The sequence below is a fragment of the Bos indicus genome, chromosome 18 (assembly GCF_029378745.1).
Source record: "Bos indicus isolate NIAB-ARS_2022 breed Sahiwal x Tharparkar chromosome 18, NIAB-ARS_B.indTharparkar_mat_pri_1.0, whole genome shotgun sequence".
NCBI classification, from domain to species: Eukaryota; Metazoa; Chordata; class Mammalia; order Artiodactyla; family Bovidae; genus Bos; species Bos indicus.
Genome location: NC_091777.1, coordinates 18,313,359 through 18,439,850, shown reverse-complemented (window position 1 = coordinate 18,439,850; position 126,492 = coordinate 18,313,359). Strand labels below are relative to the sequence as shown.

The window sequence follows — 126,492 nt, the reverse complement described above, 5'->3', positions numbered from 1 at the left end:
CACAGCTGGGTGTGTGTCAGCGCAGAGGACAGAGGATGAAATTGAGGCGGGTGGGAGGGCAACTTGCTCACATCTGCTGAGCTGGGAATATGTCCATCCAGGACCGGAACCCAGTTCTTCTGACCCCCAGCACCGTGAGAGCACTGTGGAGTTCCAGGAGAAAGGAGTCTGAGAAGCGGGGCTCACGTAGCCGCCCCCCCACCCCCTTCCCTACCGCAAGAGTCAAGGAGGCCTCAAGGGCTGAGATAGGTTGGAACACAACTCCAACCTTCCCGGCTCAGACTAGGGGATGCCTGGGGGTGAAATCCACAGGGAGTTTTTAGCCTGGTGCTGAACGATTCCTGCAGAAATGAGCTGATGGTCTTTTTTTTACTGTGTCTTCCTTTCTGGCATTTTAGGACTCAGTCTCCTTGCAATACACAAGGGCCATTTAAAAAATATATAATCTTATTAGTGAGAACCGGCTTCCCTCTTGCTGGTTCAAGTTCCAGAGAACAGCCATCAGTTCCCCGTCTCGGCGGGGTGTCCGCGGCGGGTGGCTCTGACTCTCAGAGTGCCACATCTGCCCTAGTTTTTGAGGACACTCCAAGCAAATGTCTCAATTAGGCCTCAGGATGGATGTGCTATGATGTACATACTCAGAACCCTGCAGTGTCCTTTGTCCTGGGAGTGTCCTTCCTTTGCTCTGCAGGGCTCCCAGGAGTTCACTGCTTCCCAGGGGCACAGACCTCAGGCTGGATGGCTCAGAGGGTGCTGAAAACCACCACGCAGCATGGAACTGGGGAGAGCGGACTGGTTGGGGAGCCACAGGGTGGGCTGAGGCTCGCCTGGCTCTGCCTGGTTGGCTGTGCGACCTTGGGCTTGCTGTTTGGCCTCTTTGCTCTTCTAGCAACTAGGACTCCATTAGGAGTTACAAACCGGTGCAAGTGACATTTGGTCCACAGAGGTTTGTTATTCAGTCTGCAAAGTGTTTTAGAAATCAGGGCATTTCATTAAAAAAATCAGATTTCTGATTTGTTTAATAAATGGTGATCTGGTACGACTGGGCTGGCATCTTTTCCCCTTGAGATGGAGGTATGTGCCATCTATTGCCACAGCTCTTACCTGGCCAACTTCACCCACTTACCTGATCTGTTTGTCTCCTGATGACACGTGAGTTTGTGACCCCTGACGCCCTAGGCAGTAATTCTAAATAAACATTTTACAAAGTCACAAAAAAACAAATGTATTTCCTCCTATCGGCTCAGTGGTGAAGAATCTGCCTGTAATGCAGGAGACCCTGGAGATGTGGGTTTGATCCCTGAGTCAGGAAGATCCCCTGGAGGAGGGCATGGCAACCCACTCCAGTATTCTTGCCTGGAGAATCCCGCATGGACAGAGGAGGCTGATGGGCTATGGTCTGTAGGGGTCACAAAGAGTTGGACATGACTGAAGCAACTGAGCATACACGCACACACACATCCTTGATCTGGATAAGTAAGGATTCTTATCTGATTCCATAGGTGTAGAGCCCAAGATTTGAAGACCTGAAGTGGTCTGGGCCCTAGGCTGTCCGATTTCTGTGTAGTAGGGTTGGGGTCACACCTGTCTGATCACACTCTCAAGCCCACCCTCCTTCCAGGTCTGTATTAAGTAACAGATCGATCCCCAAGGGCTTCCTGGGATGACTGAGGCTAAGGGTTCTTCCAGATCTTATTGGTAATGACACCTCCAAACTCCACTGCTCTATCTGGGAGGAGAGAGGGGAAGGGTTGAGGGGCTGGGAACAAGTAGCATGTTCTCTGAGACTCAGGTCTTGTGTTCCCCCAGGGGACTAGGAGGGCGCAGGAGACCCCTGTGATGAGGGATTCCCAGAGAGGCTGGGCTGGGTGTCAGGGGGTTGACTACGTCCCTTCTCTTTTCTGAGGCTTCCTGAGTGCATGACCACAGGGAGGCTGGTTCTCCATAGACCCTGGTTTCCTCATCTGTAAAATAGCATTAACCTCAACCTCACCTTGATCATGGGGATTTGGGAGGAGCTCATAGCACAATCAAGGGTTTTGAAAATTTGCAGAAAGTTGGGGCATAAGAGAGTGTCATATTATAGCATCATAATTAAGAGTATAGACTCTGTAGGGGAATCCACCATGTGCAAGCTGTGTGTTCTTGGGCAAATCATTTAAACTCTCTGGTCTAAGTTTTCTCTTCTATAAAATAAAGCCAATTATAATTCCTGCTCCAGTAACTGTAAGCATTTGATCAACTATCTGAGTAAAGTGCTTACTTCCAGGCATACAGTAGGTGCTTAATACATGATAGCCACGTGTATGCAGTGGACAAATACATGGGTCTATGATAGCCAAAGGTGGGAGTGGTGTAGTAACACTGATCCCAAGAATAATGGGCAAGACCCTTAAGGGCAAGACCAAGGAGCCCAATGCAAGGGAAGTAGCCAGGCCATGGTCTCCCCATCTTCCTCCTCTACAGGGGCACTGAGGCAAGAATCAGCAAGGAGGACGGGTTTGGCCTGGGCTCTGGGGGCTTGTCCTGCTGCCCAGAAGGACAGCTCAGGGCTCATTCCTCTCTACTCCCCCCCACCGCCCGCTGCCTGCAAGGAAAGCCAGCCTGGAGGCCTGGCCCAGCGGGTGGACAGGAGGTGGCTGATTGCATATGATGGGCAGCTGATTCCAGATGGGGGCGGTTTCAGCCTGGTTAGGATAAAGTTGTCCTGCTCCCTACCCCGGGCCTGTTTGTGGTGAGTTCCAGCCTCCCTCTGCTGTCCCAGCTCAGTTATTATCATTATAATACAGAAAAGAATGAATCCCCTGCTCCCAGGGGAGTGTCAGGAGCCTGTGGGGCTGCAGGAAGGGGGAGCATGCTATGAGAACTAGCTGCGTTCCCCTCCGCTGTTCAGGAAGCAATCCTGCAGCAGCTAGATTTTCAAAGAGCCCTGGATGTGGAGTGTGCATGCCCAGGGGTGGGAAGGGAGGCTAGGCTGACACCTGCTCCGAGGAACAGCTATTTGGCCACTTAACTCTCTGATACATGTGCTGGGGGTAGGAGGAGGGGGTGTTCAGGCCCACCATCCCCAGGGGAGCATCTCAGATGTGATCCTAGGGCTGACACGGGTTCCTGAACACTATTATCTCATGTGCCAGGCACTATCTCGAGGTTAACAGGTATTTTTTCATTTCATTCTCCCACTAAACCAGCCACAAAGGTATTATTAATCCCTTGTGATACTGGAGACAGGAGTAGGAACTACGATGGGCTTTATTTTACAGAAGAGAAAACTTAGACCAGAGAGGTTAAGCAAGTTCCCCAAGGATACACAGCTGGCACATGGTGGACTCCCCTGTAGGGTCTGTACTCTTAATTATGAGGCTATAACCATGACACTATCTTACACCCCAAGTTACTGCAACTTTTCAAAACCCTTGATTGTTCCATGAGGTCCTCCCACCATCCCCATGATCGAAGAGCTGAAGTCTCTTGTGAAGGTCCCACCACTGGCAGGCAGGGAAGCCTGGGTCCCTTCTGTTTTCCAGGGAAGTGGGTGTGACTCTCATTGGGTAGAAAGAGGAACCTAGGGTTAATGGAGGGACCCAGCGGTCCCACTGCTGGGCACTGGAGGGTCAAGAATTTAAACAAGCCCTCAGCCTTGGAATCCAACACCTTCTCCAGGTAGCCAAGCTGGGGGAGGTTCTCAGGGTGCAAACCCGGGTCCCTCTGTGAAGAACTTTCTGCAGGTGCTTTCTCCATGTCGCTCCCAGAGCTGTCTCCTCCACTGCAGCCCCGCAAATGCTGAGGACAGCCTGGACAGCTGTTCTGCCCTCTGGTAAGGTCAGTGGAACATTCCAGGCAGGAGAGTGGACTCAGAGGCCAGACTAGTGGGATTCGAATCCCGGCTCTGCCACTTGGCATCTTCTGCAAGTAAACAAATCACCGCCACCACCACCAAACCCTCAGTGCCTCTTTCCTCACCTGTGAAGTGGGATAAACGGCGTGATGGATCTCATAGGTTTCCCTGAGGAATTATTGGGTCAGGCCTCACAGCAGTGCCTGGCACAGGAAAGGGCTGTCTGCTGGTACTTTGCTGCACGTAGGCAGCTCCGTGGGGGCACAGGGTGAACACTGGGCTGGGCCCCACCTGGGCCCTCCTTCTAGGGGTCTGGGTTTTCTAGCCTTCTGCTCAGTTTCTTAGTGCCCACTTACTTCCAATTCCGAGTGTGGGGTTTTGGTGTGCCCCAGGGGTCCCTCAGCACCCTGCACGGACACTCGGCCCTTGCACGCCGTGGTGCCCACACCAGCACATGACTGCCCTCTCACGTGTGGAGCCCACGCCAGCTCTTCTGTGCACCATCACCTTCTTCTTCCCTCCACTCTTGCTTCTGCCCTCCAAGTATCGCAGGAATCCCACGAGGTCTCAGACCCTGCACTGGAGGCCATGACACTTCCTTTGTCTCATCTTCTGTCCCAGGGACTCTCAGAGGGGCGGCTCCTGCCCCTGCAACAGACGTTCAGCCATTTCTGGAGACGTTGTTTTGGTTGTGGCAACTGGGGGAAGGGGTGCTACTGGCATCTAGTGGCTGGAGGCCAGAAATGCTGCTGCTAAACATCCTATAAGGCACAGAAAGTGAAAGTGGAGCCGCTCAGTCGTGTCCGACTCTTTGCGGCCCCATGGACTGTAGCCCACCAGGCTCCTCCGTCCGTGGGATTTTCCAGGCAAGAATACTGGAGTGGGTTGCCATTTCCTTCTCCAGGGGATCTTCTTGACCCAGGGATCGAACCCAGGTCTCGTGCATTGCAGGCAGACGCTTTACCGTCTGAGCCACCAGGGAAGGTGCAGAATACCCCCACAACAAAAACTTTCTGTCCCAAAATCAATAGCACTGAAATTGAGAAATCTTGGTCTCTTGGACAACACAGATATGAGACCAAATAGTTAAAATCAAATGTGATAAGGCTATAATAGAAGTCTGCCCAGAGTTATCTTGAGGTCCAGAGATGGGAGAAAATAAATGAATCAGCAAGAAGCAAGGGAAGTCCTTATCTGGACAAGTTGTCTCATATGTGCTCCCTGTGCTCCCATCTAGGGTCCAAGTATTGTTCCTCTGATGGTTCAGGCCCTGTCTGCTCTGGTAATTTCATTTGTATTCCTGGATCCCCTGGGTAAGATTGAGGGCAGGAGGAGAAGGGGACGACAGAGGATGAGATGGTTGGATGGCATCACTGACTCAACGGACATGAGTTTGAGCAAACTCTGGGAGTTGGGGAAGCCTGGCATGCTGCCATCCATGGGGTCACAAACAGTAGGACACAATTTAGCGACTGAACAACAACTCCTGGATCCAGCCATGCCTGAAGTACACCCTGGTTATGTGGCACCTACAGATTTCTTTCTTTCTTACATTTGTATGAGTTGAATTACTTCTACTCTATAGATAAATGTCACAGCCATGTCTGTACACTCACAGATCTTGTGCAGACTTCCCCTCAGCCTTACACACCCAATGGCCCCCCAGCTAATAGCTGCTTTCTTTTCTCTTCTTGTGGCTGATGCTTCCATCAGGGCTGCAGTACTGGCAGCTGCCGTGCCTGCAGCATCAAAATATCCAAGCAGCAATTGCGTGATTGAACTGTTCCATCAGCCCAGACGGGGGAGGGTGGGGGGGAGCCACGATCAGATGTGGTTTGTGGAACAGCTGCCCGTGCAGGGCTGGCAGTTAATTAAAAGCCCCATGCACTTAGTGATTAACTAATCACAGCATGGTGGCAGCTGGCGATGATGTGGCGACTTCTCTGCGGGAGTCAACTGAAGCTCCAAATGTCTGGCCTAGGGCGGCAAGGCAGCAGGGGGCTTGGGTGGCCCCAGTGTAGACATCCCAAGGAGTCTGAAGAGCAGATTCCCAGTTGTCTCTCCAGCTTAAAGCTCCCAGGAGAAAGAGGCAAAGGGAACCTGGGTGGGCGGGTGAAGATGGAGACGTCACTGCGATGGATGGGGTGGGGGTGGGGCTGGAGAGGCGGGGAGGGGGCGCTGTCAGGCTCTTGGAACCAGTGAGGTGGGATGTCGGGGAGGGGGTCGGTCACAGGGGTCGGGCAGAGTCCTGGGCTAGCTCAGGGAAGGGGGGAATGGACACCCCTGTCCATTTCAGGGCAGTGTGGCACAGTGGTTCAGGAATGACTGTGTCATTTACTGCCTGTGTGACTGGACGTGGTTTTCAACCTTTCTGCCTCAGTTTCCTTACCTGTAAAATCTGGGGTTAATAACCATACCTGCTTCCCAGAGTTGCGGCAAGGATTAATTCGTGTGAAAGATTTCTAACACAATAAGCACATGGAAAATATTAACAGGCGCTATTAGTAGCAGAGGGCCACTTCCTCACGGTGAGGAAACGAAGGCCATGAAAGTGAAGTGGCTTTGGCTCCAATGTACCAGGCAACCCCTCCCCCTCCTCCCCTAGGAGAAGCCTGGGGACTTTGAAAGCCAGGAGGCTTGGGGCTGGGAGGGCTGGGGTGGGACTTCCCTGGTAGTCCAGTGGTTAAGGTTCTGTGCTGCCAATGCAGGGGCCCCCAGTTAGATCCCTGGTCAGGGAACTAGACCCCACATGGCAGCAACTAAAGAGATCCAGCGTGCTGCAACTAAGACCTGGCACAGTCAAAAAACAGAGAAAGGCAGGCTGCGGTCTCAGGAAGTGGAACTCGGGGAGCGCCTCCAGAAGCTGCATTTCCCCGAGTGCCCTGGGCTGCTGCTCCCTAGGCTGCACCTTACCACCTCTGTCATGCTTCTGGGCCCAGTTCCCCAGCTCCCAATTCTGACCCTGCCCATCAGGGTGACCCCACAGGACTGCAAGTAGCTGTGACTTGGACATCCTGAATGTTGGCCCCCAGACTCCCTCTGACTCAACAGGAAAGAAGCTCATACTTTCCCCACCTGGCTTACAGGGCCCGGAATCTGCTCCAGCCTCTATTTCTGCTTCTGTCTCTCATTACCTCCCTGCTGCCTGCAGACCCCGAAGCTGCCACTTTCTTGGCTGACTCTCTTCCTGCTAAGGAATGCTTTGTCTACCATCTTCCCACTTCGCTTCTGGAAATCTGAATCCTCGCCTTAAATGACAGCATTGTCTGCAGAGATACACTGCTGTCTCTCTCTCTCTCTCTCTCTCTTCTCTGTCTCTGTCTCTGTCTCTCTCTTGCGTGGTGTGCTGCTTTGGAAAGAGGTCCTATGATGGGAAGGGGCTGGGGGAGCCCATGGAGCTGACCAAGGTCTAGGAGGCTGGAGCCAGGAGGAGAGTGAGGTGAGAACCAGCATAGGAGGAAGAGCAGCAATGGGCCCATGATAGCGCCATTGTCCCTCACTGGAGTGAGGTGGGAGACTCACCTGCCTTGGGGCCAGCTGTGCTGTAGCTTGGCTGGACATTACATGGCCTGTGAAAGTCCAAGCGGGGAAGCTGGGTCCTCAGAAACTGACCATGCATCCAGGCTGTGTGTGAAAGTGATAGGGAGCAATCTGATTGGTTGAGCTGGCGTCAGTGATCACCTGTCTGCTACTAGAGATGCTTGACTAAGCACTCCAAGTGTGTCCTGGGGGAGAGATGGTCTCCAAAAGTAATAGTGGGGTGCTTGTATCACAAGTGGGAAAAACCAACAGATGTGTCCCCTCCACTGCACCGGGTCTAGTGTCTAGGGGGCGGCGCTCAGCTGGAACCCCTGAACAATGCCCTCCCTCCACCCCAGCATCTGTCCTGCCCTCCCCTATGGGGCCAGGCCACCACTGGGAACCAGCAGGTAAGTGTTCCTTCTTGTTGCCCCCAGATCTGTTGCCCAAAGCCCAAGCATCTGGGATGTTCTCCAAATTCTGAGGGCTATTTAAAGTGGGTCGATGCACTGTCTCTGGCTGCTATGTGACTGTGGGAGAGATCTCTGCCTTCTCTGAACCGTTTTGTTCTCGCTGGGAGTAAGAGACATAATGGATGAGAAAGCTCTTTGGAAACTATGAAGTGTTGGCCCACATAACTCATGAGTGCTTTTATCTCTGCTCATGGCTTAGGAAGGAGCTGCCTGTTTTCGCTCTTTGAAGTCGGTCCTGCTCCCCTCCCATTCTGCATCTGTCCTTCCAGTGCCCTCTGCCCTCTCCCCATCCCCAGCCTGGGGTTGGGACCTGTGTTCCTGCTGAGAGTGCTGCCGTGGGAGCCTGTTCCATGGCCCCGTCACTGCCTAGCCCACAGGAGACGCAGCTGTACAGTCAGCAGACTGGGGCAGGTGCAGGGTGTCTGGGAGGCTGAGGGCCAAGGCGGTGCCAGGGTGGGGTTGAGGGGTCTGGGGAATGACAGTGTGTGATGATGGTATGAAGGGCATGAACCCATCCCCACAGCCTTGGAATAAGGGACATTCAGGTCACATTCCCTACAGCAACGTCAGAGGGACTTAATTTCTCAGCCAGAATTCCTGGATAAAAACATCTGGGGCTTGGGGGTCATCATTGATTTGGGGGAACTCTTGGTTATTCATAGGACTGGTCATCCATCAGATAATTCAGTAAGTAAGTCTTAGCTCCAGCTGCTATAACAGAAATATCACAGACCGAGTGGCTTGAAGAACAGAGATTTATTTCTCAGGGATCTGGAAGCTGGGAATTCTGGGATCAGGGTGTCAGCATGGTGGGGCTCTGATGAGACCCTCTTCCTGGTTTGCAGATGGCTGTCTTCTTGCTATGTCTTCACGTGGCCGGGAGCAGAGGGAGGAGGAACACAAGCGTCTCTTGTGCTCTTCAGACAAGGACACGAATCCCATCATGATCTAATTCCCTCTCTAAGGGCCCTACCTCCTAATACGATCACACTGAGGGTTAGGATTTCAACCTACAAGTTGAAGGAAAGTCCATTTTCAAGTCCATTTCAGCATGGACTTGGTGGGGTGGGGGACACAGGCATTCAGTCCATATCTCTTACAAGTTTACAAAATTCATTCATGTCTATTTTCTCATTGAGCTTTATCTGCATTTCACAGAGGGGAAGCCTAAAGCCAGAGGGGCCAAGAGACTAGCCCAAGTTCCCACAGCAGTGGCTTAAGCTTGCTAGAAGTTCCTCTCACTTAAAGAAAGTATGTGGTGAATGGTCCAGAATGACTCTTGGACCCAGCTGGACTACAGCCCAACTGGACCCCACGCAGGCTGTGAAAGATCAAATGAAGAGGGAGGGAAGTCATAGGTTGGGTTTCCAGAAATAGACTCTGCACCCAAGACTCCCAAGAAAGTAATTAGGAAATGTTTCAGAAATGACCAGGAGGGGCTGAAAGTGATCTACACAGAGAGAGGCCTTGCCTCTGTGGAGGGGGAGGCTGGGTGAGCTCACATGGTCTGTGTCTTGCTGGGACCTGAACCTCACAGAAGTGCGCAGGTGGGTGGGCCAGGGCTGCTCTGGCCTTCCCTATGTCAGGGGCCTAGCTGCCTTCTATCCTGTGCGTCTCCATCCTCCAACATAGCAACACAGGCTCCAGCCATCAAGCCCATCTTTCCAGCCAACATAAAGGAGGAAAGGAGAAGAAAAGGGGTGCGTCAAGGCCTGTGGGTACCCCCAGCTAGAAAGGAAAGCTCAGAAATGAAGGTTTTATTCCAGGCAACATGTGCCAGCTACATTTGGGTTCTGTTACTGAAGAAGGAGAGGGGATGGATGTTGGAAGGAAAGTAGCACCCACTGTTGCAGCTAGAGAATGTGAAAAGGAGCCTGACCGCAGTCCTCGAGATTTCCCTACAAAGGAGCAGAGAGTTGCAGCTGTTGGGAGAAGGGTCTTCTCAAGAGGAGGGGTGGGTTGAGGCTGAGCAACAGCATCTCTGGGTCCCCTGAGGCCTTTATTTGTGGGATAAGACTCCACCCAAGGAACAACTGACTCCAGAAGGACAGTGGTGTTGACAGAGCTCCCTGGAAGCGTCTTGGGGGTGGGCAGGCACGGGAAACTGTATTGGCCTGTATCCTTAGCTGGGAGCTGGGCCCTTGGCTTTCAAGTTCCTGGCTCGCTTGGAATTTTCTCACTAACCTTCGGAAGACCTCTAACATCCCTCAGGCTCTTTCTACCATGTGTAAGATAGGGACAATGTGAGGAATTCAGGGTCGGACAAGGCAGGAAGTACTTAATTCAGGCATAACATTTAAAAGGGTGTCAAAAAAAAAAAAAAAAAAAACACACTCAACAATTATATTAATGCAGTATTTTTATTGTAGTAAAATATAAAAAATTTACCATTTTAACTATTTTATGTGTTCAGTTCAGTGGCATTAAGTATAGTCACACTGTTGAGCAAGCATCACCTTCATCCATCTGTAGAATGTTCTCCTCTTCCCCAGATGAAAGCCAGTATCCTCTAAACACTGACCTCCCAGTCCCCGCTCTCCCCAGCCCCAGGGATAACACTACCTTCTGTCTCTCTAAATTTGACTACTCTAAGTACTTCATGTAAGTGGAATCATGCAGCACTTCATTTTTTGTGACCGGCTCATTTCACTTAGCAAAATATCCTGACGATTCTTCCGTGCTGCAGCACATGTCAGAATCTCCTCCCCTTTTAAAGGCTGAATACAATTCCATTATGGATATGCCACACTCCATATATCCCCTCATCCATCAGTGGACGCCTGGGTTGTTTTCTATTCTTTGGCTATTGTGGATAATGCTGCTAAGAACACGGATATACAGATATCTAAGTCCCCACTTTCATTATTTAAAAAAAAAAAATCAAAATTCATGCAAAAAAAGTCTGCAATGAATAAACTATCAAAAATTGAAAGACGAGATCAGGAGCAGCACAGTGCTGAGCTGCAGGAGAGCCAGAGGCAAAGGGAAGGATGGCTGACACTCACCCTGTATGATCCTGCTCGTGGCGCCCCCTGAAATCTTGTGCCCCAGGTGAGTTCCTCACTCTCTTCACCTTCATCCTGGACTGATGGGGACGAAAGGAGCCTGGCTGAGCACACTGGGCCAGGAGACTCCCTTACCTCCCACCCCTGCCTCCCACGGCTGATTTAGGAACCAGAGTGATGGAGCAGCCTTTAAGCTAGAAAGCTGAAGCTGGGGTTTCCTCTCCCCTTGGATAGATTCATCTTAATTAGCCACCTCAGATACAGTTCCTTCCCAGGCTGAGGGGGCTGAATTATGGAGACAGTTGCTTCGTCTTCCTTTCCTCTGAGTTGTTTTGCCGAGTGACAAACCAAGAGATGCATGTCCCCTGCTCCAGGTTGGCTGGTGGAGCTGGGTGGGAGGCCACTTAACGAGGCAGGAGTCGGGGCTCCCCATCCGTCACCTGCAGCCCGGGCGGGCACTGCTTGGCGCTGTGTGCAGGGAGTGAGCATGGGCACCACCCAGACATCATGTGCAGTGTGCACACGGGGGGCCCCACCAGGAGGAAGAGACGCTCCCTTCCTCAGTCAGAGCCTCCCCCGCCACCCCAAATACAAGAACTCATGAAATCCCCGTAAGTGAGTGTCTTCCCTTAGTCATTCAAGGAACATTTAGTGAGCACCTACTGTGTGCCGGGCAGTGAGTGAGTAGGTGGGCATGAGGGTTGGTAAAGAGATGGGTCAGCTGTGGCCCTGACTCAGGAGCTTAGAACAAAAAGTGTTTGCTCGTGTATCAGGGATTACGGTGTGTTGGGTTACTGGGTGTGAGGGCGGGCAAACGAAGGGGTGGTGAGATGCCAGCCGACTCTCATCCTGGGGAGTGTGTGCCCTGTGTGTGTTGGGGGGAGGGTGGGAAGACGCTGCCCTGGATGAGACAGACCCTCTCTGAGGCCCGGACCTTGCCTGCTAAGCCGAGACTGACCAGCAGAGGGCGAAAGTGCTGTGGGAAAGTCAGGGACTGCGGGGAGGGAGCGAGCAGAGAGACAGAGACAGACACAGAAAAACAGAGAGACGTCTGTAGAGGCAGAGAGAGTATGTTAGTCTCTTTCGGCTGCCATAACGAAACACTGGGTGGCTTGACAAAGAAATTTTCCACAGTGCTGGAGGCTGGCAAGTCCAAGGTCAAGGTGCCAGCAAGGTAGGTTTCCTTCTGACGCCTCTTATCTTGGTTTGCAGGCTGCTGCCATCTGACTGTGTGCTCACAAGGCCTGCCTTAGTGTATGCACGCGGTGGTGTGAGGCGGGGCAGAGAGAGAGGTGGCTTTTCTTGTAAGGCAACCAGTCCTATGAGATTAGGGCCCCACCCTTATGACCTCATTTAACCTAATTACCTCCTAGAGACCCTCTCTGCAAATAGTCACACTGGGGCTTAGGGTTTTAGCCTAGGAATTCTAGGGGGCACAATTCCATCCATTGAAGAGAGAGACAAGGAGAGAAGGAAAGAAGGGGAGGGGGAGAGAGAAAGACAGAGATGGGGGTGGGGTGGGGGTGGGGAGGAGGGAAGAGCCCACGGCACTGGGTGGGATCAGAACTCCTGGTTCTGGCCCAGCTTTACCCCTAACTTTGCTGTGACCCCAAGCAGACACTTCTGTCCTTCGGAGCAGCCACATTTTCGCTTGCAAAGGAGGTAGATGTGTGTCCCACCCCATACCTACCGAAGTAGCTACAAGCTCAGAGAAAGCAACTCTTAAGGGTTCTCCCCGCTTGCCCACTATTTTCCCAATCAGTGACAAAGCAGCCCTATGAGATGGGCATTAACATTACCTCCACCTTTCAGATGAGGTCAGGCAAGTTGGGTGACTGCCCAAGGTCACACCCAGGTCTTCTGACCCTGGGGTCTAGTCAGTTGGGTGAGCGCTCTGAGAGGGCAGGAGATACAACACAGATGTGAAGGAAACTTGGAACTCCTTGGCACGGCTAAGGTGGACTTGTCGGTCTCCCACTGGGGGTCTCTGCCGGGGCTTCCAGAAAACTCTGGAGAAAGGGCAAGTTTGGTGGAGGACGCTTGCAGGGAACACAGGCTTCCTAGTTAATGTTTGGGGAGCTGGTCCAGAGACTTATGAACCCAGAAGAACACTCCCTGGACATAAGGATACCAAATAAAGCTGTCCAGACAGAGGCCCCCGTCCTGCCTCGTTCGCTGGATGGTGAAGCCCACCCAGCTCTTGGCTTCCACTGCGTGGCATGTGGAGGGCTGTGTGCAAAGGAGAATCTTCTCCTTTTCGCTCAGAGACACACGAGGGACGCCTAAATCTAATAAGTTAATCTAGACTCCTAGAAACAAGATTAAATTTTCAAATAAAGGCCGGCTCTGACAGCTAAGGCATAAATCTTTTATTTAAAATAGAGACTAAACCCATTCAAATGCAATCAGCGATGACAGATGCAGATAGAAACAAGCTCCGATAGAACAGACACGGTGCGGATTTGTTCGCTCTCCGTGACACATCACAAAGGGTGACCTTAAGTGCAGCCTGAGTGTCAGCCAACGGCGGGGGACTCTGCATCCATTTCCATGCGGTGTGTTGGCCCAGGACTGTGCCAGTGGAGTTGCCGGGGGAGGTGGGAGGGAGCCAGTCTCAGAGGTCATGGTCCCATTGCTACCCCCTCAACTGCCACAAGAGGGCAGGGAAAAGGGACAGCAGGGTTTAGAGGTAGAACCCGCCTGCCATGGGTCGGGAAGATCCCCTGGAGGAGGGCATGGCAACCCACTCCAGTATTCGTGCTTGGAGAATCCCCTGGACAGAGGACCCTGGTGGGCTACAGTCCATAGAGTCACAAAGAGCTGGACATGACTGAAGCAACTTAGCATGCACGCATGGGCAGCAGCCAAGGAGCCTGAACGGGAGAAAATGGGGAGCTGTCAAGAGCAAGGGGGAGAAGGTTAAGGCAAGAGAAGGTAGGTAAAGATCATTGGGACATTTCCTGCAGCTGTGGGAGGACAGTCAAAGGAAGCCCTGCAGGTTTCAAACAGACTTCCACCTCGGTTACCTATGGGTGAGCATTCCTGAGTGCCAAACACTATGCATTCCCTACACGAGCTCATCCGATCCTCGCATCAAACACCTTTACAGATCGCAGACTGAGCTCAGCGGGGTTAAATCCATGCCTGAATTGCACAGCCAGTTAGTGATAGCCAGGAGCCCTCCCCGGGCGTGCTGACTCCCGTCCCTTGCTCTTCTTGACACTACATGGCTCACAGGCATCCAGAGATGCCAGGGATCTCTCAAACATGCTGGCATCTTTTTTGTTCTGACTCAGGAAAAGAACAGAGAATGACTTCTTCTAAATACCACCCTCTCTTTGAAGCTTTTGGATGCTTGCTGCCAGTTCTCTTCATAGCAGCAGAAACTCAAAGTCACACCACAAACACACATCCCTGGGGACCAGGGAGGTCCCCAAATGGATAACCCCTGAGTTCATGTTTAGGGGCATGTTTTTACAGGATGCTGCAAAAAAAAAAAAAAAAAAAAGCAAAATCCTCATTCAAGATCGTGCTTGTGTTATATAAGTTTGGGAAACACTGCCTACCATAACGGCTTCTGAGGAGTCACAAAACATTGGAATTTTAGTCTCTTGAGAAGTCCTGCAGAAAAGAAGCCTGTTTAGTGTCATTTAACCTAGCATTTCCCCAACTGATTTGAATATGAAATGTTTGTGTTTCTCTCACTAGACACAAGATCACAATAATCTATCTTCCAAGGAACCTGTTTTGGGAAACACTGATCAAAGAGTGTTTCAAGTTGGCCCATGCCAACAGCTTGGAGAAGCTCCCTGCATCTCCAACAAGTGTATTATGGGACATGAGACTTCACCATTAAATACCTGAAGCAGACGCCCAGAGAAGCCACAGTTGAGAATGGTGGTTCTCAGTCTTTTTAGGATTAGTCTCTCTGGGTAACCTGATGGAAATTCTCAATTTTTTCTTCCCCAGGTGGAGAGATGCATACATGTATATCATGTACATACACTTGAGTGTTAATTTCAGTTTTAGGGGTTCATGGGTTCTCTGTTGCCCAGAGGCCTCAGGTCATGAACCTGTTTTAAGTTACCACCAACTAAAGTCCTTGGTGCCATTGGCATCCAAACACTTGGTCCTGGGAAGAGGGCCAGGCCTTTTGAGGCAGGGCTGCTGAGAGTGTCTGGGTGAAAGGGCCAAGCATACCCCTGTCCTTCTGAAAAAGGAAGGCTAGAGGGTGGTCCCAGGTCCGTGTGTTCAATGTATAGAGACCTCAACAGGATCTGGGGTGGGTGCAGAATGCACCAGGAAGCTTGGTGAGCAGAGACCCCTCTCTAGTTCTGAGGACCTTCCCAAAGACCTGTGGGGAGCCTGAAGCTCAGGGCTCTGACATCTCTTAGAGCCCCCCTAGCCTAGTCATGAGAGTCTCTGTTGCTGCTGCTTGCCCAGCACCCATCCCCCGTGTCCCTTCTGGGTATAGAACCCTGGTTGTCCTTGGGAAACCACCCTGTGTGTGGTATGGATTGGTCAGGTCGGGCTCATGACCCAGGCTCATGACCCATGCTCATGCTGGACAGTCAGAGGATTACCATCTTTCAGGTCACATGACTTGTTTAGGGACAGACATGGGACCCAAGCCAGAACAATTAGTGCCAAAGGGATAAATGATAGAACTTTTCCTGAGAAAGAGCAGTTCTCTTGGAGATGTAGATAAAAAAAAAAACAGTATGCTCAGAGCTGCTGGTGGCCATCTTGACCCATGAGGGGAGATTGCCTGAAAATGAATCTTCTACTGAGAAGATCAGTTGAGAGACGGAGGGCTGGGGTGTCCCAGTGAGGCTGTTTGAGACTACATCCAGTTATGACTCAGAGTAGTCCTACCCCTGCAAGGTTACATGGACCAACGCATTTCCTTTCTTGCTTAAGAGCATGTGTGTTGGATTCCTGACACTGGTAACAGAAAGAGTCCTGACACACCCTCTGTGGTTAAAAACACATTCCCAGGTCCACATCAGGTAGTTGAATTAGAATCTCCAGAAGTATAGATTGATTATCTATCTATCTATATGTAGATATACATATCTTCCTAGGTAATCTAATGATCTAACAGCTCTCAGTTCAGTTCAGTTGCTTAGTCACGTCTGACTCTTGGCGACCCCATGGACTGCAGCACGCCAGACTTCCCTGCCAATCACCAAGTCCTGCAGCTTGCTCAAACTCATGTCCATCAAGTCAATGATACCATCCAACCACATCCTCTGTCGTCCCCTTCTCCTCCTGCCTTCAATCTTTCCCAGTATCAAGGTCTTTTCCAAAGAGTCACTTCTTCGCATCAGGTGGCCAAAGTACTGGAGCTTCAGCTTCAGCATCAGTTCTTCCAGTGAATATTCAGGACTGATTTCCTTTAGGGCTGACTGGTCTGATCTAAAAGCTCTAGTTGTGATCATTTCTCCTGCCATTATACCATTGAGGGTACAAGATGCCCAGCAGGGGATTCCAAGATTATCCACATGTGGAATTTATCCAGCACAAGCCCTGGAGTCAAGATGTTTTACATGGTTGGTTCTTGGTTTATTCCCATTCTCAAGCTCTCAAATAGCATTAAGAATCATGTGATTTGGACAGCTTCTCAACTTAGCACAGAAATGAGAAACTGCTCTGTGTTAATCAAGACTCATCTCCTCATCTTCCTGTACTCACAGCTGGACCACACCCCCTATAACCTCTTGTAGATTGGTGAGGCCATGAGCTTGGTTCTGATGAATAGAATGTGAGCAGAAGTGATGTGTACCACTTCCAGACTCAGCTTATGAAAATCTCCCTAGGTATTCTTCATGGTTTTTCCTTTTGGCTTGATGCAGATAAACGTGGGAACTTTAGAAGCTGTGTTGTAAGGTGGCAGAGCCATGAGGAGGAAGGACCCTGGGTACCAGAATCGCTCTGGGAAGTGAGCTTCATGGCTATCAGGAATTCCTGTTTGGGGCTGTACACAAGCTAGGTTGTGTTAAGTCACTGGGAATTTGGGGTTGATCTGTTACCGTTATTTAACAATTGGATTTTTTTCCATGCATGGATCCATCTGTGTTTTATAAAATCTCTGGGTGACAGTCTGGGAATGGCATCTTTTTAATTTTTTTAAATATAAATTTATTTATTTTAATTGGAGGCTAATTACTTTACAATATTGTATTGGTTTTGCCATCTTACAGGTGACAATGCTTTTCCTAGCTTAAGTGGTTGGCAGGAGAACAGAAAATGGTTCTAAGAAGAGCAGTTTGATGCAGATGTGAAGAGATTACGATGATGACTCTTTCCTTGGCCCTGGCCCCCTTCTTATAGTTCACACACGTCTGTAGTTAGAGCTCGTCCCTGGGACTCAGCACCCATCTTCTCACCCTCTCTGTCCCCAGTCCTTTCCCGGGGAAGACTCTAGGGGCTCTGCCTCTGTCCCTGGTGCTGAATCCAGTGGGGTTTAAAGAGCCTTGCCACCGAATCACCCTGGACTTAAACCTGAGAACTGGGCTTTACTTCTAAACATTTGTTCCCTTGGAAAGTCTTTTAACCTCTCCAAATGTTAATTTCCTTATCTGTAAAATGGAAAACTATACTTTCCTCATGAGAGTGTTGTGAAGATTAAATAACGTGGAGAAACCACTGGTGCAGTAGGGGTGTCGTTTTATATCCCTTCCCTCCCCACTTAAAAATTATTGAACCATCTCATCTCCTCCCTCCCCTCTCACCAAGAACAGCAGGTGAGCTGAGGACAGTTCACACTTAGGTGAATCCCGACTTCAAGGGTCAGCTCTATCATTCACTGAGTTTGAGTGGATTAAGAGGAGAAAAGTGACCAGATTCTAAAGAGACTGTCTCTCATGATTCTAGCTGCTATAGGCTACAAAGAGTTACAGAATTTTCTAACATTTAATGGAAATAGAAATTTGAGGGAAAGTTTTTTTGTTGTTGTTCCTGTAGTTTCTTCATTTGTAAAGTGGGGTGGCGGGGGGTGGTTGGTGGCAACTTGGTTTTTTCCAACCCCATTGCAAAAGGACACCTTTTAGTATTCTCACCACTCATGGATCCTCTTCTTTGTAAAGATTTTGTCAACTAAACACACTGTGCCTATTAAGGAATAACTAATTCATTTCCCCAATTTTATTAATAAAAGACATTTAGAAGTGATTGTGCAATAAAAACAGTATTAAGCTTCCCCGTTTAATGAGGTGGCTGATGCTTTAGTTAGTCTGTGTGGCCTCATTATCGGCTAATGTGTGGATTCCCTTAGGTTTTCTGAATTTTTGCCAGGAATTCATGGAACCCAATGCTACTTCTGTGAACCTCAGTGCAGGAGTCATTGCTTTCAGTGGGCTCTCAGGATCCTTCAAGCCCTGACCTGATTCTGTTGAGCTCTGATATACCTGGAGTGGGGAGCAGAATGGCCTGGGAGAAGAGGAAGGAGAGGAAGCTGTTGTGGAGAAGCAGCATGTACCTTGGGGATCGGAACTGTAGGGACATCCCCTGGCATTTAGTTTAATGCACATCTGGGATATGGAATGTACAATCCATACTACTCCCTTCACAAAGGATGTAGCAAGTGACACACACACACACACACACACACACAGAAAGATTGGAAAACTGGTTTATTAATGAAAACATGCTTGCCAAGGAAAACAGTTGCCTCCCTTTCTGTCAACACTCTCTTGCACACAACATAGGAAGCTGATTTTAAATAAGAAGGATGTTTGGTGGGTATAAAACTAGAGTTAGGGAATCTGTAATTTTAATGGCATTGTCTTCAAACTATGATGGCTGTTGGGATATAACTTCTGGGAGGTTTTGTTCAGGCCCTTTCAGGAATGGAGACCCCTTCTGTCCCAGGTCATGCTGGAAGCAACCCACCAATGCTTTACCTTTGGGTTCTGCCCTCCACTTGACCTGCTAACAGGGAACCCCCTGAGATACTCAAGTTGCTGCAGTTCTTACCTGCTTGGTGGGCTTCAGTGAAGCTTCTCTTAGTATGGGGAAACATTGGCTCCTTCTTCATGTGGCTGGCCTCCTTTTGTAGTATCAGTGGGTTTCAGCCTCAATGATGCCACCTCAAGTTAGAATGACAGCCATTCTGTATTTGAACTGATGTCATTCTGACATCAGAGCCCATTCTCTTGACCACAACCCTATCCTGCCTTTCTAAGGCACCTGGCCCTTGAACTCTAGAGCCACAGCTCCTCTTAGCCTGCCCTGTTCAGAAAGCTCAGCCAGGGGGCCAGGGACCCGGTGCAGGAGGAGTCATCCCCCAGGGTGGTCTGATCTTGCCTCTGGCTCTGCAGTCTCAGAACAGCAGAGCATCTGCTCTCCTCCCAAGGTCTCAGGGCTCGGTTGCTCCCCTGGTTTATGAGCTGAGTAGGTGGAGGCCCGGTCTGACCTTTCCAGTCACTTCTCTCTGCTCATCACTGTAGCTGCTACAGAAAAATGAACGTCTTTTATGTTTTTCCAACTGCCGAGAACACAGCAGCTGTTGGCGAGGACTAGATGTGTGATCTTCTGTGAGCCTGGGACCTCACCCTTCCTGCCGCCTGCCACTGCCACAGCCCACATGCTGAGCAGAAGCCTGGTGAGACTTCCCCTGGGTCCAGGACTAAAGCTCCACAAGAAGGAGAGAAGCCCAGAGGGCTACACAAGACCCACAGCAGCCATTTAACTTTTAAATCTGCTGCCAGCAGCCTGGTCTCCTCTCTTGCTCTCAATCCCAGCCATTGCCCCGATCTTCCTGGCCAGTTCACTCTGCCCCCAACCCGGGCTGCTGCCTCCCAGACCAGGCACGACTCTCCTACCTCCAGCGCTCAGCGTCCCCATGTCCTTCCAGGCCACCCTCTCCCTCCCATGGCCTCTGCCGGGGATGAACTGCTCCTACCTGGTTCATTTTATGATGGGCGTTGTGTGTTTCTCTCCTCTATTGTGGCCCCTTAATTTCAGTCTTGGGTTCTGTTTATTTGCAGGCTTTCTTCTCCTAAAAACAAAAACAAAACCAAACCCAACAACAACACCAAGGACTATTGTCTGTATCTTGAGAAATTATAGAACCCTCCTCTTCTTTCTGCACTGCTGGGTACATTTCTTGTTCCTACCCAAATGACCTGCCAAGGTGAGAATGTTAATTTATCTATCTGAGTGGGAATATGCCAATATCACCCTGCAATAAGGGTGCTGGCACTTAGAATAAAACTCGAACTCCTCATGATCAGCCCCCATTCACCCTGACCTCATCTCCCATCTCTCCTCATCGCCAGCTAAGCTCGGGTCACACAACCTGGCCTCTGGTCCTCAGGTGTGCCAAGCCTGCTTCTGCTCCGGCCTTTGCACCCACCATTCCTTCTGCCTACAGCACTTGCCCTGCACCCTGGCAGACTGGCTCCTTCCCAGCATGTGGGCTCAGCTCAGCTCAGCTCAGCCTTCTCCCTCTTGTCCACACTGCCCAGTGTCTCTCTATTGGAATATATTTTCCTGGTACATTCTTCTTGCTGCACTTACCAGTTTCAGAAAGCCTTTCTTTAAAAAGTTAGTTTCACTTTGTTGTCTTCATCCTCCACTTGGGCGGGGATCTTGCTCATCTTGTTTTGCTGTATTCTTAATGCCCAAGAGTGCTGGGTTCACAGGAAGCACTTCACTTCTGATGAATGAATAATGGTAGGGTGATCACACACCAGTATCATCTGCAGATGTCTGTCCTTCCCCTGTTTGGGGAGTTTCTACCCCAGCACCCCCTGTTTTGCCTTTAGCATGGAATATCCCTGGTAGCTCAGTTGGTAAAGAATCTGCCTGCAGTGCAAGAGACCTGTGTTTGATCCCTGGATTGGGAAGATCCCCTGGAGAAGGAAATGACAACCCACTTCAGTATTTTTGCCTGGAAAACCCTATGGACAGAGGAGCCTGGCAGGTTACAGCCCATGGGATTGCAAAGAGTCAGACACAACTTAGCGAATAAGCCACTACATGTGAATGAAGTAAATTAAAGGGCCCCTCACCCACTAGATTACCTTCTAAGGGGACAGACCAAGCTGTGTGTTTCTCTGACTCCCCAGCATCTTGAAGCTGTTCAAAGCGCCTGCTGAACTGAATAGAATCCTTTGAAAGTACTGCGTCCACTTTGGTAATTGAGGAAGAAGGGCCTGTCTGGTCCTTTGAATGTACCTTGCTGGACAAACCAACACCTGGCGTTCTCATTCTCAGTTGTGGGTTCCGGGTCATGGGGGTGCAAAGGCTGCATCTCGCACACTAGACGTGTTGATGGAAATGGGGAGAATCTGCCTAACGTGCAGAGTGTCAGAGGAGCGGCACCGCATCCTTCTGACACTTGAAAATTGCAAATTTGAAAGATTCCTTCTCACTTGTCAGGAGTCCAGGCCTCCCCTGCACAGACGGCTCCCAGGCCTCACTCCCCTAGGTGGGATTTCCCACTGCCCCTGAGCCAGCCCACCGGTATCTTTGAGACCCACTGTTGGCACAGCAACTCAAGCGTCCTAGGCACTTGGTTTCAGAATGTTTTATCAGGACTCTTTCAGTTACAAGTGACTTTTAAAAGGAATATATTGGTTCAGGCACAGAAAAGATGTTGAGTAGGGGTTGCTTCAGGCATGGCTGGATCCAGGGGACTCTGTATGATTCTTTTCATGGGGTCTCCCCATGTGGCAGCTGTTAGGGGCAAGGTGGCCCCTAGAAGCCTTAACATCCTCCATCTAGTCCAGCTGTCCAAATATTGCTCAATCCATTTCTGCCACCCCCTTTTCATGTTCCTTAAATCAGCCAGGCATAGTCTTGCCTTTGGATAGTTGCACTATTCCAAGTGCCCAGAAATCCCTTCCTTCTCTGCTTCACAGCTGTGTATAACATCCCTTTACCTCCCACAAAGTGGCAGTTGCTCAGTTGTGTCCGACTCTGTGTGACCCCATGGACTGTAGCCTGCCAGGCTCCTCTGTCCAGGATTGCCTAGGAATTCTCTAGGCAAGAGTACTGGAGTGGTTAGCCATTCCATTCTCCAGGAGATCTTTCTGACCCAGGGATCGAATCTGGGTCTCCTGCATTGCAGGCAGATTCTTTACCATCTCAGCTACCAGGGAAGCTTTACCTCCCACAAAGCTTTGCTCAGATTTACCTTCTGAGGCTGCACCTGACCACCCAATTTAAAACTGGACTGCCTCTCCCTAGCATTCGCAGTCCTTACCTTGCTCATCCTCTGCCTGCTCCATAGCAATGAGTGCCTTCTCACTTACTCCACATGGTAGTTACTATCTCATTGTCCTCTAGCCCACTGGAATGTCTGTTTCATTCACCAAAATTTTTTCATCAGGGACAATATTTTTTTCACCAAGGACCTAGTAGAGTCATGTCATATAGCAGTTGCTCAATTTGTTGGGTGAATGAATGAAGCAGAAAGAAATCAATTCAACATCTACACATTGGAAATAAAGCAAATTAAAAACTCAGCCCTTTGGGAACCTCACTTTATGGTTGGCGAAGGCAGAGAATAAGTGAGATTTTTAGAAAGTACTAAATACATGGAGTTTCAGGTGACAACAAGTGCTGGGCGGGCAGACACAGCAAGTGTCCACAGTTAAGATGAGACCTAGTTCCTTTTGTATGCTGAGAACCTGGCAAGGATGAGATGATTCTTGGCTCCTCTGCTGTTTTGATATTACTCTTTTTGAAAGGGAGACAGGATAAGCACATTGCTAATGACAGTAATAAAGCATCTCCCAGATTTGTTTACAGGTTGTGTTTGCTTTTATTTTCATTTCCTTCCCGATTCAATTCAGGAGCAGGCGTGGGCAGCCCCCTGCCATTCCACATTCCCCTGACATTTCCCACTCACATGGTGTAAATGAAGAAATATGCAAACAGGGCTGGGAGCTGCTGGTGTTTGGAGCCCCTCTTGGGGGCGGCTGCTGCGTGAAGAAGAAGCGACCCAAACCAATAAGTGGGTATTGATTTGCATTGGCATTAATGTCTCTTTGTATCGACACAAGTATTTTATCAAAACCAGCCTGGGGGGAACATCCATCTTCATATTGACTTAAATAGAAGATATTACAGTGTGGGTGTTCTATCTACACACTGTAGACCTCTGCATACAAATACAGATGCATAATCAATATTTCATCATCAAATTATGATCTGGCTTTTGATGTTTTGCAAAGAGAATCTTAATAAGAGTTGGGGGCTTCTGTTAGCCATCCTTGTGTGGGCAGCAGGAAAAGACCCCTCTGGCTAGAGGAGGGATATGGTGGGAGCATTTGTAGACCAGAAAGCTGCCTCAGTTTTGCTGTTTGAGGCTCAGTCGTGGACATGCTCTAGGCCTGTTCATTTATCTACCCTGTGGCCCCCATTGCTGGACCATATCCAGACCCTCTTCAATCCCTTTCATCACTTCTGCATACCCTTCGGCTAGCTTCGCTGTACGCTTGCCTCCAGTGGTCAGCAGGTGCCACTCTTGTGCTTCTGGAACCACTTTAACTGTGAGAGTTGAGAGCTGAAGGCACTGAGTTTTCTGTCCCCCTGGAGTGGTCCCCAGGCAGAGACTGAGGAGTGGGCGTAGGAAAGCCCAGCTCCCTGGGTCAAGTTCCTGAGGTATCAGCTGGAAACTGCCCCCGGCTTTGATCCTGCTCCTGTTCTTCCCCTCCCCACTTTCTTGCCTACTTCTGCTTCCCCTACAGGGGACCCCCAGGAGCACTTCATACTTGGCACTTGCATGGGAAGCCTTGTCTGCTCCAAGAAGTCTGACTCTGCACATGCCACCCATTCCCTGTGTCTGTTTATGGAGTCTTTCCTGTGCTCCAGGCACTGTGATAGCACTTAGGGACAGGACAATGAGGGAGTACTGATAGATACGGCCCATATCTCTGTGTCAGTTTTGGTACTTTAGATGGACTATTAAAAAAAAAAAAAAGGAAATCTCACGTGGACAGGAAATCAGAGGGCTCCAGGACCCTCACAATTCATTAGCACCATGCACCTGGTTCTTCCACCTCTCTGCTCAGCCAGGCACGGGGCTGGCTTCACCCTCAGGCTGGGAACAGGAGGCTGTGGCACTTGGAGCCAGCATCTCTTCTTGGGCCTTTCTCTTTAAAGCTGGGACACTTTCCTAGGTCCCTGTCTACCCCAGCAGGATGATCTTTGTCTCACTGGCCTGATGTAGGTCACATGCTGCTTCCCAAGCCTGTCCCTGGCAAGGGGGTAGAATTACCCTTGGGCCAGTCAGGTCCACCCTGGGGCCTGGGGGTTGAGGTGGTTTCTCCAGAGGCTTAGGGGATGTTCGAGGGGGTGGACTGCTGAACGCAATGGCCAGAGTTCTGTTAGGAGAGAAGGAGGGTTGATGCTGGGTGGGAACCGCTGTTCCTCTGTTGCTCTGCCTTCTAGATTCCTTCCTGCACCTCCCTCTGGCCACCACTTAACACCCACTGTCTGTTCATGCAGTTTGGTCTGTCTACATGGTGACTCCCCAAGGGCAGCAATCTGTTTTGCTTACCCCTGTATCCCTATGAATAGCCCAGTATCACACATATAATTACACTCAATAAATATCTGGTGAATAAGTGAATGGGAATAATAAAGGGACTGAACGAGTGCATGAATGAACATCTGTGATTTGAAGAGCAGATGCGAAGAGATGGTGAGGAGGTTTCCCATCCCCCTCCAGTGGGGCATGCCCTGTGATGATGGCAGGGCAAATGGACCGCTCCCAGAAGGAGCTGGGATACAGCAGGAGGGACTCCTTCCCAGGCAGCGAGGGCCCTGGCTTTGGGTGAGAAAGGCTGGGGCTCACCTGGGCTCTGATACCAACTTTAGGTATTACCTCTGCTCCCTGGGTCTCACCACTGTTTTTCCAAAGATTTATTAATTTTTTAATCTTTGGTTGTTCTGGGTCTTCATTGTTGTGCTGTCTCTAGTGGGGGCTGCTCTCTAGTTGCGGTGCACGGGCTTCTTGTTGCGGTGGCGTCTCTTGTTGCGGAGCACAGGCTCTAGGCACACGGGCTTGAGGAGTTGTGGCTCCCGGACTCTAGAGCTCAGGCTCAGCAGTTGTGGCGTGGGTGATCTTCCCAGACCAAGGACTGAACCGCTGTCTCTTGCATTGCAAGGCAGATTCTTACCCACTGGACTACCAGGGAAGCCCCTCTTTCTTATACTTTTAATTGGAAGATAACTGCTTTACAATGTTGTGTTGGCTTCTGCCATACAAAAACAGTAATCAGCTACAAATAAATTTATATATATATACACACACACACACACACACACACACACACACATATATATATACATACACGCTCCCTCTTGAGCCTTCTTCCTATCAGCCCCCAACCCACTCCTCTCTGTTGTCAAAGAGCATTGATCTGATCTCCCTGTATTATACAATGACTTCCCGCTAGCTATCTATTTTACACATGGTAGTGAATATATGTAAATGCTACTCTCTCAATTTGTCCCATGGACCTCACTACTTTCTCGAGAGAAATTGGGAGGATCCGATCATTGACCAATTTGTTGGACACTTATTACCTGAAGATGGCAGGATACATGCAGGAAAAGCAGAGGATGTGATGCAGGCATCTGGGTGTGGATCTAGCTGTGGGGCTTAGAGCTGGGTCTTTAAACTAAGGTTGAAGGGTGAGGTTTGAGGGATGCACAATTGGGCAGCTGGAGGTGGAAATGGGGACGCGTTGCAGGCAGAGAGAAAAAAGCAGGTAGACAGACCTTGGGCAGGCTTGTTTGAGGAAAACAAGGCTGGCCTGGCATGAACTAGGGGTGGGGAGTGGTGCGTGGTAGGAGACAAGGCAGCGAGGTCAGTGGGAGCCCAAGCCAGGAGGCGGGACAGCGCAGGCTTTATGCTTTATTCTCAGGGTAGCAGACATCACTGGTGAGCCTGGGAGCGGAGGGGTGGGGAGGGGAAAGGAGATGGAGGGTAGACGAGGTGAGGGGCTGCTGCTGTCTCCCAGCTGGAGGTGAGGTGTCTTAGAGCAGTGCAGTGACAATCACAAAGGAGAGAAAAGGCCTGACTGGAGAGGTCCTCAGGAAGTGGTCTGGTAGCAGGGAGTCTGAGATTCTGTCTTGGCTGGGTGTCAAGGACACGTGCCCTGCCCTGCTTTTTGAGCAGTGTAAACCAGGCTCTCCTCATCCAGGAGAGAAGCTTTCTTTCACCCCGTGCCCAGGGAAGGAAGGGGTGAATCAAGCATAATGCAGTTAAGAAATACTATGTAATCAATCACGCTAGCTTAAATTAAATGCAGTGTTCAAACGTGTTGCCTAACGTTTTTTCCATATCAAGCAGAGGCCAGGGTGGATAACCAGCATATTTAAAGTATCACTATTTGAAGCTGGAGAAAGGCATCCTCATTATTTTTAGTGAATGAGAAGGTTTTTTGAGGGGAGGGAATAAGGGAAATGTTTTGGGGCATAAATTCTAGAAAAACTGACTTTTTCTAAACTCTGTCCAAAATGAGGTATAATGTCATGGCAAGTGTGTGGAATTTGGAGTTGGAAGGCTACACTTGAATCCCACTCATGCTGTGTGACCTTTGGTCATTAGCCTCTCTGATTCTTGTTTATTTATTTTTGCCTCTAAGATGGGGATGATAACAGTTGCTTCAGACGGTGACTGTGGGTATGAAATGAAATAATGTTAGTGGAAGTGCTTTATCAGCTGCAAAGCACTATTAAATGAAAGGATTATCAAAAAAGTATTTTTTTAAGGAAAAGATAAATAACTGGAAGATATTATGGAATTAATGTTAGTTAATTCATTAACTAACGTGTTAGCTAACATCTAAGGGGTGTGTTAATGTCTTTATCCTTAGGAGACACATACCAAAGTGTTTAGGAGTGAAATGTTAAGATGTCTAGAACATTCAAATTGTTCAGCAGAATCCAAAATTGCACAGCTCAATGCATTATCTGTCTATATGTACATCTCCATCTATTTATATCTATATCCATATATTGAAAGACATAAGGAAAATGTGATATAACATTAACCACTGGGGAATCTAGCTGAAGGGCACGAGTGTTTATTAAGTTATTCTAAACTTTTCAGTAGATTTGAAAACTTTCAAAATAAAAAGCAGGAGGAAAAGCCACTTAAAACTGGACTGTAGATCTAAGTACAAAAGGTGGAAGCAGTACCTCAGGAGGCCACCAAAGGCAGTGTCTTCCTGCCCTTGGCCTTCAGTAGGAAATGGCAGTCAGGGTACATGGGGCCTGGCAGGGATAGAGTGGAAGGAAGAAAAGCCCCATGTCTCTCCCTGCTCCCTCCTGTCTCTTCCTGGTGCCTCCCACAGGCTGAACCCACTCAGATGCCAAGGGCAGAGCCTGATGATGAAATCTGTGGGCATCAGCCTCCAAGGGCATGAAGCTGGGAGCACGGCGGAGGATGGATTCAAAGAGACCGGAGAATGACCAGCTCCCTCCTTCTCCAGCAACGGGCAGGCAGATACTCATTTCTTTCAGTTCTCCTAAGGCTAAGTCACAGGAAAATGACATCGTCCTGACCAAACCTTCACCTGGATTAAATCATGTGCTGCTGCGGCTGCTGATTTTCAACCCCCACCCCACCCTGAAAGGAGTTCAGGGTGGACGACAGAAATGAGGCACTCCGTGCTCCTTGGGGTGGGTGGGTGGGGCAGGGGGGACTTCAGATAGGTATTTTCAGGAGCTGATTTTATGAGACCAATTCTTATATCTTTGGGAAATATATTCTAGAGAAGTACCAAAATCCTTCATGGTGAAGACTGCTCCTCATGCCTAGGAAAAGCTTCATAAGACAAGTAGAAACTTTCTGGAAAAATATGTGCTTGATTGCATGTACTCCCTCTTCTCTTGGTGGCTCACTGGTAAAGAATCCACCTGCAATGCAGGAGACCCCGGTTCAGTTCCTGGGTCAGGAAGAGCCCCTGGAGAGAGGACAGTCTACCCACTTCAGTATTCTTGGACTTCCCTGGTGGCTCAGATGGTAAAGAATCTGCCTGCAGCGCAGGAGACCTGGGTTCTGTTCCTGAGTTAGGAAGATCCGCTGGAGGAGGGCATGGCAACCCACACCAGTGTTCTTGCCTGGAGAATTCCATGGACAGAGGAGCCTGGCAGGTCACAGTCTGTGGGGTCGCAAAGAGTCAGACACGACTGAGCAACTAAGCACAGCACCTCTTCACCAAAATCATATATATACTGACAGGTTCCTGGACTCTTTGGAGCAGTCTCTCAGAGCTATCTGAGGTGCTGTCTCCTGGGCTGCAGGCCTCATTTTGCCCCAAATAAAACTTAACTCGCAACTCTCGTGTTGTGCATTTTTTTAAGTCAATAGACATGATGCCAGAGACTACTGCAGCCATGCTGCCACCACGATGGAGGGAAGGCCAAGTGGGTGGCAGAGCAGCCCGTTACAATTCTCGTTACAATTCTGTGCCCAAATCCAATGGGTGTGGGGGCTTCCCATATGTACATGCATGCTAAGTCACTTTAGTCGTGTCTGATTCTTTGCGACCCCAAGGACTGTAGCTTGCCAGTCTCCTCTGTCCATGGGATTTTCCAGGCATGAATACTGGAGTGGGTTTCCATGCCCTCCTCCAGGGGATCTTCCTGACCCAGGGATCGAACCTGCAAGTCCTGCGGCTCCTGTACTGCAAGCGGATTCTTTACCGTTGAGCCACTGGGGAAGCCCAGGTGTTTCCCACATAATCAAGCAATACTCTGACACCAGGCATGTGTCCCATAATTCCTGATGCTGCATCAGATCCCATAGGTTAAGGTCTCCATCCTCCAAGGCTGCCTCACATCACACTTGAGATGCCAATCACAGCCCAGCTTGCTCTTGACTGGCTGTAGGTCAGAGGTTCCAATGAATCCCTGCTTTGGATCCATTAATTTGCTGGAGTGGCTCAAAAAACTCAGAAAAAAGAGTTTACTTACTAGATTACAGATTTATTATAAAAGGATAAAATACAGGAACAGTCAGATAGAAGAGACGCACAGGGCAGCGTTGAGAAAGGGCAGGAGACTTCCAAACCCTCTCCAGGCACACCACTCTCCCCAAATTGCCATGTGCTTGCTCTCTGAACCCCAACCTTCTGGGTTTTTATGGAGGCTTCATCACATAGGCTAGGTTGATTCATTCATTGACCTTTGGAGACTGCACTCCATCTCCAGACTCTCTGCCCTCCTTGGAGGTTAGGGATGGGGATGGGGGTTGGGGCGGTGGTTCTCCTGGCAACCAGCCTCCGTCCTCACTAACATAACGAGGCATCTTTATTGCTCTTATTTCTTGGGAGATTCCAAGAGTTTTAGGAGCTCTGTGCAGGAAACAGGACCAAATAACATATTTCTTCATATAAATCACAGTATCACACCCTTACTAAGAGCCTTGACACTGTTGAACACCTGGGTCAAACCTGGGTCACCTGCTGCCAGGCTTCTTCATGTGAGGAGGTCTTCCATTATGAAGCCCCTTGGTTGGACATCTGGTCTCTGGCTCCCAGGAGCATCCTAACTAAGGAACAAGTTAAAGAGGTCTGTTTGTCTCATATGCCTTAGTCACATCCTTCCCCTCACCTTCTAGAATTTCCACCCTGATGGCAACAAGAGACACAAAACAAAGACAACAAGGGAATGGGCAATAAGCAAGAGAAAGGTATTGAGAGGAAATCTAGTGAATCAGAGGAGGAAAATGTAGAAATATGCTCTATATTGTAAAACAACTGTACTCCAGTAAAGATTAGTTAAAATAAAGAAATACGCTCTATTGTTTGGTGATAGACATACAGGGCACTAAGCTAATGGATTTAGGAGACATTGCTGTGGCCTGTGTAGCAAATGCTGTCAGTTCTAGCCCAGACCTCCCAGGTCCCTTAATCAACTGTGCACCCATCTTCCAGCTTCTATAGGCTCTTTTTCCACCTGTGACCTTCAGGGGATATTCCTTGTGCCTTAGAGCTGCACCCCTTCTGCAGAGAGCCTGAAGCACCCAAGGTGGCCTTTAGCCAATGTCCAGTCCCTGTGAAAACAAACAAGCCTCGCATCCTCTGTCCCAAGGCTGGACAAACCCGGAGATGCCATTTGTGCCTAAGCCCCTCTTGTGACCAGGATGCATCTGGGATTTCACCTCAACTGCTTTGGATTTCACCAAACTGGTTTGGCTTCCTCCCTTTCCCCATCCTGCTCCCACCCCACTCTGTTGCCTCTGGGGAGCACTGTAGGCGATGACGGTGTGAATCACCTGGAAAAGGTTTCTGGAGTCTTTGTACCTGGGAGCCCTGGCCAGCACCAGCCTGTGGTCTCTCAACTGCCCCTGACCTTAGCACAGACCTCCCTCACTGCCCCTCCTCTGAGGTGGGGCCACCCAGGCCCACTATTGCCCAACCCCTGACCCTCTCTCAAGTACTTACTTCATTTGCAAGTGTTTTTTCCTCACCATAATGTCATTAACTCCAGGAGGGACCTGAAAGCCAGGCATTTATCTGACAGTGATGTCTGTCCTGCTCGATGCGGTTTCTGCAGGGCAAGAAGCAGTCAGGAAGTCACAGAAGGAAGGGGACATCTGCTCCAATACAGATGTCTTTAACATTTCCTGCTAAAGCTTCTCCCTTCACAATCAATCCTTGCCCTTTGCTGACCCTGGGACATGCTAAGACCTTGAGATTGGCAGACTGTGCCACCAACGTTACTTCCCTGATTACACATTTTGGTCACTAATCTGGGACTACATCAGTGGTTCCCTATCCTGAATGCTACTTAGATTCCCCTGGGAGCTTTTCTAAATGCACCCACCCCCACTGTCCTCCCCTCCTGGATCACTGGGCAGGGGGCTTAGGCGTCAGCATTCTTCAACCTCCGCCGCCCCCCTGCCCCCTGCCCAGGTGACTGCAGTGTGCAGCCAGGACTGAGAACTGCTGCTGTGCAGGAAGGAGTGTGTCCTCGGGGAGTCACTGCTAAGGCACCAGGCTTCTCTCCACCTGGGGTCGTTGGTCACCTTCGTTCTGGATAAGAGGCTGCTGGATGCTCCTGGCTTCTTTCCTGCTGCTCTCCTAGGTCCTACCTCTACTTTGTAAAGTGTCTGTTTATTTAAATATTCAAGTATAGGGCTTCTCTGAAACTGTGAGCATTTCTGAAGATCATCAATTGTTGGTCATCATAATATCCAAGGAAGCAGAGTCTGAAGATGGATATGGGGAAAAAGGCATTCTTCCCAGTGTCAAGCGTCACCTGAACTTATGCTTTGATGGAAACTTGTGTCTTCCTGATGAGCAGAGCAACAGAGAGTGTGTTAGAGGAAAGAGGGCCTAACGGGGAGGCTTAGATACTCTGCTTACAGACTTTTTTAGAACATGCTGGTTTACTTTTTTGAAGGGCCTCATGCTCAGTTGCTAGTCATGTCCAGCTCTTGAGACCCCATGAACTATAGCTGCCATGTTCCTCTGTCCATGGAATTCCCCAGGCAAGCATACTGGAGTGGGTTGCCATTTTCTTCTCTAGGGGATATTCCCAACCCAGGGACCAAACCCGTGTCTCCTGCATTGCAGGTGGATGCTTTACCACTGAGCCACCTGGGAAGACCTGTGAAAAGCCTATTGGGTTGCAAAGATTGCTTTTTTTTTAATAAAACTCAGTTTATCACTTAGACATCAGACAGAAATATTTTACCAAGGCAGTCAGAAGTGCCACTCTGAACAACAATTTAGCCTTTTCAAAATCATTCTCACTTTCCTGTTCTTTTCATCTATATTCAGGGAGAAAAAAGCAAAGCTTGATCTTCAGCTGAATAACATAAACCTCCATTAATTACCTAGAAAGATTTGCATTCCCCCCTCAGTCTAAACACTTTAATGCCCTCTATCAAAGGCACAGGTAGTCTGAGGGAGTTTCAGATCACCTCCACCACCACACTTCAGGAAATTCTGACCCTTTAAAATAATTTTAGGGGATGTGTTAATTCCTTCTCTTTAATGGTTACCCTGTGGATTCTCATATTTTCCTTTCTCTCATGTCTACCAGTTAAGAAAGATGCTGCTTCTTTATTTGATTAAAGATACTTTATCCAATTCTTGGCTTACATAGAAAAATAAAATCACTTATTTGAGCCTATGTAGAAAAAATAATCATTTGACAAATGGTATCTGCCACTTTTTATCAATTTGGTGGGGGAGGGAGTGAATACATGCAACATTTATGTACTGTATGATACCAGGTCATCTAGCCTCTTGACCCTGAAAAACATTTCTGAGTTGGAGTTATGTACCACAGAGAAATAATTGCCATTTTCTGGTGCACAGATATCAGGTATTACTATGGCCCTTGTCCCATTGCCTGTGGTTCTTTCTTTATGCATTCATCCTTCTTCTACATCAGTGGGTTTCAACTCTGTCTGCCCAGAACTTGGGGCTTAAAAATATATGGGTGTGTAAGCCCCTGGCCACAGAATTGGAAGTTCTGATTCAATTGGCCTGGGAGGCAGCTCAGCCTAGGTGTACACAGTAGTTCCCTAGGGGATGGTAACATGCAGGTGGGTTTAGAACAGCTGTGGTTGACATCAGCTCATTCTGGTAGCAACACTACCTCCTTCACCTGGTACCCCAGCATCTGCCACAGAGTCTGGTACATGACAAGCATTCACAAGTCTGCTGTGAATTATATCCCAAATGGAAGCTGGAATCCCGATACCACCACAATACCACCTCTTCTGATGTATTTCCCAGATGCTATTATTAAGCAAGGAGTCTTAGGGTCATCAATTCTAAAGAGGCAGGATTGCTGTCATACTAATGTGTCATGGTTCACTCTGGGTCACATGCCATTACTTGCAAACACTCAAAGACAATAACATAGCATTTAGCCTAAAAAAATGAGTCAATATATTGAAAAGAATTATTAAGTCATTTAAAAAGGCACAGCAATAGATCCTAGACATATAAACCCAAGCAGCACAAATATCAATGGTACCTAATTACTTTCATTCACTCAAAACTGTAGAGAACACTACTCAGAATAAACACCCATTTCTTCCACGTGGCTTTCAGGCAAAATTTTGAAATAGCTTCCTGAATTCAAAAGCAAGCAGCCGAACTGTCAATTTTTGGCCTCATTTTGGCTGGTTAGCTGACTGGCTGGCTGACTGATGGATCGAGTCGTGTGTTTCTTCATTTGTCTCAGGCCTTTGAGCCTCTTGGTGCTGGGCAGTGCCCTAAGCACTGGGAAACAGTGGTGAAAACAGGCAGCTTGTGTCTGATCTCAGGGAGCTCATATTCAGTTGCGGGAACTAGACAGGACAGAAGTGAATAGCACGCAATTCAGGTAACAACCGGAGAAGGCAATGGCGCCCCACTCCAGTACTCTTGCCTGGAAAATCCCATGGACGGAGGAGCCTCATAGGCTGCAGTCCATGGGGTCGCTGAGGGTCAAACACGACTGAGCAACTTCACTTTCACTTTTCACTTTCATGCATTGGAGAAGGAAATGGCAACCCACTCCAGTATTCCTGCCTGGAGAATCCCAGGGACGGGGGAGCCTGCTGGGCTGCCGTCTATGGGGTTGCATGGAGTTGGACATGACTTAGCGACTGAGCAGCAGCAGCAGCAGCAGCAGCAGCAGCAGCAGGTAACAACTGCCATGATGAAAACAAAGCAGGCGGACCTAACACTGAGGGGCCAGGGGTCCACTTCTGCCTGGTGGTCAGGGAGGGCTTCTCTGGGAGGTGACTGGGCAGGTGAGGTCTGAGTGTCAGAGCGCAGAATATATTGGGCAAGGAGGTGCAAAGGCACAGGCTGGAAGTGGCTGGCAGCTTGAGAAGCAGAAAGGCCAGGGGCTAGAGCTTAGCAAGTTAGGAAGGGGTGGTATGAAATGTGAAGCGGGAGCCTGATCACATAGGGCTTTGTGCACCGTGGTAAGGAGTTTGTGTGCATACATGCTAAGTCGCTTCAGTTGTGTCTGATTCTTTGTGACTCTATGGACTGCAGCCTGGCAGGCTCCTCTATCTATGAGATTCTTCAGGCAAGACTACTGGCGTGGGTTGGCATGCCCTCCTCCAAGGGTTAGGGAGTTTGGGTGGATGCGATTAAGATGGTCAATGATCTCATCAATTTTATCTGTAACAGAGTCGCTACCACAGAAGGGGGCTACAGTGAGAAGGTTGATTGTGTGAGTTTTGTAGCTCTGGGAAGCCATTCCATTGGATCAAGCCAACAGAAGTTATTACAAGAATTTTCTTTTCTTCTGGAGTGTCAGAATGGGAGTTGGGGTGTTGTGCCAATTCACCTGAATGAAACACTCTTCCCCATAAATAGCCATATGGTTTGTCTTCTCTCTTCATGTAAACCTTTGTTCAAATGTCGCTTCCCCAAAGAGGCATGTCCTCCCTACCATGCATCTCTCTAAATTCCCTACTCTCATTCCGGTGGTCTTTACAAGTCTGACCACTACTAGATATTATACATCTGTTTATTTCAGACTTCCCCCTCCCCATTGGAATATAAGCCCTTGAGGTCAAAGACTTCATTTGTTTTGCTTTATATTTTTTGTTTTGTTTATATTTTGTTTTCTGCTATATTCCCAACATTCAGCATAATCTCTGGCACAACAAACACTTAGAAAATAAATTTCTGGGAATAAACACCATCGGATTTTTGCTGCATCCATTTGAGCATGAGGGACTTGGGAGAGTCCTAGGATTCTTAGGCTTCTATTTGCCCAGCACATTCGTGTCCCTTCTAATCTTTCTGCCTTAATCACTTTAAATGTACTGACAAGCACAATTGACCAATTAATAGTGCTTATGCTTTTGTTACATCATTTGTAATCCATGATGCTCTTTCTATTTGTAACGGTCTTTCAATTTTTCATGACTCAAAATGGAGGACATACATAATGAATACAAATAGCAAACTGATTAAATGTAATGCATATTCTACTGCTTGCTGGGTTTATGCCTGTTATTAATGACAGAAATCCAGCAAATTCTCATGAAAACACCGATGACATACAACCTTTAATGCAAGATGTTGGAGCACTAGGGGTCCTAAATTTTCCTAATTACTGAGCAACAGCAGACATTAATTTCCCAGACGGCAACCTTTGTAAATAAGAACATCAGCATGGCTGCTTTGTCCAAGTTCTTTTTTGCTGAATACAAAACCCATCACGCAATCCATTTTTATCCACCAGACTATTTGTGTTGTGTTTCAAAAAAAAAAAAAAAAAAAAAACAGATACACTTGAGAGATTGCTTTATGAACAAAGTATAAAGGACACCACTTGTGCAAAATCAAATTTACTGTCTACTGAGGGACTGCATGTTTTTTGGAATGCTAATATACTATGATACAGATTTCACATAGCTTCAGCTGGTGGGCTGAGCATCAAAGCATCACAAAGGTGATAAAGCAAAACAAGAAAGAAGAAAGGGATTAGAGTCTGAAATGGAGAATATGGTAGAGGAGATGCTTTTAAGAGACCCACCTGGCTAAACGTGCAGTCTTGGTCTCAGATTGCCAAAGGATGAGCTGGTTTGCAATGAGAGGCCGTGGGAACCAATCTTTTCTTCTCCCCACTAGATAGAAAACCTTCTGGGAAGCAGGTGTGTCCTGTGAAACACTGGTGGGGAGGCTGACTGGTTTAGCTTGATTGGTACTGGGAAAACAGTCAAGCACTTGTCTGATGGGTCGGTAAAGAGAGTGGATGAGATGGATAGGAGCATCTGTTGAGGCCCACTTGTACTTAGAAGCCAGCATTCACAGCAGGCTTGATGCTACAAGCCTGACCACTGCTACTAAAATCTTCCTCCTCCCATACAAATTGGCTGTGCTGCAGAAGGAAGGCTGAGTGAGTGGAATGGCTGGCTATGGTCCATGCCTACCTCCCCAGCAGTCAAAGCCCTGACAGGTCTGCATCCATGACTAGCTGAGCTCTGAGTGAGTAGAACTCCAAACCCAGGGGAAGCAGGGGTCTGCCAAAGTGTGCCCAGCCAACCTGAGACCCACAGTGGTTTTGGTGAAGACTAAGCATCTGCCTGCAATATGGGAGACCTGGGTTCGATCCCTGGGTCAGGAAGATCCCCTGGAGAAGGAAATGGCAACCCACTCCAGTATTCTTGCCTGGAGAATCCCATGGACAGAGGAGCCTGGTGGGATACAGTCCACGGGGTCGCAAAAAGTCAGACACGACTGAATGACTTCACTTCAGTTCAAACCAGACTTAACAGATTCCCTTCTGTATTTTAAGTGTGTGCACCATCTTAGGTTGGAAACTCCAGAAAAGACCCAGAGCCAAGGATGTGAGAACCACGTGGTTTACTGGGAAGTAGAGGGAGCCTGGAAAGTTGAAGGAAACAGGGAGACAGGGAAGAGAAGGTGGATGGACAACATAGGGGAGGGGACATTCCTAAGTCACCTACCATGGTGGGTGACTGCAATTTAACCTCAGAGGGAAACTGGAAAACTGTGCTAAACACATGCCTTGGAATGACCTTGGTCAAGGGGGGTGAGGGGGCAGGTTATTTATCCCCATATATTCCACAGTCATTGGTTAAGGATGTCCCAGAGACGTATTAATTCCCAGGTACTTTGTCTGACAAAGTGAAGTGTACGTGGGTGAAGCACTAGCAGAGCTGGCTTCAGAAGTCACCCCCAGGGCTAAGGATTCCCTCTGGTGGATACAAGATCCACAGTCCCCCACCAAACTTCGGAAGCTCCACCATTACTCATGATAAACATGTCTGATAGACATACACTGGGCATTGAGTACACTGCTGAATGTGATTTGAAAGGGGAATGAAACTTAGACTCTTTGCTGAATTTTCCACTCTATGGAGACAGCAAGACAGATTTCTTGCTAAAATTTAGGAAATACACATGCCCTCCTCCCCCACTGTCATATGTCTATGTGAGAGAATAAAGAATTCACAACTAGTTCTATAAAAAGAGCCAAACTCAGAAAAGAAATACATTCACAGACCATAGAGTAAGAGACAGTGCAGAGACAGGAGAGAAGGGCAGAGGGAAATGAAGACTTCATTTATTATAATTTGAAAAAAAAAAAAAAGCCTCAAATACTTTTGGTACCTTTAAACATTTTCCCCAGATGAAGCCCAAGGTAATATACGTGTGCTGGAACATTCTGATTGTCACCTTGGGTCTGGTTGTCAAGACCTCATTATGTACTAGAATTTATCTTTTAAAGCCAAAGAATTCCTCAGTGTCTCTACTTCTTTGGGTATCTTAGTTGTGAAAATCCATTCTTAACAGATAATAATAAAAATTGCACTATTTAGCATTTATTTAGTCATTATTAATGAACTGTTTTGTATGTATTATCAAATATAACAAACATATGGTTAGCTATCATTTCCCAAATTTAACACAGAAAGATGCTAAGGCTCAGAGGGGTTAAGTGACTAACCCAAGCTCACTCAGCAAGTGGAGTTAGGATTTCAAACCAGGTATTCTGATTCCAGACCCACATCTGTGCATTCTTTTTCTTCCACGCGTCCTATTTCTTTAATAACCAAGTGTTTTGATAAACATAAATCCTGTCCTATTTGCTTATAGCCCAAGACTGTGAAGATGTTTGACATTTTATTCCATGGTAAGTATAACACCTTCACATGAAATGTCCTAGGACAAAGCCATTCAAAGAGAAGAGAAGCTTCAGCTTCCCAAGGGCCACATTTGGTTTCTCCTGCAGCACGCCCAGGTCACTGTACTAGTAAAACCATTTCGGTTTTATCTCACACCCACAACACTGCTCTCTAAATCTACAGAGTCCACGTGAGATGCGGGAAATCAACTCTCTTCACCTCTCTCGGCTCCCAAGTGAGACTATTCAACTACTGGTCTCCATACTGAGTAAAACTATGAAACATGCAAATACCACTGCCTTCGTATTAACTTTTATTGGCATTTCCTAAAGAAAAGAAGGCTATGTGTGTGATGAGAGATGGAACCACTGCTTAGAAAGCACTTGAGCAATTGCTTCGATTCACATTTATTACAGTGTGATCCCGTGCCTAAAAAAGAATTGACATTTTTTTCTGGTGTGGCTTATAAACGCAGAGGCAGAGAGGCCTCTCATGCTTCTAAACATCTCTTCAGGAAGAGATGAGAGGGAAAAAGCTCATGCCTGACAGTGCTAAAAGCTTATGGTTTGCTTTTCCATGGTATTTCTATTACAGTGTAAGTGTGTAGATGGCATAAGCACATATGCACATAAATGCTATTTGCTAAATTTAAAAGAAAGATGGTTTTCCCACTTGTAACACTTAGGGATTTATAAAAGATAATGCTTTGAGAGCCAGCAAAATCAACTACTACACACACATAAAAGACCCTCTTATTTCTCTAAATATTTAGAGAATTAGTCTAGAGAAGGCCCACAGCAGGATCTACCAAAGTTAGACTGGATGAAATACTGAAAGCGCACCTGGGGACAGCTTATGTGCACAAGTGTGGATGTGTGTCCGGGGTGTGTGTGTGTGTGTGTGTGTGTGTGTGGATATGTATGTCTATACCCACACACAGAAGAGAATATACACTTTTAAGCTAAACCACTCAAGAATTCCATCATTCTATCTTCACTTATTCTTTCCACATGATTGTGTTCAGTACTAAGAGCAGCATTGGCTGTGTCAGACCCAATCTGTTAGACCCAATAAGTCAGGAGGATATATTTAGGGATTGGGACTGGTCATAATGTGACTATTTCATCTACATGTTATCTGACCCTTATAATAAGTGATTGCTGCAGTGTGATGAAGTGCAGCCTGCTCTCTAGCTAGACAGCCCCAGCGCCTTTGCCTTCAACACATGAGAGCAATGGCAGCCCCAGTGTGGGGAGGGAGGCAGAGATTTGTGCAGTGTGGTTTGAGATCCCCTTGTCAGGTCTTCTGATGCGGAACAGGACTGGGCAGCACTAACAGCACGCCTAACTAGGATATTTAGGTCTTAGAGACATCATTGTTTCTGAAAACTACTTGTGAGTCTCCCTCCCTTGCCCCAGATATCCAGCCAGAAACAAATACAAGAATATGGCATTGTGCACAGAAGTCCCCAAAGATGGCATTATAAGGACTGAGAGCATGGAATAAAAGACATAGGTTAATATAAATTTCAGAAAAGCCCTTATGTATACTTATAGCGGATTCATGCTGTTTTACAGCACAAAACCAACACAACATTGTAAAGCAATTATCCTCCAATTAAAAATAAATTTTAAAAAATTCTAGCCTTTCACAAAAACTGATTAGTTAAAGTCATTATTTACAAAATAAAGTCAAGCATTTACTGTTGCTTAAGCTTTGCTCGACAACTTCTTAGTAGTCAGGACAAAAGATGCTAGGGCAATGAGCCAGACAGATGATGCTAAATAATAATATCATACTGTTATTAAATTAAGTAAGTAATAAAGTAATAAATACTTTTTATTATCATTTTAATTATTTAATTACTTAATTATATTCTTTATTATTATCAGATAATCACGAAGGTGTGATCACTCATACTCACCTAGAGCCAGACATCCTGGAATGTGAAGTCAGGTGGGCCTTAGGAAGCATCACTACGAACAATGCTAGTGGAGGTGATGGAATTCCAGTTGAGCTATTTCAAATCCTAAAAGATGATGCTGTGAAAGTGCTGCACTCAATATGTCAGCAAATCTGGAAAACTCAGCAGTGGTCACACAACTGGAAAAGGTCAATTTTCATTCCAATCCCAAAGAAAGGCAATGCCAAAGAATGCTCAAACTACTGCACAATTGCACTCATCTCACATGCTAGTAAAGTAATGCTCAAAATTCTCCAAGCCAGGCTTCAGCAATACGTGAACCATGAACTTCCAGATGTTCAAGCTGGTTTTAGAAAAGGCAGAGGAACCAGAGATCAAATTGCCAATATCTGCTGGATCATCGAAAAAGCAAGAGAGTTCCAGAAGAACATCTATTTCTGCTTTATTGACTATGCCAGAGCCTTTGACTGTGTGGATCACAATAAACTGTGGAAAATTCTGAAAGAAATGGGAATACCAGACCACCTGATCTACCTCTTGAGAGACCTATATGCAGGTCAGGAAGCAACAGTTAGAACTGGACATGGAACAACAGACTGGTTCCAAATAGGAAAAGGAGTACGTCAAGGCTGTATATTGTTACCCTGATTATTTAACTTATATACAGAGTACATCATGAGAAACGCTGGGTTGGAGGAAGCACAAGCTGGAATCAAGATTGCCAGGAGAAATATCAATAACCTCAGATATGCAGATGACACCACCCTTATGGCAGAAAGTGAAAAAGAACTAAAGAGCCTCTTGATGAAAGTGAAAGAGGAGAGTGAAAAAGTTGGCTTAAAGCTCAACATTCAAAAAACTAAGATTATGGCATCTGGTCCCATCACTTCATGGCAGATAGATGGGGAAACAGTGGAAACAGTGGCTGACTTTATTTTTTTGGGCTCCAGAATCACTGCAGATGGTGACTGCAGCCATGAAATTAAAAGGCACTTACTCCTTGGAAGGAAAGTTATGACCAACTTAGACAGCATATTAAAAAGCAGAGACATTACTTTGCCAACAAAGGTCTGTCTAGTCAAGGCTATGGTTTTTCCAGTAGTCATGTATGGATGTGAGAGTGGACTGTGAAGAAAGCTGAGCACCAAAGAATCGATGCTTTTGAACTGTGGTGTTGGAGAAGACTCTTGAGAGTCCCTTGGACTGCAAGGAGATCCAACCAGTCCATCCTAAAGGAGATCAATCCTGGGTGTTCATTGGAAGGACTGATGTTGAAGCTCAGACTCTAATCCTTTGGCCACCTGATGTGAAGAGCTGACTCATTGGAAAAGACCCTGATGCTGGGAAAGATTGAGGGCAGGAGGAAAAGGGGACGATAGAGGATGAGATGGCTGGATGGCATCACCGACTCAATGGACATGGGTTTGGGTGGACTCAGGGAGTTAGTGATGGACAGGGAGGCCTGGCGTGCTGTGGTTCATGGGGTCACAAAGAGTTGGACACTTCTGAGCGAGTGAACTGAAAGTAATGTATCTTTTTATATAAAATGTATAATATAAATTATGAATTAATGCAATATCTAAATAAATCAGGGGTAAAGAAACTTCCTACAAGGCAGGCAGGTTCGATCACTGGGTCCAGAAAATCCCCTGGAAAAGGAAATGGCAACCCACTCCAGTATTCTTGTCTGGGAAATCCCACGGACCGAGGAGCCTGGCAGGCTACAGTCTGTGGGGTCACAAAGTCAGACACAACTTAGTGACTAAACCACCACCAAATAACTTAAAAATGGAAAAGGAATGATAAGTCAAAAGTAGTTCTCTAACAACTTGAAATAATTCTGCAAGCCTTAGATACCTGTGAAGTTGGAACACTATAGAAAATAAAATGTTAAGTTAGGAAGAACTCCACAGTTGGAAAATATATTTATGGTGTTAAGGTATCCTGAATATTCATTGGAAGGACTGATGCTAAAGCTGAAACTCCAATCCTTTGGCCACCTGATGCGAAGAACTGACTCACTGGAAAAGACCCTGATGCTGGGAAAGATTGAAGGCGGGAGGAGAAGGGGACAACAGAGGATGAGATGGTTGGATGGCATCACCAAATCAATGAACATGAGTTTGAGCAAGCTCCAGAAGTTGGCGATGGACAGGGAAGCCTGGCGTACTGCAGTCCGTGGGGTTTCAAGGGGTCAGACATGACTGAGCGACTGGACTGAACTGAAGGTATCCGAGGCATTAGCTATATAACAAAGGTGAGAGTAGACGCAGAATGGTATGATGGATGATTCCTAGTATTAACTTGGTGATGAGAAGGGGCTGCTTCAGAGCAGAGTTTTAAGTAGAACTGAGGAAAACTGAAGGTTGCTACTAGAGGCACCAAGGAAAAACCCTACTGAACATGACCCAGTGAGAAAGGCAGGGAGACAGGAAGCATGGCTGCATACAAGATCTATAAGAGGAAAGTAGGAAAGCTTCTTTTCCCTCAATATTCAACTGTTTCCAAAAATGAAGCCTGCTGAAGTAGGAAATATTTTCATAACACAGAGAGTAGAAGATTTACTTCTTGGGAAAGGCACATTAGATAAAATGTTGAAAGATGGAATAAAGCTTTATCTTTATTTTATTCCATTTCACTTCATTTTATCTTATTTTTAATTTACTAATACTTATATGGGTTTCCCCAGTGGCTCAGAAGCAAAGACTCTTCCTGCAATGCTGGAAGCGTGAGTTTGATCCCTGGGTCAAGAGGATTCTTTGGAGAAGGAAATGACAACCCATTCCAGTATTCTTGCCTGGGAAATCCCATGGGCAGAGGAGCCTGGTGGGCTATAGTCCATAGGCTCTAAAAGAGTCAGACACAACTTAGCAACTAAACACAACAACAAAAATGTTTATATAGTACTTACCATATATGAGGCACCATTTAAGGTATTTCATAAGCAATAACCAATTTATTATTATTTTTTAAAATTTATTTATTATTTTTTTCCTAATTTTATTTATTTTTAAACTTTACATAATTGTATTAGTTTTGCCAAATATCAAAATGAATCCGCCACAGGTATACATGTGTTCCCCATCCTGAACCCTCCTCCCTCCTCCCTCCCCATACCATCCCTCTGGGTCGTCCCAGTGCACTAGCCCCAAGCATCCAGTATTGTGCATCGAACCTGGACTGGCAACCCGTTTCTTACATGATATTTTACATGTTTCAATGCCATTCTCCCAAATCTTCCCACCCTCTCCCTCTCCCACAGAGTCCATAAGACTGTTCTATACATCAGTGTCTCTTTTGCTGTCTCGTATACCGGGTTATTGTTACCATCTTTCTAAATTCCATATATATGCGTTAGTATACTGTATTTATGTTTTTCCTTCTGGCTTACTTCACTCTGTATAATAGGCTCCAGTTTCATCCACCTCATTAGAACTGATTCAAATGTATTCTTTTTAATGGCTGAGTAATACTCCATTGTGTATATGTACCACAGCTTTCTTATCCATTCATCTGCTGATGGACATCTAGGTTGCTTCCATGTCCTGGCTATTATAAACAGTGCTGTGATGAACATTGGGGTACACGTGTCTCTTTCCCTTCTGGTTTCCTCAGTGTGTATGCCCAGCAGTGGGATTGCTGGATCATAAGGCAGTTCTATTTCCAGTTTTTTAAGGAATCTCCACACTGTTCTCCATAGTGGCTGTACTAGTTTGCATTCCCACCAACAGTGTAAGAGGGTTCCCTTTTCTCCACACCCTCTCCAGCATTTATTATTTGTAGACTTATGGATGGCAGCCATTCTGACTGGTGTGAAATGGTACCTCATACTGGTTTTGATTTGCATTTCTCTGATAATGAGTGATGTTGAGCATCTTTTCATGTGTTTGTTAGCCATCTGTATGTCTTCTTTGGAGAAATGTCTATTTAGTTCTTTGGCCCATTTTTTGATTGGGTCGTTTATTTTTCTGGAGTTGAGCTGTAGGAGTTGCTTGTATATTTTTGAGATTAGTTGTTTGTCGGTTGTTTCATTTGCTATTATTTTCTCCCATTCTGAAGGCTGTCTTTTCACCTTGCTGATAGTTTCCTTTGATGTGCAGAAGCTTTTAAGGTTAATTAGGTCCCATTTGTTTATTTTTGCTTTTATTTCCAATATTCTGGGAGGTGGGTCATAGAGGATCCTGCTGTGATGTATGTTGGAGAGTGTTTTTTTTTTTTAATTTATTTATTTTAACTGGAGGCTAATTACTTTACAATATTGTAGTGGTTTTGCCATACATTGTCATGAATCAGCCACGGATGTACATGTGTTCCCCATCCTGAATCCCCCTCCCACCTCCCTCCCCATCCCATCCCTCTGGGTCATCCCAGTGCACCAGCCCTGAGCATCTTGTTTCATGCATCGAACCTGGACTGGCGATCTGTTTCACATATGATAATATACATGTTTCAATGCTATTCTCTCAAATCATCCCACCCTCGCCTTCTTCCACAGAGTCCAAAAGACTGTTCTATACATCTGTGTCCAATTTAATTTTCAAAACAAAAATACTGAGAAAATACTGTTGTTACCCTATTTTGCAGATGAGAAAACTGAGGCTCGGAGGAATCGAGTTACTTGCCCAAGATCACACCACTAGTAAGAGATGAGGCTGTCCACAGCAATTAGGCTCCACAGTATATGGGACCACTATGCCATGCTGCTTTTATAAGGCAAGGAATTAGTAAGTAACATGCTGTGATTAACATGCTCAAATTTCTTAGCTTCTGAATCTTTGAAAGATTTCATGAATATATAATACAGTTCCACACTATCTAGAAAAAGTTGAGGAAATTTGGCCTTTGAGGTCCATTTGTCTTTTTAATTATACACTGAACCTGAAGGGTTCTTTAAAGGATTAAATCGTTATTACACAAAAATAAAACAAGAGAGTAGAGAATTGGAAAGATATATTTTTCTGTTATTCCACAATAATTTTCACACTGAGATCAGATTAGAAAATGATCAGGATAAATGGCCACAAATAAAATTCCCCCAAATGTGCAGACACATTCTACCAGAACAGTCTGTGACAGCATTTTTAAAGAAGTGTTTCCTGCCACAGAAGTGCTAATGTTAACAGCTCCAAAAAAGCTGTAGCCTCAAAGAATAATGTCTTGAAGGGTAAACTGTATTTCCCTACAAAGGCTTAACTATAAGGACGCTTATGTTCAGTCTTGACTCATATTCACGGCCTTACCAATAAGAACATCACCCTCTCACTCATTCATTTATCAAACCTTTACAGAGCTCCAGTGGAGGTAATTCCAGAACAAGTGAGAGACAGTCATCCACTCTTCAGGAAATCCATTTAGAGATTATGAATTGGAATAAATAATTACAAGGCCACAAGTTCCTGTTAACAGAGATTCCAAAACCACAAGAAACAGTATCTTTTAAACAATGTGTAATGTGCTTCTGGGTCAATATGGTGGAATGACGACATGCATTGTTTTCTCTGACTAAAACACCACTAAAATGAGAGTAAATGCCAAATTCCTACTTCTGGCCAATACCGAGTAACAGGGACTTGACTTGCCCTCCCATCTAAAACAACCAAAAAAAAAAAAAAAAAAGCAGGGGGGTGGGGAGCAAAATATATGAAATAACAGGTTGGAAGACACTGGACATCAGCCAACAAAAACAATGGTCTTTGAGAAAAAGGACACCAATGAGATGAGCCCTAAGCCAAACGATATACAAAGGAGGTTCCAGGCCACAGCAGGAAGAGGGCAACTCAGGTGAGGCCTGGTGGACTCCTGGAGTCGAGTGGCTGAAGCTAAGTGCTGGAGATGTAGGCAGCTAGAGTTAACAGAGGACAGTCCTAGAGAAGCATGTGCTGCATAGTGAGAGAGATCCAGAGACCAGAAGATGGTCCTCTATAAGCATTCAGCTGAGGACTGAAAAGTATGCTCAGAGGAAACTACCCAAGGTCAGGTTAAAAAAAAAAAAATTAAAGAATTAAAACAGTGTTGACTGCTTGCACAGACTTGGGAACAGTCCTTAATCCAAAACACTCAGATCAGAAACCTCAAGATTTAATGGGCTGTGTGTACTTCCACAGAACAGTTTGCTTCAACTGTGGGACATAATTACCCCCAAACCAAACACTTTTTTGGTTTAAAGCAAACTACAATATCTAAGATAAGAACTATACTGGATAGGATTCATGGTAGCTTAGACCTTGTAGAGGGCTTCCTTGGTGGCTCAATGGAAAAGAATTCGCCTGCCAATGCAGGAACCCCAGGTTCAATCCCTGGGTTGGGAAGATCCCCTAGAGAAGGAAATGACAACCCACTCCAGTATTCCTGCCTGGGAAATCCTATGAAGAGAGGAGCCTGGTGGGCTGCAGTCCATGGGGTCAAAATTAGCTGGACATGACTTAGCGACTAAACAACAAAAAACAACAAGACCTTGTAGAAGAAAAGCTTATTGAACTTGAAGACATGGCAATAGAGAGCATTTAGAAATAAAGACCAGGAGAAAGGGAATTTTATAAAATGAGCAGATGATCAGTCAGCTGTGGGCTAACTTCAAGAGGCTAAATACATAGGAAAGTGGAGTCCCTGAAATGTGGGGCAGAGAGGGCAGGACAGAAAAAAAAAAAAAAACTGAAGAAATAATGGCTAAAAATTTCCAAATTTGATAAAGACAATATGACCACAGATCCACGCAGCTCAATAAGCTTCAAGCCAAGAAACACAAAGAAAATGACAGCCAAGTACATCATAATTAACTTGCTCAAAGCCAGTGATGAGAAGAAAACCTTAAAAGCAGCTTCAGACAGACATATCACATAGAGAGGATCAAAGTAAGATAAAGGTAGCTCTCTAGACAGAAATAATGCATGTAAGAAGAGTGGAGTCACGTTTTTTAACTCCTGAAAGAAAAGAACAGTCAACTTAGAATTCTATATTTAGTAAAAAGTATCTTTGAAAAATGAAGACAGAGAGCAGAGAAGCTGAACGGGCTGGACTGGTGCAGTTGAGTGGCCTGGATCCAAGCATGCAGGTGTGGTCTCTCGGGGCAGAGAATGGAGAGTGGGGCCCAGCCATGTGCCTCATCCACTGTGGAGATCTCTCCAGCACCCGTGCTGTGAACCTAAATGGCTGACTGGCACAGGGAGACACAACCAGCTCCTGCAAGATATTCAGTAGCTTGGTGCCTGCCCAGAGCAAGAATCTGGTGTCAGGCCTCTGGCTGTTAACAATCAGGCAGTACCAAAGCCAGGGACTTATGCAAAGTGGCAATGACATTAGACTGGCATACTTTGTATCCTTGCACATGAAAATTCTCACATTTAATTCCCCACTCCTCACCGTGTAGAGTGCATACATGGAATGGTTTCCAAAATATGTCCATCTCCTCTTCTTCAAGTGAGTATTCACGAACAAATAATCACTTCCCAGGTGGCACTACTATTAAAACGAATAATCATTTTCCCAGTGGTAAAGAACCCACCTGTCAATGGAGACATAAGAGATGCAGGTTTGATTCCTGGGTTGGGGAAATCCCCTAGAAGAGGGCAGGGCAACCCACTCCAGTATTCCAGCCTAGAGGATCCTGTAGACAGAGGAGCCCGGTGGGCTACAGTCCATGTGATCACAAAGAGTTGGACACGACCGAAGCAGCTTAGCACGCACTGTCTGGTTAGTACATACCAGGCTCTATTTAAAGCCTTCACATGCCATTTCATCCTCATAACTCTATGAAGTGGATTTTATTATTGTCTCCATTTTCTATATGGAGAAACAGAGACGCAGATTAAGTTACTTGCCCAAAAGTTACCAAGTTTTTAAGTGGCAAGGTCAAGATTTGAAGACAGATTTATATAACAGTTATACTATAAAACTACTACATATATTGCCTCATTCAGCTTTAGAAAAAGTTAATGGACTTTTAAAATTAGTTTTGTGTTTACAGAAAAACTGAGTACAGAATTCCCATATACTCTGTCACTCCTCACCCCAGTTTACCCCGTGCATTATCCCGTGCATTAGTGTGATGTATTTGTTACAACTGATGAAGCACTACATTCAGTTCAGTTCAGTTCAGTCGCTCAGTCATGTCCAACTCTTTTCAACCCCATGAATCGCAGCATACCAGGCCTCCCTGTCCATCACCAACTCCCAGAGTTGACCCAAACTCATGTCTATCGAGTCGGTGATGCCATCCAGCCATCTCATCCTCTGTCATCCCCTTCTCCTCCTACCCCTAATCCCTCCCAGCATCAGGGTCTTTCCAACTCTTCTCATGAGGTGTCCAAAGTACTGGAGTTTCAGCTTTAGCATCATTTCTTCCAATGAACACCCAGGGCTGATCTCCTTTAGAATGGATTGGTTGGATCTCCTTGCAGTCCAAGGGACTCTCAAGAGTCTTCTCTAACACCACAGTTCAAAAGCACCAATTCTTCGGCACTCAGTTTTCTTCACAGTCCAACTCTCACACCCATACATGACCACTGGAAAAACCAGAGCCTTGACTAGATGGACCTTTGTTGGCAAAGTAACGTCTCTGCTTTTGAATATGCTGTCTAGGTTGGTCATAACTTTCCTTCCAAGGAGTAAGCGTCTTTTAATTTCATTGCTGCAATCACCATCTGCAGTGATTATGGAGCCCCCCAAAATAAAGTCTGACACTGTTTCCACTGTTTCCCTATCTATTTCCCATGAAGTGACTGATACATTACTATTACCTAAAGTCTACAGTTTGCATAAGAGTTCACTGTCTGTGTTGTACATTCTGTGGGTTTTGATGAATGTGTAATGGCATGTGTCCACTGTTACAGTACCACACAGAATAGTTTCACTGCCCTAAAAATACTCTTGTGTTCTGCCTATTCATTCTTTCCACCCTGCTAACCCTTGGCAACCACCGATCTTTTTATTGTCTCCATAGCTTTACCTTTTCCAGAATGTCATATAGTTGGAATCACACAATATGTAACCTTTTCAGTTTGGGTTCTTTCACTTAGTAGTATGCATTTATGTTTCCTCCATGTCTCTTTGTGATTTGATAGCTCGTTTCTTTTTATTTCTGAATAATATTCCATTGTATGAATGTACCACAGTTCATTTATTCACAACTGAAAGATATATTGGTTGCTCCCGTGTTTTAGCAATTATGAGTAAAGCTGCTAAAACATTCACGTCCAGGGTTTTGTGTGGACATGAGTTTTCATTTGGACACTTCATTCAGTTTTACAGCAATGAAATCTGTCATAATTTTTTTCAAAAAAGATAAATACTTTTTCAGGCAAACAAAAGCTAAAATAATTCATTACAGCAGACTGCACTGTAAGAAATGTTAAAGAAAATCCTTCAAGCAGAAGGAAATGATATGAAATGGAATGTACACAAAGGAATGCAGAACACTGAATGGGTACATAAATAAAATTTGCGCCTAATTGAAAACAATTATTTTTTAAAACATATTTTTTAACAAAAGTAATAAATAATGTGAGGTTAAAAATATCTATAGAGGTTAAATGTATGGCAATAACAGCACAAAAAGGTTAGAGGGGGAGAAACTGAAATATACTATTGCAAGATTGTTACACTACATGTGAAGGAGCGTAGAATCACTTGAAGTAGTCTGTGATAAACAATACACACACACATACACCTTTAAGTAAAACTAAATTAACAGTCTGGTGGGCTGAAGTCCATGGGGTCACTAAGAGTCGGACAGGACTGAAGAGACTTAGCAGCAGCAGCAAATTAACAGTCATAGCTGAATGGCCAATAACTGATACAAAATGGAACTGTAAAAAAATATTCAAGTAATCCAAAATAAGGCAAGAAAAAAGAGGAACATACACAAAAATAAACTCAAAATGGATTAAGGATCTAAACATAAGACCAGAAACTATAAAACTCTTAGAGGAGAACATAGGCAAAACACATTCTGACATAAATCACAGCAGGATCCTCTATGACCCACCTCCCAGAATATTGGAAATAAAAGCAAAAATAAACAAATAGGATCTAATTAAAATTAAAAGCTTCTGCACAACAAAAGAAACTATAAGCAAGGTGAAAAGACAGCCTTCAGAATGGGAGAAAATAATAGCAAATGAAGCAACTGACAAACAACTAATCTCAAAAATACACAAGCAACTCCTGCAGGTCAATTCCAGAAAAATAAACGAACCAATCAAAAAATGGGCCAACGAACTAAATAGACATTTCTCCAAAGAAGACATACAGATGGCTAACAAACACATGAAAAGATGCTCAACATCACTCATTATCAGAAAAATGCAAATCAAAACCACAATAAGGTGCCATTTCATGCCAGTCAGAATGGCTGCGATCCTAAAGTCTACAAGTAATAAATGCTGGAGAGGATGTGGAGAAAAGGGAACCCTCTCACACTATTGGTGGGAATACACACTAGTACAGCCACTATGGAGAACAGTGTGGAGATTCCTTAAAAAACTGGAAATAGAACTGCCTTATGATCCAGCAATCCCACTGCTGGGCATACACACTAAGGAAACCAGAATTGAAAGAGACACGTGTACCCCAATGTTCATCGCAGCACTGTTTACAATAGCCAGGACATGGAAGCAACCTAGATGTCCATCAGCAGATGAATGGATAAGAAAGCTGTGGTACATATACACAATGGAGATTACTCAGCCATTAAAAAGAATACATTTGAATCAGTTCTAATGAGGTAGATGAAACTGGAGCCTATTATACAGAGTGAAGTAAGCCAGAAAGAAAAACACCAATACAGTATACTAACGCATATATATGGAATTTAGAAAGATGGTAACAATAACCCTGTATACGAGACAGCAAAAGAGACACTGATGTATAGAACAGTCTTTTGGACTCTGTGGGAGAGGGAGGAGGGGATGATTTGGGAGAATAGCATTGAAACGCATATAATATCATATAAGAAATGAATCGCCAGTCCAGGTTCGATGCAGGATACAGGAAGCTTGGGGCTGGTGCACTGGGATGACCCAGAGGGATGGTATGGGGAGGGAGGTGGGAGGCGGGTTCAGGATTGGGAACACGTGTATACCCGTGGAAGATTCATGTTGATGTATGGCAAAACCAACACAATATTGTAAAGTAATTAGCCTCTAATTAAAATAAATAAATTTAAATTAAAAAAAATAAAATAAAATAAAAATAAAATTTAGGAAAAAAAAAAGAAAAAAGAGGAACAAGGAGAGACTAGGACAAATAGAAAACCAACAGCACTTAATAGAAACAAATTGTGTCACATTAAATACACATGGTCTAAATGCCACAATCAAAAGGCAGAGATTGAATTTTAAAAAGACCCAACTATATGTTGCCTATAAATAATACATCCCAAATAAAATGTCACAAATAGGTTAAAAGCTTGCGGGATGAAAAGAAATATAATGCTAACAACCAATCAAAAGAGAGATAAGGTCTTTTTAAAAAACTTATTTATTTTTTAATTGAAGGATAATTGCTTTACAGAATTTTGTGGTTTTCTGTCAAACCTCAACATGAATCAGCCATAAAAAAAATGGGCAGAAAAAAAAAAGAGAGAGAGAGAGCTGTGTTAACATCAGACAAAGGATATTTCAGAGCAGAATATTACCTAGGATGAGGAATGTGCTTTCATAATGATAAGGGGGTCACTTCATCAAAAGGATATAACAATTACAAGTCATAACTGTTTATGCACCTAGTAACAGATCTTAAAAATACAAGAAACAAAAACTGGAATAATTACAAGAAGATACAGACTAATTCACAAATATAGGAAGGTACTTTGATACTCCTGTATCAAAGGTACTTTGGCCAATGATATATAGACCAAATAGACAAAAAAATCAACAAGGAAATAGAATATCTAATCAACACTTTCAAAAAACTTATTTAATTCACACTACAGAACATTTGACCCAACAACAGCAGAATAAACATCCTTTTCATTTCACATGGACATTTACAAGGACAGACCATATTTTGGGCCATAAAACAAGCTCAGTACATTAAAAAGGATTCCAGGTACACAAAAGTATATTCTCTATGATAATGGAATTAAGTTAAAAAATCAACAACAGAAAGATCTCTAGAAAATATTCATATTTTGGAAAGGAAATAACACACTTATAATAACTCATGGGCCAAGGATGAATTCAAAAGGGAATTTAAAAAGTATTTTTAACTGAATATAAATTAAAATAGCAACATATCAGAATTTAGAGATGCCATTAAAACAGTACCTAGGGGTAAATTTATAGTACCAGCTGCCTGTGTTAGAAAGGAAGAAAACTCTCAGTTTCTTCCTTAAAAAAACTTAAAAAGAAAGAGCAAGTTAAAATTTAAGTATATAGAAGGAAGGAAATAATAAAGATAGGAACATAAAACCATAATAATACAGGAAAAAAGAAAAACAATAGAAAAAAAAACCCAATGAGACTCAAAGCTGGTTCTTTGCAAAGGTCAATAAAATTGATTAACCTGTAGACAGTCTTTTCAGGAAAAAAAAATGAGAAGACAGAACTGCCAATAACAGGACTAAGAGAACTGACATCACTATATACTCTACAGATGCTAAAAAGATAATCAGGGGGATATTGTCAAGAACTTTAAGCCAACAAATCTGACAATTCAGATGAAATGGATGGATTCCTTTAAAGACAAAAAATTATTAAAACCCACTCAAGAAGAAATGGATAAACTAATAGCCCTGTACCTATTAAAGACATTTTTAATAATAATAAAAAAATCTTCCTATGAAGAAAAGTCCAGGCCATATGGCTTCTTTACTAGCTAATTATATAAATCACTAAGAAAGAAATAATGTCAACGCTACACAACTCTTTCAGGAAATTGGAAAGGAGGTAATATTTTCCAATTTATTCTATGCGGTCAGCATTGCCCCAACACCAAAACTAGACAAAGACATTACAACCACAGAAAACAGAACAATATCCTTCACAAACATAGAAAAATTCTAAACAAAATTTTAGTAAGTCAAAGGCAATAATACATAAAAAGTATAATATACATGATAAAGTAGAGTTTATCCTAGGAAAGCAAAGTTGTTTACTATTAAAAAATCAACCACTAGAATCCACTGTTAACAAGCTGTAATGAAAAAACATATGGTTATCTTAAAAGTGGTGGCTCAGATGGTAAAGCATCTGCCTGCAAAGCGGGAGACCCGGCTACAATCCCTGGGTTGGGAAGATTCCCTGGAGAAGGAAATGGCGACCCACTCTTGCCTGGAAATTCCCATGGGCGGAGAAGCCTGGTAGGCTACATTCCATGGGGTTGCAAAGAGTGGGACACAGCTGAGCAACTTCACTTTCACTTTCATCTTAATAGATAAAGAAAAGGCTTTGATAAAATCTAACATAGATTCTGATAAGAGCTCTCAATAAAGGAATTAAGAAATAAAGGGAACTTCCCCAATATGATAAATGAAAAAACATAGACTAACATTGAAAAAAAAAAGAACTTCATGATCCAGATAATCATGATGGTGTGATCATTCACCTAGAGCCAGACATCCTGGAATGTGAAGTCAAGTGGGCCTTAGAAAGCATCACTATGAACAAAGCTAGTGGAGGTGATGGAATTCCAGTTGAGCTATTTCAAATCCTAGGCGATGATGCTGTGAAAGTGCTGCACTCAATATGCCAGCAAATTTGGAAAACTCAGCAGTGGCCACAGGACTGGAAAAGGTCAGTTTTCCTTCCAATCCCAAAGAAAGGCAATGCCAAAGAATGCTCAAACTACCGCACAATTGCACTCATCTCACACGCTAGTAAAGTAATGCTCAAAATTCTCCAAGCCAGGCTTCAGCAATATGTGAACCGTGAACTTCCAGATGTTCAAGCTGGTTTTAGAAAAGGCAGAGGAACCAGATATCAAATTGCCAACATCCACTGGATCATCAAAAAAGCAAGAGAGTTCCATAAAAATATCTATTTCTGCTTTATTGACTATGCCAAAGCCTTTGACTGTGTGGATCACAATAAACTGTGGAAAATTGTGAAAGAGATGGGAATGCCAGACCACCTGACCTGCCTCTTGAGAAACCTATATGCAGGTCAGGAAGCAACAGTTACAACTGGACATGGAATAATAGACTGGTTCCGAATAGGAAAAGTAGTATGTCAAGGCTATATATTGTCACCCTGCTTATTTAACTCATATGCAGAGCACATCATGAGAAACGCTGGGCTGGAAGAAACACAAGCTGGAATCAAGATTGCTGGGAAAAATATCAATAACCTCAGATATGCAGATGACACCACCCTTATGGCAGAAAGTGAAGAGGAACTAAAAAGACTCTTGATGAAAGTGAAAGAGGAGAGTGGAAAAAGTTGGCTTAAAGCTCAACATTCAGAAAACTAAGATCATGGCATCTGGTCCCATCACTTCATGGGAAATAGATGGGGAAACAGTGGAAACAGTGTCAGACTTTATTTTCCTGGGCTCCAAAATCACTGCAGATGGTGATTGCAGCCATGAAATTAAAAGACGCTTACTCCTTGGAAGGAAAGTTATGACCAACCTAGACAGCATATTCAAAAGCAGAGACACTACTTTGCCAACAAAGGTCCGTCTAATCAAGGCTATGGTTTTTCCAGTGGTCATGTATGGATGTGAGAGTTGGACTGTAAAGAAAGCTGAGTGCCGAAGAAGTGATGCTTTTGAACTGTGGTGTTGGAGAAGACTCTTGAGATTCCCTTGGATTGCAAGGAGGTTCAAGCAGTCCATCCTAAAGGAGATCAGTCCTGGGTGTTCATTGGAAGGACTGATGCTGAAGCTGAAACTCAATACTTTGGCCACCTCATGCGAAGAGTTGACTCATTGGAAAAAACCCTGATGCTGGGAGGAATTGGGGGCAGAAGGAGAAGGGGACGACAGAGGATGAGATGGCTGGATGGCATCACTGACTCGATGGACATGAGTTTGGGTAAACTCTGGGAGTTCATGATGGACAGGGAGGCCTGGCGTGCTGCGATTCATGGGGTCGCAAAGAGTCGGACACGACTGAGCGACTGAACTGAACATCATACTTAACAGTAACAGAGTGAATGTTTTCCTCTAAGATCAGAAATGAGACAAAGACATCCACTCTCACTACTGTTCAATAGTTCATGGGGGCTCCTGGCCAAAAGAATAAGGTAAGGAAAAGAAATAAAAAGCTGGATTGGAAAGAAAAAGTAAAAGTGTCTTTATTTATAGATAACATGATTGTTAATGTAGAAAATCCAATATAATGTACAAAAAAATGCTTGTATTGGGCTTCTCAGGTGGCACTAGTGGTAAAGAAGTCACCTGCCAATGCAGGAGACAAAAGAGACATGGGTTTGATCCCCAGGTCGGGAAGATCCCCAGGAGGCGGGCATGGCAACCCACTCCAATATTCTTCCCTGGAGGATCCCATGGACAGAGGAGCCTGGAGTGTTATAGTCCATAGGGTCACAAAGTTAGACATGCCTGAAGTGACTTTTACAAAAGAAATAAAAGGCTAGATTGGAAAGATGAAGTAAAATTGTCTTTATTTACAGATAACATGATTGTCAGTGTAGAAAATCCAGCATACTGTACAAAAATGCTTCTATAACTAACAAGTGAGTTTAACAATGTTGCAAGATATGAGATCACTATGCAAACATCAATTTTATTTGTATAAGCTAACAATGAATCATCAGAAATTGAAATTTCAGAACACCATGAAAAGATAGAAAGTATTAAGAAATTGCCGAAGATTGCTGAATTGACATCTTTAAGAAAATCTGAAACACTTATTCATTAAAATCTGTACATCACAGTGAAATTTCAGAACTGTAAAGGTGAAGAGGGAATCCTGAAAGCTTCTCCAGGGAATAAATAGATCACCCATACAGGACTTAAAATCAGATTGGCATTAGAATTCTCAACAGCCAAAATATAATGAAGCAAGAGCAAAAGGGAAGTTGTGATGGCACTAATTAAATGCTCATCTAACACAGCAAGAAGCTGACAGATGTTGTTTAAAGGTGGTAAATCACTAAATAAAAGTATGAGCATAATATACAGAAAACTCAGCAGAGGCCACAGGACTGGAAAAGGTCAGTTTTCACTCCAATTCCAAAGAAAGGCAATGCCAAAGAATGTTCAAACTACCACACAATTGCACTCATCTCACATGCTAGTAAAGCAATGCTGAAAATGCTCCAAGCCAGGCTTCAACAGTACGTGAACTGTGAACTTCCACATGTTCAAGCTGGATTTAGAAAAGGCAGAGGAACCAGAGATCAAATTGCCAACATCCGCTGGATAATGGAAAAAGCAACAGAGTTCCAGAAAAACATCTATTTCTGCTTTATTGACTATGCCAAAGCCTTTGACTGTGTGGATCACAGTAAACTGGAAAATTCTGAAAGAGATGGGAATACTAGACCACCTGACCTGCCTCCTGAGAAATCTGTATGCAGGTCAGGAAGCAACAGTTAGAACTGGACATGGAACAACAGACTGGTTCCAAATAGGAAAAGGAGTATGTCAAGGCTGTATATTGTCACCCTGCTTATTTAACTTATATGCAGAGGATAGCATGTGAAATGCAGGGCTGGAAGAAGCACAAGCTGGAATCAAGATTGCCGGGAGAAATATCAATAACCTCAGGTATGCAGATGACATCCTTATGGCAGAAAGCAAAAAAAACAACTAAAGAACCTCTTGATGAGAGTGAAAGAGGAGAGTGAAAAAGTTGGCTTGAAACTCAACATTCAAAAAACTAAGATCATGGCATCCGGTCCCATCACTTCATGGCAAATAGATGGGGAAACAATGGAAACAGTGAGAGACTTTATTTTGGGGGGCTCCAAAATTATTGCACATGGTGACTGCAGCCATGAAATGAAAAGATGCTTGCTCCTTGGAAGAAAAGCTATGACAAACCTAGACAGCATATTAAAAAGCAGAGACATTAGTCTGCCAAGAAAGATCTGTCTAGTCAAAACTATGGTTTTTGCAGTAGTCACGTATGGATGTGAGAGTTGAACTATAAAGAAAGCTGATTGCCAAAGAACTGATGCTTTTAAACTGTGGTATTGGAGAAGACTCTTGAGGGTCCCTTAGACTGCAAGGAGATCAAACTAATTAATCCTAAAGGAAATCAGTCCTGAATATTCATTGGAAGGACTGATGCTGAAGCTGAAGCTCCGATACTTTGGCCACCTGATGTGAAGAACCGACTCGTTGGCAAAGACCCTGATGCTGGGAAAGATTGAAGGCAGGAGGAGAAGGGGATGACAGAGGATGAGATTGTTGGATGGCATCACTGACTATGGACATGAGTTTAAGCCAACTTTGGAAGTTGGTAATGGACCAGGAAGCCTGGCGTTCCTGGTGTTGCAAAGAGTTGGACATGACTGACTGACTGAGCTGAACTGATTATACAGAAATATGGAGCTTATCACCAGAAGGCCTGTAAATAGGACGGGTTAAAACTGGCTGCCTTCGGGAGTATGATTGGAGGAAGAGGATGATGGGGTAGAAAACAAATACAATCATTTAAAAGTCTTATTTGTATCACTTAATTTTTAAAACCGTATGCATGATTTCAAAATATGAGCTTAAAAATACACTGGATACATGCTGACCTCAGAACCCAAAGCAAGGTAAGTGAATTCTAGACTAACATTGCTGCACTTTTCAAAATATGGCCATTATAGCCTATGTTACTGCCAGGAAGCAGTTGTTTTCTTCATAAAATATGCATGGACTCCACAGAATGTATTTCTTCTCTCCCTCTCTGTCTGTCTGTCTCTCTCCCCTCAGCCCCTCTCACGGTCCCTTGATAAACAGACTTGCTGGGGTACGACTCTGATGGAACAGTGCTTATATATGAGGCTGACTGGTCTATGACCGAGCTAAACCATCTAGAGTGTACGATCTGGATACAGAGCAGTGACCTCACACCCAAGCTCTGTGCATCAATCAGCTCATCCTGAGATGATGTGCTCAGTCAAATGCACGCCAAGGGGAGATGGGACAAAGGAAGTATTTTGGAGAAAGAGACAACTTGACTTCAGAATTACTAGCAAAGTGGGTGGTAAAGAATGTCATATGCTCTCTCCCAAACTAAAGAAATGTATTCCATTTTCAATTTTCTCTTTATTCTGTTGACAACAAGGAGAAAATCTTAGTACCATTATGTATTTAACACCTTTCTGTAATAGTTACTAAATCTCCCTTTTAGACGACAGATAGCAGACCTCAGACACAGAGCTTTCCATCACTACAAAATTACCGTGCTTGGGACTTCTCTGGTGGTTCTGTGGCAAAGATTTCACCTTTTAATTCAGGGGGTGTCGATCCCTGGTCAGAGAGCTAATGCCTCACATGCCTCAAGGCCAAAAGCCAAAACGTTAAAAAAAAATAAGCAATATTGTAACAACTTCAATAAAGACTTTAAAAATGGTCTACGTCAAAACAAAAAAATCTAAAAAAAATTACTGCACTTTATTTTCATAGCTACTGTCTTTTACATGTGACAAATGAAACATTTGTGGTAGAGACAAAGGTAAAATTTATCCTTTTAAATAAAGTTATTTACAATTAAAAAGAAGGTGATTTAAGAAGAATGTTGAGTAAATAACAGCATAGGATGAAATCATGGCAGTATCTGTAAATGCGTTTTCCAAATCACCGAGGTTTGGGGAACTCCAGGCTAGGAAGCTCTGCCCCAGTTTACCTTCTTCACGTGGTTCCTTGCAGGGCAGAGAAACAAGGGAAGAATGGCCTCATTTAGGCCGAACATGAACAGCATTTTCTGGGTGAAAAACCCTGAATCTGCTCATGCTTTTTAATAATCTCCCAATTAAATACAGCTGTTGTGAGATAAACCCCAATTTGAAGTGTACAATAAAACCCAGAATACAGCCTTGGGAATTGTGGGTTTCTGAAAAGTAGATGGCAGGTAAACTGCTGAGCTGTTGTTTTCCCTTTCCAATTACACTTAAAGAAAAACTCCCACAGAAGATTGCACTAACTCCACATATATGTTGCCTCAAACTTTAAGCTCTCAACCGAGATAAACATGTAGAAGAGAAGTTTCACATCAAAGCTAGGCAGCTGCAGAGAGATTCTAGTCCCAGTCACTATTCTTTCCCACGTGAGCCTTTCATACAGCTGTGGATGGTGGATGGCAACAAGGTCACCGTGGAAGTTTCAGCTCTAAACTTCACTTGAATATGATTATTAGTAAACATAACCAGCATTGGAGGAGGAAATGGCAACCCCATTCCAGTATTCTTGCCTGGAGAATATCCACGAACAGAGGAACCGGGCAGGCTATACTCCATGGGGTCACAGAGAGTCAGACACGACTGAGGCGACTAACACACACACGACCAGCATACAGTAAGCTCAGGATGATGATCATTGATGTTTACAAGGAAGTCTGAAGAAAAGAAAAACAACATTAAGAAAAATAAGTCACACACAAAAAAATGATGACAAGAAGATATCACAAAGGAATTGAAAACACAGGCCATGTTCTGGAAAATCGCAACATATTTAACAGATACAAGATTACAATACAGTATATTGTGTATATTTATGTTATACACACACACACACACACAATCTTTTACAAATCAGTAAGACAAATGACCCAATTGGGTCGAAGTGTTGGAATAAGCAAATTATAATGCTGTTGCTAAGTTGCTAAGTTGCTTCAGTTGTGTCCGACTCTGTGCGACCCCATAGACGGCAGCCCACCAGGCTCCCCTGTCCCTGGGATTCTCCAGGCAAGAACACTGGAGTGGGTTGCCATTTCCTTCTCCAATGCATGAAAGTGAAAAGTGAAAGTGAAGTCGCTCTGTCATGTCTGACTCTTTGCAACCCCATGGTCTGTAGCCCACCAGGCTCCTCTGTCCGTGGGATGTTCCAGTTATAATGAGGAGATGCCAATAACCAACAAACATATAACAAATGGTTAAATCTCATTAGAAAAAAGAGAAATGTACATTTAAATAATTAGACACTATTTTGCACCCATTAAAGTAGCACACATTTTAACGTCTGATAATACTAAGAGTTAGTGAAGATGCAGGAAAACACCAACCCTCATCCCTTGTTGGCTAGAATGTAAATTGGTACCTCCAGTTTGGAGAACAAGTTGGCCCTAACTGTAGAATGTGCATATGCTCTGGCCCAGCAAGAATAAACCTAGAGAAGTGCTTCTGTGCCCAATAAGTCATATACTACCGCAGCATTTTTAATAGTGGAAAACTGGAAAAACAATCAAATGCCCCTGTATGCCAGAAAAGCTAAACAGCTATAGCACAGGCACGCACCACAAGATGCTAGGTCTATATTAACGAGAAGTCGATCTATATTAATCAACATGGAAAGATCTCCAAGGAATATTAATGAGTAAAAAATCTAGTTACAGAAAGATACATACAATATTATACTGACGTGGGGGAAAAATCTTTTAAAAACAATGCTGTCTAGTTGGTTTAATGCTACTGAATCACAGGTACTTCACTTGAAAGTATGAAAACCATTTCAGAGGATACAGACTAAACTGACTGTGCTTCCTACAAGAGTGGGAGGAACCTGTATTGGTGGTAGGGGTCCAAGGTGACTTCAACTTATCTGTAATGTTTTAAGGAGTTGATGTTTATGTATTACTTGAATAACTCTTGAGAGTCCCTTGGACTGCAAGGAGATTCAACCAGTCCATTCTGAAGGAGATCAGCCCTGGGATTTCTTTGGAAGGAATGATGCTAAAGCTGAAACTCCAGTACTTTGGCCACCTGATGTGAAGAGTTAACTCATTGGAAAAGACTCTGATGCTGGGAGGGATTGGGGGCAGGAGGAGGAGGGGACGACAGAGGGTGAGATGGCTGGATGGCATCACTGACTCGATGGACGTGAGTCTCAGTGAACTCCGGGAGTTGGTGATGGACAGGGAGGCCTGGCGTGCTGCGATTCATGGGGTCACAAGGAGTCGGACACGACTGAGTGACTGATCTGTTCTGATCTGATCTGAATAACCTAGATAATACCAAAAAAAAAAAAAAAAAAACGTTGAAAAGGATCACTTCTTAGCAATCCCCTACGAAGGACGAAGGACGGAGAGAAAGGCCAGGAAGGGAGGGCAGCAGAGCAGGGAGTGTTGATGCTTTTATTGAAATTTATGAGAAAATCATCTTAATTCACGATGAGGAAGGAGTCCATGTGGGGGTCCCTTCCTTTAGGAAGGGATTCTCTCTGTAACCTTGCAGGGCGCCCAGTTCCTGGGGCCCATGTCTTCTTCACTCAACATGATAAAAGGCCTCACCTCACTGCTGCAGGTGCTCAGTCGCTCAGTCATGTCTGACCCTTTGCGACCCCATGGACTGTAGCCCACCAGGCTTCTCTGCCCATGGAGTTTTTCAGGCAAGAACACGGGAGTGGGTTTCCATATCTTCCTCCAGGGGATCTTCCTGACCCAGGGATTGAACCCACGTCTCCTGCATTGCAGGTGGATTCTTTGCCTGCTGAGCCATCCGGGAAGCCCACCTCACTAACAAGACCCAAAGCTGCAGTCCAAGAACCCTTGATGGGTGAAAGTTCAAAAAGAAAATACACATGCAGTGTAAAGGAATCCCTCTACTTCTGTATTAAATTGTTATATCCACACCCAGCACTTCAGCAGGCAAGATAAAGCTCCCTAATGTGGTCTCCCGGTAATAATATTGTAAAACAATACAAAATGGCAGCAATTCTACAAGGTGGAAGTCTGAAATCTGCAGCGTTTTTCCTTGGTAAAATGCAGAGCTATTAGAAAGCAGATCCTCTTCCTAAATGTCTTGAAATTCATGTCCTTTTTAATTGCCCAGAATTCATGTCACTTGTGTGAAGAAGCTATAAACATACACAATCATAAAAATGCATTTAGACACCCTGAACAAAATCAATGCCATATTATTTTAGTTTATTATTCCTTGTAGAGTTCACATGGGCCTTCCTACTTTGATATTTATTTATAGCAAAGAAGAAAAAGAACATAAATGCCACACTTGGGATAACTCTAATGCTAGAATTGAGTAGAATACATAGAGCTTCTGCCTTAATTTAAAAAACTAAAGCCGTCTTTACGAATCAACCTCACATAACATAGGACAAAGCTGAAGGTCACTGTATTATTCATTTAAAAAGGCATTGATAAGGATTAAAATTAAGGTTCATGAGATTTGAAGAACTGTTAGCTTGCATAAATGGCTTCTTTCTTCTTAACAGGGCAGATGGGGTGGGAGGAGGATGATAAATAGTATTAGAAAAAATATACTTTTCCTTTTTCCCCTGGGCTTTGTTATTTGTCTCTCTTTGGAACCTCTAAGCTCTTTATTCAAGAGGTCCTCCGCTATTCACAACTTTGCTGCTCTTATGAAAAATTAATGATTGCTTTCTCTTCAACAGAAGACTGCCTTATTTTGCAAAAGATTAACAAAGGGGACTCAGTGCAGAAGTGAGTCCCTCAGCAGGAGAAGCTCCGCTCGCACCAACCCATTCATGGCTGGGGGAAAATACCCCTTAGTTCAAGGATGGAAAGTAAACAGATGATGTGCAGCCTGTACAGACTGTAGAACAAGGACTACACCCTTCACAAAAGGAACGTGCCAACAGAAACAGGCTGCCCCCAACAGAAGGCTGACCCCATGCCCTGCCCACTGACTCCTTTATGCCTCACGCACCAAGTGCCGAGCTGTGTTTGCAAGCTATTGTTTGGCAGGTGGATTTTCTGCTAGGGGGTTAACAGGTGAGACAGATATTCCATATGCGGTAGCAAGAACAAAATAGAGAGGATGCTTTCAGTTCAGCTGCCAGTGCTCAGAAAACACTTCTGAAAACATCACAGCTCAGCATTGCCATCATTCTTGAATGAGGAGCTGGGGAGGGTGGGGAGAGGGGGGCTTGTTTCCAAATGATTTACCAAGGCAAGGAGAGAGTGTAAATTGCAAAAATAAAATACTTCAAGTTCATATTTTGTCATATGTATACACCAGTCTTCATTTTAATATCCAGTGCAGTCCTCAAAGGAATTTCTGATGAAATTCCACTTTCACCATTTAAAAGCCTTATATTTTTATCTCACATATCTATAGTTGAAAAAACTGAAGTGTTAGGAGGTTATGTCAATTACTGGTCAATCTGTGGGGGGCCAGGTCTCAAACTTGGCTCCTTCACTCAACCCAGCATTCTGGGAAGCTTGTGGAAGGGCATCTGGCCAGGGACAGTGGGCAGAACAAATTACACAGCATTTGATAAGAACAAAGAATCCACCCAAACTGACTCAATACGTATTAATAAGTGAATTCAACCAATATATATTTGGTATCTACACTGCCTTGGACTTCATGGAGCTTACAGACTAGTGGGGGAGGAAGTGAACACATTTTTACACAGATAACCATATAGTTACACTTGTAAAGAACCAGAGTTTGAGAGATGTGATTCAAGGTTATATCTTTTGTGTTTTTTTTTTTTTTTGGTTTTTAAATTGTTATTAAGTGTCTGGAGAAGGCAAACTCTGAGCTTGGGTGGTTAAAGGTGTGCCATGGAGAATCTATAAACGATAGTTCTGCATTGATCAGTTGCTCTCAGCAGTGTTTGTCTGTTTTTGTGTATCGCTATCGGCATATAATGTAACAATGAGAGAAATGAGCTGCTCTTTAACTTCAGTATACTTTCCAGAGAGCATTAAATGTACAGTGCTTTTCCTCATTATAAGAATCTTAACAGGGGAAGGCAGACGGTGGGATGAATTGAGAGAGAGCAGCACTGCCATATATACACCACCATGTGTAAAACAGATAGCTAGTGGGGAACTGCTGTACAGCACAGGGAGCTCAGCTCTGTGATGACCAAGAGGGCTGGGATGGAGGGGTGGAAGGGAGGTTCAAGAGGGAGGGCATCTATGTATACTTAGAGCTAATTCGTGTTGTAAAGCAGAAATGAACATAACACTGTAAAGCAATTACACTTCAATTTTAAATAAATTTTTAAAATATTTAAAAAACAGAATATAGTAAAATAAAAAGAATCTTAAAATACTTGAGGGACAATGCCTGTCCTTATCTGTAGCATACGCTCTCTGTGCCAACCACTGCTGTAGGATGCTCTGATGGGTTATGGCTCATTTAATCTTCGAACTGGTCCCCAGAGGTTTGTGCTATATGACCTCCTTTTACAGATGAGGAGACTGAGACTCAAAGGGTAAAAGTGATTTGCCTGTTTTCTAGGTAAGAAGTGGTAGAGCTGGGATTCAAACCTGGCAGACTGGTTCCAGTCTGTATGATTTATGTATGATTTCTGTCTAAAGAGGGGCATTATTTAAAATAATTTTTAAACATCTAAAATCACTTTTGGCATAATTATAAATAGCTGAACCCAATAACTAGAAAAGAAAAAGAGGAAAAGAGCCTAGAAAAAAGCACTCTTTTAAAAGTATACAATGAAAGGCAAAATCAATTCTTGATTTAAAAAATCTATTACAAGGATTTTACCACTGTCAAGATTTTATTATTAAATATAAGAAAAATAATTACCACAACATTCACAAAGACATAAAAATGAACTTTGTCCCTTAAGGAAAATGGTAGAAATATTCAGAAGACAACATTCTTTTCCTAGAAATGGCAGCCAGCCAATAAATCACCAAGTCATACATGTCAGCTTTCCTTTCTTTTCCTAGAACTTAACACATGAAGATCTAGTAAAACTTACAAATGGTTCAATAAGAATGAGGAAAGCTTGTTAAAAGCCACTGTACTAAAACTTAAAACACCTACATGACAAAATAAATCATAAAAGGGCAAAAAAGAGTTATAAATAGGGAGTAAATATTCATAACATTTAATATTTAGTAAATGAAGTATTGTTAACCAGAAATTACAAACAACTTCTAAAAGTCAATAGGAAAAGTCAAAGTCACTCAGTTGTGTCCAACTCTTTGTGACCCCACTGACTGTATCCATGGAATTCTCCAGTTGAGAATACTGGAGTGGGTAGCTGTTCCCTTCTCCAGGAGATCTTCCCAACCCAGGGACTGGACCCAGGTCTCCTACATTGCAGGTGGATTCTTTACCAACTGAGCCACGAGGGAAACCCAAGAGTACTGGAGTGGATAGCCTAACTCTTCTCTGGTGGATCTTCGCAACACAGGAATCAAACTGGAGTCTCCTGCATTGCAGGCAGATTCTTTATCAGCTGAGCCACCAGGGAAGCCCCAAGTCAATAGGATAAACAACTCAATAGGGAAAAACCATAAATGATATATTCAAGACTGTCAAAGAAAAGGAATTTCAAGTGGATAATGAACATGGAAGGACGAGAAACCTCACTAGTAATTATGGGAACACAAATTGAAACCACAAGAAGCTACCTATCTCAGATGAACAAAATCTTTAAGTTGGTCAATATCAGATGTTGATGTAAGTGTGGGAAAACGAATGCTTTGATTGACCTGGTGGGAGTTATAAATGGCACAGTTTGGAAGTATTAAGTACCTAAGTGAAAGAGAAAATAAGCAAATTCTGTGATTTTAAAATTGTCTGTCCCAGAGAAACACTTGTGTTGATGCACTAGAGGATACGGGTAAGGACAGTGGTTGCAGCATTATTTGAAATAAACTGGATGTAACTTAAATATCCATTAGCAAGGGAATGGGTAGCTAACCTGTGGTATGTTCATTTGATTTAATAGTTAGGGACACTAATACGGATTTAAATGTAGCAAAAATGCATGAAGCTAAAAAGCAATGATAAAAATGAAAAAAGTTGTAGAACAAAATACAGTGTGATATTATTTACATAAATGTCAAAAATCCATGCAAATAATCTTATGTGTTTCCAAGTATATGCATATGTGTATATATGTAAAACTATATGAAATGACTGGAAGGATATACACCAAGTTCAGAATAGTGTTTACTTCTGAAAAGTAAGGAAAGAAGACTGTAGTTGGATGGATATGCAAAGGGTGATTTAATTTAATAAAATGCTATTTGTAAAGGGAGAATTTACTCATATATAATTTGTATAGTGCAAAAATATATACATATAAAGAAGACTAGATCAAATATGCCAGTGATTAATTTCAGGTGGTGGAATTATCTCTGGTAGCCTTTCTCCCTTTTAAAAAATTAGTTTTATATTTTTTCAAATTTCAAAAATAAAAGAAGTAATTCAAAAATCAATAGAAATGTGACTGTGATTTTTAGCTGAACCTGTGGTGTCATGATCTATCTTTTGTCATTAGTTTCTCTTTATTTTTATCTTACACAATTATGCTCTTAAATAAGGAAAAATTAGAGTCAGAACATTTTGATCCACCACTTTTTTACAACAAAAAAGAACATAATGCATTTGGACAACACTCTTTTTTTTGTTCTTGTCTGAGAGAGCTTTGAAATAAGAGAGGCATTCATTTCATAAGTTATGGATGGCATTGTTTGGAAGACATCAAGTTCATGGGTTGCATCATTTCATGGAATCCCACAGAGATGGATCCTTAAATAACAGTTATTAACAAAGAGTTAAAGAAATCTTTGCCACTCTGACAGTTACATCTAAGAGGCACTATTATAAGTGGTTTAGAGCTCAACTGTCCAGTACATTAACAACACGCTTTTATTTAAACTTAATTAAAAGTGAATACAAAACCCAAACTTAGCAGATAGGAAGAAATGATAAAGATCAGAGCAGGAATAAAAAAGAGACTACAAAAACAATAGAAAAGGTCAATGAAACTAAGAGCTGGTTCTTTGAAGACATAAAGAAAATTGATAAAACTTTAGCCAGATTCATCAAGAAAAACAGAGAGAAGGCCCAAATCAACAAAATCAGAAGTGAAAAAGAACATGTTGATTACAACACCACAGAAATACAAAGGACCACAAGAGAGTACTATAAACAGGTATACATCAATAAAACGGACAATCTAGAAGAAATGGACAAGTTCCTAGAAATGTACAATTTTCCAAGACTGAATAAGGAAGAAATAGAAACTATAAACAGATCAATTATCAGTAATGAAGTTGAATCAGTAATCAATAAACACCTAACAAACGAAAGTCTTGGACCAGATGCCTTCACAGGTGAACTCTACTAAATATTTAGAGAAGAATTAACACCTATTTTTCTTAAGCTATTTAAAAAAAACATTGCAGAGAATGGAGCATTTCCAAACACATTCTATGAGGCCAGCATCACCCTGAAAACAAAACCAGATAAAGACACTACAAAAAAGAAAATTACAGGCCAATATTGCCAATGAACATAGGGATTTTGCCAATGCAAAAGTCCTCAACCAAATATTACCAAACTGAATTCAACAATACCTTAAAAGGATCACACACCATGAGCCACTGGGATTTATCCCAGGGATGCAAGGATCATTTAATATCCACAAATCAGTGCAATATACCACATTAAAAAGCTGAAGAATAAAAATATGATCATCTCAATAGATTCAGAAAAAACTTTGACAAAATGTAAAACCCATTTATAATTTAAAATCTCAACAAAGTGAATACAGAGGGAACATACCTCAACATAGTAAAGGTCATATGTGACGAGCCCAGAGCTAACATCATAGTCAACAGTAAAAAGCTGAAAGCATTTTCTCTTAGATCAGGAACAAGATAAGGATACCCACTCTTGACACTTTTATTCAAAATGGTATTGGTAGTCCTAGTCATAGCAATCAGACAAGAAAAAGAAATAAAAGGAACACAAATTGGAAAGGAAGAAGTAAAACTGTCACTGTTTGCAGATTACATCATATTACACATGGAAAATGCTAAAGATGCCACCAAAAATCAAACAGAACTCATCAATGAATGTAAACTTTACAGTTAATGTAAAGATTCAGGATATGAAATTAACATATAGAAATCTGTTGCATTTCTATACACTAACAACAGACTATCAGAAAGAGAAATTAAGAAAACAATCCCATCAAGAAGAATAAAATACCTAGCTAGGGATAAACTTGAGAAGGTAAAAGATGTGCACCTGCTTACTATAAGACAATAGTGAAAGAAACTGAAGATGAAACAAACAGATGGAAAGACAGATCATGTTCTAGGACTTGAAGAATTAATATTGTTAAAATGATGATGGTAGCAAGGCAATATACACATTCAATGCAATCTCCATCAAAATACCAATACCATTTTTCATAGAACTAGAACAAATCATAATAAAATGTGTAAAAAGACTCTGGATAGCCAAAATCATCTTGAAAAAGAACAACAAAGCTGGAGACAGCATGCGCCCTGATTTCAAACTATTATGGTGGACTGTTATTCAACCACAAAAAGACAACGAAATCTCGCCATTTGCAATGACATAGATGGATCTAGAGGATACTATGCTAAGTGAAATAAGTCAGAGAAAGAAAAACATGGTATGATTTCACTTCTATAGAAACATAAAATCAAAGCAAACGAACGAACATAACAAAAAAGAAACAGAGTTATAGATACAGAGAACAAAGAGATGGTTGCTCGAGGGGAGGAGACTGGCAGGAGGGAAAAAAAAAACACAATTAAATATTCAGTTCATCAGGACCACAAGTCACATTTCAAATGTTCAATAGCCACTTGTAGCGAGAGGCTACCATACTGGACAGCTGAGATACAGAAAATTTCTTTCATCACAGAATATTCTATCACATAGCACTGGCTTAGAGCATGAATTCTAGAGAAAACCACTCTAGATCCTGGTCCCATCTTTAACACTTATGAACTACCTGGCTGTAAGCAAACTTCTTAATCTGTTTACGCCTCTGGCCTCATCTTTAAAATGAAGAAAATCATAAAACCCACCTCACTCGTTTTCTGTAAAGATTAAATGACTTAATATATGTAAAGCAATAGATATCATATAAATAGTAAGCTATTATTATGTTTGAGCTGTCTTACTGATGGTAGGAAAGTGCTACATAGGTCTCATCATTTCTCACTTCAGAGTACCAGGACATAGCAGAGGAAGAAGCAATGCTCTGGTCACTGGGAAAAGATCCCTGTTCACTTGGAGGCCTGTTGGTGAATATGTCACTGAAAGTTTATGCAACACTGAGTTATAGTTTGGTAACCTTTTCCATTGGAATTCAGAACATTCTCACTTATTCAACAAATATTTACTGCCTATTATGTGTCAGGCAATGCTCTAGGCACAGAAGAACTGTACAAAAAAGATCTTCACGGCCCAGATAATCACGATGGTGTGATCACTCACTTAGAGCCAGACATCCTGGAATGTGAAGTCAAGTGGGCCTTAGAAAGCATCACTATGAACAAAGCTAGTGGAGGTGATGGAATTCCAGTTGAGCTATTTCAAATCCTAGGCGATGATGCTGTGAAAGTGCTGCACTCAAAATGACAGCAAATTTGGAAAACTCAGCAGTGGCCACAGGACTGGAAAAGGTCAGTTTTCCTTCCAATCCCAAAGAAAGGCAATGCCAAAGAATGCTCAAACTACAGCACAATTGCACTCATCTCACATGCTAGTAAGGAAATGGCAACGCACTCCAGTGTTCTTGCTTGGAGAATCCCAGGGACGGGGGAGCCTGGTGGGCTGCTGTCTATGGGGTCACACAGAGTTGGACACGACTGAAGTGACTTAGCAGCAGCAGCACACGCTAGTAAAGTAATGCTCAAAATTCTCCAAGCCAGGCTTCAGCAATACGTGAACCGTGAACTTCCAGATGTTCAAGCTGGTTTTAGAAAAGGCAGAGGAACCAGAGATCAAATTGCCAACATCTGCTGGATCATCAAAAAAGCAAGAGAATTCCAGAAAAACATCTACTTCTGCTTTATTGACTATGCCAAAGCCTTTGACTGTGTGCATCACAATAAACTGTGGAAAATTGTGAAAGAGATGGGAATACCAGACCACCTGACCTGCCTCTTGAGAAACCTATATGCAGGTCAGGAAGCAACAGTTACAACTGGACATGGAATAACAGACTGGTTCCAAATAGGAAAAGTAGTATGTCAAGGCTATATATTGTCACCCTGCTTATTTAACTCATATGCAGAGCACACCATGAGAAACGCTGGGCTGGAAGAAACACAAGCTGGAATCAAGATTGCCGGGAGAAATATCAATAACCTCAGATATGCAGATGACACCACCCTTATGGCAGAAAGTGAAGAGGAACTAAAAAGACTCTTGATGAAAGTGAAAGAGGAGAGTGGAAAAAGTTGGCTTAAAGCTCAACATTCAGAAAACTAAGATCATGGCATCTGGTCCCATCACTTCATGGGAAATAGATGGGGAAACAGTGGAAACAGTGGCTGACTTTATTTTGGGGGGGCTCCAGAATCACTGCAGATGGTGATTGCAGCCATGAAATTAAAAGACGCTTGCTCCTTGGAAGGAAAGTTATGACCAACCTAGATAGCATATTCAAAAAGCAGAGACATTACTTTGCCAACAAAGGTCTGTCTAGTCTAGGCTATAGTTTTTCCAGTGGTCATGTATGGACGTGAGAAAGCTGAGCACCAAAGAATTGATGCTTTTGAACTGTGGTGTTGGAGAAGACTCTTGAGAGTCCCTTGGACTGCAAGGAGGTCCAACCATTCTAAAGCTAAAGGAGTCCATTCTAAAGGAGATCAGTTCTCGGTGTTCATTGGAAGGACTGATGCTGAAGCTGAAACTCCAATACTTTCGCCACCTCATGCGAAGAGTTGACTCATTGGAAAAGACCCTGATGCTGGGCGGGATTGGGGGCAGGAGGAGAAGGGGACGACAGAGGATGAGATGACTGGATGGCATCACCGACTTGATGGACGTGAGTTTGGGTAAACTCTGGGAGTTGGTGATGGACAGGGAGGCCTGGCGTGCTGCGATTCATGGGGTTGCAAAGAGTCAGACACAACTCAGTGACTGAACTGAACTGAACTGAATGTTCTAGGCACTGCGAATATGTCAGTGAACAAAAAAAGATAAGGATCCCGACACTTGTGGGACTTCTGTTCTAATGGAGGATATAAGCAAGAAATATGATATACAAGTAAATTACACAGTGTGATTGTAGTAAGTCCTGTGGAAAAAGTAGAGGAGCTACAGGAAATCTGAATTTGGAGAAGAGGTCAGATTGGAATTGTAAAAGGAGGCAGAGCAGGGCTCACTGAGAAGGTGAGACTGGAGCAATTACTTAATGGAGGTGAGAGAGTGAATATTCCAGATTTCAGAAGTGCCCTCAAGGCAGAGGGAATGGCCAGTGCAAGGGCCCTGAAGCAAGAACACAGCAAAGAGGCCCGAGTGGAATGAGTGAGCGAGAAGGAAAGGAGGGGGAGAGAGCTTGGGGATAAGGAGGGTGGGAAGGCAACCGTACAGAGACCTGGTGGTCACTGTAGGACCTGGCTTCCACTCAGACTGAGATGGGGTCCTCTGCGTAGTTTTGAGCAGAAGAGTACCAGGATCTGACTTAAGTTCCAAAGGGTCGCGATGGCTACTGTACTGAGAAATGCCCACGGTGGGTGGAGGGTGGCAGCAGGGACAACAGGAGAAGGCCACAGTAACAACCCCTGGGACAGACGCGGGCGCTGGGCTATTGCGGTAGTAGTGGGCGTCATGTGAGAAGTGGCGAGATTTTGGATTTTGATATTGACAGATTAGAGAAGGGAAGGACTAGGGAGGGCCAGGTCAGGGAATTCTTTCTACAGGATGAGAGATGTGAGCAGCTTTCAAAGTCCTCCAGACACATCTCTAAAATCCACATGGAAAATTCAGTATGTTTGATGTAATCCTGCATTCTTACGCTCCCATCAAGTATCAACCATACTTATTTCTTGAACACCTAACAAAAGTATAAATATTCTGTTCTTGGCCAGCAAACACTCTTGGTATTTGATGTCTAAAAATGCCAAAAACCACACCAAGAGATTTCAAGTATTCATTAGCAGTAGAGTCCTTCATCCAAATTTAAAAAAAAAAAAGGAAAAAAATTAACAAGGCAAATCTCTATTTTGGTAGGAAACTGGCAAGTTAGAAACTTACATTAGCACTTAAATAAATGGATAGAAGGAGCTCAGGAACTCCTTGTAAGTGGCTGCCGCATGGCACATCTCAGGTTTGTGATTTTGCAAATGGTTTTTTGTACTCACAGAGTGAGATGCAGATTCTATGTTCTCTCAAGGCTACATGGGCCTTGACAGAGTAAATACTGCTTCAAGACCTCACCTTCAACAACCTAGGATGACACAGTCATTTTAATGTGATTAGAAAAAAATCTTTTTATTTTCTGCCATACTGCTAATGTTGGTATGGGTATAGGTGAAGAGAAGAGCAGAGGAGGAAGTGGACACACAGAAAGGATGACATCTGCCCTTAACTCCTCACATTTCTCTATCATTTGCATTTTTAAAGTAAGAATTCTGATAATGTAACTTTTTAAAGTAAAAAATAACACTCTACATTTATCTAAATATCTCATGAAAAAACGTAAAAGTGCAAGTGTTAGTCGCTCAGTCGTGTCCAACTCTTTGTGACCCCATGGACTGTAGCCTGCCAGGCTCCTTATGTCCATGGAACTCTCCAGGCAAGAATACTGGAGTGGGTAGCCACTCCCTGCTCCAGGAGATCTTCCCAACCCAGGGATTGAACCTGGATCTCCTGCATTGCAGGTGGATTCTTTACCATCTGAGTCACCAGGGAAGCCCCAATCTCATGATATACCTCAATTCCCTAGCAGGGATTTCTGGGAGGATGGAAAACAACCAGTCTCTATATTCTGTGAGCGAAAGTCACTCAGTTGTGTCTGACTCTTTGTGATCCCATGGACTGTATGGTCCATGGAATTCTCCAGGCCTGAATACCAGAGTGGATAGCCTTTCTCTTCTGCTGCTAAGTCGCTTCAGTCGTGTCCAACTCTGTGCGACCCCATAGACGGCAGCCCACCAGGCTCCTCTGTCCCTGGGATTCTCCAGGCAAGAACACTGGAGTGGGTTGCCATTTCCTTCTCCAATGCATGAAAGTGAAAAGTGAAAGTAAAGTCACTCAGTCGTGTCCGACTCTTAGTGACCCCGTGGACTGCAGCCCACCAGGCTCCTCCATCCATGGGATTTTCCAGGCAAGAGTACTGGAGTGGGGTGCCATTGCCTTCTCTAGAGGGGTTCTTATCAACCCAGGGATTGAACCCAGGTCTCTCACATTGCAGACAGATTCTTTACCAGCTGAGCCACAAGTGAAGTACAAGAATACTGAAGTGGGTAGCCTATCCCTTCTCCAGCAGCTCTTCCTGACCCAGGAATCGAACTGGGGTCTCCTGCATTACAGGCGGATTCTTTACCAACTGAGCTATCAAGGAAGCCTGTATTCTGTGAAGGTACCTATAATATTGGAGAAGGAAATGGTAACCCACTCCAGTAGTCTTGCCTGGAGAATCCCAGGGACAGAGGAGCCTGGTGGGCTGCCGTCTATGGTGTCGCACAGAGTTGGACATGACTGATGTGACTTAGCAGCAGCAGCAACCCATAATATACTCAATGATGATGCTTTCTTCTCAACATTCTTTTCCAGAGGAAACAGCCAAGAACTGGTTATTTTTGTACAAGTCACCATATACTTCAAAAGGATTATGGGTTACATTGCACAAATTCTTGAGGGGCATGGGACTCATTTCAATGACAATTCTTACACCTACTTTCTTTAGAAGGCTAGATTTTAATGAGGAGAAGACAGAGGCTAGCGAGTGGCAGGAAATTTCCTTCTCAATATGAGGACACTTTTTAAGGCTGGCGTGTACAGTGAAAATGTACAGTGACATCCCTAAAGGAGATATTAAATAAAGTGAAAAGAAAAATGCTGGCGATGTATTGATTAAGCTTCAGGTGCTACATTTCTTCAGCTGTGTTCTCACCCTTCACCAATGTGCTTGGTGCCCTCATGACTGATGCTTGAGAACAGCCTGAATGGGCTCTGTGGGTGCTGGTTTCTGTGTGGTGCCAGTGGGAGCCTCAGCAGGAAAGGAAGGGGGAGAGTCGAGGAATTTACACCTCTGGCTCTCTCCCTAAGGGCTCGTCCAGGGCAGACAGCATCTCTTACGTGGTCTTGGCTCTCGTCAGAGAGTGCTCCTTCAGACCTGGGGTGGTGACAACTGTTATTAGTCCTGAGGTACTGCTCTACACCCTGTCCGTCCTTTGTAAATATCCCCTTTATCCATTTCTCCTCCAATTGCCCAATTTGATCATGCCATTTTTGTTGTTGTTGTTGCTGTTGTTAAGACTCAGATACACCAACAAAGAAAGCTCTTAATTAGGTTCTTTGTGTCTTGAAAATTCTAGAGGACATATGCCACTCTTTTTGCACCTTCCTTAAATCCTTCACCCCCATCCTAACCCCCAACCTGTGAGCTAACTTTCTTGTCTGGGGATTTCCCTACCTCATGGCTCTTAGTGAGAGATGGAGACCAACAACCACATGGAAGACACATGCTCATTTCCCCAGCCTCCCTTGCAGCTAGGGCTCAGACATGTGGTCCAGGCTCAACCAATCAGATGGAGCTTGACTCCTGTCAGGACTTAAGGCAAAGTGGACTTCAGAGAACCCATTTTGGCTGAGGTGGTGGCAGCACTGGGAGCTACATCAGTTTGCAGAGGGAGCAGCTGAGCCTAGTGTCAGGCTCGGGGTACCGGGGGTGCATCTGAAGGAATGCACACACTGTGGTGGCAGCACATTGGTTCCCTGTAGAGATTTTCTGAATTGCTCCTGCTTCTGGTATTCTGCTCCTGCAATGCAGGAGATCCCGGTTTGATTCCTGGGTCAGGAAGATCCACTGGAGAAGGGATAGACCACCCACTCCAGTATTTAGACCACCCGCTCCAGTATTCTTGGGCTTCCCTTGTGGCTCAGCTGGTAAAGAATCCACTTGCAATGCAGGAGACCTGGGTTTGATCCCTGGGTTGGGAAAATCCCCTGGAGAAGGGAAAGGCTCACTCCAGTATTCTGCCTGGAGAATTCCATGGACTGTATATATAGTCCATGGGGTCTCAAAGAGTGGGACACAACTGCACAAATTTCACTTTCAGTTTCCTGTTTCTGGATTACTCAACATCTGTCTCTGTGGACCCCTTGGGATGTCTTCAAGTAACCCAACAGTCTTCAATTCATCCCTTTCTTGCTTGAACGAGCTAGAGTTGGTTATACTGCTTGAAACTAAGAACTCTGATAAAAAAAAAAAAAAAACCAAGCCAATTCTGTGAGATTCTGGCATCCTAAAATCTTCATCTCATTTTAAGTTAAAAATAAATCCATGTGTGAGTATCTACTATGTTTCAATTACTGTGCTAGGTGTTACAAAGCTAATTAAGAGGGAAAACTAAATAACCATAATCAAATGATAAATACTACAATGGATCCTTCACATCTGAAGTACAGGTGCAGAAGTGATTAATTCCACCTAGGAGGATTTTGTCAAGTTTCTGTAAGGTAGTGAGCTGAACAGAGGCATGGGTACAGGTCAGGAATAATATGAAATGTTTGGCATGTCCAGAGAATGTAAATGAGCTCAGAGAAGCTTGAGTAGAGCACAGCAAAGAGTCCACTGGAGGTAAGGCTGGGACAGTGAGTCAAGAACCAGCTACAAACCATCTGAATTTCATTCTCTAGGCAAGAAGGAGCAGCCACAGCCATAGGCTCTGGAAGATGGGTTGAAGAAAGCAAGAACAGAAGCAAGAAACCCATTTGATCTCACAAAGGGCTATGACCACAGCAGAGACCACAGTATTGAGAAGGCAGGTAGAGGCTTAAGAAGCATTTAAAAAGATACAAGTGACAGTTTTATCTCACAGATGGTTATGACCACAGCAGAGACCATGGTATTGAGAAGGCAGGTAGAGACTTGCTGCTGCCAAGTCGCTTCAGTCGTGTCCGACTCTGTGTGACCCCCATGGACTGAAGCCTACCAGGCTTCTCCGTCCCTGGGATTCTCCAGGCAAGAACACTGGAGTGGGTTGCCATTTCCTTCTCCAATGCATGAAAGTGGAAAGTGAAAGTGAAGTCGCTCAGTCGTGTCCGATTCTTAGCGACCCCATGGACTGCAGCCTACCAGGCTCCTCCATCCATGGGATTTTCCAGGCAACAGTACTGGAGTCGGGTGCCATTGCCTTCTCCCGGTAGAGACTTAAGAAGCATTTAAAAAGATACAAATGAGGGTATTATCTCACAAAGGGCTATGACCACAGCAGAGGCCATGGTATTGAGAAGGCAGGTAGAGGCTTAAAAAGCATTTAAAAAGATACAAGTGAGAGTTCCTGCTCTGCTAGGTGTGGAGAGCCAAGCAGGATTCCAAGATGGTCTTAAAGTTCTAGCTTGAAGGAGTGGGTAAGCAGCAACAATTCCTACTAATGTAGGACACTCATTAATTAGTATAACTTTGGTTGGTATGGAGGGAGAAAGTAACATGCCCAGATTCTTTCTTAAGAATGTAGTAATACATGCATTTTTATATGCTGGGATTTTGCTTCTAACATTGCTACAAACAAAGGAAGGATGGAGTTGTTTCAAAGTTGGTTGCTATTATTTGATTTCCCTGCTATTTATGGGGCTATTCTATTTGCTATGGATATACCATAGCCTAGCCTTAAACCGCACAATCATCTGGAATGTCCCTGGGACGGCATTTAGGAAAATATAATGCTTTAGAAGGGGTAAAAGTAAGCTATTTAAATTCTCCCCACACTATCCTCTTTCTCACCTCTGATATAAGGGTGACCTAGATACACTTATACCAAGCCCACTGCCAGACCCATGTTAGAACCCTTGGGAGTTCACTGGACCCCTGGGCCAACACTAATTGTCTCCCTTGTTCATCCGCTGTTGACATCTTCATTCCATTCCTGACCCTGACTTCTCCTACCATGTGTAATTCTAAGAGCTGACAATAGCAAGCTTGGCTTCCCAATACACTCCCAATACATCCTTTTCATGTAAACTTACAAACTTCAAGAATGTAATTGGCTCTCATCCCTGTGGTACTAAGCCTCGTTCTTGATAGCATTTTGCCTTTGTTGTGAATAGCAAAGTTCTTCTGGTTGGCTTTTTGTTAAGTGGACCTGGGATTTGACAACATCTTTAGACGTGGATTCTAAAAAGGCACTACCACTGTGTACTTGGCTAAAGGAAACACATTTTACTAGTGAATGACTTTCACTTAAAAATTCGCCACCAGCACAAAAAGCTAAGGCCATGCAGTGAGTACTATCCTACAACACTCCTCATTTCTGAAAGCACAACACGATGGCTGGTAGCTTTAGAGATGTTATTTGGAAACCAAATACAGAAAAAGTTTTGTTATTCCACACCTTACAGAATCAGAAGATGCATGATCCTGTATTCCCTTTTGCTCCCTTTTTGGACAATCACCTATAAGGTGGTATGATTCTCTGCTAGATCATGAGCTCCCTGAGGACAGGATAAGCTTCTAATCTATATCTAAATTCACATGGCACAATGAATGTTACATGGCTGGAATCAAATACAAGTTCACTTAATTAATCTATAATATATGGCAAGAGAACTCACACCAAGAGGGGATTTCAGCTACAGTAAGTGGGCAAGTGAAACTGCTGTGCCTCTAGCAAACTAGAGGCAGAGTCAGTGACTATCACCATGCAATATGAAACTCCCAAATGAATGGAAAAACAAGACTCATGGATAAGTAATGCAGTCATCAAAGCAACAGTGTCTTACGAGATTTTTTTTTAAAGTCAAAACTATGCCACATAAGCAATGAAATATGAAGGTTGATCATGTGAATAAAACTTAATATTGTCAAAAATTTTATGACAAACTTTATTTGATACATATTCAATGACATGCATAATCATCATGCAGTACTGTAATCAGGCATTAGTAAGTGCCTATTGGGACTTCCCTTTAGCTCAGATGGTCAAAAAATCTGCCTGCAATGCAGGAGACCTGGGTTCAATCCCTTGGTCAGGAAGATTCCCTGGAGAAGGAAATGGCAGCTCACTCCAGTGTTCTTGCCTGGAGAATTTCATGGACAGAGGAGCCTTGTGGGCTACAGACCATGGGGTCGCAGAGTCAGACATGACTGAGCGACTAACACACAACAATGACTTACGAGTCCTTACTTGTGTTTAGCCAAACTAATTGCTTAGCACTTCCTTCTCTTCTTAGTAATTCTCCACACCTACCATATACATCAGTTGTTGTTTAGTTGCTAAGCTGTGTCTGACTCATTGCGACCCCATGGACTGTAGCCCGCCAGGCTCCTCTGTCCACGGAATTTTCCAGGAAAGAATACTGGATGGGGTTGCTCTTTCCTTCCCCAAGGGATCTTCCTGACCCAGGGACTGACCCTGTGTCTCCTGCATTGGCAGGTAGATTCTTTACGATCAGTAAGGATGGGCTTCTCTGATGCTATGAATAATTTAATCCTCGATGCACAGATACAGAAACCCTTACTAAGTCTCAAGCAGGTAAGGCTCTCCACCCTCCCTCTACTACCCGAGACGCCTGAAGCAGAAGCATATGGGTGCTCCGCCCATAGAATTTGACCACCTTCAATGTATTCCAACTCTGATTGCTGGATGTCTGCTATTGGGAGGTGGATCACTGGGGAAATGGAGACTATTCCCTGGCTTCCTGACAACTTGGAAGAGAGTAGAGGCCTTCTGGCTTGAGCAGAAAGGGGAGAAGAGAGAGCGAGCTCAGGCTAAGAGTCCCATTGCTCAGGATGCCTGATGTGCAACAACTCTACAGCCCAAGTGTCTTGGGCAATAGGTCTCTGGGGATCCTGATGTTGAGACCAACTCCCAGCTCATTCTTCTCAGGCAGGAAGCCAGGATATTCCAGAGGCTTTCATTTTATAGTTAGAGCAAAAGTTAGGCACAGACAGCCATACTAAAGTCTAAATGACTCATAGATTCTTTTCTATTTTTATGGTGGGGGAGGTGCTTAAGAACACAAAGGCACTACTAAACTGAAATGGGAAGGAATGTCCCTGTCAAATAAAAGGCAGACAAGGGGGAAGGCAGCAGTGCTGAAGACCAAGCCCCTCACCTAGGTCTGGCCAACAGCTCTGCCTATTACAACTCTGGGGCTGGAACGGGGACAGAGATGCTGTATATGGGGGTATCCCATGCCATTCCTGCCGCAGTGGGTGGCAGTGTGTAGGGGTCCCTGATCAACGCAGCCACCCACATAGTGTTAAATTCCAAGCCAGAAACACAAATGTAGACAACACACCGTCACTAGTGTCAGAAGAAACCTGAGTAGTAGCAATGCAGGAAAGGGTTACACATAGAGTCCATGGTCCGGTGCCACTGCTCATTATCCTGTATTTTGGTGGGTCACCTGCAATATACTGACATTGACTTTGCCATCTGTGAAACAGGGGTGCAGAATCCTGCATATCTCAGAGTTGAGTACAGGGCTCATGTGATGCGTCTCTGGGAAAGATGTGCTGTTTAATCGTCTAACAGGTTGAAATCACTGTTTAACACGTTGCAACTGAACCTAGGCAGTCTATTTACTCTTGGCTTCCCCATCTGTGAAGAGATTTTCAAAAATCATAAAAAATTATAGTCGTAAGTTTTGTACGGTCTTGCATGGTCATAAGACTATATGTAAGTCTTGCATAGTCATAAGACTGTAAGACTATTACAATGATTAATTAACAATTTGTCATTGCTGTTTAGTAGCTAAGTCGTATCTGACTCTTTGCAACCCCACGGCCTGCAGCCCATCAGGCTCCTCTTTCCATGGGATTTTCCAGGCAAGAATATTGGAGTGGGTTACCATTTCCTTCTCCAGGGGATCTTCCTGACCCAGGGATTGAACCCCTGTCTCCTGAATTTGCAGACAGATTCTTTACCACTGAGCTACCGGGGAAGCCCAAGGCATGTAGAGAATTTAGCCTGATCTTTGGTACTTATCATATTAACTATTAAAAGCAATATGTAAAATACAGGGTACTATCTAGATGTTTAAGGCATTGAAAATAAACTCGTTGCTTGCTGCCATAGTCCTGAGTCCTTTCAGAGGGCTAAAGTCAGAACAGACAAGGTTAATGATTTGGCTCTGTAAACATGGCATGCCTCTCTTTGCTCTGGATACAGTGGGCTTACCCTGTTATTAAAACTTGTTTAGTGGATATTGAGCTGCCATGAGGCCTAATATTTAGTGCCAGTTATTAGATTAAATATTTGCTCAGAATGGTATTTGAATTACCAGGTTCTAGATGTTTCTGGTTGGTCAGGTCTCCTTTGTATTTTGTACAGAGGCTAAAAGTGATAGCCTGACTATGGAACAGATGTGCCATTTCTCAAAGGATATTAAAACCATGGTTCACTATAAGACTGTGCTTGGTGGCACAGAATTTAAAGAGTAAACTCAACTTTATTTGGTGAAGAAATATTGAGTGGAAGAGACAGGACTTTATTTTAGGTATTTTTTACGATCCAATCATTCTGGCTTAAACACATGGGACATTGTTGCCATTCTCTTTTCCCCTTACTTTCAGTAGGCTAAATGCACCTTTCTGATTTAAGAGTTTCTGATTTCTAAGTACCTTTCAATTTAGAGTTTACTAACAAAAGAAGATATCATAATATAGCCAAACCAATGTTAAGCATTATAAAAGAATTTATAAAATTATAAACTAAACACACAGATGGGACTATGCTAAGTTTTGCTAACATATGCTTACCCATGCTCTCTTCATGGGCACATTCCTTCATGCTAAGGTTCTAACATAATATGAAAATAAGGCAGACACATTTTTGAAATCAAAACAGGACTAAAACAAAAACACACCTTCAGCAAAATCTTAGACATCTCAAACTCATGATGAACTAAATTTTAAAATTTAATAAGTTCTTTAGGTTAGTTTGCATGTTGGGTGCTTCTTGATCTCTGGGGACTTCTGGGTCCATGGTACACAACAATCGCATGACACTTTCCAAAGTTACCCATCTCAGCGCATCAGAGGAGGAAAGGTCATATTCCATGTAAATTCTGTGTTTTTACGCCATGTGCTCAGAAAGTCTATGGAAATGAGCCTGGTATTTAGAAGATGATTCAGAAGTGGTGTCAGAGATGTGTCAGGCTAATCAGTTTGCAACTGTAAAAAGAACACTGATCGGTACAGAAGTGGGGACGGGAAAGGGGCAACAGAATAAAGGATGTCTTGTTAGGTGATGAGAAAGAAGCACTAATAGTGTATCTCAATAAAATGAGCTTTAAAAATATCTGAACTTAAATCTTCAAAATCACAATAAAATACAAACGATTCACAAATAAACCCAACAGGTCAAATCCTATTAAATGCCCAATCGAGAAGTTCAGTGAGTTCACTCTCTACATGTTTAACCCCACTGGCTCACTGCACAGTTTCTACTTACTTCTCAGTATGTTATTAATATAAGTTTTGCAAAAGGACATATTGGTAAACTATACACGTCTCCTTCTAGGTACCATCGTGGAACCTGGTGCCAAGTTCCAGGTTCTTCCTCCAGTTAAAAAATGTGGTTGGTGTAAAAACTAGAAAAAGCAACATCCTACTGCTATGTTCCTACCAAGTTTAAAACATGTGAATTTCACCTTTATCCAGTGAAAGGTTAAAACCGAGATATTAAAAGGTAATGCAGTAGTAATAACTCATTTCCCCAAATGTCAGATCACAAAAGTTATCACTTACGTAATTGCTTGTAGTTTATTCCTTTGCTTTCCTCTTTTCTCTGTGCATTTAAAAAAATATTTATTTAATTGGAGGATAATTTTTTTACAATGTTGTATTAGTTTCTGCCATACATCAACATGAATCAGTCTGTGCTCCCTCCCTCTTGAACCTCTCTCTCTGCATATTTGTAACAATGTTTTAAAAGTAGAAATGTAATTGTCATGTGAACAGCTGTAAAAATGATTAAAAGGTATGGAAAAGCATAACATGAATGCCAATAATCTGTTTCTGACAGTAATATATGTGGGACACTATTTAAAGGCATCTCATATATATTTTTCCTCCTCATTTAGGAGAAAGAAGAAAAAATGGAGAGAGGCTTATCATCTTTGAAATTTTAAAATCTGAACTTCATTGCATAATAGGAAAAAATTTAAAGTTAATTAGAGCTAACCCCTAGCTAGAAACATCATTGGACACTTTGGATACAGCAGGGGCACCTTTTTAGAGGTGCAATGTTGCAAGAGAAAGTGGGGAGGTTTTTAGAACTTGGGCAACAGAAAATAATCCCACCTCTGCCAGCTGAATGGTCTTAGGCAAATATGTCTGCCAGACTACATTTTGACATCCAAAAATTTGACATAATAACTATCGGAAAGCCTCACGTTGAGGGGATTATTTGTCTGTTAAAGGTTTACTGGTTTTTAAATAGATGGCACTGTGCAAATGAAGCTATTGCTTTGCATGGTCAATTGTCAAATATACTATTTAAAATACTATTTAATTCTATCCAACTTACATACCTATAGGCTCCTAATGGTCTTTTCAATGGCTGAGGGTTTATGAATAAGACAATTTTCCTTCCGGCATTCACCTGATGCTTTTCTTAAACATGTAACCTTGAGTCCAACCCACAAAATAATGCTTTGATTAAAGCAATGTACATAATAAAGGTTATCCTAATTTCTAAGATGTCAAACATCAATCATAAAAGAGAACTACTTCTGAAAGAGATGTATGTGTGCTGGGAAGAAAAGATTTCTACTTCTAATTACAGATGATTCGTTGATGAATGCAAATCACAGCCTGCCTGAGAAGCACTGCTATGAGCATCCTCAGGTGTGGTTCTCTGGTTAACGAAGAGGGAAAGTGGTGACAGCGGACAGTATGTGGACTTTAATATTGCTAAAAGGAAATTCTCTTTCAAGGCATTAACAAAGTTGTATGAAAACACCTTTATTGAAGTTTATAGAAAGCTAAAAAAACCCCATAATCCTAACCAAAGACAGCAACTAAAATGCTGATTAATATATTCTACCAGGCATCTCCTGTAAATAGTTCATAGAAATTTCATAATTCCTGTACATACATCCTATAAATATAATTTTGCATGTTGTCTTCCCATTTAATATCAACAGACTTTAAAGGGCAATAACTTGGAAACTGTCTCAGATACATGGTGAAATCCATTTCAATTGAAATAATTTAATGGACAATAGAAATATCATGAAGAGGCCCTATTTTTTCCCATATCTTGTTGAGTGGAAACAAAGATTCTTAATTAGAATGAGTGGGAATAACCAAACTGATTTAGGCCTCTATTTATCCTCTAGTTTAAAAAGGTAGCCCCACCTAGGAACAATATTATGGGGCAACTAAAGGGAAAAAAACAAAACAAAACCTGTGTCAATTTGCAGTAAGGTCGTTTCCTTAGACTACCAAAGCACATTTATATACCAGCTCCATGCTTTAGGCTTAAAATGAATCTCTCTGAAGCAATGACAGAATTTTTGCCAAGTAACTAGGATATAAACACCGTTTTGGTCAGACAGTGAGACATATGCTATGAAGAAAACAGGTTCGAACTAGGCAAGTGGGTTTCTCTAGAATAAACGAGAGCTCATGTAAACAGCTTCATCTTCAGAGCTTCACGTCTCCGCTGGTGTGAAAAGCCTTTGCTTCTTCCACGGGGGATGGAGGCGCCCTGGTTTCCTGATTCCTTACACTAATGAACTGCTACAAATTTGTTGCGACATGCCAGAGAGCCCTAACTTCAGCTTTCAGGTAATGCTGAAGAAGCACCCTACATCCTAGACCCACCTTTCGCAGGGTGTACTCTCAGCACTGTGGGCGATTACCAGGGGAGAATATTCTATTTAAAGAACTACTGTCCCAGCATAACACAAAGAAATCACCTAGGAAGATGCAAGAGACAGGGAAAGCTTTCAGTGATGTTTACACAAGCACAATGTCAGGGCCTCCCTTTCCGGTTCCCCGAGAGGATGGGGAGGAGAGAGCTCATTTGTGAGGAAAGGCGTACAAGAAAGTAGTCAAGCAGCCATGGGAGTGGGAAAATGGAAGTTCTTCCCAAGACAAGTGCACAGACACTCCTTGAGCCCAAGAGTGTGCTGTGTGACGAGGCACTAACATAAAGGAGGGAGGGAGTGAAGGAGCCTAAAGCAGACACCCAGGCTCTGTGTGCCCTATTTTTCACCGCAAGCACAGATATCAAATTCTTCTCCTAGCATGTTTTAAAATGGAATAGCTTTAAAACAAGACATATTTAAAGGGCACATTAAAATGTATTTTAAAAACTTCTCACAGATGAACACCAAGCCGACCATTCTCCATTGACAAAATATGCCAAGGCAACATGATAATTACCTTCACCTTTCACTGACGGGCAGCCAGATTCCCAGTCCTCAAATTTGCTTACATTTAAAAATGGAAATGGACTTCCCTTGTGGCTCAGTTATTAAAGAATCTGCCCGCAATGCGGGAGATCTGGGTTCGATCCCTGGGTTGGGAAGATCCCCTGGAGAAAGGAAAGGCTACCCACTCCAGTATTCTGGCATGAGGAATTCCATGGACTGTATAGTCCACGGGGTCGCAAAGAGTCGGACACGACTGAGCGACTTTCACTTCAAAAATGGAAATGACAACATACAGTTTATAATGTTGATGATTTCCCAATTAAATCTCATGATAGGAGAAAAATTAATGTCAGTAAAACAAAAAGATAGCCAACTCCTGAGTCGTGTGATGTCTAAGCAGGAAAAAAAAACTGTGGTCTCGTAACTGGGTGATCCAATGACATCAGAGTGATTTAGCTTTAGTATTACAGGGATAAACTCATAACAGGAAGAACGTGGCTGTCACAACATCACATCTCTCCCACAGATAACTTCCACAGACAGCAGGAAGTCTGGCTGGTGGTGTTCCCTGATGTATCCCAGGCAACCACAACAAATACCTGTTAGTATTTGAGGCGGTCAGTTCACATCAGTTGAATGAATACAGAAGGAGGAGTGCACGGTATGCCTGTGAAACCACGCCAACTGTATGTATCGTGGTACATTAGTCTTTGTTTTAATTTGGGAATGAGGACTTTACAGGAACTATATCTACTGAAATCAAACAAAGACATTCTTGCTTGGACTTCTATGTGGCAAGAGAATAAAAAATCACTGGCACAGAACCATGGGAGTGGCTGGCTCATGTCAAGAAAAGTCTGGAGCAAGCATGGGGCAGTGGGAAATGCACCTGGGCATCTCATTCTAGAACTACCTGGGCACCTGCCGAGGAGGAGAGGAGAGGTGCACAGGGGGTGGAGAGCCCAGGCCAGGTGTAGGCTAATCACATGGGTGGATTAGCTCATTCCATCCTGAACACCAGCCTTTAAGGTAAATACTGACTGTTATTCCCGCTTTGCGAATGAGGGAGCTAAAGGCAGATCGCCCCTTATCAAAGGATTCTTGCCTATGAAGCGCCACTAAATTGTTTCAATTGACACAGATTTCTTGACTATGAGGCACCCTGACTTTAAAGCCTGTGTGAGAGGCACTGTCTTGGAGGAACGTACCCTCCCTGGGCTTCCCAGGTGGTGCTAGGGTAAAGTATCTGTCTGCCAATGCAAGAGTTGCAAGAGACGCAGGTTCGATCCCTGGGTCGGGAAGATCCCCTGGTGGAGGGCATGTCAATCCACTCCAGTATTCTTGCCTGGAGAATCCCATGAACAGAAGGGACTGGTCTATAGGGGCGCAGAGTCAGACACAGCTGAAGTGACTTAGCACCCTCCCTGGGCCTCAGTCTGCAAAATGAAAGCAGCTGACTTATAAGAATTAGTGTTCAATTCTTGCCTGGAAAATCCCATGGACAGAGGAGCCTGGTGGGCTGCAGTCCATGGGATCGCTAAAGAGTCAGACACGACTGAGCAACTTCACTTTCACTTTTCACTTTCATGCACTGGAGAAGGCAATGGCAACCCCCTCCAGTGTTCTTGCCTGGGGAATCCCTGGGACGGGGAAGCCTGGCGGGCTGCCGTCTACAGGGTTGCAGAGTCGGACATGGCTGAAGCGACTTAGCAGCAGCAGCAGCATTGAGGTTCAAAATACTCCAGGATGAAGACACAAAATCCTGATCTTTATTGATCTAAAAAGGCCATAGAGGTCTCACTGCATTAATACCCTATCATCTTGATGCATTAAATAGTAGGACCAATTTCATCATGAGGACAGAAGAACATATTCCTGCAATTTTACAATATACTGACAAAATCAGATAAATTTCAATGCATCTATAATTACTTAAAACATATCAGCATGTTACTACAATAACCAAAAGAAACAGGAATTTAACTAGCCTATTCTCCTAGACCAGTAAACACAAGAATTGAGTAGGTATCCTAACTTTTATTGCCATTTGTGAATAGCTTACTTTCTAATTGCTCTATATTTCCTAACTAGCTTTTAATACTGTTTAGGTAAGGACCTCAAACAATACTGGGCAGCAGGTATGAAATGGATAGCTAAATTGAATGGATGACTTAAAGGATTCCCTCATAAGTACCTATATATTGAAACATATTTTATTATGGCTTGCTTTCAAACTGTTGTTTTAAAACTTAAAACATTACCTATTTCAGAGAACAATAGTAAAGCCCTTATTTGTTAAGCAATGCAAGATAAAAATTTAAAAATTGAATAACAGTAATTATCATGCTTTTCAATAATAAAATCACATTTCATTTTCATATCTTAAAAGGTTTTTATATTTTAAAAACTCAAAAATAATTTTATGAGCTCACAAAGTAATACTGTATTTTTCTCAAGCTATTAATATATCCTTATGGACAGGGAGGCCTGGCGTGCTGCGATTCATGGGGTCGAAAAGAGTTGGATACAACTGAGCGACTGATCTGATCTGATCTATATTGTAAACATTGGATGTATTTTACTTGGAGTATTTGCTTTTTTAAGATACTCTTCTTTTGATTTTTTTTTTCATGTTAACATTCTGAAAACAGTACAGTTACATTTATCAGCATTTAAATTTTAAAGCTCAAGATGAATAGTTTTGTTTGAAATATATAACTTGGTAACATCATGCACCTAAATTGAATTCAAATTGTGTCAGGGTTTTAATTCATACTGACTTTTAATATGACCCAACTAGTTACTAAACAGCTAACAGTTCCACAAGAGGATAAAATATACCAAATCTGTTGGTTCTGAAGGTGAGGCAAGATGTAGTAATGATACAGCCTATCACTGAGATCCCAGGAGGAAACAGAATTAAACTCAGTTTGAAGGAGGGATTTTAATGAAGGGACAACCTACAGAAGTGTTGGCAGGGTCTGGAGAATCAGCAGAAGATGCTGAGAATCCAGAGAGTGGCAAACCTCCTATCCTCAGTCTGAAGATACAGGGGGAGGGAAGAGTATTACAGGAGGGAGAGCTGGAGCCCAGAAGGCAGGAGGGGTGCTGGGCAAGAAGGTACAATCTTGGAAGGGGGAAGCACCACCCGAGATTTTACACGGTAAGACTGAAGCAGGGAGAGCGCTGGAAGAAACACCCCAGCTTCTCTCTTCCCTCATCTCTGATCCCCTACTTGTGCCTTCTTTCTGCCGGCCAAACCAGAAGCCAGTTGGAAGGAGTCAGCTTTTAGGGGCAAGAACAGGAGGAAAGGGAATGGCTCCAGGGAGGGGCTGGGGGCCGGGGGCGGGGTGGCAAAAACACTATGAAACTCAATTACGTCACTGTCCCTGGGGTGTGACTCCGGGTGGCAGAATGAAGTGTGAGCCTCTGATCTCATTCCTCAGAAGTCTACCAGGAAATACCATTTTGGGAAAATAATTTGTTTAAAAAAAATACAAAACCCTCTTGTTCTTCTGCACTCCTCCCCCTCTTCAAGTTTTATTTAAATCCTTCCTTTCGTTTACCTCCTAGTAACACAGAGGTATTTGGTTCAACAAGCCCTTCAGTTGGCAGACTTTGTTTCTATCCTGAGAGCCTTCTGAACTGTAGGAAATCTTTATACAACTGTCAAGATCTGGGAAATTTCCCTAAGATCCCTATTAAAGTTGGTGATAACTTTTCCCAAAAGTCAATCCAGCCGCCCACAGATGATAGCATTCATCATTTCTTTGATAAATGTCAAATGCATTTGAAGTAAAACTTGAAGTATTTAGTTTGAATGTTCTCTAATCTATTAATTTTGTACATGTGCATAATTTTTGTGTAACTTCTGGTTATAAGGCAACTGTAAACAAAGACAGAGACTAATCAAAGCTACACTGTAAGAACACATACTAAGAAGCCTTCTCAGCAGAACCAAAAGTTCTTAAATGGAGGTTCCCTGGGGTGCAGCCCTGACCACTGTCAAACATGAAGTCTGGGGTGGGGGGGACAGGGATCATGGATGATTCATCTTTGCAGTAGCCAAGGCCCTAAAACAGTGTCTCGCACATTTCATGCACTCGATAAATATTTGCTGAATTGGCCGAACCTTCGTTTGTCCTGTAATCACTACCCAAAAAGCACACAGATAATTATTTCTTGGAAAAATTCCAACAACTAGTGTTTGATGTCACCTATGTGGTTTCTCTCTCAAGAGCAGTTCTGTAGGATTACATAATTTTATGTTTCTTTCTTCCCCCTTTGGCCTTAATGTAATACATGTGAATAACAGCTTTATACAAAATTGCTACCCAGCACAACCACAGCAGATTCAAGGCATCATTTTAGAGGTGATGACAGCATCTTTCAATTTAGCAGATGACAATGGCTAGGGAAATGCATAATTTGGTATTAACTAAAGAGCTAAAGATATTTTGAATATATTCTTTTTTTTTTAAGATCAGAGTTTTTTTTTTTTTTAAAGAATTAGTGTTACCACAAACTTAGTCTTCAATAAAAAATAATTCTGCATTTCTATGCATTGAATGAAAGTGTCCAATTACAAAGTTAATTCTGTAACATACTTTTTAAATTTAAACAGCAAAAATGTTACATCCAAAATGAATCTCTATAGCCCCCCAAAAGACATATATGCAGGAAGACCAAGGGTTTGGTGAAAATGAAAAATATTTCATACTTTGAAATTTAGAATTAATTTAATTTAGAATCATTCCCAAATTTTATAGTCTAGATTGAAATATTAATTTGAAATTACCTTGGCCACTGAAATCCTAAATTTAACACTCTTTAGAACAAAATAGCCTTTCTCTTCTGCTTTATGGGCAAATGAACTAAATGCTAGGAAATGGTACTGCCTGGGCCTTTGAACCAAGGCTAAAAGAGATGAAATGCTATCTGATGTGTATAAACATTAGAGAACCCATTTTGAGCTAATAAAAGGATGAGTTTGTTTCATATCCTGTGACACAATATTCCCTCTTTTCTGAAAATGCTCTCATTTTAACAATAGGGGGTTTTATTTTTTTTTTCTCCTCCAGGGTAGGGGTAGAGGAATCAAGATAGCTGTTATATTCCTTTATTAAAATGTACTGTGACGAAAAATTCAGAGTGTGGATGGGGAAACAAGCCTGGACTTTACCAAAACATAAAGCTGCATTTAGGGCAGCTGGTAAAGGGTTAACAGCAACAGTACAAATTCATTATTTGCAAACTCGACATTCCCCAAATCTCTCTAACACCTTGCTTTAAAAGCCTCAGACAGATGATTTTATAATGCTTTACCAACGTTTCAACACCTGAAAAGCCTCAACAAGTTAAACCTCTAGTCTTAATATTTCAAACATGACCTGACTCAATTCTTTCATTTTTTATTGCTCAAATTCTCATTTGTTTTCATTAATCAATGAATAATGAGGAATTTTACATACCTATACACAAAGTAGATTTTCATTTTTTAGGAGCCTAAGAAATGAAAAGGAGAAAAAAAAAACAAAACAAAATGCTGCCACAGAAATATTTTAAAACAGAATGTTAGTTATTTATACTTCTCACAGCTCTACCATTCAAAGTGCATTCAGACTTCAAAACAAACCCTTCAGTAACATCAGTGTTGATAGTACCTCATGGCAGGTTTAGCTGAAATCTTGAGGATCCCAAAGGACCAAGATAAACACATACATACTGTTCTGGCTACTTCATCACTCTTCATCACTATTCTTTTGGGATGACATATATTGCAGTTGACCCTTTGAGAGGGACTAAAATAGACATGTATTGTTCCTGCTTGCCCAGCGTGCTTTCTCTATGTTTTCTTTGGAGAACTCCTCTACTCCAGATAATGTGGACCTGACATCAAACCCCTTTCTGTAGGATGACATATGAATCCAAGCTTAGTCAACGGAACAGTCTCTTCTTCATATTCGGGGAGGGGCAAGTGACTGACACCCCTGTAAGAACAGCTCTACAACTTTAGCAGAAAATATTGAAGAAACAGTGTTATCCTTTCCTTGCTCTGAGTTGGCAGAGGAACTATTGGGATTTAAGTCAAAACTAGAAAACAGATCCTGATAACCTTGCCTGATGGAGCCAACAATGCTATAACAGGCAAGACCTACCTGTAGGCTTTTTCATCAAATGAATGAAGTCCTTTATACTCAAGCCAGTTTGAATTGGTTTTGTCACTTGCAGCTAAGAGAATCCTGAGTGTAACAATGTGACAATATTTACAATAAACACGACTGCTTTTCAAGTTTCTCCTCCGCCTATACATTATCACATTTCATCTCACAATTCAGGAAAGCATATATCCATTAACATGAAATTCATTATTTTTAAACACATAGGATGTGGAAGAGGGACAAGCAACGCCAGTGATCATTCTGAAATATGGTGGTCAGGGAAGTCTTCCTTAGGTGGAAGAAAAGCAGGGATTACATATTTCAGAGAACTGAATTGTTATCCATCAAATGAAAGAATAAACAGTTTATAGCAGAGCCAGGAGTGATCCTTATATTAATTCCCTGAATGATAAATTAGGAAGCTTCTGCAGTATCCTAGGCCCAAACAGACTCAAACAAATAGGACATAAAGTAGAGTCAAGTTAGATGTGGGGCTCTCTAGGTGGTACCTGTCGTCACTGACATAGGATAAGAGACAGTTTGGGTGACAAACGGAAGGAGACAAAGTATGGGTCAGTTAAACATGCCTGCAGGATATCTAAAGGAAAGCGATCCAGCAGGCCCTTAGAATGGTAGGCCTGGGATGCAGGTAGGCTGAGACTGGCCATACAAGATCCCCAGTGGCATAGGGATGGCAGTTTAGGCTTGGGCAACGCCCACTAGAGCCTCCCCCACAAAAGAAGAGAAGGCTGGAGACCCACCATCTCCCTCTAGATAATCTCAGTCCTGTTTGTGAGCTCCATGAGAACGGGCTTCCTCACCAGATAGGTTTCAGTAAAAATCTGTGCAATATCGGAGTGTGTAGACCCCGGGCACTGAGCACATGCTGTTGATTCTACACGGGTATTTCGCCAGGTACCCTCCACTGCTGGGGCTGCCAGGCTTCGCGGCTATACAGGGTACAGTGTCATTATTCAGATCTCACCTCCTAAATTAGTTCATGCTCTCACATTAGGTGTAATCACAGCTGGCAACGCTTTCTGGGGATGTCTCAAACAGATTTGACTTGAAAAAACAGTTTTCTGTCAATTAACTTGAGATAGAATTGTTGCCTCTTCCCCCGCCCCTTCTCTTTCTCCTGGGCGAACCCAGTGACCCCAGCAGGCATCCCAACAGAGGCGAGGTTCCGAGATGGGTACCTCCAGATGAGTCTTTAAACAGCCATCTAAGTCTCAAAGACACAAAGCTGAAATGTGCGGCTGTTGGCTATTCCAAAGCAGTCTTCCTGCGTAGGGGAGAGCCTGCCCTAGGCGGCGGCAGACCTCGCCGGCGGCAAGCCGGGAGACCGAAAGGAGGTGCTGTCAGCCCGCGATCCAGATTTGTCCAGATCCCCGAGCTCGCGCCGGGCCGCCGCCTGCCACACGTCTGCTTTGGTTTGGCAGAGCACGCGGGTTCAAAGTCGCCCGGCGGGGACCCAAGCGCCAGGTGCTCCGGAGGGCAGCATTCCCGCTCGCCTCTCGTTCGGGTCCGAAGCCTCTTGCTTTGGACTTGACAGAGAGGTCTGATCGCCCTCCAGCTTCCACCTAATGGCAGGTTAACGGCCTGCATTCCACGCCTTTCCTCTTACCACCTCTGTAGCTCCCCTCTCTCTGTCACTTAGCAAAGCTGTGTTTTACTGTATTGACCACGTTTGTGTAAAGCTCTAAGTTAACGCGTGAGGTAAAAATTCATTCGCCTTGAAATTTCAAAATCACCCTTGAAAACTCGCCCATAAATCACAAGATTTGGTGTCTATATGCAAGGCAATAGTACGTAAGTACACGTGGATAGAACATGCCACAAAGGTGTACAGTAAATAAAATGCCGATGCAAAGTATAAAATTTTAAGTGCAAAAGATAAAAATGGTATCAGGGAAATGAACCTGTCTGCGATGCCACTGTACTTGCCAGTGCCTCCTGCACTAGACTGTATGAGGCACGAAGGCAGGCCTCGTCCGATTTTGCTCATCACTATGCTCTCAGCGCCTGGAAGCCTGGCACTTCGCGTCCACGAGTGTTCAATGCTCTATCTCGAATAAGTGAAATAAAGAATAAATGAGTGCTCGCTCGATCCGACTCCGCGACCCGCAGAAGCGGGCTAGAACGGCCGGCCCAGCGCCATACTCTCGGCCGCGAGGCCAGGATGTGGACACTGGCATCAATGCCCCGCGGCGCCAGCTCCCAGCCGCTGCACGTGCGCCTCCTTGCACCCAGGCCTCGGCGCACGCCCCGCCCCACCACGCACGCACGCGCCCTGAAGCCTGGCCGCCGGGTCGGCCCGCTTGCCGAGGCTCACCCGCGCGTCCGCTGCCCCTCACCCCTTTACCCACTGGGGGGCGCTCCCCTCCCGCCCCACGCGCCCACACTCGCGCGTCTCTCGGTCTCTGGCGACTCTACTCCGGAACCTGGGCTTGCGCGCCGCCTCCTACCTGAGGGCCGGCGAGGGAGGAGGGCGGAAGGGCTGAGGGGGCTGAACAAGACCGTATCGGGAGGCGGGAGACAAGAGAGCGAGTGGCCGCCGCAGACGGCATAGAAACGCGGGCGCGCGCGCGCGCGTTCCCGGCCCTCGCTCCCTCCGTCGACTCTCCTCCTGAGCCCAACCCTGCTGCCGCGCGCCGCCGGCCTTGCCTCGCCTAATAACAACGGCGCCCAGGGTCAGGTGGCCGCGCGCGGACAGCGCCGTCATTGGCTCGGCGGGGAGCGCGGCGCGCCAGGATTGGTCGGGGGGTGGAGCTTCTGCCGGTGCGGGGGCGGGGCTGGAGAGGGAGGCGGGGAGGGAGATGGTAGGGGCGGGGCCAGGCCGCGGTCCGCGCCTTTGTGCCCGGCGCGCGCTCTCCGCCGGCTCCGGCTGCATCGCCGGCTGCATCAATAATTCAGAGCGGCGGCGGCGGCGGCAGCGGCCGGTGCGGGCAGGAGACGGCGGAATCAGCGGGGATCGAGCGGCAGCGGCTATGCATCCAAGTGCGGCTGGGCAGCCACGGTACCCCTGAGGCCCGGGCGGGGCTCCGGGAGCATCGCTCGAGGGGCACGCTCGCCCAGGAGTGCAAGAAGACCCGAAGTGTCCAGAGCGGCGTCGGCAGAGCTGAACACGGATCTGAGGAGGGGGCTTCGGAGCCGGGCTGGGGCGGGGGGGCGGCTGGCGCAGGCAGCCCCCGGGGTGGGGGGCGGGGTGGGCGCCGGCGCCGCGATGCTGGGCGTCGTGGAGCTGCTGCTGCTGGGGGCAGCATGGTTGGCGGGCCCGGCCCGCGGGCAGAACGAGACGGAGCCCATCGTGCTAGAAGGCAAGTGCCTGGTGGTTTGCGACTCCAATCCTACGTCCGATCCCACGGGCACAGCTCTGGGCATCTCTGTGCGCTCCGGCAGCGCCAAGGTGGCTTTCTCTGCCATCAGAAGCACCAACCACGAGCCGTCCGAGATGAGTAATCGCACCATGATCATCTACTTCGACCAGGTGAGTGCTCCAGGAAGACTGGATGGGTGGGGGTTGGGGGAGAGGTAGTAGGTAGATATTCGACCCTCTCCGAGGTCTCAGCGGAAACGTGGGGACAAGAGTTCAGATAGATTCTTGCCCACTCCCCTTCGTTCCCGTCTCGTTATAGGTACTAGTGAACATCGGGAACAACTTTGATTCAGAACGCAGCACTTTCATCGCCCCGCGCAAAGGAATCTACAGTTTTAACTTCCACGTGGTAAAAGTCTACAACAGACAGACCATCCAGGTCAGCTTCCGCCTCAGGGCCAGGCCCCAGCCCCGGTAGGGGGCTACTGGCCGCGGGAGTGAGTCGGCCCGGCGTGGGTGGGAAATAGAAGGGGCAGCCGCATGTGCCCAAGGCAGCTTGGAGGAACGGGTAGCAGGGCCTCACGGTTCTCTGGCTTGGACTCTCCCTTGTTTTCCAGTCATGGGTTCTTGAAACCACCTCCAGGCACAGTTTTCTGCCTCCGCCTTGTGGGACCCTCCAAAGAGGTCCTCCCGCTACGGAAGCCCGGGGATTTCTCTTTAGAGTTTCTGTTAGCATCCCAGACAGTTCCCGCTTCCGGAAGCTTTCCGCGGATCCTCTCCTTCAGCACCACGGACAGTATCCCCGACTCCTGTCCCAGCTCTGAAGCGGGCGAGAAACCTGTGCGCTTGCCTTCAGTGCCACGCTCCGGGGGAGTCCTGGCGTCCCTCTGGGGACCCACTCCGGATTTCTGAACAAGTAGCGCCTAACTATATCAGTTGAAAGGTGGAGAGAAAAGGGAGGGGCGTAGTACCACACCCTCCTGGCTCCAGCCTTGCCCCAGCCAGCACTCACTGGCTCTCCAGGGTTCCCAAAGGTTTTCAGGTTTGCTTTGGGCGGACACAGAAGGCAGAACGCGCGGCTGGGGAGAGGGCCATGGGCCTTTATCTGCTGATGCCACCGCAAGGGCAAAGCCAGGCGGTGGAGGGCAAGGCTGGATCTGGGACGAAAACTGAGCCCGGAGTTTGGGGATGAAACACGGAGTGCAGCTCTGAGAGAGATTTCTCATCTGCCGAAATCTTGCCTGGCTACTCCGCTGCATCTCTGCTGTGTCCCGGCATCTGGAATCGGGAGGAGCCAGGGTTTTTGTTTGTATTTGTTTGTGTTCCCGGAAGCGCCAGTTGTCTGACTTTCTCTCTGAGGCTGGCGGGGAGGGCAGGGCCGAAGGTCTCTGGGCGCCTGAGCCACCTACGGGTTCACTAAACCGGATAAAAGAGCGCCGTCAGGGTTCGATTGGCGGGCCCAAGAAGTGAAAGTTACTCCCGTTTGGGGAGCAGACCCTTTCTGTCACCCAGATGGGTCGCCTTCGCCTCATTGGGCCCTCGGTAGTAAATTACAAAGCCCCGTTTCTTTCCGCCCCCGCCCACCCGCCGCCCCCTGCTTCCAAGCTTTACGTCAGTCAGCCAAGTGGTGAAGGTTCGCTATTTTATCTACGCTTCTGTACCCCACTGGGTTGCCCCTCTGAAGCCGGCCTTTCTCTTTCTCAGGTGAGCCTCATGTTAAACGGGTGGCCGGTGATTTCAGCCTTCGCTGGTGACCAGGACGTGACCCGGGAGGCCGCCAGCAACGGAGTTCTAATCCAGATGGAGAAAGGCGACCGAGCATACCTCAAGCTGGAGCGGGGAAACTTGATGGGGGGCTGGAAGTATTCGACCTTCTCCGGATTCCTCGTATTTCCCCTCTGACTGGCTCATCTCGGGAATGGAGGCAGGGAGAGGGCGAAGGCAGGAGGGGAAAATTATAAAGAGGCTGAACTTTAGAGGACGAGAAAGCGGCACGACTTGAAACTTCCTACTTGTTCCCCAGCTGTATCCGGTAAACGAAGCGCAGCCCGGCGGTTGGACAACTTAGTCCATTTCCTCTTTAGGAGAAGTAAATTCCGCTTAGCTCTGCGCACTCCCATTTCCAAAATAAACTCGCCCCCAACTCCAGTTGCAGTAATCAAGAAAGACAGACTGCCTTGTCACTGTTTCTTACCCCGTGTTCATGTTCCCTACAATTTATATAAAAGAAACTTTGCATTTCACTGTATAATGTGAAATATCTTCCTCCTCTGAGTCCCGCTCTTAATCTTTTCATCCGCTGAAATCTGATATGTCCCTCCCCCCCCCTTTTTTTTTTATTTTGGAGAGGGGGGAAGGATTTTTTTTTTTTTGGATGGGGAAGTAGTTTTAATTTGGCAAGTACTGCTCTTAAAACACCGCTCGAATTAATTAGCTGAAGGTACTTTGTATGTATCCTCGGCTGCTTGTTAGCAGAGAAAGGACTCACCTTAGTGGTGACTGGTTTAAAAAAAGAAATATATATATATATAAATATATATCATTTGTACACGAAGAACTGTTCCCAGTGGAAACTGGCTGTATTTCCGTATTTCTATGTCCCATTTGGAGTGATCGTGAAATCTAAGGCTGCTTGATGTTCTGATGCTTGTCAATGCCCTAGTGTTCTGTGGCTCCACTAAACGCCAGGAGGTTCTTCGGGACGCTTCCTCGTCCTCTGTAACATACCTGTGAATAGCCAAGATTTAATTTTGCTTTAATCCAATAAAGTTCAAGTGGAACTTTTATTTTTCTGAAACAGCTTTCTAAACTACGCACCTCCCCTAGTTGCGAGGTCTGGGGGCAGGGGTGCGGAAGGGTGAGATTCAGAGGTGTAGGGGACTTGGCGGCGTGCAAGCCGAGAAAGGCTAAGGCAGTGTCGGCCCTCGCTCCTTCCTGCGCGGGCCTAGGGCCAACCATGCATTCCGCCCTGTGCTCCCTGCTTTGGCGCAAACGTAAGAAATATGGTTGAAATGTTGCTAGGCGAGGCCCGACAGCCGGCCTGGAAGCGAAAAAGGCTTTTCGCAGTCCAAGTGCATCAGGAATAATTCCAACTCGAGGAGCCAGAACCTTTCTGCCCTTTCGTCACGCTTCCCACGCCTCTGCCTCCGGACCGTCCGCTCACAGATTCCGAAGCTGCGTCTGTTTTATTCCGCCTCCTCTGAATCCCGAGTCTGCGCCGGCGGTATTACCGGGCGCCGGGGACTTGTGATCGCGCTCATCGCAGGACTTTTATTCAAGAGGTTCGTCCAGGAGTTTTGATTGTATCGGAACATAATGTGAAAGCAAAATTGAAATAAACGACTTCGTTTTAAGTCTGGAAGTCTGACCAAGTCGCTTCGGCAGAGGGGAGGTCGGGCCGGGAAAAGCAGGTGGGCGGCCAAGGGGCGGGAGCCGCGGCCTGCATGGGCCCTTCTGGCTCTGGTCCTTTTGGAGGCTTCTCCTGGCCCGAGATTCAGAGATGAATTTAATTAGAGATGGAGAGAAGCGGGAAAGAGGTTAATAACAGCACCGTAAACAATGTTTCTCGATTTATTCCTGCGGCTCCTTTTGATTTAGAGTCAACAAGCGAGCGACCTGAGCTGAAACTCAGCCCGGGCTTCTCCGCACGCAATCCAGGAGCTCGGGCGTCTAGCTGGTGCCCTCAGCGGCCCCAGCGGCCCCGGACCCCTCAGGGGTTAAGCAGGGACTTGGGACTGAGGAGGGGAACCGGTCTTTTTCCTGCCCCATAGTTCTCCACCCTAGTCAGTCCCCAGGGAAGTGAGGATAAGGAGTCCTAAAGGAATTTTTAAACCATTCTTAAAGAAAAGCAACAAGACTCTAACCTCCCCCCCTCCCCAACTTTCTCCGCGTTCTTCCAGTTGGGAGGGAGAAATCTGAGAGAACTGGAGCGCCGGGCAGCGGAACTAGTTCGACCCCGGCTCAGCGGGAGCAGAGCCAGCCCGCCAGGCACCCGCATACCGCACAAGCTAAGGCTCACCGCCGCGCAGGTGGGGTAGACACCGCTCACGGGAACTGAGCCCCAAGCACCCTTGAAACTGACTCGCCTGTGAGTGGATGGTCGGCGAGCAGACCCGCACTGTGGGTGTCCAAGCGGTGCGACCTCCAGGCGGTGTTCTGCAGGGATACTTTGGCAAGTCCTCCTGCTTGGCCTCAGTTTGCCCATCTGTATAAAGAGGGAGGAATCTGAACATCTCCAAGAGTCCTCCTGCCCCGAGGTTCTAGCCTTTCTCTCTGGTCTTTTGCCTGGCTTTAGGGAGTCCTGGCTGCAGCCAGGTGATCTGGAGCCTGTAGGCTAGCCCGGAGGCAGGGAGAAGCAGCCTATCCAGGAACTCAGGTTCACTTTGAGCCCTTGCTCTAGGGCCTGAAAGGTCAACACAGATAGGGAGTGAAGGGGCCCTCAGTGGGACAAGAGTGCGAAGTTATCCCTTGATTCTGCTGGGGCTCCAGCTGGCCCCTTCCTGGCTGGAGCGCTTTCTCTCCAAACTCTGACCTTGGCCTTGGGGATCCTGCTTAGCTGGTTTCAGCCACTTCTTTCATCTCCTGCTTCCTTCTCTCCATCTCCTGTCTTCGTGCCTTTGCACCTGCCGTTTCTTGGCTTCAAGTTGAAGCACCTTTTTTCTTCTTTCCCCACTTGGTAGAATCTTCTCTTTCTGGGGATCTAAGCAGTTCAACTAAAAGGCCTTGTCCTCTGGGAAGTGGTCCTGTCCATACAGCACAGACCCTGCCTTCCCCAGGCTCACAGCCCCCTCCTCAACCTTCCACCAGGCCCTACCTGGAGTTGGCAGGGAGGACAATTTTGAGCTGTGGACAGCTCTTTCTTTAAGACCATCTGGGGCCTGGCACTTGGCAGTTGGGCCACCTCCCTCACCTCTGGGGCAAATGTGGAGGTGATTGTTACTCTGCCAGAGGCAAGTGAATGACCTTCATCTGAAAATTGTGTTCCAGCTTCAAGGAGTGTGCGTTGAGGATTGAGAGGGTTAGAGAAAAAGGGGGTTATTAGCTCCATAGGGACTACCTTCCTGCCCCCAACCAGAGGCTAGGAAGGGGAGGGTGTTATTCTAACCCACCTCAGAGTGGCTTTCTTTAAAGCTTAGAATCCTCTAGGCCTTTCTAGATCTGGGTCCTGTTTCTTGCTTTTATCTCAAATAAACCTGATCGGAATCAAGGCTGTAGGAGTTTCAGGACCACATCTTCATTCAGCTTCATCTTCTGTCTAAAAGTCTCCTTTCCTGCCCGGGTCACCTTGGTTACTTCCTTCTGTTCTGCCTCAGTGGTCACCTCCCACCGGGAGACTTCCTCACCCTAGATAGGAGAGTGGTAACCTACCTCTTCCAGGCCTTCTGCTTTGGAGTGTGGTCTCTCTTACCACACTGCCTCCTCCCCCACCCAGTTCCCGAGTGCAGAGCTTGAGTTAGGGGTCTGGTGGAGGGAAACTATGGAACTACCGAGAGCCAGCGGGCTGAAGCGGCGTGGGGGGCGGGGAGTGGGGAGCGGTGGGAGTGTTGGGGAGGGGGAAGCGGGGAAGGGGTGGCCGGATGGGGGGATGTAGGAGGGGTGGTTTCTAAGACCCAACGAGCCCAGACCAGACTCGTAGGTCGAGGTGTTCCAGGCAGCACCCTGAGCTTCTGGGTGTCTCCGTACCAGCGCTGGATCCCTGGCCAGGTGCCAGGGTCACTGTCGCCCGTGTAGTCTGCTGCGCAGCGCGGGGTTGCGCGACGTTCCGCGCAAGGTCCCAGGGCTCGCTAGCTCGCCGGGGCTTTCACTGTTAGCAGAGCTGGGAGCGCGCCCTCCAAGCTGCGCTGGAGCTGATGCTCGTACCCCGGGCGGATTGGTTCCTAATGAGAACATAATTACCCAGATGGAGAGGGAGCCTCACCCCGCTCCTTAATTGTTACCGTTATGGGGTAGTGGAGAGGCGAGAGAGTGCTGGGCTGAGCTATGGGGCCGGCATTTCCGCGCATACAGGGCGGGGTCCTGGGACCCCCCGCCCCCACCGGCACACCCAGCTGAGGTGAAGGCTTGGCGCCCTGCTCTCGACCCCTGGCGCGCAGTGCGTCCTGATACTACTTCCTCCCCCAGCCCGAACCGCGTTTTCCTCAACTCCTAGATGCAAGGGGTGGATTAGATGTCTAGGGTATCCTCCAGGTGATCTGACTTTTCTGATCAGCACGTCGGTGAGTCGTCTTCCCCGTCCCCCACCCGCCACACACCTCCAGGCTGCGTTTGTCACCCCTGCTAGCTTTCAGACAAAACAGTGCAACCTTTTACTGGGTCTGCGGAGGCCAGCGGTGCCCTTGAACGGGAAGGTCAAGCTGGGAGGGAAAGTGGAAGTACCCTTCCTTTGAGCCAACTCAAGGAAAGAAAAGCTTTCTGGAGACGATGACAAAGGTCTCTTGGCCTCTTTGCACAGGGCTCCTCATTGAAGATACACGCACACTCTATCTGAGCCTCAGTTTGCTCACATTTCAAATGGGAACAATAGTATCTACACAGCAGCGTGGTTGCTAAAAGGTATAAAAATGCTCAGCACTGCCTGTGGCAAGGTAGGTGCTGAATAAATGGAAGCAACAATGAGGAACAATGGCCACAGTAGAGCCATCACTATCACAGAAGCAAGACTCGAAGGAACATCAAGCAGACAGGAAAGCTAAAACCACGAGGGGAAGGGACACAGAACATGTGAGTTAGGATCCCTCGTCCTTCTTCTCCTTGCACGTTCATCACCCCACCCACCTCCAGTTAATCATGAGAACAGGAGGATTTTACCCTGGAAGTGTCTTTCATCTCCATCCCTGTTGCTCATATATTTGTGTCAACCACTGTGGACGAATACTCTAGCTTCATGTCTGCTTTCCCTTTGGGTATGAGTGCTGTTTACATATCTGTGTTAATTTTTTAAAAAATGATGCCATTTTAATTTATTAATTTATTTTAATTGGAGGCTAATTACTTTACAGTATTGTAGTGGTTTTAGCCATACACTGACATGAATCAGCCATGGGTGTACATGTGTTCCCCATCCTGAACCCCCCTCCCACCTCCCTCCCCATCCCACCCCTCAGGGTCATCCCAGTGCACCAGCCCTGAGCACCCTGTCTCATGCATTGAACCTGGACTGGCGATCTGTTTCACATATGAGAATATACATGTTTCAATGCTAACAGTCTTTTGGACTCTGTGGGAGAAGGCGGGGGTGGGATGATTTGAGAGAACAGCATACCTGTGTTCACTAAGAGGGCGAGCTGCTTGCATCCCGCTCATCTTGCTTGGCCCAGTGCCCCCTGTGGTGGGCACAGAGCAGGACTCCTGTGACTGTCAGCAGTGAAAGCAACCTGTGACTGGCCTGGTTGCAGGATATGGACCCAGCCAGTGAAACTGCCCTTCAGGGGACCTCTCAGTCCTGGAAGCACCCCATCACTGATAGGAATGCTGATGCAGAAGTGCGTCCACACCCTGTACTGGCCCGGAAACCTTCCTGGGCAGCTGCACTTCTCATCTCTTCCTGTTTTGTTCTGTGCTCAGCCTGTCCCTGGAAATCCCACCTTTGACTCTGGGAAAGTAGTGAGCAGGGACAGCGAGGAAAAGGCCAAGATTAGACATATGGGTTGGTGTTTGGATTTGTTGCTAGGTCTTAATGCTGAGGAAATACTTCTGGCAGCAGTGAGAAGACACTGTGCAGCTGAAGTCAGGAAGGAGAACTTTATGATTATAAAGAAAGAATTTCCAGGTGTGTGACCACAGTCCAGAACCCAGAGGGGTCTTTGTTCATCTTTCTCAACCCTGAAGAGGTCAGGGAGAAGGTGCAGAAGGAGGGAGCAGGGGAAGGGAGCAGGCTCCAATCTGACCTTGAGGTCCACCCCATATACGAAGTCCTCTCTGAATGCCACCCATCAGGGCTTGGCCCTCTGCTGACTCCCTGTACTCTCTTATTCAGGTCACACCCTGACCACTTGGATGTTAAGCTTCATGGGGCATCAGCTGTCATCTGTGGTTTCTCACAGAGCATCCAGAGCCTGGCACAATGTCAGGGTTGGTAGATGCTCAATAAATGCTCCCTGATTGAATGAGTGAACCTGTGAGTGGGTGAGGAGAAGGAGGGAGGGATTACTGGTTGTGTGGTGAGTGCGTTTGTCTGACCCACCAGACTGTGAACTCCATGAAAGTATCCACCTTGTTATTGCCTTATTTACAGTTACGTTCTCAATGCACACTGCCTGGAATAGAGTCAGCATGAACAGTATTTCCTGAACAAATGAACAAAGAATTACAGTACTTTGGACCATGGGATTCTGGAATGCAGGCTTGAAACATTGTACACTTCTTGAGATTCCCACTATCCTCATGAACAGTCACATTTTATAGAGTGAAATTGAATTGTACTAGTTGTCTGCAGTTGATATTACAACACAAGTCTTTCTTGCATGCAGCTTGCCCCATCCTGCCCCCAACATATGGTCAGCTCCTTAGAGGGCAGGGACCATATTTTATTTTAAAGGGCAACACCTAATAACATGATTCACTATTGGTTGATTGATTGCTTAATCAAGGATTAAGCCATCAAGTCTGTGGCAGTGGGTAGGGTTAAAGCCCCTGGTGACGGCACCAATCAGCTGGTGAAGCCCAGCAGGATTTTCCATGGTTCTAACAGAGTAGTCAGGTATAAGCAGTAGCCACGCAGCATCTTGATCAATTGGGGAGCTGGTATTTCCCCAGCAGACCCTGGCTTGTGGCTGGGAATGGGATTTCTGGGGTTTTGCTCTAGCTAAATGCAGAATGACCTCTGAAGTCCCTTCACATTTTGGATTCCCTGGTGGCTCAGATGGTAAAGAATCCGCCTGCAATGCAGGAGATTGGGTTTTGATCCTTGGGTGGGGAAGATCCCCTGGAGAAGGAAATGGCTACCCACTCCAGTATTCTTGCCTGGAGAATCCCATAGTCAAAAGAGTCTGGCGGGCTAAAGCCCATGGGGTCGCAAAGAGTTGAACGCAACTGAGTGATTAGGCACACAAGCAGACCATGGAAGTGGAGTTGATTTCATCTAAAGAAAATCAAAGATTTCCCAAATCCCCCTCCTCTCTCTGACTCAGTGTCCAGCTGGGTGTTCAGCCCAACAAAGAGTTTTCTGGAATACTCTGCTTGCCAGCAGCAATCTGCTTCCTCAGGTGAGGCTCTAAGAGCCCTTCATTCCATCATCAGAAATTGCCTGCTTTCAGGGAAATTTACACAGAGGGAAGAGGGAATTAAAAGGAGATACAACTGGGCATCGTGTCCTCCTCATTTAAAAGGGAGCCGTGTGCTCTTCCCAGATCCTGTATTGGAAGACTTTCCTTTGTATTCTGAGAGGCTCAAAAATAAACTCCCCAAAGTGTACTTCCACTGAGAAGTTCAGATGATTTTATAATGACTCCAAATATGGAATTAAAATGCAGCTGATGAGGAGCCTACAATTTTACTAACTCATCTTGATCAAAGTTGGTCAATTTAAGTCTCAGCAATGTTCCAAATGCTCACTCACTCTCTCTTTTTGAAGGAGTTCATTTCAGGTAGACAGATTATTTACTTATTCTGAAGATGCCAAGGGAAAGGGTGTGTTAGCAATATCAATTGAGCTGTGGGTGCAGGCTTGCAGCTCAGCCTTCATGTGGCATCTGAGTGTCTGTTGCTTTTCCTTCTTTTCCCTCTGGGTTCTCTGTGCTTCGTAAGTGGGACTTTGCCTTACAGGTCTACCTAAATTACCTCCAGCATCAGTATGAGTGACAGTGGTGTGTTCTGAGGCTGTGAAGTTTGTAGTTGTTTTTCTTGGTTGCCTAAATGTGTCCCTATCTCTTGTCATAAGAAGTTGGGATCCAGTCTGAGGACAGAAGCACGCCTGTTCCCCCAGGAGGGAGACCATAGCACCTCCAGATGTGACCTCTATAGGGGCAGTGGGGGTCTTCATGTCTGAATTTCCACCTTACATCTGTCACCAGAGTCCTGTCTTCTAGCCTCAGCCTGCAGAGAAAGCCACCTGGTGACTAGCTTTCAAAGCTGTCACATGGATCTTCTTTGGGCCCCTCATAATTAATTCTTCCCTCGGTAGCCAGAGTGAGCTTCTCAAAGCATAAACCAAAAACCACACCGCGTGAAACCACCTTGTGCTTCCACAATGCACTGTGCCTTTTTATTGTGGCTGGGCCTCTCTCATCCAGCTCCAGCTGACCTCAAGGAGCTCACCTTCTATTGTTTTTCTTTACTGCAGAGGAACTCGTTCTGGCTTTCCGTCAGCTCCTAGAATATGCCAAGCTTTCTCCTGTCTCAGAACCTCTGCACCAGGTGATCCTTTGGGGCCATTTCCTTCTCTTTCAGGTCTCAGCAGGCCACCTTTGATTACTCTCTCTGATACTAAACTACTTCCTCTATTACCAGTTGAGCTCTATTTCATTGCCCTGAAATGCTCATTTATCTGTTTGCTGGTTTGCTGTTTCTCTCCCTCCCTAGGAATATGGACCTGGTCTATCCTGGGTGTCACTTTGTCTGCAGGGTTTGGAATAGAACCTAGAATGGTAGGGGCTGGCTTAATATACAAATGAGTGAGTGAGTGATGTCCGACTCTTTGCCATCCCATGGACTGTAGTCCATGGAGTTCTCCAGGTCAGAATACTGGAGTGTGTAGCCTTTCCCTTCTCCAGGGGATCTTCCCAACCCAGGGATCGAACCCAGGTCTCCCGCCTTGCAGGCAGATTCTTTACCAGTTTAGCCATAAAGGAACCCCAAGAATACTGGAATGGGTAGCCTATCCCTTCTCCAGCGGATCTTCCTGACCCAGGAATTGAACCGGGGTCTCTGCATTGCAGGCGGATTCTTTACCTCCCTGATGCAAATATACAAATGGCTGATTAGAAATTAGCCATCCGATCATAATCCATTAGAGCAGAGGTGTCTTCTCATTGGTCCCCTCTCCTCAGGAGTTCAGAGGAACCATTAAACATGTCACCCACCAGAAGCATATCCATTCAGAAGAAAAGCATCCTGGAAGCCTTGGGGTTAAAGATGGGGGCTGGAAAATTGACCTCTTATCATTTACAGGCCCAAAGAATGTTTCAGATGTTGTTTTGTTGCTTGCTTGTTTTTGTTTAATTCAGTTAACCATGCTGTGCACTAGGGAAAACGGAAGTGAGCTGTGAATGATTGGGTTTTTCCCCACTGAAGTTGTCCTGCAACAGACAAGCATGAACAAGAGAACAAGGAGAGAAGAGGCCTTGGTCTGCTGCAGAGGTGGGAAGCAGCCAGGGTACCGTTCCTGGAATTGTAACTCTGCTTGGAGCCAAAGTGGGCAGTGAGGTGGGGACTAAGAAAGGAGAATGAGGGCTGGGGAATCATATGCACAAGACAGAAGGCAGGGTCTTGACTCTCTCCAAGATGGGAAGAGGCAGCACTGGGGGCAGAAATGACAAGAGTATGAATCTAAGGCTGTAGAGAAAGGACATGTATGTTCAGACTGCAAAATATTCACTGCTGAAACACCCAGCTAGCCTGGAGCTCTCAATCACACATTTATTCAACAATACTCACAACACTGCATGCAGGCCCAGCACCGGCTCTGCTCTATAGGCCCAGTAGAAAAGCCCAGGCAGGGGGCCAACCTTGCCCGAAGTCCAGCTGAAGGGAGAACAGTACAGAGAAGGATAGGAATTAGGGTAAGGGGCTTAAGCTGTCTGAGCTCCTTGACTTAACCCTCTCGCTGCCACACCACTGTGAACTCCTCCTGGTCCAAGTCAACTTTTATGACCTTTGGGCTTCACCTGCCTTTCTGTGGCAGAGAAGGGGGCACTGGTTAAGAGAACAGGCTTTGAGCTAAGTAGAGCTGCTTTTGTGGGCTGCCTTTGTTGCTATATTCATCAGGACTCTTATGGCTTCAAATCATAGAATCCCAACTCAAACTGGCCTTGATGCCATCCTCCCTAAAGAATTTATTGAATCCCACTAAAAAATAAAAAAAAAAACGCAACAAAACAACAAGGATAATTAAATTTAGGTGTATTCAATCCAGACGCCTCAAGCAATGTCATTAGGAATCTGCCTCTTTTTACAACTGGATTCATTTCCAGGCCCCTAATTGTGGCAGCAATATCGGACTCACATTTTATCTAGTTTCCCCATCAGAAAGATAACATTTTCTTTCTCCATAGGTCCAGAAAAAATTCTAGAGCTGGTGAGTATTGGATTGACTTTAGTGCAGATTGGAACTAGCTTCCTTGAGCAGAGGAATAAAGTGAGCTAACTGGTCAGGCATGGAGCCTGTCCTGCTTGGGAGTGGGGGTGAGGATGGGGAGAGGCAGTCCTTTCTGGGGCCAGCTGGTGCCAATGAAGGAGGACTGCAGGTGAGGTGAGCAGAAGCCACTTCCTATAAGGGAAGTGTGACTTCAGGTAAGGGGTTAATTCCCCTGAGTTTTTGTTTCCTTGTCTGTTAAAGTGAGATGAGCCATAATATCTAATTCTGGATTAATGAGGCAATATATACAAAAGATTTAATAGAGTGAAGGACATAGTAAGTGCACAGTAAATTGTAGTTATTATTTTTGCTCCTGAGACAATTTTGCCAGTGCCCATGCACTCTGGCATTGTTACTTATTTATATCACAAAGATATCTTTTTTTCCTCCGGGAAGAGCACAAGCAAACAACTCATGGCCTATTCATGCTTATTTGTGCATTCCAGTCATGTGGAGATCTTGTTAAAATGCAGATTCTGATTCTTTGTATCTGGGCTGGGGTTTGAGATTTTCCAATTCTAATAAGCTTTTTAGAATTGACTTTTTAAAAGAATTTTTCAATTTTAATAATCTTGGCCAAATTCTACATGACAAACTCACTACAGATGACATTTGAGTAGCAATGGTATAGGATCATGTGTATCCCATGGCTATTTCCTAAATATTTGTCCACAGATGTGTTATATCAGAATCAAATGGGACTTTTGGGGGGGAAGAGAATTTACTGGTGGCTCACATAACACAAAGTAAGCATGAGCAATGAAGAATGATTCAGTCACAATTTGATTACCAGTGCCTGGTCTCTATCTCCTGCTCTCTTATGCTCAGCCCCTTTCACTCCTCACAGTCACAGGACAGCTTCAGGAGCCTTGGCCTTTTCATTTTCTCTGCTTCAAATTCTTTACCCAGAAGTCTTTGCAAAATTCTTATGGCATCTCATTGGCTCTAAAGGAGTCTCAGGGCAATTTCTAGATCCATTTCCATGGAAAGGCAATGCAGGCTCTGATTGGTCAGCATAAGTTTTATTCCCCGTGTGAGGTCAGGAAATGAAATCCACTTCATTGAAGCATTCAGGATAAAGTGTGCATGTGGTGTGTGTGTGTAGGAGGAGGATTTTCAAACTAGAATTGAAAGCTAGCACAGAAAGTCAAGGGCCACCCCACTCCAATCCCAGCCCCAGGTTCTTATACCCAATTCTCCACTCTCATAGTTAACAGGCGTCTCAGACATGTATCTTCAAAACGGATCCCTAATCTGCTCCTGCCACAGCATTTTCTATCTCAGTTCTGGAAAATCCATCCTCCTGGTAATTCAAATCAGAAACCCCAGCATCACCCTTGACTACTCCTTTCTTATACCCAAAATCTAATCCATCAGCAAATCTTATCACTTTACCTTCGAAATAATCCAACAGTCAGCTGATCCAGGCCACCAGCCAATTGTCTCCCTGGGACAACTGCAGTCACCCAGTTAGTCTCCCAGCTGGCAGTCTTGCTTCACTACGTCTACACACACGCATGATCACGGCAGCTACAGAATGACCCTTCTAAGTGGTGAGTCAGATCATGCCATTTTCATGCTAAAACTTCCAGATGGGTTCTGTGCTCATTTTGAATAAAATCTAAACTATTTGTCCCCCATCACAGCCCACCCCTCCTGACTGCTTCTCTGACCTCATTGACCTTTCACCTGAGAGCTTATGTAAAGTTTACCTGCCATTCCCTGCCCCTAGATATTCTAATTCAGTAAAGCCCTCGGCTGGGCCTGGGGGCGGGGCGGGAGGGGGGGCTTCTGTGTTGCTACAAGTCCCACCTGTGATTTTGATGTGCTGCCCAGGTTTGCAAACAATTGCTCCCAACACCTGGCCTGGGTTCTGGCACAGGCATAAATGTCTGTCGAGTCAGCATCTCATCCTCCCTCTGTGCTTGTGTGTGGTTTTTAGGGTGGTGCAGAAAGTGGGAGGGGAGCGGGATTACTTATGAATTCCTATCGTGAAATCTGATTATATAAAGGTCGTCACTTGTATAATACTGGCAGAGATCTTCTGAGGAGTATAATTAGCATCAGCTCACTTTGCAGAAGGAGGGCTGTCCCGGCCCTGTTGGCTAACGTGCCTGCCCCTCAGTGGGATGCCTGGGAGGCTGTTTGGTGACCGCATCCCTCACTTGCATTTAATGGTGACAGCCCCTAGCAGCATACAGTGTCTCTGCCCAGCTTCTGTGCTGATAATGAAGGCAGCTTCACAAGAGCCCCTGTACAAACTGTACCTGCCAGAAAGCCTGCCCGCCTGACTTGTGTCATTTTAATTTGGCCCTTCACAGTGCCAAAGCTACCTTGCCTGCTGTCCCTTCTTGCCCACTGCCATTCTTGGGGCTGCCTGCCTCTGAGATGCAAACACCAGCTTCTTCCCTCCCTCACCCCTACTCCCTGGCTTGGTCCTGGAAGCCCCTGCCCAGCCGCCACCAGCTCCTTCAGCTGTCCCTGTGACAGGCTCTGAGCTGGAGTTCTGCAGAGTGTCTATTAGATCAGGGGTCCCCAACCTCCGGGATCTAATGCCTGATGATCCAAGGTGGAGCTGATGCAATAATTATAGAAATAAAGTGCACAATAAACGTAATGCCCTTGAATCATCCAAAAACAATTCCACCCTCCACCTGCTCCCCTCACCCCAGCGTGTGGAAAAATTATCTTCCATAAAATCAGTCCGTGGTGCCAAAAAGGTTGGGTATTACTGTATTAGGTCATTTTGGTTGTAAGAAACAGAAATTGGCTATCATAAGCAGAAGAGGAATTTCTTCATATGCCTTATGGAAGCCCATAGAATGGCCATGAAGCCTGGAGAACTAGGCTTGGGAAAAGCCTGGCATTGGGACAGCCCTGAGGTGAGGGACTCAGGAGCAGGAACTGATGACGATCCCTTTGGGAGCTCACCCTCAGGATGCAGTGGTGAGTGTGGTTTCCCTTCTCGTGTCCCTCAACACTGAACAGCCCTGGAGAAAAGATTGCCTCATAAGCTCACCCCTCATCTAGGGGGAGTGCTGAGCATCCTGACTGTCCATCACACCAAGGCTGCAGACCACATAGCTGAGAAACTTTCTCAAGATGGAATGTGGGCTCTGGAGGCAAGCTGCCTTGGTTTGTGTCCCAGCTCTCCCTTGATCTGTGGTGTAGCTTTCAACAAGTTATTTATTTTTGACTGGACCTCAGTTTTTGCATCTGAAAAATGGAAATAATAATAATATCTACTTCATTAATTAAACAGACATATGTAAAGCATTTAAAATAATACCAGGCATTCAGTAGGCACTCAGATCAATGTTATTAGTAGTGAGACCAAAAGGAAGGGTATGGAGGTGGGGTGCTGGAAAGGCAGGGATTCACGTGCTCTCTCCCTCTCCCAAGCCCTGACTCAGGTTTCCACATGGTTTGTTATCCTCTCCTCCAATGTGGAAAGTGCCTGGGTGGGAGGAAAGAAGCCTTGGGAGCTTTCTGGCCTACAGGTCTCACCGATACAGAGGGACAGGTCAGGAAAAAATATTGATCGAGAGCTTTAGATGTAACTTGACCCTATTTAAATTATGGCTTTGCTACAAAGAGCTGTATGACCAGGTTGGTTGTTGAGTGTCTCTGAGCTGTGCAGGAATCAGGATAATAAAAACCTACTTCTTAGGGTTGTTAGGAAGGTCCACTCATTCATGTAAAGAACAGTTATTGAGCTCTGGCTGGAATCAGACACTGTTCTAGTGCTGGGATGAGAGCTTGAATCAAGGAGATATCTCCCTGCCCCCATGTGACTGGGCGTACCTGAGTCCGAGCATCATTCAGAGTTGCATAATTACAGAGTAATAAGGGCTCTGGAGAAACTGCCTACTCAGGGAGCCGTGAGCTGTGAGGGGGATCTGACTTTGAGCTGAGAACTGAAGTTTGACCAGGAATGAGCTAGGCCAAAGTTGGGGGAGGGGAAAGCATTCCAAGCAGAGGAATCACATGTGTAGAACCCCACAGTGGGAAGCATGCATCTGGGGGTTGAGGAAGGGTCAATGCCACCCTCATTAAGGGAAGGATGGGGGATCGAGGTGGGAGGCTGGCGAGCTGAGGGGCCAGATCCTGTGAGGCCTGATAGTTCAGGGCGAGGATTCAGGGGATTCAGGCCTTCATTCTGAGACTGATGGGTCCTTCTTAAAAGACTTAATCACAACTGTTTTTATATTTTCAGAACATCGGGTTGGCTGCTGGGAGGAGAAAGCCTGGAAGGCGGTAGGAGAGGATGCAGCAGTCCAGTAACAAGGCTGCAACAGCTATGGGGCTTAGGGATAAAGGCAGCTAGGACTATAGCAGGGACAGCAAGGTTGGAGACCAGTAGATGGATTTAAGAGGGATTACGGACAGAGGAGACTGGCAGACTGCAGTCCATGGGGTTGCAAATGGTCCAACACAACTAATGCAACTTAGCACACATACGTATATGTGGAATCTAGAAAAATGGTATGGATGAACCTATTTGCAAGGCAGAAATAGAGATGCAGATGCAGAGAATAGATGGGTGGACATGGTGGGGTGGGTGGGGTAAATTGGGAGATTGGGATCGACATGTATACGCTACCATCGTGGCTCAAACAGTAAAGAATCCGCCTGAAATACAGGAAACCCAGGTTTGATCCCTGGGTTAGGAAGATCCCTGGGAGAAGGGAATGGCTACCCACTCCAGTATTCTTGCCTGGAGAATTCCATAGACAGAGAAGCCTGGTGGGCTACAGTCCATGAGGTTGCAAAGAGTCAGACATGACTGAGCAACCAACACTAACATGTGTAAAATAGTTAGCTAGTGCAAAACCGCTGTATAGCACAGGGAGCTTAGTTCGGTGCTCTATGGTGACCTAGAGAGGTGGGATGGGGCTGGGCGGGTGGGAGGCTCAAAGGGAGGGGATATATGTATACACACAGCTAATTCATATCATTGTACAGCAGAAACCAACACAATATTGTAAAGCAATTTTAGTCTCAATTTTTTTTTTAAAGGGGTATTTTGGAGTTAAGGGCTTAGGATTTAGTGATGGATCAGGACACAGAGGTGAAGGATAGACCATCAAGGGTGGTTTCTGATTTCTGCAGGATTTCTGGTGATTCTATAGTAGGATAGGCAGCATCACCACTCCTGGAGAGTGAGATCTGGGGACAGGAAGGCTGTGAGCGTTAACATGGGATGTGTTGCTCTGGAGGTTCCTTTGAGATAGCATGTGTCCAGGTCAAACAGACAGCTAGATAGGAGGGTCTGGAGGTCAAAGGACAAGTCTGAGCTGGAGGCATAAACTTGGGCCTCATAGGCATTGAAGAAGGTCAAGAGCCCTGAGATGAACAAGTTGAAGGGAAGCACGCAGACAGTGCAGGGAAAGCTCTGAGGAAATGCTGGCATGTTACAAAGACTTCAACCATTGCTCTGTGTGTGTGTGTGTGTGTGTGTGTGTGTGTGTACCTGCAGCCAAATCTCACCTGACAAGGCTGCTACTATGATTGGCTTCTGGTTGGGTGGGCTTCACCTGCTGCTGCTGCTAAGTCGCTTTAGTCATGTCTGACTATGTGACCACACAGAGGGCAGCCCACCAGGCTCCTCCATCTCTGGGATTTTCTAGGCGAGAACACTGGAGTGGGTTGCCATCTCCTTCTCCATGATTAGCTCCTGTTGTCACCTAATAAAGCTTAAGACCCACAAGCCTCTACGTTATGATGAGGTGGGGGGCGGGGGAGAGGGGAGGGAGACAACAGAGGCACAGAAGGGAGTTGTGTTAAGCTCCTCTCACCTACACCCCAACATACACACAACTCAGACCTGACACTTTGATTGGGCTTAATTTCTTTCTTTCTAAAGCCTTCCCTGGAAGAATTACAAGCACAGCTTGCCCTGACAGCGCCAGGGGGAGGACACAGTATTGGCGATGGCATAAAAGTGGAGGACAGGGGGAAGAGCAAAAGACAGAGCATTTATCCCGAGCAGAGTCCTGGAGCAGCAGCCACCTTCTGAGCAAGACACTGAGAAACCAAGGGCTTTAAAAATAGGATGGCTTCACTGCTTCAGGCGGGCAAACAACTAAAAGCCAACCTTCCTGATTCTAAGTAGCTGATCCCCACTGAGGCAGAGGGCCCCCTGAGCCCCAGAGAAGGAATTGGACAGGAGTGGGGGTGCATAACTGGATTATGGGCCTGGAGCTTTGTCTGGAGTGATCAAACTGTTCTCTGCCTCTGAAAAGAGACCCCAGACCACAGAATACAAGGAGACTTATTGCAGACAGCAGTCTCCAGAGAAGGGCCCTAGGGCAGGTTTTTTCTGGAACAGATCAAAACATCTGTGTACAAGCACAGCTGGTTGTCTCCAAAGAGTTTCTAGAAGATGCAACTCCCCTTCTCAGGGGATCTGAGGGTTACAAAGTTGAGAACTGCAGGGTTGGTGTGCTGTGGAGAGATTTAGGGTCTGGTGGGGGATAGGCATGGGGAAATGCCCTCAGGGCCATGGACGGGGAGGTACCAAGTCCCATTGGATCTTGGAGGAAGCACAGGGCTTCAGGGAAGAGGTAAGTTTGTTTTTATTAGACTTGATTTTTTTTTCTTTTTTTAAATTTAAATTTATTTATTTTAACTAGAGGCCAATTACTTTACAATATTGTATTGGTTTTGCCATACATCAACATGAATCTGCCACGGTGTACACGTGTTCCCCATCCTGAGCCCCCCTCCCATCTCCCTCCTCATACCATCCCTCTGGGTCATCCCAGTGCACCAGCCCCAAGCTTCCTGTATCCTGCATCGAACCTGGACTGGTGATTCATTTCTTATATGATAGTATACATGTTTCAATGCCATTCTCCCAAATCATCCCCCAATGTTCATCGCAGCACTGTTTATAATAGCCAGGACATGGAAACAACCTAGATGTCCATCAGCAGATGAATGGATAAGAAAGCTGTGGTACATATACACAATGGAGTATTACACAGCCATTAAAAAGAATACATTTTCCTCAGTGTGTATGCCCAGCAGTGGGATTGCTGGATCATAAGGCAGTTCTATTTCCAGTTTTTTAAGGAATCTCCACACTGTTCTCCAAGAGACACGTGTACCCCAATGTTCATCGTAGCACTGTTTATAATAGCCAGGACATGGAAGCAACCTAGATGTCTATCAGCAGATGAATGGATAAGAAAGCTATGGTACATGTACACAATGGAGTATTACTCAGCCATTAAAAAGAATACATTTGAATCAGTTCTAATGAGGTGGATGAAACTGGAGCCTATTATACAGAGTGAAGTAAGCCAGAAAGAAAAACACCAATACATTATACTAACGCATATATATGGAATTTAGAAAGATGGTAACAATAACCCTGTGTATGAGACAGCAAAAGAGACACTGATGTATAGAACAGTCTTATGGACTCTGTGGGAGAGGGAGAGGGTGGGAAGATTTCGAAGAATGGCATTGAAACATGTAAAATATCATGTATGAAACGAGTTGCCAGTCCAGGTTCGATGCACGATACTGGATGCTTGGGGCTAGTGCACTGGGACGACGCAGAGGGATGGTTTGGGGAGGGAGGAGGGAGGAGGGAGGAGGGAGGAGGGAGGAGGGAGGAGGGAGGGAGGAGGGAGGAGGGAGGAGGGAGGAGGGAGGAGGGAGGAGGGAGGAGGGAGGAGGGAGGAGGGAGGAGGGAGGAGGGAGGAGGGTTCAGGATGGGGAACACATGTATACCTGCGGCAGATTCATTTTGATATTTGGCAAAACTAATACAATTACGTAAAGTTTAAAAATAAAATAAAATTAAAAAAAAAAGAATACATTTGAATCAGTTCTAATGAAGTGGATGAAACTGGAGCCGATTATACAGAGTGAAGTAAACCAGATAGACTTGATTTTTTAGAACAGCTTTAGATCTGGGGCTTCTCAGGTGGCACTGTGGTCAGGAATCCGCCTACCAATGCAGGAGATGCAAGACATGTGGGTTTGATCCCTGGGTCAGGAAGATCTCCTGCAGTAGGAAATGGCACCCCACTCCAGTATTCTTGCCTGGAAAACTCCATGGGCAGAGGAGCCTGGTGGGCTACAATCCATGGGCCCACAGATCTAGAGAAAAATTGAGAATATAGTACAGAGAATCCCTCCATATGCCCTTGTCCACTTTCCACTATTACTAACATCTTACATTAGTGTGGTACATTTATTACAATTAACAAACTGATATTCACACATTATTACGAACTAATGTCCGTGTTTCACTCAGATTTCCTTAGTATCTACCTAATGTCAGGGTCTCATCCAGAATGACACATTACATATATTCAGTAGTCATGTTTTCTTAGTCTTCTCCTGCTACAATAGTGTCTCAGACTTTCCTTGTTCCTGATGATCTTGAGAGTTTTTAGGAGTATTGGTGAGGTATTTTGTAGAATGTCCTTAATCCAGAATTTGTCTGGTGTTTTTCTCATGATTGGAGTAGAGTTGTGGGTTTTGGGGAGAAGTAAAGCAACTTTTTCCTCACGTTATATCAAGGATGCGTACCATCAGCTTGATTTGTCACTGTTGGTACCGACCTGAGTAGGCTTGCTGAGGCGGAGTTTGTCAGGCTTCTCCGTGGTAAAGTTGCTCTTCCTGCTCCCTGTGCCACACTGCATTCTTTGGAAGGAAGTCAACATGTGCAGCCCACATTGAAGGGGTGGGAGTTATTCTTCCTCGCCTTGAGAGCTCAGTATCTACATACATATTTTGAAATTCCTCTGACATGGAGATTTCCTTCATTCACTTATTCAGTCATTTATGTGTATCACTATGGACTCATATCCATCCTAAAGGAGATCAGTCCTGAATGTTCATTGGAAGGACTGATATTGAAGCTGAAACTCCAATACTTTGGTCACCTGATGCGCAGAGCTGACTCATTTGAAAAGACCCTGATGCTGGGAAAGATTGAAGGTGGGAGGAGAAGGGGACGACAGAGGATGAGATGGCTGGATGGCATCACCGACTCGATGGACATGAGTTTGAGTGAACTCCGGGAGTTGGTGATGGACAGGGAGGCCTGGCGTGCTGCAGTCCATGGGGTCGCAAAAAGTCAGACACAACTGAGCGACTGAACTGAACTGATGGACTCATGGGTACTTATGTTGTAGTTTGGGTTATAATCCAATACTACTTTTGTTGTTGCCAGAATTGTTTCAGCTCTAGACGTTAGAAACCCTTTCAGTTGGCTCCTATCTCTTTGATATAACCTCTTTAATGTAGTTTTTTCCTTTTTTTTTTTAACTTCCTTGATTTTTTGGCACTACAGATGCTCTTGGACACTACTTGCCTCAGTCCTAGAATGAGACATTCCTTTAAGGAATGCTGGTTTCTTCTGTTGGAAAATGGTATCCAAACCAAGATCTAGTACTACATGTGCTCAGTGCTACTGGTGCGGGCAGTGGGTGGGGGTGGTGGTCACTGCTTCTAGGGCCTCTTGGCTGATAGAACAAGAAAATGTATGAGGTATGCTAGCTCCTATATATACAGACATCTGTAAGTATTTCTATATGTAACCATCTGTATCTATATCTATATTAAACTAAAGATGAGTTCATACTGACATCTCCAGCTCTAACTCATTACCACATGGATTACTGTGGCCTCCTCCCTGTAAATTCCCACTCTAACAGAGTGAAATCTGGCTCCCAACATCTATATTCTGACTTGTTCAATCCCAGTATACATTTATAGTGGCTTCAGAATTATTAACTTCCAACACTCCTATAAGAAGTAACTTTATTGAGTCAAGTGCTTATGTGAAGTTCCTTTGCCTTTCGTTTTACAGGTGCACTAGGTCAGCACCTTTTCTCGTCCACCCTCTTTCCCAAGATTGTGCTATCCATTTATAATATACGTAGAAAACAAGAGAGAATCTCCCTGTCTTTTCATTCTGTTAATAGCATCTTTTGCAGAGCATAAGTTTTAAACTTTAATAAAGTCCAACTTACCTTTTTTTTTTCCTTTTATGGCTTGTGTATTTAAAAACTCTATATTCCATCCCATGCTCCCCTAACCTCCTGATTAAAAAAAAATTGCATATATTAAGGTTCATTCTTTGTGCTGTAAATTTCTATGGGTTTTTTAAAAAATGCATGATGTCATGTATCCAGCATTAAAGTATGACACAGAATAGTTCTACTGCTCTAAAAATCTACTGTGCATTGTATATTAATTCATTCCCCTCTACTCTCCCTTAAACCCTGGCAAACATTGACCCTTTTTCTATTTCTATAGTTTTGTCATTTACAAAACATTATAAAATTGGAATCATACAGTTTGTGGCCTTTTCAGACTGATTTCTTTCACTGAACAATATGTTTTTAAGATTCCATGTCTCTTCATGCTTAATAGCCCATTTCTTTTTATTGATGAATAAAATACTTCACTGCATGGATGTATCAGTTTCTCTCTTCATCTACAAAAGGGCATCTTGGTTGTTTTTAGTTTTTGGCAGTTATGAATAAAGTGGCTGTATACACTCATATGCAGGTTTTTGTGTTGATTTAAGTTTTCAAATTAGTTGGGTAAATATCCAGGAGGGCAATTGACAGATCATATGGTAAGATCATGTTTAGTCTTGTAAGAAACTGCTAAGCTTTCTCCTAAAGGGGCTGCACCATTTTGCATTCTCACCAACAATGAAAGAGTTCTTACTGCTCTGCATCATTACTAATCCTCGGTGTTGCTAGTTTTTTGGATTTTAGACATCCTAAGAGTTTTGTAATGAAAGAAACGAATCACCAGTCCATGTTCGATGCAGGATACAGGAAGCTTGGTGCTATTGTTTTAATTTGCTATTCCATAATGGGAAATGATGTTGAACATTTTTTTTAATATGCTTATTTGTCATTTGTATGTGTTCTTTTTTTCCATTTGTTGAACATTTTATTGGAATTTCTTTTTCATACACATGCTCATAAGAAAAGTTTATTTCTTTCTGATGTCATACTATTTTTCTCCATTTCTTATGGGGGCGTGTCCTTTGAGAATCTTCCCAGTAGAATTACAGTTATCTCTAGGAAACTTAAATATTTTTTTACTTTTATTACTTCATAAAAGTTTTAGCTTATCTTTTTCTTTTTTTAAAAAAAGTCATCCACCACACCATTTAAATAATAGATATTTGCCTTCTGCTTCTGACTTATACTGTGACCATACTACACATTCTAAGTCTAGCATTTTGTGAAATTCAGCGAAAGTTTCATCTTTCTTGTGGCTGCATAGTTTTCCATTGAGGATGTATTTATTTGTCTTTAAATTTTTAGTTTTTAAATTATGAAAGTGTAATAATACATTTGCAAGAGACTTGGAAAATACAGAACAAAGTTACAGGTAGCACCACTATATATTATAATTATTTTTTAAGTAGATAAAGTTTTTAGTTGGCATTTCAATATCAAGTTCTCAAAAATTAATAGAATGAATGAGCAGGAAAGTAGACGTATATAGTAGACCTGAAAAGCACTATGAACCAATTCAACACAATTAAAATGTATACATTTTTCACACAATAGCAGGATATAAATTCAATTCAAGTTCCCATAGACTATAAATCAGGAGACACTGGAACATATCCAGAGACATAAACTGAGATGCAAAAATTTTATGGTTTAAAGGTACTGAAATCATACAGAGTCTCTTCTCTTAACACTGTGGAATTATGTTAGAAATCAATATCGAATAATATTTGAAAATAACCCATATATTTTCAAGTGCAATGTGACATTTACCAAGACAGATCTTTGACTTAGCTATTGGAAGCCTCAATAAAATTAAAAGACTGAGTCATCCCAGTGCACCAGCCCCAAGCAACCAATATCATGCATTGAACTTGGACTGGCGATTCGTTTCGTATATGATATTATACATGCTTCAATGCCATTCTCCCAAATCATCCCACCCTCTCCCTCTCCCACAGAGTCCAAAAGACTGTTCTATACATCTGTGTCTCTTTTGCTGTATATTAAAAAAAAAAAATTAAAAGACTGAAAAAACACAAAGGGTGATTACAGAGAAGAAAGTATTTGAATGAGAAATTAAAGTATTTGAATGAGAAATTAATATCAAAATGAGAAATTAATATCAAAGATACTTTAAGAACCCCATGTATTTGGAAATTAAATGTTCACTTTTAAAAGATGGGTGTATCTATATCACTGTTTACAATAGCTAGGACCTGGAAGCAACCTCGATGTCCTTCGGCAGACAAATGGATAAGGAAGTTGTGGTACATATACACAATAGAATATTACTCAGCAATAAAAAAAGAATGCATTTGAGTCAGTTCTAATGAGGTGGATGAAACTGGAGCCTATTACACAGAGTGAAGTAAGTCAGAGAAACACCAATACAGTACATTAACGCATATATATGGAATTTAGAGAGACGATAACGATGATCCTGTTTGCAAGGCAGCAAAAGAGACACAGATGTAAAGAACAGACTTTTGGACTCTGTGGGAGAAGGCGAGGGTGGGATGATTTCAGAGAATAGCATTGAAACATGTATATTACCATATGTGATATAGATGACCAGTGCAAGTTCGATGCATGAAGCAGGGGACTCAAAGCCAGTGATCTGGCACAACTCAGAAGGACAGGGTGGGGAAGGATGTGTGTGTGGGGGTTCAGGATGGGAGGACACATGTATACCTGTGGCTGATTCATGTCGATGTATGCAAAACCACCACAATAATGTAAAGTAATTCGCCTCCAATTAAAATAAATTAATTAATTTAAAAAAAGATGTGTGTATCTAAGAAGCCACACAAGGGAAATTAGAAAACACTTGTAACAGAAAAAAATAAATAAAAAGAGAATTTATCAGAATTTGTTGCACGCAGGTGAAGCTGGTCAATGCAACTAAATTCAATGTGGAATCTTGAATAAGGTATGAAAACAAATAATGGATACTAGCATAAAATTTTGTGAAGTTTGAACAAAATCTTACTTTAATTAATTGTACTGTATCACATATTAATTTCTTGTTCTTTTTTACATTTATTCATATTCTCAGAATTGGATTAAAAGTTTCAAGACTCATTCAATTTAAAAAAAAAATCACTAAAATAAGCATTCTAGACTTCTAGCAGTAATACTAGATGCCAGAATAAATGGAACTATATCAAGTTTTCAGTTGAGTATAAATTAGAAATCTAGCATTCTATTCATACTTAGTCAAACAAGTGGAACTAAAATGTCATAAATTTTTAGCTAAGTAAAAATGCGTAAGTTTTCTAAAATGTATATATTTTACGTACTATATAAAATTCCCTGGTGGCTCCGATAGTAAAGAATTTGCTTGAATGCAGGAGACCTGGGTTCGATCCCTAGCTTGGGAAGATCCCTTGGAGAAGGGAATGGCAAACCGCACCAGTATTCTTGCCTGGAGAATTCCATGGACAGAGGAGCCTGGTGGGCTATAGTCCATGGGGTTGCAAAGAGTTGGACATGACTGAGTGACACACACACGTACTATATATATGTCTGTCTGTATGTATACATAAACATTTCTACTAAACTTGAAAAAGGCTTGAGAAAGAAAAACAGAAAAAAAAAGAGATGGAAAAATTGGAAAACAAACTAAATGAAATGGGAGTCCTGAATATAAAATAGAAAAAGTGAAACAAACTAGATATAAGTAAAAGATCATCATGTAGTCCAGTTGTTTTAAACAAGGTTCCTCATTAGAATCACATCTGGAGCTTTGGCAAAACAAAAACAAAAACAAAAAAACAATACCTGGGCATTTGTATTCTTCAAAAAATTCCAAGATAATTCTAATGTTGTTTGGTCACTGAGTCATGTCTGACTCTTTGCAACCCCTTGGACTGCAGCATGCCAGGCGTCCCTGTCCTTCATCATCTCCCCAAGCTTGCTCAAACTTATGTCCTTTGAGTCAGTGATGCCATCCAACCATCTCATCCTCTGTCATTCCCTTCTCCTGCTGCCTTCAATCTTTCCCAGCATCAGGGTCTTTTCTAATGAGTTGGCTCTTTGCAGCAGGTGGCCAAAGTATTGGAGTTTCAGCTTCAGCATCAGTCCTTCCAATGAATATTCAGGACTGATTTCCTTTAGGATTGACTGGTTTAATCTCCCTGCAGTCCAAGGGACTCTCAAGAGTTTTCTCCAAGACCACAGTTGAAAAGCACCAATTCTTCAGCACTCAGCCTTCTTTGGTCCAACTCTCAATTCCATCCTTGGCTACTGGAAAAACCGTAACTTTGACTTATACAGACTTTTATTGGCAAAGTAATGTCTTTGCTTTTTAAAATGCTGTCTAGGTTTGTCAGATGTTTTAATATACATCTGAATTTTAAAACGTGATTACAGATTTTTCTATTAAGTGGTAGTTTTAGTGATATAGAATCCTATTATTTTCTGTAAGCAAATCATGATACAATGGTATTAAAACAATAATAGTTACATGGAAAGAGGAGCCTGACAGACTACAGTGCATGGAGATGTAGAGAGTCAGACATGACTGAGCGACTAAGCACAGCATAGCACAGTTGCATAATCACAATAGTAAAAGATGTTTATCAGTTTACACAATCAATAGCTAGACCCCCAAGATACAGTTGCAAGCTATGTGGAAACATAATTAACCTAACAATATAATTGCATACAACTTGGGGTGGGGGTTAAGTATGGTGATGTGTAAGTGAAAGTGCATATATTCACATGTTTTTACTCATCCATCCAGTCTATGCCTTTGGGTTTGCTGCTTGTGCTGCTGCTAAGTCACGTCAGTCGTGTCCGACTCTGTGCGACCCCATAGATGGCAGCCCACCAGGCTCCCCCATCCCTGGGATTCTCCAGGCAAGAACACTGGAGTGGGTTGCCATTGCCTTCTCCAGTACATGAAAGTGAAAGTGAAGTCGCTCAGTCGTGTCCGACTCTTCACCACCCCATGGACTGCAGCCTACCAGGCTCCTCTGTCCATGGGATTTTCCAGGCAAGAGTACTGGAGTGGGGTGCCACTGCCTTCTCTGGCCTTTGGGTTTACATTTACATTTAAGATAATTATTGATATGTATGATTCTATGACCACTTTCTTAATTGTTTTTGGTTTATTTTGTGTAGGTGTTTTCCTTCACTTGTGTTTTCTGCCAAGAGAAGTTCATTTAGTATTTGTTATAAAGCTGGTTTGATGGTGCTATCTTAACTTTTGCTTGTCTGGAAAGCTTTTGATTTCTCCATCAAATATGAATTAGAGTCTTCTTGGCTAGAATATTCTTGGTTATAGGTTCTTCCCTTTTATTAGGTTGAACATATAATGCCATTTCCTTCTGGGTTGTAGAGATTCTGTTGAGAAATCAGCTGATAACCTTATACAAGTTTCCTTGTATGTTATCTGTTGTTTTTTCCTTGTTGCTTTTGGTATTTCATCTTTGTCTTTCATTTTTGTCAGTTTGATTACTATGTGTTAGTTGGTAAAGAATCCACCTGCAATGTGGGAGACCCCAGTTCAATTCCTGAGTCAGAAGATCTGCTGGAGAAGGGATAGGCTACCCACTCCAGTATTCTTGGGCTTCCATTGTGGCTCAGCTGGTAAAGAATCTGGCTGCAATGCTGGGGGCCTGGGCTCAATCCCTGGGTTGGGAAGATCCCCTGGAGAAAGAAAAGTCTATCCAATTCAGTATTCTGGCCCAGAGAATTCCATGGAGTGTATAGTCCTTGGGGTCACAAAGAGTCAGACATGACTGAGCGGTTTCCATTTTCACTGGTGTATTTCTCCTTGAATTTATCCTGCCTGGGACTCTGTGCTTCCTGGACTTGGCTGACTATTTTGTTCCATGTTAAGGTAGTTTCCAGCTATTATTTCTTCAAATATTTTCTCTTGTCATTTCTCTCTCTCTATTCGCTTTCTGGGACCCCTAAAATGCAAATGTTGATATTTTTAATGTTGTCCCAGAGGTCTCTTAGGTTGTCTTTTTTTTTTTTCCATTCTTTTTTCTAGATTCTGTTCTGCGGCAGTGATCCATTCTGTCCTCCAGGTCCCTTACCTGTTCTTCTGCATCTGTTATTCTGCTCAGTCAATTCAGTCACTCAGTCGTGTCCAACTCTTTGCGACCCATGGACTGCAGCATACCAGGCTTCCCTGTCCATCACCAACTGCTGGGGCTTACTCACATTCATGTCCATTGAGTTGGTAATGCCATCCAATCATCTTATCCTCTGTTGTCCACTTCTCATCCCACCTTCAATCTCTTCCAGCATCAGGGTCTTTTCAAATGAGTCAGTTCTTCACATCAGGTGGCCAAACTATTGGAGCTTCAGCTTCAGCATCAGTCCTTCCAATGAATATTCAGGACTGATTTCCTTTAGGATTAACTGGTTGGATCTCCTGTCAGTCCAAGGGACTCTCAAGAGTCTTCTCCAACACCACAGTTCAAAAGCATCAATTCTTCAGCGCTTAGCTTTCTTTGTAGTACAACTCTCACATCCATACATGACTATTGGAAAAACCATAGCTTTGACTAGACAGACCTTTGTTGGCAAAGTAATGTCTCTGCTTTTTTAATATACTGCCTAGGTTTTTTAATATACTGCCTAGGTTGGTCATAGCTTTTCTTCCAGGGAGCAAGAGTCTTTTAATTTAATGGCTGCAGTCACCATCTGCAGTGATTTTGGAGTCCCCCAAAATAAAGTCTGTCATTTACCATTGTTTCCCCATCTATTTGCCATGAAGTGATGGGACCGGATGCCATGATCTTAGTTTTCCGAATATTGAGTTTTAAGCCAACTTTTTCACTCTCCTCTTTCACTTTCATCAAGCAGCTCTTTAGTTCTTTTTTGCTTTCTGCCATAAGGGTGGTGCCATCTACATATCTGAGGTTATTGATATTTCTCCCAGCAATCTTGATTGCAGCTTGTGCTTCCTCCAGCCCAGCGTTTCTCATGATGTACTCTGCATAGAAGTTAAATAAGCAGGGTGACAATATACAGCCTTGACGGACTCCTTTCCTGATTTGGAACCAGTCTGGTGTTCCTAGTCCAGTTCTAACTGTTGCTTCTTGACCTGCATACAGATTTCTCAGGAGGCAGGTCAGGTGGTCTGGTATTCCCATCTCTTTAAGAATTTTCCTCAGTTTGTTGTGATCCACACAGAGAAAGGGTTTAGCATAGTCAATAAAGTAGAAGTAGATGTTTTTCTGCAACTCTCTTGCTCTTTTGATGATCCAACAGATGTTGGCAATTTGATCTCTGGTTCCTATGCCTTTTCTAAATCTCCCTTGAACATCTGGAAGTTCATGGTTCACATACCATGTTGAAGCCTGGCTTGGAGAATTTTGAGCATTACTTTACTAGTGTGTGAGATGAGTACAGTTGTGCGGTAGTTTGAGCATTCTTTGGCACTGCCTTTCTTTGAGATTGGAATGAAAACTGACCTTTTCCAGTCCTGTGGCCACTGCTGAAGTTTCCATATTTGCTGGCGTACTGAGTGCAGCACTTTCACACCATCATCTTTTAGGATTTGAAATAGCTCTACTGGAATTCCATCACCTCCACTAGCTTTGTTCGTAGTGATGCTTCCTAAGGCCCACTTGACTTCACATTCCATGATGTCTAGCTCTAGGTGAGTGATCACACCATCATGATTATATAGGTTCATGAAGATCTTTTTTGAATAGTTCTTCTGTATGTTCTTGCCACCTCTTCTTAATATCTTCTACTTCTGTTAGGTCCATACCATTTCTGTCCTTTATTGAGCCCATCTTTGCATGAAATGTTCCCTTGGTATCTCTAATTTTCTTGAAGAGATCGCTAGTCTTTCCCATTCTATTATTTTCCTATATTTCTTTGCATTGATCACTGAGGAAGTCTTTCTTAGCTCTCTTTGCTATTCTTTGGATCTCTGCATTCAAATGGGTGTATCTTTCCTTTTCTCCTTTGCCTTTCACTTCTCTTCTTTTCGCAGCTATTTGTATGGCCTCCTCAGCAGCCATTTTTTTACTTTTTGCATTTCTTTTTCTTGGGGATGGTCATGATTACTGCCTCTTATACAATGTCATGAACCTCCATCTTTAGTTCTTCAGGCACTCTATCAGATCTAATCCCTTGAATCTATTAGTCACTTCCACTGTATAATCATAAGGGATTTGATTTAGGTCATCCTTGAATGGTCTAGTGGTTTTCCCTACTTTCTTAAATTTAAGTCTGAATTTGGCATTAAGGAGTTCATGATCTGAGCCACAGTCAGATCCTGGTCTTATTTTTGCTGTCTGTGTAGAGCTTCTCCATCTTTGACTGCAAAGAATATAATCAATCTGCTTTTGGTATTGACCATCTGGTGATGTCCATGTGTAGTCTCCTCTTGTGTTGTTGGAAGAGGGTGTTTGCTATTGATTCCTTCTAGTGCATTGCTCATCTCTGTTTTTTCAGTCTCCTATGGGACTACTACTCTTTTCCCCTGGGTCCTGGTTTGCACAAGATTTTGTTTGTCCCCTCCAAGAGTAGAGTCTTGGTTTCCCCCAGTCCTGTGGAAGTCCTGTAATCAAATCCCACAGGTCTTCAAAGTCAGATTCCCTGGGGATTCCTGGTCTCTTTGCTGGATCTCCAGGCTGGGAAGCCTGATGTGGGGTATTCTTCTTCTTTGGTGTTTTTATCCAGTTTGTGGGTTGCCTACCTGGAGGGTATGGGTTTTCATTTTATCGTGATTTGTGCCCCTCCTACCATCTCATTGCAGCTTCTCTTTTGTCTTTGGATGTGGAGTATCTTTTTTTTTTTTTTTTTTGGTGGGTTCCAGTGTCCTCCTGTCAATGGTTGTTTAAGAACTAGTTGGAACTTTGGTTTCATGTTTTCTTTAACGAGGTATCTATTCAGATAATTTGCCCATTTCAAGTTTAGCTTATTTGTTGCATTATTGTTAAGTTTAAAAACTTTATGTATTTTGGTTACAAGGTCTTTATCAGATATTTGTTGAAAATATTTTCTCCCAGTCTGTGGCTTGTCCTTTCATTTTGTTAATAATATGTTTTGTAGAGCATAAGTTTTAGACTTTAATGAAATCCAACTTACCATCTTTTTCTTTTATGGATTGTGCTTTAGGAGCTATGTTTAAAAACTCATCACCAAACCTATGGTCACTTAGATTTTCTTCTCTGTGGTTTCTTTTTTGTGGAAATTTTATAATTTTTACGCTTTATATTTAGGTCTATAATCCATTTTGAAACAGGTATAAAGTCTATGTCTAGATTTTTTTTTTTTTTTTTTTTTTGCATCTGGATGTTGAATTGTTCCAGGACCATTTGTTGAAAAGACTCTCTTTACTGACTTGGCTTTACTCCTTTTATAAAGAATGGTTGGCTATATTTGTGTCTGTCTATTTCTGGGCTCTTTATTCTGTCCCGTTAATCTATGTGTCTATTCACTCACCAATACCACATCGCCTTCACTTTTGTAGCTTTATAGTAGCTCTTGAATTTGGGTAGTGTCAGTTCTCCAACTTTGTTCTTTCCAGCATTATGTTGGCTCTTCTGGATCTTTTGCCTGCTCATGTAGAAGCAGCTTATCAATATCTACAAAATACTTGCTGAAATTTTGAATGAGATTTCATTCATTGAATATGTAGATAATGTTGGGAAGAATTAATATCTTAATAATACTGAGTTTTTCAATCCATGTACCGGAATATTCATTTATTTAGATCTTTGATTTCTTTCATCAGAATTTTATAGTTTTATACATAGATACTACCTATGTTTTATTAGATTTATACTCAAGTCTTTTTTGACCGCTTTAAAAATGGTATTATGGTTTTAACATGGGCTTCCCACTTGGCTCAGTGATAAAGAATCCACCTACCAATGCAGGAGATATAAGAGATCCAGGTTCAATCCCTGGGTAGGAAAGATGCCCTGGAAAAGGAAGTGGTAACCCACTCCAGTATTCTTGCCTGGAAAATTCCATGAACAGAGAAGCCTGGTGGGCTACAGTCCATGGGGTCACAAAGAATCTGAAATGACTGAGCACAGCAGCAGCATGTTTTTAGCTTTAAATTCTATTCATTGTTAGTGTAGGGAAAGCAACTGATTTTTGAACATTAACCTTGTAACCTCCAACCTTATGAGTTTCAGTGGTCTTTGTATTGATTCTTTGCAATTTTCTACATAAAAAATCATATTGGAAAACAAAGTCTATTTTCCAATCTTCACACCTTTTACTTTTCATTCTAGTCTTATTTAATTTGCTAGGACTACCAGTAAAATATTGAGTAGAAGTGGTGAGAAGGAATGTACTTGCCTTGGCCTCAGTCTTTGTGGGAAAACATCCAATTTCTCACTACTATATATGATGTTAACTGTAGAATTTTTGTAAGTATTCTCTATCAAATTGAGAAAGTTCCCCTTTATTCCCAGTGTGCTGAGAGTTTTTATTGTGAATGGGTGTTGGATTTGTTAATTGTTTATTTTGGATCAATTGATACAGGTATATAATTTTTCTTTAACCTATTGAAGTGATGGATTATTTTAATTCACTTTTGAATGTTGAAACAGCTTGCACACCTGGAATAAATGTTGCTTGACCCTGGTCTAGTCAAGGCTATGGTTTTTCCAGTAGTCATGTATGGATGTGAGAGTTGGACTACAAAGAAAGCTGAGTGCCCAAGAATTGATGCTTTTGAACTGTGGTGTTGGAGAAGACTCTTGGGAGTCCCTTGGACTGCAAGGAGATCCAACCAGTCCATTCTAAAGGAGATCAGTCCTGGGTGTTCATTGGAAGGACTGATGTTGAAGCTGACACTCCAATATTTTGGCCACTTGAGGTGAAGAGCTGACTAATCTGAAAAGAGCCTGATGCTGGGAAAGATTGAAGGCAGGAGGAGAAGGGGATGACAGAGGATGAGATGGTTGGATGGCATCACCGACTCAATGAGCAACTCCAGGAGTTGGTGATGGACAGGAGTTCTGGAGTGCTGCGGTTCATGGGGTTGCAAAGAGTTGGACATGACTGAGTGAC

The 126,492-nt window shown here is 44.4% G+C and overlaps 1 protein-coding gene and 1 long non-coding RNA gene across 2 annotated transcripts; one reads left to right on the top strand and one right to left on the bottom strand.

The window, feature by feature from the left end:
• Nucleotides 1–13,227: 13,227 nt before the first annotated feature.
• Nucleotides 13,228–92,501, bottom strand: LOC139177347 (uncharacterized). Its single transcript, XR_011561817.1, has 5 exons — nt 92,336–92,501; nt 20,358–20,496; nt 19,741–19,836; nt 18,813–18,925; nt 13,228–13,730 (listed from the first exon to the last, which is right to left on the bottom strand). It is a non-coding gene; the product is annotated as an uncharacterized lncRNA (long non-coding RNA).
• A 561-nt stretch (nt 92,502–93,062) lies between these two features.
• Nucleotides 93,063–96,539, top strand: CBLN1 (cerebellin 1 precursor). The gene is made up of 3 exons (XM_070770525.1): nt 93,063–93,357; nt 93,506–93,625; nt 94,891–96,539. Exons 1-3 carry the CDS (start codon nt 93,094–93,096, stop codon nt 95,086–95,088), a joined length of 582 nt encoding a protein of 193 aa, XP_070626626.1. The 5' UTR covers nt 93,063–93,093; the 3' UTR covers nt 95,089–96,539.
• Nucleotides 96,540–126,492: the final 29,953 nt, after the last annotated feature.

Excerpts from the sequence above, each read along its gene's own strand:
- CBLN1 (XM_070770525.1), top strand. The coding sequence starts at position 93,094 with ATGCTGGGCGTCGTGGAGCTGCTGCTGCTGGGGGCAGCATGGTTGGCG. Across the intron at positions 93,358-93,505 it reads TGATCATCTACTTCGACCAG|GTACTAGTGAACATCGGGAA; the intron begins GTGAGTGCTCCA and ends GTCTCGTTATAG. Across the intron at positions 93,626-94,890 it reads ACAACAGACAGACCATCCAG|GTGAGCCTCATGTTAAACGG; the intron begins GTCAGCTTCCGC and ends TCTCTTTCTCAG.